General features: G+C 41.6%; 6 protein-coding genes and 1 pseudogene across 11 annotated transcripts; all 7 read left to right on the top strand.

The window, feature by feature from the left end:
- Positions 1 to 31,534: 31,534 nt before the first annotated feature.
- On the top strand, positions 31,535 to 58,991 carry LOC139392330 (tenascin-like). 2 transcript variants are annotated; one of them, XM_071140239.1, is made up of 18 exons: positions 31,540 to 31,624; positions 34,340 to 34,982; positions 35,477 to 35,944; positions 36,038 to 36,472; positions 36,818 to 36,933; positions 44,770 to 44,923; positions 45,039 to 45,317; positions 53,915 to 54,037; positions 54,137 to 54,280; positions 54,723 to 54,842; positions 55,124 to 55,276; positions 55,421 to 55,563; positions 55,683 to 55,815; positions 55,926 to 56,077; positions 56,539 to 56,635; positions 57,198 to 57,359; positions 57,556 to 57,719; positions 57,855 to 58,991. In XM_071140239.1, exons 2-18 carry the CDS (start codon positions 34,589 to 34,591, stop codon positions 57,951 to 57,953), a joined length of 3,336 nt encoding a protein of 1,111 aa, XP_070996340.1. In that variant the 5' UTR covers positions 31,540 to 31,624; positions 34,340 to 34,588; the 3' UTR covers positions 57,954 to 58,991. The 2 variants fall into 2 exon arrangements, with proteins under 2 accessions (XP_070996339.1, XP_070996340.1); XM_071140238.1 differs by having other exon boundaries at positions 31,535 to 31,624; positions 35,477 to 36,472.
- An 8,460-nt stretch (positions 58,992 to 67,451) lies between these two features.
- LOC139392329 (proteasome subunit beta type-7-like) lies at positions 67,452 to 74,438 on the top strand. Its single transcript, XM_071140237.1, has 8 exons — positions 67,452 to 67,939; positions 71,752 to 71,845; positions 71,961 to 72,058; positions 72,225 to 72,365; positions 72,619 to 72,734; positions 72,985 to 73,043; positions 73,127 to 73,278; positions 73,400 to 74,438. The coding sequence occupies exons 1-8, from the start codon at positions 67,875 to 67,877 to the stop codon at positions 73,509 to 73,511; spliced, it is 837 nt and encodes a 278-aa protein (XP_070996338.1). The 5' UTR covers positions 67,452 to 67,874; the 3' UTR covers positions 73,512 to 74,438.
- A 1,919-nt stretch (positions 74,439 to 76,357) lies between these two features.
- LOC139392270 (histone H3-like centromeric protein A) lies at positions 76,358 to 82,464 on the top strand. 2 transcript variants are annotated; one of them, XM_071140137.1, is made up of 6 exons: positions 76,358 to 76,579; positions 79,799 to 79,970; positions 80,208 to 80,338; positions 80,966 to 81,040; positions 81,268 to 81,419; positions 82,401 to 82,464. In XM_071140137.1, exons 2-5 carry the CDS (start codon positions 79,844 to 79,846, stop codon positions 81,394 to 81,396), a joined length of 462 nt encoding a protein of 153 aa, XP_070996238.1. In that variant the 5' UTR covers positions 76,358 to 76,579; positions 79,799 to 79,843; the 3' UTR covers positions 81,397 to 81,419; positions 82,401 to 82,464. The 2 variants fall into 2 exon arrangements, with proteins under 2 accessions (XP_070996238.1, XP_070996237.1); XM_071140136.1 differs by lacking the exon at positions 82,401 to 82,464 and adding an exon at positions 82,068 to 82,116.
- LOC139392269 (LIM/homeobox protein Lhx9-like) lies at positions 82,419 to 87,105 on the top strand. Its single transcript, XM_071140135.1, has 7 exons — positions 82,419 to 82,471; positions 82,764 to 82,896; positions 83,725 to 83,927; positions 84,220 to 84,328; positions 85,291 to 85,420; positions 85,498 to 85,712; positions 85,914 to 87,105. Exons 2-7 carry the CDS (start codon positions 82,771 to 82,773, stop codon positions 86,274 to 86,276), a joined length of 1,146 nt encoding a protein of 381 aa, XP_070996236.1. The 5' UTR covers positions 82,419 to 82,471; positions 82,764 to 82,770; the 3' UTR covers positions 86,277 to 87,105.
- Positions 87,106 to 90,477: 3,372 nt separating this feature from the next.
- LOC139391631 (class I histocompatibility antigen, F10 alpha chain-like) lies at positions 90,478 to 105,881 on the top strand. Of its 3 annotated transcripts, XM_071139014.1 has the most exons (10): positions 90,478 to 90,709; positions 92,287 to 92,559; positions 92,650 to 92,943; positions 93,059 to 93,343; positions 94,040 to 94,156; positions 94,384 to 94,437; positions 96,262 to 96,315; positions 102,281 to 102,316; positions 102,505 to 102,582; positions 103,070 to 105,881. In XM_071139014.1, the coding sequence occupies exons 1-9, from the start codon at positions 90,646 to 90,648 to the stop codon at positions 102,579 to 102,581; spliced, it is 1,254 nt and encodes a 417-aa protein (XP_070995115.1). In that variant the 5' UTR covers positions 90,478 to 90,645; the 3' UTR covers position 102,582; positions 103,070 to 105,881. The 3 variants fall into 3 exon arrangements, with proteins under 3 accessions (XP_070995115.1, XP_070995116.1, XP_070995117.1); XM_071139015.1 differs by lacking the exon at positions 96,262 to 96,315 and having other exon boundaries at positions 90,506 to 90,709; positions 103,070 to 105,579; XM_071139016.1 differs by lacking the exons at positions 94,384 to 94,437; positions 102,281 to 102,316; positions 102,505 to 102,582; positions 103,070 to 105,881 and having other exon boundaries at positions 90,523 to 90,709; positions 96,262 to 96,442.
- Positions 105,882 to 106,062: 181 nt separating this feature from the next.
- Positions 106,063 to 118,656, top strand: LOC139391630 (class I histocompatibility antigen, F10 alpha chain-like). 2 transcript variants are annotated; one of them, XM_071139012.1, is made up of 11 exons: positions 106,063 to 106,264; positions 108,465 to 108,737; positions 108,914 to 109,204; positions 109,345 to 109,629; positions 109,846 to 109,965; positions 110,243 to 110,296; positions 111,280 to 111,318; positions 111,426 to 111,476; positions 112,273 to 112,311; positions 112,419 to 112,469; positions 117,724 to 118,656. In XM_071139012.1, the coding sequence occupies exons 1-11, from the start codon at positions 106,210 to 106,212 to the stop codon at positions 117,735 to 117,737; spliced, it is 1,272 nt and encodes a 423-aa protein (XP_070995113.1). In that variant the 5' UTR covers positions 106,063 to 106,209; the 3' UTR covers positions 117,738 to 118,656. The 2 variants fall into 2 exon arrangements, with proteins under 2 accessions (XP_070995113.1, XP_070995114.1); XM_071139013.1 differs by having other exon boundaries at positions 106,100 to 106,264; positions 112,419 to 112,450; positions 117,724 to 117,858.
- Positions 118,294 to 125,422, top strand: LOC139391953 (H-2 class I histocompatibility antigen, Q10 alpha chain-like; annotated as a pseudogene).
- The last annotated feature ends 1,472 nt before the right edge of the window (positions 125,423 to 126,894 follow it).

Genomic DNA, 126,894 nt, shown 5'->3' with positions numbered 1-126,894 from the left:
ATCTCCTCTAGAGCAGTGATGTTTTGGGGCTGTTGCTGGGAAACACGGACTTTCAGCTCCCTCCAAAGATCTTCTATGGGGTTGAGATCTGGAGACTGGCTAGGCCACTCCAGGACCTTGAAATGCTTCTTACGAAGCCACTCCTTCGTTGCCCGGGCGGTGTGTTTGGGATCATTGTCATGCTGAAAGACCCAGCCACGTGTCATCTTCAATGCCCTTGCTGATGGAAGTAGGTTTTTACTCAAAATCTCACGATACATGGCCCCATTCATTCTTTCCTTTACACAGATCAGTCGTCCTGGTCCCTTTGCAGAAAAACAGCCCCAAAGCATGATGTTTCCACCGCCATGCTTCACAGTAGGTATGGTGTTCTTTGGATGCAACTCAGCATTCTTTGTCCTCCAAACACGACGAGTTGAGTTTTTACCAAAAAGTTATATTTTGGTTTAATCTGACCATATGACATTCTCCCAATCTTCTTCTGGATCGTCCAAATGCTCTCTAGCAAACTTCAGACGGGCCTGGACATGTACTGGCTTAAGCAGGGGGACACGTCTGGCACTGCAGGATTTGAGTCCGTGGTGGCGTAGTGTGTTACTGATGGTAGGCTTTGTTACTTTGGTCCCAGCTCTCTGCAGGTCATTCACTAGGTCCCCCCGTGTGGTTCTGTGATTTTTGCTCACCGTTCTTGTGATCATTTTGACCCCACGGGGTGAGATCTTGCGTGGAGCCCCAGATCGAGGGAGATTATCAGTGGTCTTGTATGTCTTCCATTTCCTAATAATTGCTCCCACAGTTGATTTCTTCAAACCAAGCTGCTTACCTATTCCAGTCTTCCCAGCCTGGTGTAGGTCTACAATTTTGTTTCTGGTGTCCTTTGACAGCTCTTTAGTCTTGGCCATAGTGGAGGTTGGAGTGTGACTGTTTGAGGTTGTGGACAGGTGTCTTTTATACTGATAACAAGTTCAAACAGGTGCCATTAATACAGGTAACGAGTGGAGGACCGAGGAGCCTCTTAAAGAAGAAGTTACAGATCTGTGAGAGCCAGAAATCTTGCTTGTTTGTAGGTGACCAAATACTTATTTTCCACCATAATTTGCAAATAAATTCATAAAAAATCCTATTATTACAGGCCTCTCATCTTTTTAAGTGGGAGAACTTGCACAATTGGTGGCTGACTAAATACTTTTTTGCCCCACTGTATGTAATCTGAAAATAATCTGTGGCACAACCTTTGAGGTCCTAATACTACTTCTTATTATATGTGCTAAAAGAGAGGATGTCCTTGTTACTGAAGCCAATTCTAATGTATAGTTTCACCAGGTCATCTAACTGCAGGCTTTTCATTGGTGGCGCGCACAGCAACAGGGAGTCAGGGAGACATGCTGTTAACCAAATCTCCTACTTTAACCTTGAAATTTAACTCAACATTTAGACTTTATTCTCAACATTTTTACTTTCTTCTCAAAATATTGGCACTTTATTCTTTACTATCGTGCAAAAAATGTATAATCCAAGTACCACCACCCGTCGCCATTATTATTATTTTCTTCTTCACTTGGCCGTAATACTCTTCCGTACAATGTGTGTTTGTGTGTGTGTGTATATATATATATATGTTCAACGCCACCTGTCTTTTCTTATTTAAATGAATTTTCATAAATAAAACTTTTAAAAATGTCCTCTTTCCCTGAATGAGAAGTTTGAGCTGCTGCCTTTTTGAATTTGATAAATAAAGTGATTTTTTTTTAAAGTACACTGTTGCCTTTCTCATGAACATAACTCTACAAATATATATATTGTTCATAGGGCTTTGACGCTATCCACCAACTTTTTCCTTCTAATTCTTCTTACGCCTCCAGTCTGTTATCATTTTTCTGTAACCTCGATTCGATCTCTTAAACCGAAAGCCAGAGTAGTTGGTCTCGTTCCAGCAGCTTTAATTGTCAGCTGATACAAATACCATCCTTGGCTTGGTCTTGTGCAAATAAGCAGAGAATGCCTTCTCTACTGAATGCTGTCACTATCTCGCTACTGCGTTTTCATCTCGCTCGTGCATGTAGCCTTACGAATACATTGCAAATGATTAACAAGTCAAATTTGTCTTTGCAGCAGGAGGAGCAGTTTGCATCAGGGGGAAATGCATGCAAAAGGACACCCTAAAAGTAAAGGAAAACTGGTCTGGTGACCATGTAAACAAAGCTTCATATAGACTGGCAGCTTTGTTTTTCAGGGCAAGAACAAGAACCCATCATTATTCATGGACAAGCTGAGGTAGTTGAATGTTCAGCCCAGACTGGTGACGTGAGATGGTGAAGTACATTTGAGTTCTCAGAGGACAGGGCACTGCTTTGACAGAGAACCAAGGGCTTAATTGCTGAAGTAATGCCTAGCTGTAAAGCAGAAGGCAGATGACTGAGAGCGAGATTCCAGGTGGGGCTTCCTGCACCCCGTGACAGTCGATGCTCAGGAATATCCTATTCCTGAGGTATTCAGAAAAACTAGTCAAGAACAGTCCTAAAATAAAAAAAAAGTGTGCCTGATTGATGACTTTTACATTCCCTAAAGTAACTAATCAAATGGGTTATTTTTCAGTGTATTTTCTTGCTCATCAGGCTTTATGGATAACAAAGAGCGCAAAGGTCAAGGTTAATACTACTGAGAGACTCAAAATGTTTGTCCTCATCAGGCATCTTTCTCAGCTAGGGGGCACTTGAGATCGGTGCATTGTGCCTTCTGGATGAATCAGACCCTAGTCTTTGATGGTGGGGTTGTATGACCAAAAAATACTTCTCCATGTTAGACCCTTACAGGACCTCAGAATAGTCCATAACATTGGGAGGCATTTCTGTCTGGTCACTTGAACGGACTGCAGGGAATACTACTTTCGTTTTTGAAAACATTTGATTCTATTTTGGAGGTAATAAAATAGACTTTTGGCTCAGAAAACATGGGAAAAGAGGGACGACTACAACCAATTTTGATAAAGTCATAAGTTCAAAGGAGAGTGTTTTGGCTTTGAAAAAGTATGGATGGGGGGTGACACACCCTAACCCTTAGGGGCGATGACAATTCTGCCTCCAGAACATTCCAATGATTCTCTTTAGATCGCACTTTAGTATAGCTTCTTGGAGTGGAGTAATTTACACTGATTTACAGGGTGATTTTGTACAGTCTGTACAAGAAACATTAGCTTATACCTAAAAATGTTATTTCAGTAGGTAGCATGTCTTGGATTTTAAATTCAGTAGGAAATATTCTCACACACAGCTGATTTAGGGTGTATTGGAAGCCTGTCTGGCCCTCAGGTAGGGAGGGGTTCACAGTCAGGTTCTACATTTACCCCCAGGGTTACAGACATGAAAGACAGTCCCAGTAAGCAAACTTATGTTAAAAAGATGTCTAAAATACGAGATATTTTAGGTTCTAAAATGTAAGGTGAAAAGACGTCTTTTCCGGATGTTGAAGTCAGGTACATTTTCAGTTCTGAATGAAAGTTAGACATCTAATAAAATAACTAAAACTACAATTATATTCTCAGTAACGCTTACAGATTTTTAGTTTATTTTTATGACTGTGATATGTTGTTTATCTACCTTAGTTGAATGCACCTGACTAAGTCGCTCTGGACAAGGGCGTCTGCTTAATGACCTAAATGTAAAAACAAGTACATGCAAAGCATGCTGGGTATTATTCTAATGAGTGCAGCCCCCAAACAAGTAAACATTTGGTCGATCAGGACTAGACCAAATCATAACAAATAATAGACGTATAGGCTCATAAGTTTGAACAGCACAGCGGAGTACAGTACAGCTTAATTCAGAAGAGTACAATACAGTAGTTTACTTCAGTAGAGTACAGAAGAGTTTAGTTCAATAGAGTACATTAGAGCAAAGGAGGGTACAATACAGTAAATTATACTGTACTATACTCAACTGTGCTTTATAGATCTCTACTTTATGTTTCTTTAGTTTACTCTGTGCTCTACTGTACCAGCAGCGGTCCGCCCATTAGGGTGTTTGGGGCGGCGCCCCACTTGTGATTTGCCCCAATATTATTTATTTTTATTTAAAAATATATATGTATTATATAATTCATGGATTGTTTTTAAATGCTCATAAACGTGTAGTAAATGTGTACATTTTACTACCTAAAAACTATATTCAAAACAAGCTGTTCAGTTACTTACTACTCTGTGACTGCCAGGCAGCTCCGTCTCCGTGGGTGCATAGGCCATGCAAACATTGCTTGGATTTATTTTCCAGCTATTTGCTGAGGGGGGAAATGCCCCAATGATATCGCAGGATTTTATAGCATAAATTATAACCGCACAAAGTAAATGCACTCAAATGTGCATTCAATCAACCTATTCTCCTCTTCCCATTTTTTATTACATTACTGGGACCTAATAAACCAGACACCTACATCCAACAAGAACTGAAGGACAGAGAGATTTTAGACACTATTTAGAACCTTCTCATGGCGGATCTGGTAGAACAAAAAAACATGGCCAATTGTTTCCCCCCATGTTGTTAATCAGGTTCTACTGTAGGTGGCAGGGCGACATGGATCACAAAGCATTATCAAGTTAATTAGCCAGCTACAGTCATTTTGATAAACATTGAGAAATAGTTCGGTAGATTTTTGGGGGGGTCAAATTAAACAGTTATCTACCCTTGATGAGCAGCTAGCTAGCCATATTTATTTATAAATCAATTTATATATCGGGAGGTGCCGGAATAAAAAGTGAGAATGAGAGGGGTGTGAACTGGGGGGCTCTGAGGTACCGGAACGCATGAAAGCGTGTCGGCATTAAGGGCAGGCCTTACGGGGCCTGGCCTGCTCTACTGTACCTGCTTGCCCGTACTAATAAAATATTGAAATATTGATCATTTATTTGACCGAGACGCGCACCGACAGAAAGATGCATCAATCTCAGATAAAGCATCCGATCATGCAAAACAGCGCCCCTCTGTCTCAGTATGTGTAGACCATGTATCTGATGCTGTCTGGACAAAAAGAGTATGGCATGTCATACTATTTCTGGCCAGACAGGATCAGATACATATGCTACAAACAGTGGATTCAGAAAGTATTTAGACCCCTTGACTTTTTCCACATTTTGCTACGTTACAGCCTTATTCTAAAATTGTTTTTTTTTTTAAAGTGAAAACAGGTTTTTAGACATTTTTGCAAATGTATTAAAAATAAAAAACAGAAATACCTGAGACTTGAAACTTAGCTCAGGTGCATCCTGTTTCCATTTATCAACCTTGAGACGTTATTACAACTTGATTGGAGTCCACCTGTGGTAAATTAAATTGATTGGGAATGATTTGGAAAGGCACACACCTGTCTATATAAGGTCCCACAGTTGACAGTGCATGCCAGAGCAAAAACCAAGCCATGAGGTCGAAGGAATTGTCCGTAAAGCTCCGAGACAGGATTGTGTCGAGTCACAGATCTGGGGAAGTGTACCAAAACATGTCTACAGCATTAAAGGTCCAGAGAACACAGTGGCCTCCATCATTCTTAAATGGAAGAAGTTTGGAATCACTAAGACTCTTCCTAGAGCTGGCTTCCCAGCCAAACTGATCAATCGGGGGAGAAGGGCCTTTGTCAGAGGGGTGACCAAGAACCCTCTGTGGAGATGGGCGAACCTTCCAGAAGGACAACCATATCTGCAGCACTCCACCAATCAGGCCTTTATGGTAGAGTGGCTCGACAGAAGCCAGTCCTCAGTAAAAGGCACATGACAGCCTATTGGAGTTTGGCAAAAGGCACCTAAAGACTCTCAGACCATGAGAAACAAGATTCTCTGGTTTGTTGAAACCAAGATTTAACTCTTTGGCCTGAATGCCAAGCATCACGTCTGGAGGAAACCTGGTACCATTCCTACTGTGAAGCATTGTGGTAGCAGCATCATGGGAGACTGATCAGGATCAAGGGAAAGATAAACAGAGAAAAGTACACAGAGATCCTTGATGAAAACCTGCTCCAGAACACTCAGGACCTCAGACTGGGGCCAAGGATTCACCTTCCAACAGGACAACGACCCTAAGCACACAGCCAAGACAACTCCGGAATGGCTTTGGGACAAGTCTCTGAATGTCCTTGAGTGGCCCAGCAGGAGCCTGTACGCTCCCCATCCAACCTGACATCACTTGAGAGGATCTTTGTTTTATTTTTATTATTTTGTCATTTTTTATTTCACCTTCATTTAACCAGGTAGGCTAGTTGAGAACAAGTTCTCATTTACAACTGCGACCTGGCCAAGATAAAGCAAAGCAGTGCGACAAAAACAACAACGGAGTTACACATGAGATAAACAAATATACAGTCAATAACACAATAGAAAAATCTGTGTACAGTGTGTGCTAATGAAGTAAGGAGATAAGGCAATAAATAGGCCATAGTGGCGAAGTAATTACCATTTAGCAATTAACACTGGAGTGATAGATGTGCAGATGAGGATGTGCAAGTATAAATACTGGTCTGCAAAAGAGCAGAAAAACAAATATGGGGATGAGGCAGGTAGTTGAATGAGCTATTTACAGATGGGCTGTGTACAGCGGTAAGGTGCTCTGACAGTTGATGAATAAAGTTAGTGAGGGAGCTATAAGTCTCCAACTTCAGTGATTTTTGCAATTCGTTCCAATCATTGACCAGTGAAATATACCTGCTGGAGCGCGTGCTATGGGTGGGTGCTGCTATGGTGACCAGTGAGTTGAGATAAGGCGGGGCATTACCCCGCATTTAAGAGCAGTTGGAGGCCATGGAAGGAGTGTATGGCATTGAAGCTCGTTTGGAGGTTTGTTAACACAGTGTCCAAAGAAGGGCCAGATGTATACAGAATGATGGTGTCGTCTGCGTTGAGGTGGATCAAAGAATCACCCTCAGCACGAGCAACATCATTGATATATACAGAGAAAAGAGTCGGCCCGAGAAGGGGAGGGGGGGGGGGCTTGGGGCTTGGGCCAGTTGCTGCAGGGGTTGCAGAGCTGTTGGCCGGGGTTGGGCTAGCCAGGTGGAAAGCTTATTGAAATTCTCGATTATTGTGGATTTATCGGTGGTGACAGTGTTTCCTAACCTCAGTGCAGTGGGCAGCTGGGAGGAGGTGCTCTTATTCTCCATGGACTTTACAGTGTCCCAAAGCTTTTTGGAATTAGTGCTGTAGGATACAAATTTCTGTTTGAAAAAGCTAGCCTTTGCTATCCTAACTAATTGTGTATATTGGTTCCTGACTTCCCTGAAATGTTGCATATCACTGGGACTATTTGATGCTAATGCAGTACACCACAGGATCTGCAAAGAAGAATGGGAAAATCTCCCCAAATGCAGGTGTGCCAAGCTTGTAGCATCATACCCAAGAAGACTCGAGGCTGTAATCGCTGCCAAAGGTGCTTCAACAAAGTACTGAGTAAAGGGTCTGAATACTTATGTAAATATGATATTTCAGTCATTTAAAAAAATGTTTTTGCAGAAAAATACAAAAAATGTGTTTTTGCTTTGTCATTGTTGGGCATTGTGTGTAGATTGATGAGGGAAAAAATATAGTTAATACATTCTAGAATTTTGCTGTAACGTTGTGGAAAAGTCAAGGGGTCTGAATACTTTCCAAATGCTCTGTATACTGAGACAGTGGGGCACTGTTTGGCCCGCACGGATACTTTCTCCGGTGATGGTTTCAGCAGAGAGGAAGAGGCGAAGCAAGAGGGCTCACTCTTGCCAAAGTCTGCTCAGAATACGCCCAATGCGTTTTTATGGGCATATTATGTAGACCTAAGCTTGTTGCCGGCCTTCCTGCCTTTGGGACAACGACTCCCATTGTTTGGGCGGAGACATGAGCATCTCATCATTATATACAGATCTCTGGTTTTAGCTTCTTGCGAATTGGAAGGGAAATATCCAAATCTGAACCAATCGTAGACGTCTATGTTTGGGCTAAATAAAGGCCGGTCCATCCTAATATTGAGTAGCACCCCCTTTTGCACAGCCTCAGTTTGTTGGGGATGGACTCTACAAGGTGTTGAAAGTGTACCACAGGGATGCTGGCCCATGTTGACTCCAATGCTTCCCACAGTTGTGTTCAGTTGGCTGGATGTCCTTTGGGTGGTGGACCATTCTTGATACACATGGGAAGCTGCTGAGCGTGGAAAAATCCAGCAGCAGCTGTTCTTGACACACTCAAACCATTGCCTGGCTACCATACCCCGTTCAAAGGCAGTTCAATCTTTTGTCTTGCCCAGTCACCCTCTGAATGGCACACATACACAATCCATGTCTCAATTGTCATGACATGGGATCATAGCTTTTTCCTGGATTCACCTGGTCATTTTATGTCATGGAAAGAGCAGTTGTTCCCAATGTTTTGCACACTCAGTGTAGACGTCTATGTTTGGGTCAAATCAAGGCCAATCCAGACCAAAAATGTACGTCCGTGGACGTTGGTATCGAAGCCGGACAGGACCAAAAAAAGACGTCCAAAATATGTCAGTGTCGCTCCGTGCGCACTTCTGCCCTCGGGTGCCCATGCTTTACATTGAAACAGGTCAGATGTAAAGCATTCTGTAGACAGGAAAATCTAGTAGTGAGCAATCCATCCCTAACAATGCTTTTGTTCCTCAGAGAACCCAGGGGATCCAAGGCTTTTCTCAATGGAAGATGGTTCTTCCATTGACATTTTAAGTTAATGCGTCAACAAGTCTGCAAAGTCGCACAAAACTGTTATGGACATTTAAGTTAATGACCACTTCAAGAACAAAATCTCTGCAGAGAGAAAGAAGGCAGGGATAGAAAATGTACACCCCATCCCTCAGTACTTTGGCAGGAGTTACACATAACCAGTGTCATGCCAGCACAGCCATGAGAGAGACAGAGATGGAAGCTCAATTAGTGGACTGTAAATGATCATGATAATATCAGAGATGGAAACTCATTAGTAAGTTTGCTTAACACGAGTTAAAGTCCCCATGATATCATTTCCTTATTTTGTGGTCCTGACAGATGATATCATTTCAAATATATTACTGTCCCGTTTTTTTATAATACAGTAATAAGGGTTGTTTTTTTCTACTTGGGTATTTCTTTCCTTCTGAATATTTTTCTTTCTGGCACACAAGGAAAAAGACTCGTTTTTGAAATCAATTGCTGATGACAGACTATTGTGTGTGTACTGGAACGCTTCTCGTTCTCTCCCACTGTTTTACGACAGTGTCCAGTAATTATCTTATTGCTGCTGAAACAATCTCAGAGGGCTCTTCAAACTCTTTTGATCTTCTCATTCACACACACACATGCAAACCTGCAAATAGATTCTCTCTCACACACACACACACACACACACACACACACACGTTTGTGAAGCTTATTGCAAACCATTTGTACAATGACCAAGAATGGGCTAAAGTTACCATTCAAATACACACCTATTAAATGTCTAGAGCTGCTGCAATGTGGGTGAGGGAAATATAGACCCATAACAATAACAGTGGGTCTCGGGCACAAATAGCTTTCATGTCAAGGTGGTGATAAAGTCCAACCACCCGGAACACCCCCTGCTTGTAAACACGCCAACCGGCTGGCTGAACGTGTGAGTATGTTTGTGTGTCCAGGCATGTATAGTGTGCTTGTGTTTATGCAGATGTGTGTGTGCAGGCATGTATTGTGTGCTTGTGTTTATCCAGTTGTGTGTGTGTGTGTGTGTGTGTCCAGGCATGTACATCTGTTTACTTGTGTTTACATTGTCTCCATGTGGTGTTGAGGAAGTGTCAGGGCATGGACAATGGTTTATCTTTGTGTGCTGTGTATCTACCTGCATCTCTCTCTCTCTCTACCGTCCTGAGCGAAGACGAGTTTGCAGATGTGTTCTTACGCTTTAGCGTGGGGGTTATGTCATTCTCTATTCACAGCATTCTGCCTGTCTTTATAAGCGCAGACCGGAAAGACCTACATACGTTATATTAAGCACTGTGCTCGTTTAGCCTGTTTCAACATGTAGCATGTTTAGGTCTCTCTAACCTGCCCCCCGAAAAATCGACACGCTCCAGTCATTTTATTCAATTGAGCTTCATTTCACTTTTATTTGACTGGGTCTGGTTGGCTTGGGCTACAGCAGTGGAAACTCTCCATTTATGTAAAGCTGGCTTCCTGATTTACGACTGGCGGTCCAACTTGGCCTGTGTGCGCTGACAGACAGTGTGCGGGAGGGGCACTGTCAGTGTGTGTATGTACAGTGGGGTTTGAAATGATTGACACCCTTTGATAAAGATGAACAATAATGTCTGTATAAAATAAAAAAGTTGAAATACTGAGCTATATGGTATGCTCAAAACAGTGGAGACATTACGTTAGCACAGTTGCTCAGAGAAAGAGACTTTGTTTAGCAAGTCATTTTCTTTCTTCAAAACTAATTTAGGGGTCAAGATTGACACCGCTAAAAGACTAAATAAAGTAGTTAAAAGTTCCATAATTCCAGCACGCAATGACATCAAGCTTGTGAATCTACTTGTTGGATGTATTTGCAGTTTGTTTTGGTTGTGTTTCAGATTATTTTGTGCCCAATAGAAATGAATGGTAAATCATGTATTGTGTGATTTTTGGAGTCACTTTTATTATAAATAAGAATATATAATAGGTTTCTCACCATTACCAATAACAGGGGAGGTTAGCATGTTTGATCTTTGACCCTCTATAACTTTCTCACTCATCGTTATTCACGATTCATTCAGGATAATAATGGTAGCATCCACATTAATGTAATTAATAGAAGTGTTTTCTGGTCATTGCGTGCTAGGAATATGGGACCAAATACTAAACTTTTGACTACTTTGTTGATAAGAATCTTTAGGGGTGTCATTCATTTTGACACCTACCCTTTTGAGAAAAAAAAGATGACTTGTTAAACAAAATCTATTTCTCTGAGCAATTGTATGAGTATAAAGTCATTTTTTGCATTCAATATAGCTCAGCATTTGAATGATTTATTTTATACAGTCATTATTGCTCGTCTTCATCAAGGGTGTCAATCATTTCGGACCCCCCCTGTGTGTGGTGTGTGTGCGTGCAGGGCCCACGTGTGAGGGGACACACAAACCTCTTGAAAGGCAGAGTCTAGATTTACGCCACCTTGTCCGAGCTGGTGAGTGTGATTTATGCTGTGCGTGCATGAGCCAGTAGTATGAGCACTGAAACAGCACATGTGCTCACTGTTTATATGGGCAGGGAATATGTCCTTGCTTTGTTGTTAAGTGTTGAGCACATGCCCTGGGCATATGTCTGCCCTGTGTGAGCCTACACCGCTTTGTGGGAATGAACATATTCCACACAATAATAGATTGAGTGCTAATGAACATGCAGAGCGTAAAGGATAGCCAAGCCTTCTCCTCGCTGGATGTATAATTCTCCACTGACCCCTGTTAAATGAGGTTTATCATCTCTCACTTGAACATGTGACAGTTATAACCAATTTAAGGACAGCAGAGTTTAAGATGGCTGTAAAATGTCTCTGCGTGTTCACAGCGGCTGTGGAAACAAGGCTACCGCTTGTGTCCTCTGTTGACTTTGACATTTCAGGGCATTTTCTCGAAATAACACCTTGTATCTGAGCCAGCCCGCTACACTGGAATACAGTGGCAACAAGCCTGCACAATAGACCATTGGCACTGTATTCATGTCACCAGCTCCCGGCTAAAATCCTTCAACGGTCTCAGGAACAATGCGGTTAAATGAACGTCCATAAATGTTTGTTTAACATGTTTGGTATGTGTTGGGAGATGTTATGGAGAAATACGTGTAGGATCATTGTTTTCATCGGAGTTGGTTACTCAGGCAAGCTCATCTTGCAATGGTTTGGCTGCAATGGGTTTTATGTACACTCTGTGGCCAATATGCTGCCTTCACGGAAGCTACCTCATATCAGCTCTTTGCCCGAGGGCCCGATGCATCAGCCGCCCCAGACGAGCTTTGACCCATAAATCTGTGTATATGTTCTAACTTCAAGCCACAGGTCTGCGCATAATCAAAGCAGTGTGAAGACCACTACCTAACTGCGCGTTAGGAGGGAGCGAGAGAGTGCAACTGTATTCTGACACGTGTGTACATAGATCCATGTTGTGTGCATCTGACGTGGATGTGGTAAATGTGTTTTTGATAGGGCTTGACTCCGTAACGCTTGTACAGTAGGAACTGACTGCAGAAGACTTAAGACTAGTAACGTTAAGTACATACTGCTCGGATCGAAGTAAGGTAGCGTTGTGCGAGAGAGTCGAAACGGCTCATAGGAACTGGAGCCCATCTCCTTATTCTGTGGCGTGAGGTAGCTTGATGTGCAAGTACACCCCCTGGACAGGACGCTAGTCTATCGCAGCTTGGATCGAAGAATGCATCTGAATTTATCATTGACATAAAAGGGTTTTGGTTACAGTTGTACATGCATTCAAGCATCAAATATGTATATTTGTGTGTGCGTGCGTGCGCAAAATAATATGCAAAATATATGTAATGGATTGGGCATGCTTGTGTGTTTCATTGTCTTTTACTTTGTACTTCATTCACCTCGTGTCTTAACTCAAACCTCAGATTTAAAAAAGTAATTTACCGGCGCCAATGATCCCAAACCCGAGTCCCGGGTCTACAGGCAGCCAATAATATTAAGAGAGTGCCTTCCTCTCGCTGTCTGGGTATTGTCTCTTCGTCTGTCTCTGTCTGTCATTCAATTTTACCATCAAGAAGCTATTTAACGTCAAAGCAATGAGTTAGATATTATAGCATTATTCTCATCAGTCGAATCAAAACATGTGGCTTGGATTTACTTTGTTAACTTTTTTTTATCTGTTCTGGCTTGTTTGGATCTGTCCTCCTCCGATAACCATTAATTTCCTTCACTGGGTGTCCATGTCCCGGCCTTTTTGCCTCTTTCTCTATTTCCTGAATGATAGACACACTACGTGCCACAATTTTGGCTCCAAAGTAATAACCGTCAACTGGGGCTGCTTTGAAAGTGAGACGGACATCGTCAGTTCTGTTTCACGGAATGTGTGTGTGCATGTATATATATACCTGAGTCTGGAGAGCTGGAAATTAGGCAGAGGCTGCTAGGTCCAGGAACCATGCTGGCTCTATTTAAATGGCTCTGCATGGGGACTATGGCAGTAGGCATGTGTCCATCTTGGCTGTAGCGCTTCACGTGTTTTATGTCTTTCCCTGCAGTGGAAAAAGAGCGAGCAGGGGACACAGGGAGGAAGAGAGAGTTACTATAAATGTCCGTTTGGACAATTCAAGCCCAACTTCTAGGGCAATGCCACCTCAGACTATTCAACCTTCTTATTGGGGGGACTTTTAAAAAAAACTTGAAGATTTGCAGAAAAATATTAGCAAAATGGTCATGGTGATTGCGAGAGAGTAAACCAGACAGGGAAATAGAGAAAGAAAAGGATGAGCGCTCTTTTATAGGAACTGTGTGTCAATGCGTTGGTCTTGATTTATGACCTTTAAGTGTTTTGGCAAAGATGGAATATTGCTGTTATAGCCATAAAGTCACTTTTTGAATTTTTGAGAGAGAGAGTAGTGGGAGGGAGAAAACGGGGAGAGCGGGTGGAGGGCATACGAGCCTGCAAAGAGTCGGCACACTGAACGTGTGCTCGAGTCAAGATGATAAAGAAGCTGGAACAAGCCTTTGAATTCATCCAAAATGTTACACTCCATGAGGGCATTTCATTGGAAGCATGGTCCTAAAAATATTGACGGTTGCTTTTGAGCTTTGAAAAGAGCAGAGGCAGGGAAAGAGAAAAGGATAACAAAAGACAGTGCGAATGGACACAATATAAACGTCAATCTACGTTCTGCTGGTCAGTCGTTTTTCAAGTTTCAGACAGCGGGTGCCACCAACTCTGTGGAAAGCATTGGTTGGAAGGAAGAGAGGAGGAATTTGGCTGGTAGGCTACAAAGAGCTATGTCACCATCTGAAACCATAACATCCAGGCCTTTATTGATTCCATAACTTTGCCTTCCGGGTATGATCATTTTCTGATATGTGCAAATCAACTGTCCCACAAGCCAGTCTCTAGATTTTTGCTACCATGCAGCCAAAATGGCAAACTTTCTGGAATGGAGAAAGTGTGAAAGGCCCACACCTGCCAGAGTTAGGACAAGTACATGAGGAACTGAGAACGGAGGATGAAAAGGAAGTTTCCCTGTTGCACATAAACTATAATGGAGTGAAAGAATTGGTGAGCTTCATATCTCACCGTTGCTGTCACTGCATTGCTCTGCCGTAACCTCAGCATAATGCAGGAAGGTCAAAGGGTAAAAAAAAAGAATAATTTAATTTAAAAAAGGGTAAAACATTTTTTTACAAAAAAATTCCCCATGACAATGACCTGTTAAAAAAAGGGGGCTAAAACACCATGGCACATCAAAACACCTCAGATTGCTGGCCTTTGTGGTAATTAGATTTTAAAAAATATATATTTTACGATTGTAAACAAATGTTTCTCTGTACCCTGTTGATTTTGAGGTTATATTAGACAAGAAGGATGGTCTGATCAGATATCCAAATCCTCAGCCTGAAGGGGACCAAAGTGTCAGTAACAATTGACATAAAACATAATATGTAACATGGGCACTCTACAGGTTCAGTGTGCCATATTGCCAGTAATAAAATGTTTGAGCTTCACTGCAATGGGAACAAAATGCGTTCATAGACTGTGTCCATGGATGTGTTCATGGAAATTCGGTGACTGGCCGAGTAAAGGTAAAGTATCTCAGTACTATTTTGCATCATGGGATGGGATTCATAACCCAAAGAGCGGCTTTCATCTTATAGCAATTTGTGTTTATGCAACAGTGCAAAGTTTGCAACTCATTTTTGCAGAAGAACAACACCTTAAAAACATGAAACGATTGTCTATAGTTACTTTACTGTATTGTCTTAATATTTATTTGAACATCTTTTGGGATCTTTTTCTTCTGCCAGTGCCTGTTTCCCTTTAAGTTTTTGAAAAGCATCTATCTGAATTAAATATAAGTACTACATTGATTCTTTGCTAGGTTGCTAAGAACTTAAATGGGAATAGCTTTGCATCCATCATTGTTATTCATTGTCACCTTCTCTGCTTCTGTGTTGACCAACTTTCAAATGATTTATCGGGCCGGGACGGAATGTTGATGATGTCATTAAGATCTCGGGCAGTTCGCCGAATGCTGACTATAAACCACACTTGTCTTATTGTAACTTCTAGATGTGAATCTGTCCGCACTGTAAGATAGTAGACTGATTGGAGGTGTTTTCCCCATAGGGAATCATCAGCTGGGACGCTCAACCTTCGGAGTGCATCTATTGGGCAACTTCATCCTGGAACCACCTGACGAGGGTTAGTGGTGCGTCTGTCTCATAGCTACCATGCCTCATTACACCGTCACCCACAGAGCAATGCACGGCTGAGTGCGTCTGGGATGGAGGAACCTGCCGGCCCTTGGGTCCCCCAGGGGCCATTCACAGCCTGGTAATGTGGAGATAAGACGGACTGGTTCCAATGTCAACAAGGCTACCGTCGAGAGAGACATATGTAAATGACATGTCAAATGAATGTGGAAATGACGGTGTCATATCGGACTACAGAGAGAACTGCACATTAGCAACTGGCGCTCTCGCCAGCAGGGGAGGAGACGAGAAGAGTGTGTATAAATATAGACGCCTTCACCCTTTCTACAGAAGCTCAGGCGGGCCATTATAAACTCAACACTCACACAGAGAGACGGGAAGCAAAAGAGAGGGAGAAAGAGACACACCTGGAAACCATTAACCTGACAGCTGCGTCTCCAAGGGGGAGGGACTTTGGGGGATGCGTGCAGTCATGTGTCCCCAATAAAAAGGTTTCCCTCCATGGCCAGATGTTTTGCACTGATGGGTTTAACAGCTGCTGTGAAATATGCATCGATAATGTAACACAGGCACACACTTAGCTAAAAAACAATGTGTGGGAGCTCACAATCAGACAACGGATATTAATTGATATATCTCAAACACTGCTTTCTAGGGTTTATCATTAGCTCATAATGAAAATCTGAAACGGATCGATGTTATTCAATTGCAACTACATTTGCCCTACTTGGCAAAGGGTCCCATGTGGCTCAGTTGGTAGAGCATGGCATTTGCAATGCAAGGGTTGTGGGTTTGATTCCCATTGGGGGCCAGTATGAAAATGTATACTCTCACTACTGTAAGTGGCTCTGGATAAGAGTGTCTGGTAATTGCTAAGAACATTACTTGGTGTTTTACCTACTACAATGTAGAGATGAAGTAGGCACATACACCCATTACAATGTAAAAAACCCCAACTATATTCTTAATTCAATCACTGCTACGTGACAGCTACAGTATGTTTGGCCAAGGAAACGTCCTTGGATGGAGATACTTTGGCAGGGTTGTTTCTGTTGTGAGTGACGGCTACATAGTCTCAGGAGATGGTGCATGTCACAGTTAGAGGGAGTAAACCAGGAGTGAAATACTTTGCCTCTGGGTCAGTGGTATCCAGCAGCCTTTGCTCTCCACTACAGTGACTAACCAATAATATATGCTAGCTAGGCCACACAGAAACGCAAATACATGTATATGCCAATAAAAACACAAACACATTTACAGTTTGAACAAAGATATATAAATGATCAAAACACATTCTCAAATGCTACATGCTCTCTAGCTTGCTATTAAATGCTTATTAATGAAACACACACGGAAACACTTTTCCAAGGACACATTCTGTTATGTCTCTTACGAGACTAAATTCCTTTTTGGTCAAGTCGCTCATCAAAATTTTACCAACTTTAGGAGTGTATTTTCTGTTAATTATTTTACTAATTTTTGTCGTTTACTTTTTGGCCAACAATACTGAAGTACCAGTACTGACTCATGCGCCCCCTCAGATGCAAATCGTTGTGGCATAGAGGTCAGCAAGTGTCAACAGAGATTGGTTGTGTTTTGCTCATTCAAATGACCTACAGTAGCCACAATAGAGCTACTTATAAGGAGCTTGCTGTAACTCACCGGATTGGGTTCAATTCATCAGCTTCACATACAAGCATTGTGTGTTGCAACATCCCTAACAGTCAGGAACAGGAAACGACTTGTTAAGGGCCTTTCTATGTTCTGTTACTACTTCAGTGAAATTAGCATGTTCAAGTTTTTGGGACCAAAGTAACTGGTGGGACAAACACTAGGTGTAGGTGCATAATGAACATAGGCAGGGTGAGGAGTGCAGGTGGGAGAAAGGGTGAATTACAGTGGGGCAAAAAAAAGTATTTAGTCAGCCACCAATTGTGCAAGTTCTCCCACTTAAAAAGATGGGAGAGGCCTGTCATTTTCATCATAGGTACACTTCAACTATGACAGACAAAATGAGAAAAAAAATCCAGAAAATCACATTGTAGGATTTTTAATGAATTTATTTGCAAATTATGGTGGAAAATAAGTATTTGGTCAATAACAAAAGTGTATCTCAATACTTTGTTAGATACCCTTTGTTGGCAATGACAGAGGTCAAACGTTTTCTGTAAGTCTTCACAACGTTTTCACACACTGTTGCTGGTATTTTGACCCATTCCTCCATGCAGATCTCCTCTAGAGCAGTGATGTTTTGGGGCTGTTGCTGGGCAACACAGACTTTTAACTCCCTCCAAAGATTTTCTATGGGGTTGAAATCTGGTGTCTGGCTAGGCCACTCCAGGACCTTGAAATGCTTCTTACGAAGCCACTCCTTCATTGCCCGGGCGGTGTGTTTGGGATCATTGTCATGCTGAAAGACCCTCCCACGTTTCATCTTCAATGCCCTTGCTGATGGAAGGAGGTTTTCACTCAAAGTCTCACGATACATGGACCCATTCATTCTTTCCTTTACAATGATCAGTCGTCCTGGTTCCTTTGCAGAAAAACAGCCCCAAAGCATGATGTTTCCACCCCCATGCTTCACAGTATGTATGGTGTTCTTTGGATGCAACTCCGCATTCTTTGTCCTCCAAACACGACGAGTTGAGTTTTTACCAAAAAGTTATATTTTGGTTTAATCTGACCATATGACATTCTCCCAATCTTCTTCTGGATCATCCAAATGCTCTCTAGCAAACTTCAGACCGGCCTGGACATGTACTGGCTTAAGCAGGGGGACACGTCTGGCACTGCAGGATTTGAGTCCCTGGCGGCGTAGTGTGTTACTGATGGTAGGCTTTGTTACTTTGGTCCCGGCTTTCTGCAGGTCATTCACTAGGTCCCCCCGTGTGGTTCTGGGATTTTTGCTCATTGTTCTTGTGATCATTTTGACCCCACGGGGTGAGATCTTGCGTGGAGCCCCAGATCGAGGGAGATTATCAGTGGTCTTGTATGTTTTCCATTTCCTAATAATTGCTCCCACAGTTGATTTCTTCAAACCAAGCTGCTTACCTATTGCAGATTCAGTCTTCCCAGCCTGGTGTAGGTCTACAATTTTGTTTCTGGTGTCCTTTGACAGCTCTTTAGTCTTGGCCATAGTGGAGGTTGGAGTGTGACTGTTTGAGGTTATGGACAGGTGTCTTTTATACTGATAACAAGTTCAAACAGGTGCCATTAATACAGGTAACGAGTGGAGGACAGAGGAGCCTCTTAAAGAAGAAGTTACAAGTCTGTGAGAGACAGAAATCTTGCTTGTTTGTAGGTGACCAAATACTTATTTTTTTATTTTTGCAAATACATTCATTAAAAATCCTACAATGTGATTTTCTGGATTTTTTTTCTGATTTTGTTTGTCATAGTTGAAGTGTACCTATGATGAAAATTACAGGCCTCTCTCATCTTTTTAAGTGGGAAAACTTGCACAATTGGTGGCTGACTAAATACTTTTTTGCCCCACTGTATATTATTTTAATGCCAGTGGCAGTTGGAGTGGGGCTCCAATACAAGCATGGTCCAACAGCACAGTTTCAATGGCCCTACTGTGTCTAACATCATGTTAACCCTGTCATTAGCTCTGAGTCAACAGCCAGGTAAACCATCCTCCTCCAAAGCACTGATGTTCAAAAAAGTTCAAATAAACGCTCCCCCTCTCTTGTCTCATTTTTCCTGCCCCAGCTCTGATATTTATTTAATGTTTCTGCATCCCTTGATTTCCCCTCTCTCTCTCACAGCATTACTCAGATTCTTCAGTTCCTTTTTTCTGAATGGTCGGCTTTGAGTTTGTGAAGAAAAAAATCTCACTTTTCCTCTATTCCTTGTTACAATGGTGCCCTTTCAGGTCCCTGAGAGACAGAAATGTATTTTTCAAGGACATTTTTTCTGTTTCCAAATTTCCCTTCGCCAAATGCCCAACCTCTGCCACCTTGTCTGTTTAATGACAATGATAGTCGCCAATTATTGCCCATACTGTATGTCATGTGAATAATATCTAGTGAGCTTTCCCAGAGTCTTAGTCAGCTGAAACATATTCCATTCCTGGCTTACATCCAATTGCGAAGACACGCCTAAATCAATGGGAAACTTTTACCCTTTAAGATGCTAATGAAATGCTTCCTCAAGAGCCAGTCCACTGACAAATCCATGCTCTGAGCTAGACCAGTTGCAAATTCCAGGGTGGCTTGGAGAGACGAGAGAAATTACTAGAGATCTTGAGCTTATTAGGCAAAGACATGGATTTGAATCATAAATCCGAACCCTATCCCTACGGTGAGGTCATAGAATAGGTGCCTTAATGATGTGGTTTCTACACCAATATTAGTGTCCGGTTAGCGAAGCAGATACAGATGCAGGATCTTAATTTGATCACCCTGTTACAGGAGAACTTTCCTGCAATGCAGGAAATGTAACACTTGTAGTGTATTTGAGGTTTACAAAGGCTTCAGAAGTTTGTAATTTCCACTTTGAAATTTGACTTGATTTTCCCCTACGAAAAATGTATCAACCCTTACAAAAATGTTGGTTAATTATAATCCAAATAATATATTTTTTAAATTTGATTTAACTAGGCAAGTCATTTAAGAGCAAATTCTTATTTACAATGACAGCCTACAGGATTGCAGGATTATTTTCCTGCTGTAGCAAACTGGCTCCAATTAAGGTCCTACATCTGAAGCAAGGTATTATAGTATCTAATAGAAATGTTTGAAAAGGATATTCAGTAGAACTGGCAAAGCCTCTATCCTGACTAAAATCCAGCAAATCCAGTAGTTACCTCACAGTCTCTAGTTCTGTTGAACATTAATGCAAAAATCCAGTAAATCCAGTAGTTACTTCATAGTCTCCAGTTCTGTTGAACATGATGGCAAACAAATCACTGGTAAAAAAGGATTCAGTCAGAGGGGAACTTAACACACTTGACACCATTCTAAAACTCAATGAGTAGCCTTGGTATAAGAGCTAGGCCCCTTTCAGACTGTCTGCTCTTTCTCTTACAGATGTAGGATCTTGGTTTCTTCCCTCTTTTGTTGCTGAGAATTTTACTGCACAGCAGGAAATGCAAAGTTGTAGTGTATTTCATGTTTAAAAAAAGCTTCTAAAGTTGGTCATTTCTACATACATTTTGTTGACTTGATTTGCCGTTTTCTTTATCAACACTTACAAAAACTTTCCATTCATTATAATCCACATGTCCTGCTGTAGCAATCTGGCTCAAATTAAGATGCTACATCTGTAAAATCACGGATTATGACTTAAATATAGAGATGTTGTAACCCCACCACAGTGTGAATGTCTCAAGACTCACTTCTATTTGTAAAAGGACCATGTTTTCCTGCTCACTCCATGTTCCCTGTCCTCCAGGCTTTCATAGGAGAAAGAGCACCATATGCCAATTAAAAAAACTCTGAATGAGAGAGATAGTGGCTTGTCTTGTAGTCTGCCTCCATGTCTCTCTCCCGCTCTCTCTTTCTCTCTTTCCCTCTCTGAGGAGTGATAGCTGTCTCAGTTTCTTGATGTTCTTCCAGTCCCTGCTCTGACTTCTGAAGATGGACAAAACAGAATTTTCCTACCAAACCCCCTCTTAATGTAACATATGGGATTCACTGTTCAGTTTGGATTTCCATAGTAGGGAGCATCCCGATTGCCCCGTAAAATGTATACAGCACTTCTTGTGTGCATCTGTTTCTGTATCCAACAGTGTATTACGTGTGCAACAGCCAATCATATAATTCAAGGCAAGTCCTCCATTTGTGAACAACAATCAGAATTCATGGTGACTTGAAGTCACAAAGCTCTACGATTGACTCTCACATCACAGCTGCTTGAAGCTTCAGGATGTGTGTGCAGCGTGTTTGTGTATGTGCACTCACATTCCGTTTACCTACCTGGAGCGGTGCAAGTTTGGATTGCGCCAGTGGAAAGTCTGAGTCGGGACACAGCGGATGGCGCTTCCATCTCTATGTGTGGCCAGTAAGCTCTGACCCCTGAAAAGAGCCTGGGTACATCGGATCACAGAGGGCAGGCAGGTCACGTCTGTATGGCACGTGTGGACGGATATGTGGATGTTTTGTCAGTGCTTGCATAGGTGGGAGCCCATTTCTTTCAGAAAAGGGGTGCTACAATGAGTGTCCAGTAATGCAAACACAAAGTGGTGCTACAAGTACCAAACGACCAGCTCTAGTATTTCGACTCGGCCTCAGAGACCAGTGAGGTCTCTATCGTCCAGTGGGCCATGAAGTCAATGGACTGACCCCCATTGTGTCAATCAGCAATATTACGGCCAGTGAGTAGAGAGCACGTAGAGAGCGAGTAGAGAGCGAGTAGAGAGCGCGTAGAGCGCTTGCCTGGTAAAGGAGTCCTACTATTAAGGGTTTCACGTGGGCTCAAGACCAGACAGCCAAGTCCTGATAGTACAGTGAAACAGAAAAGTAACACACGTATACAAATATAATCCTCTGTGACGTAAGGCATCCAGTCACTTGTTATTTACATGAGACCCCAATCCAGAAAACAGCATGGATGGCCATTATGCGATACGTGCTGAGAATACTTCAACAGATGGGACCAGTAAACTTTCTGAATATGAAACTTGCAACTATAAATTCCTTAAATGGCATGTGATAATGCATTTTGAACTATGGGTAAACTCGTAGAGCCTGATATACCCGTCGTTATTACCTAGGCCTGAGACTCACTGCCATAGGTGAACAACGTCACAGAGGCACATCTATGACACCCCCAAGACGTCTAGGACTGCCGCCCCACTCAGAGTCAGCCACAGAGTCGACTTTCAGTTACACTAGGCTACGAGCTTTCAGGCCACAAGCTTTCAGGCCACAAGCTCTATTCTGATGAATGGAAGTGAGACACTGATCTAGGATCAGTAAGTTTATCTGTGCTAATGTCAAAAAAAAGACCATGTTTTTCATGACGTTCATTTCTAAATCTCTAACCGTACACCGTCCATGGTAGACTCACTGTAAATTCACGAGGGGTATGCAATGGAAGGATGCAGATAGCGTAGCACATGGTCCAATTGTGAAACTGTTCCATTACAGATGCTCTGATTATTTGGAGTAATACGGTAGTCGAAGTTGGAGACTTTTATTTCCCTCAACCAACTTTAAACATCAACTATCTGAGCAGCTGACCGATCGCTGCAGCTGCACATAGTCCATCTGTAAATAGCCCAGCCAATCTACCTACCTCATCCCCATACAGTTTTTATTTGATTTACTTTTCTGCTCTTTTGCACACCAGTATCTCTACTTGCACATCATCATCTGCTCATTTATCACTCCAGTGTTAATCTGCTAAATTGTAATCATTCGCTCCTATGGCCTATTTATTGCCTACCTCCTCATGCCTTTTGCACACACTGTCTATAATACTTAATTTTTTTCTACTGTGTCATTGACTTGTTTATTGTGTTATTGGCTTGTTTATTGTTTACTCCTCCATGTGTAACTCTGTGTTGTTGTCTGTGTCACACTGCTTTGCTTTATCTTGGCCAGGTCGTAGTTGTAAATGAGAACTTGTTCTCAACTAGCCTACCTGGTTAAATAAAGGTGAAATAAATAAAAAAAATGTTTAAAAAATACTATGAATAAAGAGCACAATGCTAGATGCAGATGTCATTGACGTGATAGACATGAACGCAGCGGTTGACGGACAACCACTGATAAACTAACAGGATGCACTGTACAGCTCAGCCAGACACATTCATACAGGCTAGCCAGGACACAGAGATTCAGGATTTCTCAAACCTCCTGAGCATACTGTCTTCAGTGCCTTACCTGCAGTGGATTGACACACCCTGTGGTCAACCACAGCAAAAACATTCAATGACACATTGCCCACAACAAGCCATGCTGAAAACTTCAAAAGATATGCACCCGATTAGGGTGAGTAACCTAAGTCCCTCTTGACATGCACCACGGTCGCCTTGTCTTTCGGTCCAACCCTTCGAGTCTAAACAGAGGGGCTGTTTACAATGTGTTCGAATCGTTTCACTTGATTGATTGCCCTCGCCAATGGTGCTCACACATACGGTACATTCATCAAAAGCTGGCCTGGACAGCTGAACATGAAACGAGCGTAACAGATTCCCCCCCACCCCACCCCTCATCTCCTAAATTTTGCTTCTCTGTGACGAAGTAAAAACATGCAGGGTTTGGTTTTTGCCATTAACAGGACCCTGGGGAAATAGCCTGGAGGGCAACATGTTTTGAAAATACAGGAAACAGACTGGTAGTGAGGGTGAAAAAGAAAAGAAAATACGCTTGGCTGCTGAAAATACCTGTTTTGACTATGAGCAGCACTGAGCGGATCTCTGCGCATTGCTGGAAAACATCAGGAGCACCTCTCCTTCCTTCCTCCGATCTCTGGCGGTAGTCTGTTGAGGAAACTACACTGAACAAGAATATGAACGCAACATGCAACAGTTTCAAAGATTTGCTGTTTAATCAGCTTCTTGATATGCCAAACCTGTCAGGTGGATGGATTCATTTGGCAAAGGAGAAATGCTCACTAACAGAGATGTAAACACGTTTGTGCAAAACATTTGAGAGAAGTAAGCTTTTTTTGCACATGGGAACCTTTCTGGAATCTTTTCTTTCAGCTCATGAAACATGGGACCAACACTTTACATGTTGTGTTTATATTTTTGTTCAGTATACTTCAGTTAGTAGTAGAGTTGAGCTGAACCAGAATGTATTCCTGTGTCCCTTCACTAAGCCGCACAGCTGGCCATTTGTAGATCAAATCATTGAGAAGAAAATTCATGATACAATTAAAGGTGCAGTTATAAAATGTGATTTTCCTTTTCTTTTTTTTATGATAATTCCACACTATGAGGTCGAAATGACAAAATTTGAAAATTATGATAATTCCCACATCATGACATCACAATGTGATCGGATTATAATAGACCAATGACTGTTCATCTGGGTAAGGGAATGGGCTCTAGACCATCCTAACAACCAATCAGGGCTGTGTTTGTAAATATCTTCAAATTTGTGTCCTAATGTCCACACGGTCAGACTGAGCATTTGAAGGGCCAAAAGAAGCTCAGGGAAATAAATTACTAAATATATATTTTGGAGTTATTTTCATTAAATAAACAAGTTTTGAGGGAGCGATTGCAATTAGCATGTTGACTGCAGGATTGTCCACCAGAGCTGTTGTCAAATAATTGAATGTCAATTTCTCTATCATAATTCTCCAACTTCATTTTAGAAAATTTGGAAGTACGTCCAAAAGGAACACCTGTGCCGATGACATAACAGTGGTATGCCTGATCACCAACAACAACATGACAGCATATAGGGAAGAGGTCAGAGACCTGGCCGTGTGGTGACAGGACGACAACCTCTCCCTCAACGTGATCAAGACAAAGGAGATGATTGTGGACTACAGGAAAAGGAGGACCGAGCACGCCCCCATTCTCATCGACACGGATGTAATGGAGCAGGTTGAGAGCTTCAAGTTCTATGGTGTTCACATCACCAAAAAACTAACATGGTCCAAGCACACCAAGACAGTCATGAAGAGGGCACAACAAAACCTATTCCCCCTCAGGAGACTGAAAATATTTGGCATGGGTCCTCAATTCCTCAAAAGGTTTTACAACTGCACCAACTGGTTGCATCACTGCCTGGTATGGCAACTGCTCGGCCTCCGACTGCAAGGCACTACAGAGGGTAGTGCGCACGGCCCAGTACATCACTGGGGCCAAGCTTTCTGTCATCCAGGACCTCTATACCAGGCGGTGTCAGAGGAAAAATTGTCAGACTTAGCAGACTATTCCCTCTGCTACCACACAGCAAGCGGTACCGGAGTGCCAAGTCTAGGTCCAAGAGGCTTCTAAACAGCTTCTACCCCCAAGCCATAAGACTCCTGAACATTTAATCAAATTGCTAACCAGACCCCTCTTTTACGCTGCTGCTACTCTCTGTTTAATATCTATGCATAGTCACTTTAATAACTCTACTTACATGTACATATTACCTCGACTAACCGGTGCCCCCCGCACATTGACTCTGTACCGGTATCCCCCTGTATATAGCCTCGCTATTGTTATTTTACTGCTGCTCTTTAATTACTTGTTACTTTTATTTCTTCTTTTTTTAAAGTATTTTTTCAAAAACAGCATTGTTGGTTAAGGGCTTGTAAGTAAGCATTTCACTGTAAGGTCTACTACTCCTGTTGTATTCGGTGCATGTGACAAATACAATTTGATTTGATACATTGATTTAGAAAAAAGAATGAAGGGAAATGCTCCAAGGATGCAATAGTGGGTCTTTGTAGATAGAAGGTGCTCTTTGTTAAAAGAAAGGAGGACCAAGGCACTCTTTATATAATTCATTAAAATGCCTTTATTTGTATGGCATGTTCAATGGAACAGATTTTAATACTCCAATGAGTTTCGGCCGCATGGCCTTCGTCAGGGAGAACAAAGATAGTCTTTTTTTCAGCAAAGCATTTTCCAATCAAACCTGATTGAAGAGGGAATAGTTACAGAATAGTTAATAGTCAATATTCATTGGTCAACACCTAGTAAACAATACCATACATTCAGAAGTGAAATAGATATGTCATCAAAATGCATATTAAGATTAAAAGTTTTCTAACTATTAGAAAATACAAATTATTTTTGAATAGGAGTGGGCAAAATGGCGAGAGTAGGAGAGCACACTAGATCACAGCAAACATATATTGATTTATTACACATACAGTGATGATTTGAAAATGCCATTAGAAAGACTGCATGGGGGGTTTTTAAAAAGCCACGTGTTTCCTTTTTTCACACATTTCAAAGATCCAGTCTTGTTTTGATAGTGACCATAAAGAAGTGTTGAGGACCAACCATCCGTTTGAGCTCAATAATAAACTGAATTGCCCTTAAGCCTGTATCACTAGGCCTGAAACGACTCAAACTTCTATCCCACGCCAAATATGCAGTGGCCTGTAAACATCTTCAGTACTTATAATCCATGGACTAAAAGGTGCCAATTCGACACATACTGAGTTTGATCCAATGGAATGAATATGCACACTATGAACCAAAATAGACTTAGTGCCATGTAAATTGTGTTTTTGTGACTACTTGTCACTCTTTGTCCCCATTATCGATGTACAAACATCGAAAGTGTTGCCATGGTGACCCCAGAAAACTGACATGAATATCAAAGGAACATCTGTAACTCTTCTGGTACACTTGACACAGTATGCCTGTTATAAGCTTGTGAACAAAGGGCACTGCGTGCCTTGGATCAGACTGATGCCTGTGCATTTGAAAAGGTCTTCAAATGACAGAGGATGGTGAATTATGTGAGGTAAGGGATCTGAAGTGAAACAATTGAAAAGCAGATGAAAGATGAAGAGGCCTAACCATGTAGACGAAAAAAAGGTCTGACCACCATGGCTGCGTTTAGACAGGCAGTCCAGTTTGGATTTTTTTTCCAACACATTTTTCAGTAATACATTTTGACCAATCAGATCAGCTCTGAAAATGTGAAAAGATCTGATGCGATTGGTCAAACGACCAATTAGTGGAAAAAAATATCAGAATTGGGCTGTTTGTGTAAACGCAGCCCATGAATGATACTGCATAATGTATCCAGATGGAAAATTAGAAACATGAGTGTCATTCATCAGATATATAGTGAAGGATGCCTGTCAGAGGATGATCATGTTGATAATGATCATGAGTGGTGGTATTGCATAATATTGATCATTAGGATAACAACAAAAAGACTGTATGATGATATTGAGGGGAAGATATGTTTATGCCTATGTCCACAATACTTTCTTTTCTAAATGATGGAACAAGTTGAATAGATGACAAATTGAGAAACGTGTTTTGTTAAGGAAATGTTGAACAGGTCACAACGAACACAATTTAGCTGTGCTACAGTAGCTCTTGCTTTTGTCACATGCTAACACACTGGCAACGAGTTGTTTTTTTCCCAAACATTGTCAACTCACTATCAGCACTTCATTCCTCATCTCTTGCCTCATCTATTGAGCTGTTTTCATAATTAAACAGAAATGTCACCTGCAAAGTTGAGCTTTTCCATCAGCTGTTCTATACTTGCATAAAGTATATCAATTGACTCAAATTAGACTCCTGTACCCGAGTGGGACGCCCAAATTAAATTAAATTCAAATTAAAATGTCCATTCCATCCTAAACTCAACCATAAATTGAGGTGAAACACCACGGGTTCCACTGGAACACACCTCTGACATAACCACTTTGATTGGCTGCCTGGCACCCTCTGGTGTTGTCAAAGATGATTGATTATATAGACGAGTGACGGCTCTAACAATGGAAATACATGTCCTCAAAGATGGAAGGCAGGCGGGAGGAGGTCAGATCAGGTGGGACTATTCTAGCCAATGAGAGGGCAGATAAGCGTGTGAACAACAGTCACATCTCCGATATAAAGTCGTTTTTTTCCAAGTATCCGAAATGCCACATGCTTCCACTTATATCCATGCATTCATAACAACCTAACCATTACAAAACTTATATTTGTTCAAATAAGCCTCATATAGCAAATTAGCAATTACATTTTTTCATTGACCACATTCTAAGCTCTCATTGAACTACACTTGTTTTCATGATCAGATTTTGGGTGGAGTAAACCCTCTTGCTTTGCCTCTTCCTCTCTGGTTTTGTGTCCCAGGGTGCTCTTCGACCCCAGTCTTCAGTCTCTGTGAACTTGATGGGGTCAGGCGAGGCGGTGAGGGTGGGCCAGGCGGGGAGCAGGAGGAGGAAGGATGGGAAAGAGACAAACACTCAAATAAATTTATAATTCAATTCAATTGATTGCTACAAATCAAAAATGTTAAAAAGGAATGACCCCTATCCTGGTAGATGGTTTTAACCACAACAGAATATCTTGCCAATGGAGATCTTCAATTGTAGGCTACTCAGATAGCAAGGGAACATTTATCACATGGGAGTGGTAACAACAAGTGAGAAAAACGGCATCTGTAAAAACTAGAAGCTACTTTGGGGTGAGAATGTGGATGATACTGCAGGTGAGAAAGTATGGAGGACAATGATGAATGGATGGATGAAGAGTTGCACTATTGTCAAATCAAATTTGATTGGTCACATACACATATTTAGCAGATGTTATTGTGGGTGTAGTGAAATGCTTCTGTTCCTAGCTCCAACAGCGCAGTAGCATCTAACAATTCACAACAAAACACAAATATAAAAGTATAAGAATGGAATTAAGAAATATATAAATATTAGGACAAGCAATGTTGGAGTGGCATTGACTAAAATACAGTAGAATAGAATACAGTATATACATATGAGATGAGTAAAGCAGTATGTAAACATTATTAAAGTGACTAGTGTTCCATTATTAAAGTGACCAGTCTATGTATATAGGGCAGCAGCCTCTAAGGTGCTGGGTTGAGTATCCATATGGTAGCCAGCTTGTGATTGCTATTTAACAGTCTGATGGCCTTGAGATAGAAGCTGTTTTTCAGTCTCTCTGTTCCAGCTTTGATGCACCTGTACTCAAATCAAATCAAATGGTATTGGTCACATACACATGGTTAGCAGATGTTATTGTGAGTGTAGCGAAATGCTTATGCTTCTAGATCCGACAGTGCAGCAGTATCTAACAGGTAATATCTAACAATTCCACAACAAAAACGAATATCTAACAAAACCTAATACACACAATCGAGTAAAGGAATGGGATAAGAATAATATAAATATATGGATGAGCAGTAACAGAGCGGCTAAGATGCAATAGATAGTATAGAATAGATAGTGTAGTTTACTGTATACAATATATACATATGAGATAAGTAATGCGAGATATGTAAACATTATTAAAGTGGCATTATTAAAGTGACTAGCATTCAATTTATTAAAGAGTACTGACCTCGCCTTCTGGATGATTGCGGGGTGAACAGGTAGTGTCTCGGGTGGTTGATGTCCTTCCTGTGACTTCGGGTGCTGTAGGTGTCCTTGAAGGCAGGCAGTGTGCCCCCGGTGATGCGTTGGGCAGACCACGCCACCCTCTGGACAGCCCTGCGGTTGTGGGCAGGGCAGTTACCATACCAGGCTAACAGGATGCTCTCAATTTTGCATCTGTAAAAGTTTGTGAGGGTCTTAGGGGCCAAGCCGAATTCCTTCAGCCTGTTGCGCCTTCTTCACCACACTGTCTGTGTGGGCGGGTCATTTCAGATCGTCAGTGATGTGTACGCTGAGGAACTTGAAGCTTTCCGCCTTCTCCATTGTGGTCCCATCGATGTGGATAGGGGGGTGCTCCCTCTGCTGTTTCCTGAAGTCCACGATCAGCTCCTTTGTTTTGTTGATGTTGAGGGAGGGTTATTTTCCTGGCACCACTCCACCAGGGCCCTCACCTCTCCACCAGGGCCCTCACCTCTCATCACCTCGTCTCATCATTGTTGGTAATCAGGCCTACCACTGTTGTGTCATCTGCGAACTTAATGATTGATTTGGAGACGTGCGTGGCCATGAACAGGGAGTACAGGAGGGGGCTGAGCACGCACCCTTGTGGGGCCCCTGTGTTGATGATTAGCGAAGTGGTTGTATTGTTTCCTACCTTCACCACCTGGGGGCAGCCCGTCAGGAAGTCCAGGACCCAGTTGCACAGGGCGGGGTTCAGACCCAGGGCCCTGAGATTAATGATGAGCTTGGTGGGTACTATGGCATTGAACACTGACCTATAGTCAATGAACAGCATTCTTACATAGGTATTCCTCTTGGGATAGGGCAGTGTGCAGTGCGATTGCATCATCTGTAGATCTATTGGGGCGGTAAGCAAATTGAAGTGGGTCTAGTTTGCCAGGTAAAGTAGAGTTGATCTGATCCTTAATTTGCCTCTCAAAGCACTTCATGATGACAGAAGTGAGTGCGGCGGTAAGGCCTATTGTGGGACTAAAGATGCGTTTCAATGGTTTCGGAGTTGGAAAAGATGGTAGTCTACTATGCGAGGGTAGGGCTGGATACTAGCCCAGCTAGGGTGAGATACTTTTGTAAGACAAGAGTGCTTACTATGAGAATAACAGAAGGAAGTTGGGGATGTGCTATGGGTTGGTAGATAGACGCTTCATGGTGCTATCTGTAAATGCCATCTGACTTGACTTTACCGTGAGCTTTTCATACATTTAACAATGCATCTATAAAATACATCAAGTTAGAGATGGCTTCCCTTTTCTCACAACAGATATCAGACAATTCCATATTTTCACTTCCCAGAATTCCTCAATACCCCAAAAGCCTAAAACCGCATTTTATCCACAGCACAAATGTAATATATTACGACTGTATTTATTACGGCCATACAGGGTACGGAGAATACAGCGACGATGCATATTGCAAAAGTCTGAGAAAAATATGCACTCACAAGCCCTACGTGCAAATGTGGTGTCTGAAGAAACACATATGACTGATATGTAACTGTATGTTTTGTCAACTGTCAAAAAAATGACAAAGGGAAGATAATGAGGAACGTCTCACTAACATCTCATAAAGTGTCTAAGGAGAGGACAAAGGGAAGATAATGAGGAACGTCTCACTAACATCTCATAAAGTGTCTAAGGAGAGGACAAAGGGAAGATAATGAGGAACGTCTCACTAACATCTCATAAAGTGTCTAAGGAGAGGACAAAGGGAAGATAATGAGGAACGTCTCACTAACATCTCATAAAGTGTCTAAGGAGAGGACAAAGGGAAGATAATGAGGAACGTCTCACTAACATCTCATAAAGTGTCTAAGGAGAGGACAAAGGGAAGATAATGAGGAACGTCTCACTAACATCTCATAAAGTGTCTAAGGAAAGGACAAAGACGAGTTCAAACGATATTGAGGATTGGTCCCAGTCGTTCAAAACATCAAACAATTCAGATGTTTTCCATCGAAATCCACCGCCCAAAAGGGACCCGTAAAGCATATAGAATTACATCAGAGAAAAAGAGGTAGAAGAGAGAAAGACAGAAGTGAGAGAGAAAGGGAAAATTCTTGAAGTATGAGAAAATGTTACTTGCTCTCCTCCTCTCTCTCTCTCTCTTTCCTTCTCTCTCCCACTCTCCTATCCCCCCTCCCTTTCTCTTGGTCAGTCAAATCAGAGGTTTCCAAGAGCAGGGAGAGGGAGCTTTGGACTGACTGACAGACATTGGTCAGGGAGAAGGGTTCAGTCTATCCAGGTAAGCCTTATGCATTTGTATTTTCATTGCCAGTTCTTTAATTCTAAAATTAATATTGACAATAAATGCCTATCAATAAGAATAAATCCATAAATAATGAGTTATATTAATACAAAGTAGAGCAGAGTACATTATTATCTGATCACCCTATATGTACATTTGTACAGTTGTAAGCGATGCATATTCGTGTAAGTACTGAATAATGGTTGTAAATATGTTATAGGTAGGATAGAATCCAAATTACCTTGGCCTGTAAACATTTTATATATATGTACTGAATTTCACAGTTTCTATGTAGACATCAATGGAAGATTGTGCGGGACTAGTGCCAATATACAAAATAATGCAATCCCCATCCATTATACAATCCAAAACCAATACAATACCCTGGTGTATTGACAGGCATTTAAAAATATATATTTCATTGTACATTTTAATGTGTGTATGAGTGTGCTTGAATGTGAGAGAGCTGGAGAGGGGAGGGAGGTGGGAAGATGGTGCAAAATCCCAAAAAGGACGCAAAGCAACTGGAAAACACTTGACAGTGCATTTGACACAGATTTCTGCAGACAGAAGTCCTATAAAATATATTGCTTTATTTTGTGACTATAGTGTTATTACCAGCTGTGACAGGTATTAATAAGGAAACTGTTGGCTGATGTCAGGATTGAGTCTACTACTGAGTTTCAGACCAGGATGGAAATCCCAGAGAGTTGGAAACAGCAGCTTCACTGTTAAAAATCACCATTCTACCTCTCACTCAGAGAGATGGCAGTAGGCGCAGTAGTAGCTGACTAAACTCAACTCCATAGTGAAGGAAATGTCTGATGAACTCCAACAATGGAGTTGAGCAGTGACGAGGCATTATGGAATTCAGCTCCGGCTACATCGATTCGCCACCGTCAAATTCAGAAAATGATGAAATGCTTACCTTGTACCTGTTTGTCCTCTGTAGTTTTGTGCCTTTCTTTGTTTGCTGAAATCCATACTTTTTCAATAAACGTTCATCAAATACAACCACAGACTGTTTGCTTGTTTCTGTTTCTCGAAGATGGCAACTCAGTGTGAATGTGCATGTGCCAATTTAATCTCAGATGATTTAGGCCTAGATTGTGTGATTTGATTGGACAATGGGTATTTGGAGATCTTGGCATTTGCGCTGAGTTGCCATCTTCGATAAACAGAAACAAGCAAACAGTCTGTGGTTGTATTTGATGAACGTTTATTGAAAAAGTATGGATTTCAGCAAACAAAGAAAGGCACAAAACTACAGAGGACAAACACAGATACAAGGTAAGCGTTTCATAAATGAAATGTTTTGAAGTATTGACCTTGGGCCGATGTAGTCGGAGCTGAATTCCACAAAGCCTGGTCTCTGCTCCACTCCGTTGGTGGAGTTCATCAGAACTTCCTTCACCATGGAGTTGAGATTAATCAACTAGCGCAGTAGCAACCATCACTGTAGAACCTAGGTGCACTTCAGTGTTTTTTCCTCTGCCTAATCCTCCTCTTCCTACCTTCCTTCCTCCCTCCTTCTGTGATGTTAGCCATATGTTGTGACCGTGAGTAAGGCTGTTGTGAAGTTTTGGTATTCCGGTGCCAAAGATATTATACGATTGTAAACCCTGAGATTCATAGCCTCGCGGGATTGGAGGCAGTGTAGCTCTGAGGGACTGAGTGAATCTATCCCTGAGTGATGAGTGTCTGTGAGTCTCCTCATGCTGACAAGATACTTGCCCTCCGAGGGCCTCGATTTATGATGTTTTTGCAGGCTGCCGAAAATGGAATAACCTGTTGTCGTTTCCCGCTGCTACTTTGTTTCCTGTTCTCCTTAACTACCATTTCACCCCCCTCATTTTTTTGTCTCTATATATTTATCTTTATCCCTCACTCAACTCTCTAGGTGCTATGACGTTATGCTGCTCTTGAATGGTCCTGCATTTCCATGTTGAGAAAGGCAGGGCCTGGTTTATGCATTGAGAGGAATGTTACTTGGGCTGTACTGTTTGTGCACATAGATAATTTGAACAGGATCCACTTTTGTGCTTATCAATTCTGGGGAATTTAGGTAGGTTGTGACAACCTGGTTAATTTAGAAAATACATAGTACAGGTTACTGGACATATAGTAGGTCGAGGCATTAGGCTGGTGATAGGGCAGCCATGGCTTTCCTTATTGTGATACACAGAAGGTATGAAAAATGCCATTGCTGAGAGGACTGAGGATAGGCTGGTTAGGGTTCAGTCAGGTGAGAGAGGGAGGGATTGTGGGTACACTGCCTCTGGCCTACGTGGCACGGATTGAGACTCTGGTTCCAGTTCAGACCATTGCATCCAAACCCCCTACTGGAATGAGGATAGTGACCTTATTGGGTCCCACCGGTAAACCACATTATCCTGCATGGCTGTACATTGTCCAAACACAAGCCTAACACACACCAACTGGGCCTTGGGATGAATCCCATCCTTATAATGGGCTGTTAGTGAATGGCAAACTGTTCAGAACCAGTCCGTGGTTCGACACGTGCCACAACCATGTTGCTGTAGGAAAATAGGAACTCTGGTCGCAGAGTATATTGAATTAGTCTTCAAGACAAACATGTTTTGACAGGGCCATAAACAACTACAATTATATTCCAGCTCATTATAGCCACTGTGATAGTTGTTCTTACATAAATTCAGGGGAATGTTTATTCTTAACTGTCTTGTTTCCTAGGGAAATTATTTGAGTCTTTGAATATCCTCCACTTTGAGGCAACGGTTCTACAGATTCCCATGAATAAGACAACCTCTTGATGAGAAAACCCCTTGACCTGTAGGCACCGCCACAGCAGAGAGTTCATCCGTCTGCCCCGGGCCTTTCCTGGAAAACTGTCATTTTTTGAAGTGATCTACTCTCAGTTTCTCATCAACCAACAAAGACAATTGCCCTCCCCCTCCACCTGAAGGCAGCTTCCAGCCAAAAATGCCTCTTGTCCCATCCTTCCTCATCCTGCTCCTCACCTGCCCTGCCCTCCTGACCCCATCAGGTTCCCAGGGCCTGCAGCCTGGGGGTCAAAGGGCACCCAGGGACACAAAGCCAGGGGGTGGCGGGCAGCCAATCAAAGTAGTGATCTCTGAGGCGTGTGTTCAGGGGGACTCCAGTCAGACCCAGGGCAAGGAACTGGACCTTGAGCCTGGTTCTGCTCTAGTCCTTACCCATCGGATCCGACTGGTTCCGGGGTCATGCGCAGGCGGGTGCGAGGCCGAGTTTGCTGCCCTGCGAGACCGTCTGGAGAGGCTGGAGAAGGAGGTGTCATCATTGAGGGAGAAGTGTGGAGGCCCAGAGGGGGGCTGCTGCACGTCCCAGCAGAGTAAAGGTACAGTAGTACTGCTGCCAGGTTACTCACTGATCAACTGGGTCTGGTTTTGACCATCACACGGCATCACTTCATAGCTCCTCCCATCTCACTGAATCACCAAACTTTTTCTCATTTGAGCACACACACATACGCAGGTTGCACACACACACAACTCTCACGTGAATATAACAAACTTTCAATCACTTACCTCAATAATGATCACATTTTGAACTGGCAGACTACCGCCATGCTCATATGATCTAACTAACCTGAGTAATGAGGACTCTGATAACAGGCTCAACCAATCAAAGCAAGTATAGGACAAGGTCCAGCTCTAACTTGCTGCCCAATGTGATCTCAGACAATCCTCCTTATCTAGCTCTCCACCCTTCTCTCAATGCGGGACACTTTCAGCGGCAGCACCGATAGTGTATCCACTAATCAGTTCAAAATATCAATACGCTGTAGTGTCTTACCGCTTTACTCTGCGTCTGTCCGAACCACCTCTCTAGGTGCAGAGTGCTACATCAAGCCGGAGGGAGACGAGTGTCCTAATGAGTGCAGTGACCAGGGACGCTGTGAAGATGGCAAGTGTGTCTGCTTCCCAGGGTTCAGTGGGCCCGACTGCAGTTTGTCTGACTGCCCCGGCAACTGCAATGACAAGGGGAAGTGTGTGAGTGGCCAGTGTGTGTGCGACCCAGGTTTCACAGGGCCAGACTGCTCTTCAGAGTCCTGTCCTGGAAACTGTAACAACAAGGGCCAATGTGTGAACGGGCAGTGTGTGTGCGACCCAGGTTTCACAGGGCCAGACTGCTCTTCAGAGTCCTGTCCTGGAAACTGTAACAACAAGGGCCGATGTGTGAACGGGCAGTGTGTGTGCGACTCAGGTTTCACGGGGCCAGACTGTTCTTCAGAGTCCTGTCCTGGAAACTGCAACAACAAGGGGCGATGTGTGAACGGGCAGTGTGTGTGCGACCCAGGTTTCACAGGGCCAGACTGCTCTTCAGAGTCCTGTCCTGGAAACTGCAACAACAAGGGGCGATGTGTGAACGGGCAGTGTGTGTGCGACTCAGGTTTCACAGGGCCAGACTGCTCCACCAAGGCATGTCCTGGAAACTGCAAAAACGGGGGGAAATGTGTGAACGGTAAGTGTGTGTGTGATAGCGGTTTTACAGGCCCAGACTGTTCCACCAAGTCCTGCCCTGGCAACTGCAGCAACCGTGGAAAGTGTGTGAACGGCCAATGTGTCTGCGATAGCGGCTTTACGGGGCCGGACTGTTCCGCCAAAGCATGTCCCAATAACTGCAGCAACAAGGGAAGGTGCGTGAACGGGAAGTGCGTGTGTGAAGTGGGCTTCAGCGGACAGGACTGCGCCGCTAAGGGCTGTCCCAATAACTGCAGCAACAAAGGGCGCTGCGTGAAGGGGAGGTGTGTGTGTCGCCGTGGTTTCGCCCCCCCGGACTGCAGCCAGTGTGAAGCTGGGTTCACTGGAGCTGACTGTGGCACCGGTGAGTCATCCAAATATTCTCTATAAAACTCTCTCAAGGCTGCAATAGCCTTTTATATTGTCCAGTGAAAAAGAGTGCGTACTGTATTAGCCACAGGGCAGTGTTAATATATCATAGTGTATGGAATATAGTATTCCCTTCTATCCAATTCCACATACTGTTATATTTGCCACGCTATGCTTTCAAGTACCGTATGGACTTACAGTGTGTGGACCACTACCATGTGTTGCAGCTTGAGACGCTGGGTAAAAGGGTAAATCCCTTTAGCTAATGCAAGGAAACATTGTATGGCATTGCTGGCTTGAATGACTGGAATTAAGCACAAAACCCCTCCCCTGTCTCTAGCCATGTCTGGTGTGTCCCAGCTCAACACCAAGGACATCACTGAATCCTCTGTTACCCTCTACTGGACACCACCTCCAGTCCAGTATGACACCTACCACGTCACCTTCGCCAGCCAGGTAACAACACCCGACACACCCTACTCACAATTTCTTAAGAGGTTGTGAGTTGTGAATCTGGGTCCTAACTAAAGTACAAAGTAAACTGAACTTGAGAAATAACTGTTAGACAACAGATGTACATTATTGGGGCAGTGACATATATTTTGCTGGTTTTGGCTCTGTTCTCAAGCACTTTGGATTTGAAATGATACAATGACTATGGGAGGTTAAAGTACAGACTGTCAGCTGTTATCCATATCGCGTGAAACGTTTAGAAATGACAGCACTTTTTGTACATAGTCCCCCGATATTAGGGGATCAAAGGAATTGGGACAAATTCACTTATATACACACTAAACTTTTGACTACTTTAAGGCTGAGATCCCGCTAACGGGATCGATATGGCAACAGCCAGTGAAAGTGCAGGGCGCCAAATTCAAAACAACAGAAATCTCATAATTACAATTCCTCAAACATAAGTATTTTACACCATTTTAAAGATAAACTTGTTGTTAATCCAACCACAGTGTCCGATTTCAAAAAGGCTTTATGACGAAAGCACACCAAACAATTATGTTAGGTCTGCACCTAGTCACAGAAAAACACAGCCATTTTTCCAGCCAAAGAGAGGTGTCACAAAAGCAGAAATAGAGATAAAATGAATCACTAAGCTTTGATGATCTTCATCAGATGACACTCATAGGACTTCATGTTACACAATACATGTAAGTTTTGTTCGATAAAGTTCATATTTATATGAAACTTGTTGATGAAAATACAAGTGTTATGTATGGAACTTTAGATAAACTTCTCCTTAATGCAACCGCTGTGTCAGATTTCATAAAAGCTTTACCGAAAAAGCACACCATGCAATAATCTGAGTACAGCGCTCAGACAACAAAACAAGCCATACAGATATCCGCCATGTTGTGGAGTCAACAGAAGTCAGAAATAGGATTATAAATATTTGCTTACCTTTGGTGATCTTCATCAGAATGCACTCCCAGGAATCCCAGTTCCACAATAAATGTTTGATTTGTTCGATAAAGTCCATAATTTACGTCCAAATACCTCCTTTTGGTTAGCGCGTTTAGTACACAATCCAAACTCACAACGCGCGGGCAAGTCCAGGCAAAAACTAACTCTCATGTGAGCGCGCGTGCTCAGCTCATGCCACTCTGGCAAACCTCTGACTCATTCAGCTCCCAATCCCCCCTCCTTCACAGTATAAGCATCAAACAAGGTTCTAAAGACTGTTGACATCTAGTGGAAGCCTTAGGAAGTGCAATATGACCCCATAGAAACTTTATATTCGATAGGCAATGAGTTGAAAAACTATAAACCTCAGATTTCCCACTTCCTGGTTGGATTTTTCTCAGGTTTTTGCCTGCCATATGAGCTCTGTTACACTCACAGACATCATTCAAACAGTTTTAGAAACTTCAGAGTGTTTTCTATCAAAATCAACTAATATTAGCATATATTAGCAACTTGGCCTGAGTAGTAGGCAGATTACTCTGGGAACCTTATTAATTCAAGCTAAACAATACTGCCCCCAGCCATAACAAGTTAATATAAACACAAGTGATTTTAAACAATTCGTAGCACGCAATGATTACATTAAGCTTGTGACTCTACGAACTTGTTGGATCCATTTGCTGTTTCTTTTGGATGTGTTTTAGACGATTTTGTGCCCAATAGAAATGAATGGTAAATAATGTATTGTGTGTCATTTTGGAGTACATTTTATTGTAAATAAGAATATAATATATTTTTAAGAACTTCTACATTAATGTGGATGCTACCATGATTGTGGAAAGTCCTGAATTAATCTGAAAATCTTATTTACAACGGCCTAGGAACAGTGGGTTAACTGCCTTGTTCAGGGGCAGAATGACAGATTTTTACCTTGTCAGCTCAGGAATTCGATCTAGCAACAGTTACTGGTCCAACGCTCTAACCATTAGGCTACCTGCCACCCCAACTCCCCCAAAATGGGGGGACTGTGTACAAAAAGTAATGTCATTTCTAAACGGTTCATCCGATACGGATGAAAATACCCTCAAAAGTGCTGGAGTACAGAGCCAAAACAACAACAAATGTGTCATTGTTCCAATACTTTTGGAGCTCACTATATTAGCTGAGAATGGTCTCATGGCATGAAGCCCAGTTCTCATTCCAGGTTTTAAGACTTGTTTTGGGGGCAAATTTAAGGTCATGTTGAAAAGTCATGGTGCTGCGTTATTTCCATTACAAATCCCCAAAATGTTTGCCTAACATTTCCCTGAGAACCCAAGGGAATTCAATGATGACATACAGTAGATTAAAACATGCCATGTAAAAAAAACATGGACTCCTTTGCCTTCAAAACAAATCAAATGTATTTGTCACATGCTTCATGAACAACAGGTGCCGACTAACAGTGAAATGCTAACCTGTGTGGCCTTCCCAACAACGCAGAGAGAAAAAAAGAGAAATCATAGAAAAAAAGAACACAAGGAATAAATACACAATGAGTAATGTTAACTTTGCTATATACACACATGGGCTAACAGTACCGAGTCAATGTGCAGGGGTACGAGGTAATTGAGGTCGATATGTACATATACAGGGCATTTGGAAAGTATTCATACCCCTTGACTTTTCCCACATTTTGTTACATTACAGCCTTATTCTAAAATATATTAAATAAAACATTTTCCTCATCAATCTACACACAATACCCTATAATGACCAAGTGAAAAATATATAGTGTAAAAAAATAAATAAAATACCTTATTTACATAAGTATTCAGACCCTTTGCTATGAGACTAGAAATTGAGCTCAAGTGCATCCTGTTTCTATTGATCATCCTTGAGATGTTTCTACAGCTGCATTGGAGTCCCCCTGTTGTAAATTCAATTGATTGGACATGATTTGGAAAGGCACACATCTGTCTATATAAGGTCCCACAGTTGAAAGTGCATATCAGAGCAAAAACCAAGCCATGACGTCTATGGAATTGTTCATAGAGCTCCGAGACAGGATTGTGTCAAGGCACAGATCAGGGGAAGGGAACCAAAACATTTCTGTAGCATTGAAGGTTCAAGAACACAGTGGCTTCCATCATTCTGAAAAATAGAAGAAGTTTGGAACCACCAAGACCCTTCCTAGAGCTGGCTGCCCGACCAAACTGAGCAATCGGGGGAGAAGGGCCTTGGTCAGGGAGGTGAGCAAGAACCCAATGGTCACTCTGACAGAGCTCCAGAGTTCCTCTTTGGAGAACATTCCAGAAGGACAACCATCTCTGCAGCACTCCACCAATCAGGCCTTTATGGTAGAATGGACAGACAGAAGCCACTCCTCAGTAAAAGGAACATGACAGCCCACTTGGACTTTGCCAAAAGGCACCCTAAGGACTCAGATCATGAGAAACAAGATTCTCTGGTCTGATGAAACCAAGATTGAACTCTTTGGCCTGAATGCCAAGCGTCACGTCTGGAGATAACCTGGCACCATCCCTACAGTGAAGCATGGTGGTAGCAGCATCATGCTGTGGGGATGTTTTTCAGCGGCAGGGACTGGGAGACTAGGCAGGATCGATGGAAAGATGAGCGGAGCAAAGTACAGAGAGATCCTTGATGAAAACCTGCTCCAGAGTGCTCAGGACCTCAGAATGGTGCAAAGGTTCATCTTCCAACAGGACAGTTACCCTAAGCACACAACTAAGACAAAGCAGGAGTGGCTTCCCGGACAGGTCCCTGAATGTCCTTGAGTGGCCCAGCCAGAGCCCGGACTTGAACCCGATCAAAAATCTCTGGAGAGACCTAAAAATAGCTCCATCCAAACTGACAGAGCTTATAGCATCATACCCAAGAAGACTTGAGGCTGTAATCGCTGCCAAAGGTGCTTCAACAAAGTACAGAGTAAAGGGTCTGAATACTTATTTAAATGTGATATTTCATTATGGTGTATTGTGTGTAGATTGATGAGAAAAAACAAACAATTTAATCAATTTTAGAATAAGGCTGTAACATAAAATATTGAAAAAGTTAAAGGGTCTGAATACTTTCAGAATGCACAAAACATTAAGAACACCTTCCGAATACACCTTCCAATTCAGTGGGGCATGGACTCTACAAGATGTCGAAAGTGTTCCACAGGGATGCTGGTCCATGTTGACTCCAATGCTTCCCACAGTTGTCAAGTTGGCTGGATGGTGGACCATTCTTCATACACACGGGAAACTGTTGAGCGTGAAAAACTCAGCACTGTTGCAGGTCTTGATACAAACCAGTGCGCCTGGTACCTACTACCATACCCTGCTCAAAGCCACTTATTTTGTCTTGCCCATCCACCCTCTGAATGGCACACATACACAATCCATGTCTCATTTGTTTCAAGGCTTTAAAATCCTTCTTTAACCTGTCTCCTCCCCTTCATCTACTCTGATTGAATGGGATTTAACAAGTGACCTCAATAAGGGATCATAGCTTTCACCCAGATTCACCTAGTCAGTCTATGTCATGAAAAGAGCTATGTCAGTGTGTGCTGCGTTTACCGTGAATGCAGTCTCCGCTAACGGCGGAACATTGCAGAGAAATTATAATCATGTTGTTACCTTGAACCTCCACGATACGGATTCAATAGAGCCCTTCATTTTCTATACCAAAGAGTGGAAATCATGCCAGAATAAATAAATCCAAAAAGTTTGACCCTGAGAACAGTAGCACACCACAGTTTGACAGCTGAGCAGCAGAGGTCCATCACACAAACGAAAGGTGAGTCCATACGCAACACTTACCAGCAGGGGATCCTCAAGCCATGTCAGAAACAGATTATTATGTTTTTCAATTTCAATTCAGTCATTAATTTCACTAAGCCTTTGAAGGCTTTCAAATGGCAAAACATGAGTTTCACTGAGCAAAACCCATTAGTGGACTATTGGAGTACATAACATGGTTTATAGCTGCTGTAAATGTGCAGATATTCAAACGCTTTGCCAAAAGAATTAGCAGTGGAGATTTTTGGCAGTTTCTACTTAATGACGTTTGGCGTTAACAAACAGTCACCTCAGTAAATACTGGTTTGATTCTACTGGTTCAACATATATAATTATATACTGGATCAACTTATATCATTATATATTGGTTCAACTGTATATGGTTGGATTCACAGCCATAGTAACCACAGAATGGAGGACATCATATTTTATGTGTGTTGTTGTATTCAATTTGTTCAGCAGCTCATGGTATCAATAAGTGGATTGAAGAGATCAAATCCAGTTTCCAATATCCAAGGTAGCTCATGGATGAAGTAAATTAATTCCAGTGAATTCACAGAGACATATGCTACCAATTGCATTCAAAGCTGCCTTTGTACTCTTTATTTTAAGTATAGGATGTTTGTAGTGTTTCAATGATTTGCACTACATGAATGATGTAAATGTAGTACTGAACGCTTTACTTCCTATTGAGTTTCAGTTCAGTTAACAGACAGTAGCCTGTGTATTAAAAAAAAGCGTACATTCTTATGATCTAATAGAATATCCGGGACATGTGTGCAAATGTCCCACTGTAATTGTCCCTTAAAGGCCTGGTGTAGTCAAAAACGTGATATTCCTGTGTTTTATATACTGTATATTTCCACACTATGAGGTTGGTATAATAATAATGATGATAATGCTCTTTTAGTGTAAGAGCTGTTTGAAAAAACTGCCTTAAATTTCAACCTGTTTTTGGTCCTCCTGTGTGGATCAGTTGGTAGAGCATGGTGCTTGCAATGCTAAGGTCGTGGGTTTGAGTCCCACGGGGGACCAGCATGAAAAAGTACAAAAATGTATGCGCTCACTACTTACTGTAAGTCGCTCTGGGTAAGAATGTCTGCTAAATTACTCAAATGTGGGATGGAGTTTGAGATATCACCTGGTGGTAAATTAGTTAATAGACCAATAAGAAAGAGGTCCAAACCTCTCTGGCAATAACAGCTAGTTCTCAATTCTCCTCAGACAGTCCTAGCAAAATTCTTGCTTGAGAAATTGTATATTTAACCATGGAAATTTAAAAGAATCACTGAAAGGTACTTTCATTTGATTGATTTGAGATTTAAAAAAGAAAAATGGCTGCATTGGAACTTTAATAAAAAATATGCTCCCAATCTGCACAGAGAGGTGATGTCAGACTTACACAATGACAAACCGGATTGGTACTCATGGACCTTGCTATTAGAGCAGACACAAGCACTCTCGAGAAGCAGTGTCTATGTCATTAAAAGACAAATCTACAACCCTGTAACAAAGAGAAACAGCTTAATGGCAACCAAAAGGACCAGAGGGAAAAAGGTAGGGAAACGGTAACAAGATTAAACAACCTAGCACAAATCCCACTCCCCTCTTTTTCCGACTTAATGTAATTCTTTCAATGTGTGAATGAGATTATTGTTCTTCATAAAAGGGTTCCAGATGAAAAAGAGAGAAAAACAGTAAATAGAGACTATTGTCGGTTAGTAGAGTGACGTTTGGCCACAGCATCAGTACCAGGACGCATTCCCTAAACTCATCTCAAAATAACAACAGGGGAAACAGCCTATTTTTCCATACAATGACAGGGGTAGGTGTCAGATGAAATATGGCGTTAGGGAGAACATCCTTGTACAGGGAACGCATAAAACTGAACAGAGGAGAGAAAATTAGGGATGAGGACAATTGAGCAAAGGAGAAAGTCAAGGGAAGGATAATGGGAGAAAGAGCGAGTGGGCAGCAAGGAAGAAGAAAAGATGCAGATGGGGGATGCTTGTTGCTAGGGCAACCATAAACACTGTCAAAAACATGGCCCTGGCCAGAGAAATGACTTCATTGGTCGGCAGCTGTGACACATAGCAGAAGAGAATGAATAAGGGAGATTCATCTCATGTTTACAGATAACAACAGAAATACACAAAACGGGGAGCAAACCCCACATTGTGCAAGGTAAAGCACAGCAACACACTCATCTCTTGAAATAACTGCTGAAAGAATTAGAGGCGTATGACACACAGACACTGAAGATCAATGCTGGGCAACCTGGCAACCCAGCTGGGTCCGATTTCCCATATGAGAAAATATATTACACAATGGAGAAAAACTTGGAGAACACCCCCACATTGGAGTAATTGGGTAAACCCTTAAACTACTGCTTTTAAATGAATGGAAATACTGGCGTTTTCCAATACATAGATTGAAGAATAACAACCTGATACTGTTTTTGTTTTAATAGCATCTTTTATAAGTTGGTTTTTCAAATGATCACATACCAATAAAGGATATTGTGAAAGTTGGAGCGTGAATGGTTGACTATAGTTGAGTGGGGTTGCCAGATGCTTTGTGAGCTACTGGATTTCCCATATATGTTAATAATGAAATAGTTTCACAATACTACTATTACATCATTGGAATATGAGGCTGTTTATCTCATTGCCAAGAAAATAATAATATAAAGAAAAGCTGCCCAACCAAGTTATAATTCCCAACAGAGACATCATTCTATTTTGTCTGAGGATGTTGTACTGCATAGCTGTTGAGTTCTGTAGTAATGTGATTGTGAGGCCCCATTGTGGACAATACATTTGAGTCCAGTTGCTAATTTAGAGTTGGCTTGGTTGACGTTTCCAAAATATCTGAATATAGGCTTCGGCATGACAGAATATGTAAATTACTACTCCCCCTGCTGGTAAGCATACGGTACATGCACCCATTCAAAATAATATTTAACACAGGTTCTGACTACCATTACTTTAGAAAATTAACTGAAATACCAGTAGGCATTTTCATCATAATTATTGATAATCCTCCTGATGTCCGTTCTAACATTAACTTTATCGTTTTCTGTGCCACACAGAAAGAGGGCGATCAACAGATAACATCTCAAGTTGGAGGGAAGCTCACGACCTACACCCAAACAGGACTGGCGGCCGGGCAGGAGTACACGGTGACAATCATGGGAGAAATAAATAGGAGAATGGGCACCGAGAGCACAGTAGAATTCACAACCCGTGAGTCAGGAAACCACATTTTGTATCCCCTTATTAACATATGTTATTTTGGTTATCGATATAAATGCTAAGTCGTTTTTCCCCCTCCATTGCTTTTCCCCGACCCACCACCCAGTTATCTCTGGACCCACAAACCTTCGAGTTGTGAAGACAACCACAACATCTGCAGTTGTCCAATGGGAACAATCGCAAGGACACGTCGACAGGTATCGCTTAACTGTTGCACCCAATCAGACAGACGGAACAGCCAAGGGAAGACAAGACCTGACCCTGCCCCCTGAGAGGGACTCTGCCCAGATTGACGGTTTGGACCCGGGACATTTGTATGACATCACACTAGTGGCTGAAAAGGGCGGGATCAAGAGCAAGCCAGCAACAGTCCAAGTCACTCCTGGTGAGTTTAATTGGATGGCTTACTTTAGTTACTACATTGCATATGAAAAAATCCAGGGACTAGATTGTATAAGAAGCAATCTTGATTCATTAGGCCATATTCTTTATTTGTTTATTTGGAAATGAAGACCATAAAAATAGTAAAATATTTTAAGATAAGAGTTATACAGTCATGAAATAACAAATAAATGGTGAACTAAGGAGAAGAAGCAGGGGAGAAAGAGAAAGTCATCATTATGTTTAAAAGAGAGAGAAATCTCTGAAACAAATTGGATTCCCTGGCAATGTGAATGAATATGCAAGAGAGGCCAGCCCTGCTCCTGTGAACTGTTATCCCACTAAAGTTAACGTGTCTAGACACGTCATTATTCAATAGAGCAGGTCATTGGAAGTGAAATTAAAATAGCTTGAAATGAATCGAGGTACAGTATAAAAACTGCTCCTGGAGCTAACCTGATCTCTCTTTGTAAAATATATTTTCATTTTCATTTTTCATTCTCTCTTTCTCGACAGTAGCGGCACACACTTAACTCACAACATTGACTATTTCAGCACCCGAACAATGAATGGCAAGGTTGTTTTGATGACCAAATGTAGTACTCTTTCCACTTCTCCCTGCAGGTTTGGACAGCACATAGGGCAACTATTTATTGCACTAATGTCAATGCAGGTGTTGTTTGAAAACAGGATAATTCAAAGTGTTCAGTTCAAAGATAATATTTTTTGATTTTCCCATTTGGATCTAACAGTGCTTCCCTCTTGTAGTCGGATCAAAAAAACATATTGTTTTCTTTGGTTCCAAATGATCGCTTCATGCCTTTAGGAAAATCCACAAAGACAATATCCAGGGTGACCATGGACACTGTGACCATGCAGGTAGCACCAGAAGTAGCAAGCCAGGAAGACCCAGCAGGGAATACAAAGCCTGTGAAGGCCATCTACTACTCAAAAGCCAAGGGTGAAGAACCAGAGAGTGGAAAGAATAGGAGTGGACCGGGATCTGTAACAGTCAAAGGCTCCAATGGAACCAAACAGGACCCATCTGTCACAACCAGTACAAGACCACTTGTCAACACAAAATACAGGGTTGTACATAAACCAGGTGATAGAATAACCTTGCCCAGGAAGCCATACATTGGAGACTCTATCCGTTTTAATGGTACAAGTGTAAGCAAGGGTGGGAGCAGAGTGGGTTACAGTCTTCTGAAAAAGCCTTCAAGCAGAAACTCATTAGTGGGGCCAAAGGTCACGGATGCCTTAAAAACTGACACTAAAACAGAAAATCCCATTGTTGGGGACAGGACTATAGTTATAACTGTGAAAAACACTAAGCTGAAGACATGTCCTCTTGGAGAAAAAGATAGAACTTCGACAAAGACATATCCTGTTGGAATCCTTCCTGAAAATGCCACTCCGAGTTCTGGTTCTGAACAACCAAAAGTGATTCCCGGCTTAAAGGACCTACCTGATAGCTTGGAGCCTACAACCACATCAGAAACAAATACTACTGTTCACCTGAACGTGAAGAAATGTGTCAACAATATTAAATTGACACACAGGAAAGTCAATGTGACCTGTAGAGAGAGAGTCATTGGGGGAGGGTGAATGGCACAATAGTTCATAGTACACCCACAACAGGGCAGGGTTTTGCTGAAAATGAGGACAGTGCCTTAAAAGTGTCTGAAACAGGACATTCAAAAACAGCATACTCATACTCAGATAAAGATAATGTTGCAGAAGTGGGTATCAACAGAGATGGAGAGAAAACAACTGATGTGGGATTGTTTGGAACCAAACAAAACGAGACAAAGACTGAGAGTGGGCAGCTCACCACCTCTTCGCCGCCTCACTCCAAAGGGCCCCTAACCAACACCGCCCATACCTAAATATGAGACCATTCCTAAACAGGACACGTTCACCTTCTTCAGCTCCCACAAAACTAAATGAATCAAAGACCGATATGGGTCAACCCAAAACTGACAAACAAGTGGTGTTTGCAAAGACATTGCCTGTTTCCCAATCCTCAACCCTCCATCCAGATGCTCAGCCAGAGAGGGCACCAAAATCATCCATTGAATCAGAACAGAGTGGCAAAGAAGGCTATTCATCATCGTCCTCCACTACAGAGGAATCAGACTATACTAAAGAAAATGCTGCAGTGGCAGAGAATGGTATTGCAGTAACAGTGGACGGTATGAGCACAGACGCAGACAGGGCCACTGACGTGGTGTCGTCTGGAACTGAACGAAACAAGTCAAAGACTCGGACATTGGGAAGCACACCACCCTTACGCCGTCTACCTCCAAAGGGGACCCAACAACGCCGCTCACACCCAAATATGGGACCATTCCAAAACAGGACACGAACCAACCTGAGACCCCCTCGGCATCCATCAAGAGGTCCCATAAGCAGACCTTTCCCACCTAAACTGACAAACAGGGACAACGGCATCGTCGTTCACACCCCTCAACCGGAGGAGCAGGGCACCTACAGCACCAGCCAGAATGACACAAACACAGACCTTAGGCCCGAAACTCTCATCAAGAGAACAAATACCACAGCTAGTAAAATAGCAGGAGGTCATGCATATATTAGAAATAACAGTAGCTTGAGCCAAAGGAGCCAAGATTCAAAAACAGGTCATCATGACAAAGGGAGCCAAGTGAGTAAGACTGCTGATTCAACAGACAGAGCAAACCAGATAAATGGATCAGATGCCACTACTACTGGAAAAACAGGCCAGCCTCTAAACTCAGTGGGGGTTCAGAGCATAACCTCGAGAGGGTTCGTACTTGTTTGGGGAGCGCCAGAAGGGATGTACAGAAATGTCATAGTAACCCGGGAAGAGCATGGAAGTAAGAACGAGGCGGAGGAAGAGGAGGAAGAAGAAGTGGAGGAGGGGAGAGTGAGTCAGAGGAGGATAGTGAGGAGGAAAATGTCATGGGGGTGAGTCAAGGTAAGGAGGGAGGGGAGGAGAACCCTGTTACCAATAGCAAAAGTGACAACCAGAGACAGAACAGCAACAGTAATACTACGGCTAAAGTTGGTGACGGGGGTACAATCAAGTTCTCCAAAGTCCTTTCAGGATCGGCTCGCTCATTCCCATTCCAGAATCTCCATCCACAGACACGCTATTCCCTGTCCGTATTTGGGAAGGGTCCCGGAACTATGCTCCAAAATTCACAGACTCATCGTCAGCACAGGTACTGGCCATAGTTAAAATCTCTACCAACTACTACAAGGGTTCATTGGCTCATTGTTCAAGCACAGGACTTCTCTTTTCTTGAACTATGCAAGTTATTCCAGACACCCAGTTAGATGCCGATACATCCTCACACCATTTTAGGTGACTTGCACAGCTGCTTGATCCATGTCCATTTCAAGAGCCGTCACACTCTTGATACTGTAACTTCCTGAATTCCAGTACCTCATCATGTCTGTCGTTAATTTGACTCATCTGCTTATTGATACCGTGAGCTGTGTTTCTTTTGGTTTGTCCTTGACAACCAAGAGCTTTTAATTAAAATAAATGGTAAATAAATCCAAAACTTTAATTACAAATTATAAACTGGGTGGTTTGAGCCCTGAATGCTGATTGGCTGAAAGCCGCGGTATATCAGACCGTATACCATGGGTATGACAAAATATAGATTTTTACTGTTGTAATTATGTTGGTAACCCGTTTATAATAGCAATAAGGCACCTCTGGGGTTTGTGGTATATGGCCAATATTCCACGGCTAATGGCTGTATCCAGACACTCTGTGTTGCGTCGTGCCAAAGAACAGCCCTTAGCTGTAGTATATTGGCCATATGCACCACACCTCCTCGAGCCTTATTGCTTAAATATACAATGATCAAATAAACATGGATCTGTGCCAATCATTTGTATTTCGTGTTAACCCCTTGCTTATACCATGCTGTGCAGTGATTAGTGCAACTGTGATGTGTGTTGTTCATACTGGGTGCATTGTGGAAAAACAGGTATGATTGCCAAAACACCCAGAGAAAATGGGCTGTTGCTAACTGGGAAACTATCTGAAGCGCATCCCATCAACGAAATGTGAGCATGATTTCATCATCTTCAAAATGTAGGTTATGCAGAGGGATACTCTCTAATATATAACCATTACAGTGCTAAATCTTACACAATAAACACGGGATTACATAGCCTCCCTGGTCTGTATACGACATGTCATATACAGCCTGTTGTTTTCCATTTTGTACATGGACAGTATGTCAACCCAGACACATCCATGTGTTAAGCACGTACTGTGCCTTCAGAAAGTATTAATTCCCCTTGACTTATTCCACATGGTGTGTTACAGCCTGAATTCAAAATTGATTAAATATATGTTTTTAGAAATTTGACCAGATTTATTGGAAATGAAATACAGAAATATCTCTTTTACATAAGTAAAATCAATACTTTGTAGAAGCACCTTTGACGGCGATTACAACTGAGTCTTTTTGTCCAGCACCTGGATTGTACAGTACTTGCCCATTATTCTTTTAAAAATTCTTCAAGCTCTGTCAAGTTGATTGTTGATCATTATTACAGTAGACTGACATTTTCAAGTCTTGCCATAGATTTTCAAACTGATTTAAGTCAAAAATGGTAACTAGGCCACTCAATATTCACATTCGTCTTGGTAAGCAACTCCAGTGTAGATTTGGCCTTGTGTTTTCAGTTATTGTCCTACTGAAAGGTGATTTTGTCTCAAAGTGTCTGTTGGAAAACAGACAACCAGGTTTTCCTCTAGGATTTTGCCTGTTCTTATAGTTGTATTCTGTTTATTTTTAGCCTAAAAAACTCCCCTAGTCCTTGCCGTTGAAAAGCATACTCATAAAATGATGCAGACACCACCCAGCTTGAAAATATGAAGAGTGGTAATAATGTCTTGGATTTACCCCACATGTTTTGAAGTATTACTTAAGTGTCTTGTTGCAAACAGGATGCATGTTTTGGAATTTGTACAGGCTTCCTTCTTTTCACTCTGTCATTTAGGTTAGTATTGTGGAGTAACTACAATGTTGTTGATCCAACCTCAGAGGTATTTAATGGTTGCGATATGAGAAAACTAACTGTTTTAAAATCACCATTGGCCTCATGATCAAATCCCTTCCTCTCCGGCAACTGAGTTAGGAAGGACGCCTGTATCTTTGTGGTGACTGGGTGTATTGATACTCCATCCAAAGCCTAATTAATAATGCCACCATGCACAAAGGGATATAAAGTGCCTTTGGAATGTATTCAGACCGCTTGACCTTTTCCACATTTTGTTAGGTTACAGCCTTATTCTAAAATTGATGAAATCATTTCTGTCCCTTGTCAATCAACACACAATACCGGGACCGGGAGGTCCGTGGGGCGACGCACAATTGGCCTAGCGTCGTCCGGGTTAGGGAGGGCTTGGTCGGTAGGGATGTCCTTGTCTCATCGCGCACCAGCGACTCCTGTGGCGGGCCGGGCGCAGTGCGCGCTAACCAAGGTTGCCAGGTGCACGGTGTAGCCTCTGACACATTGGTGCGGCTGGCTTCCGTGTTGGAGGCGCTGTGTTAAGAAGCAGTGCGGCTGGTTGGGTTGTGTATCGGAGGACACACATGACATTCAGCCTTCGTCTCTCCCGAGCCCGTACGGGAGTTGTAGCGATGAGACAAGATAGCTTGGATTGGATACCACGAAATTGGGGAGAAAAAGGGGTAAAAAAAAAAACAATACCCCATAATGACAAAGCAAAAACAGGTTTTAGATTTTTTTTCTAATTTATTAAAAATAAAAACTGAAATATAAAATGTACATAACTCGGCAGTGATTACAGCCTCGAGTCTTCTTGGGTATGATGCTACAAGCTTGTATTTGGGGAGTTTCTCCCATTCTTCTCTGCAGATCCTCTCAAGCTCTGTCAGATTGGATGGAGAGCGTTGCTGCACAGCTATTTTCAGGTCTCTCCAGAGATGTTCGATCAAGTTTAAGTCCGGGCTCTGACTGAGACTTGTCCCGAAGCCACTCCTGTGTTGTCTTGGCTGTGTGCTTAGGGTCATTGTCCTGTTGGAAGGTGAACCTTTGCCCAGTCTGAGCTCTGGAGCAGGTTTTCATCAAGGATCTCCCTGTACTTTGCTACGTTCATCTTTCCCTCTATCCTGACTTTTCTCAGTCCCTGCCGCTGAAAAACATCCCCACAGCATGATGCTGCCACCACCATTCTTCACTGTAGGGATGGTGCAAGGTTTCTTCCAGACATGATGCTTGGCATTCAGGCCAAAGAGTTCCATCTTGGTTTCATCAGACCAGAGAATCTTGTTTCTCATGGGCTGAGAGTCTTTAGGTGCCTTTTTGGCAAATTCCAAGCGAGCTTTCATGTGCCTTTTACTGAGGAGTGTCTTCTATCTGGCCACTCTATCATAAAGGCCCGATTGGTGGAATGCTGCAGAGATTGTTGTCATTCTGGAAGGTTCTCCCATCTCCACAGAGGAACTCTAGAGCTCTGTCAGAGTAACCATTGGGTTCTTGACAAAGGCCCTTCTCCCCCAATTGTTCAGTTTAGCCGGGTGGCCAGCTCTAGGAAGGGTCTTGGTGGTTCCAAACTTCTTCCATTTAAGAATGATGGAGGCCACTGTGTTCTTGGGGACCTTCAGTGCTGCAGAAATGTTTTGGTACCCTTTCCCATATCTGTGCCTCGACACCATCCTGTCTCGGAGCTCTACGGACAATTCCTTTGACCTCATTGCTTGGATTTTGCTCTGACGTGCACTGTCAACTGTGGGACCTTATATAGACAGGTGTGTGCCTTTCCAAATCATGTCCAATCAATTGAATTTACCACAGGTGTACTCCGATCAAGTTGTAGAAACATCTCAAGGATGATCAATGGAAACAGGATGCATCTGAGCTCAATTTTGAGTCTCATAACAAAGGGTCTGAAAACTTATGTAAATCTTATATATATATATATATATATTTTTTTTTATATATATATTTACAAACATTTCTAAAAACCTGTTTTTGCTTTGTCATTATGGGTTATTGTGTGTAGATTGCTGATAATAATTGTTTTATTTAATCAATTTTAGAATAAGGCTGTAACGTACTAAAATGTGGAAAAAGTCATATACTTTCTGAAGACACTGTATATATATATATTTTTTTACACATCTACCAATCGGTGCCCTGCTTTGTGTGGTTGAATTAAAATTCACTACTTGATTGAGGGACCTTATAGATAATTATATGTGTGGAGTACAGCAACTGGGGTAGTTACACAAAAATCATGTTAACCACTATTATTGAACACGAAATGAGTCCATGCTACTTTTTATGTGATGTGTTAAGCACATTTTTACTCCTGAACTTATTTAAGCTTGCCATAACAACGGGGTTGAATACTTATTAACTCAAGACATTTCAGATGATTTATTTTTTGATCAATTTCAAAGATTTTCTACAAAAAAAAATCCACTTTGACATTATTGTGTGTAGATCAGTGACACAAAATCTCAATTTAATCAATCCAAATCCACGCTGTAACACAACAAAATGTGGAAAAAGTAAATGGGTATGAAAACTTTCTGAAGGCACTGTACCCATGAAATTTACTCTGATATTCATGAGACCATTCAGCTACAACCGCCATTCACTGCTGGTCTGATCTTCTCTCACTTAGGGTAAGCTTTAAGTCAGCAACCTTCATTGGCTCCCTTCATCACTCACAAATCCCAGGGTAAGACCACGGTTGGTCCCTATGGTTTTTCCTGATCTTAAGCGTGAAATGTACAGATTTTAATCCTATGAGTCTTTTTTAAATGTATTTGTAAAAAAAGAAATAAAAAAAAAAAGAACAAAATTCTACAAGGTTTTAACGATTAGCTAGTTTTTAATTTTTTTTTTTACAGAGGGTGAGGTCTCAAATGGTATTTGGAATCATTATGGCAGGATTCTGCTCACTCATGGTTGAAAATCTGTTGGTCAACACATTTCTTATTCCTTAGAAATGATCTTTCTCTTGCTTTATCTCTCCTATTCTTGTAATAAAATGATTTGGGGTATGTATTTGTTATCAACATCTCTTCAATTTTTCCTGTCTTCTGTTATAACCATTTAAACTTTTCTCTTTCCTGCCAACTTTTTTTTTTCAGGATCAAAAGACCAGCTCAACATTAATATCTCATCCTTTTCCCTTGCTGCTTTCCAGGGTCCAACATCTGCATTTAACAGTGACACCTTTGTCTGTTTTAGTATATGCTGTACTGTGTATACTGTATATATGGTTGCACTGTACATATATACCCAAACTCAATGGAGCACTAATAATAACAGCGTGAGTAAACAAGAAAAGTATGAGTGCACCTACATTTTAAGGTATATTGATCTTTCTTCTCCTCACATGTAGTATGACTTACCTCAAGTCTCCATTTTCTCTTTCTCAAATATATTCTAGCTCTGTTTCCATGTCCATCATTTTTCTCTCTTGATACTTTTTTCTTTCTTTCTTACAGTTTTTATTTGTTTTCATGCGTCTTTCAGTCTATGTTCGTCTTTCTATCTTTTGTTTCTCTTTTTCGCTCTCAATCACACTTAATACTCCCGTGTCACGCCCAGGTCCAGAGCCTCCCTCAGGTCTTGTCTTCAGTGAAGTGACTGAGACGTCTTTCTCCGTGTCCTGGACCAAGCCAAAAGGTCCCGTGAGTGGCTTCAAGGTCACCTACACTAACACACAGGAAGGTAGGTGCTTACACTAAGGTTCTGGGGGTCAAAATCTTGGCTGTTGAGTCACGTCAGTTCATTGTGCATTCACATCGCAAGTTGCCCGTTCTATTCCAGGGGAGCCTCTCTCCGCAACGGTGGACTCTGGGGATTCCACTCTGGCACTGTCAAAGCTCTCTCCAGGGTCCTCCTATGAGGTCAGTGTGATATCCGTCCTTGGACTGGACGAGAGCGATGCAATCAAAGACCTGGTTATGACACGTACGTTTACTTCAGTCATACTGTTGACTTTCAGTTTTAGGATGAATACTAATTTACAGGAAGTTGTCAGATTGTAAATTATAGGAAGTTAGACTATCAACAGCCCCTTTTTTTTGGTCCTTGGTGGTGTCTTGGTCAACAAAATTAAGTTAAGCATTTAAAGGCACATGTATTCTTTGTTTTGTTTCTTACTGTCGTGTTTTCTCTGCATTTATATGGGTTCTGTGTTCAGAATTGTTCTAGCAGGTGCAGGATCTGGGAAAGATCTGTGCATTTTCACATTTTCTCAAAGGGTCTATTCTGGAGCTGTCTCAACTTCAATTTCTTTAGCAAGAATGAGATTCAAATCTAATGATGTATCGAAAGGATTTGATTTCACGTTGTGATAACTAATGCTCCCTTTCTCTTGCCTTCATTTTTTTCAAACCCAAACCGATCTCAGTCCCTGACCCTCCGAGGGATCTCCGGGCCATTAATGTCACAGACACCAAGGCCTTGCTGCTATGGCGACCAGCACTGGCAACAGTCGACCGTTACGTCATAGTTTATGGCTCTGAAAAAGGTAAAGGGGTATCAGAAGTTGGATATCCATTACAACAATACCCCGTGGGGCTTTTAAAAGCCTGAGCCGTATTAGAGCTTTTCCTTTCCAGTTGGAGCTTTCACACAGGCCACAGGCAAGATGAGATCATAGTATTTGTATTGGACAGTCAGTTTATGACCACCCCAACAGCATTACAATATAAACACTGAGAAATAAATTAAATCCTGCTGCCTACCTCTCTCCGCTGCCAATCACCTGCTCTCTCTCTCCGCTGCTAACTTGTTTCTGTGTCAACCAAGGGTCAGATGATGCCAAGATCACTGTATCGGGCAATGCGGCGGAGCAGCAGCTGAAAGGCCTACAGGGCTCCACTAGGTACACCGTCACAGTCACCAGTCAGCTGGGCAACCTGGACAGCTCTGCCGCCATCACCGTCTTCACCACCACCGGTGGTCAGTCCGCACAGACACCTTCTCAAGCTACCTTAATGCTTAAACCAATCAACTCACCCGAGACCGAGCAGAAAAGGAAGGCCGATGTCTTCGTTTAATTTTACAACTGAGCTTCTTGTGATTGTGTCCATGTTCATCTGGCAGGATCCAGGGGAGACGGGGAAGTTCCGCGTGACCTGAAGGCCAGTCAGGTGACTCCTCGCTCAGCGTTGCTGACGTGGAAACCGCCCTCTGCCGCCGTGGGAAGCTACAAGCTGACCTATCAAACGGAGGGACAGGAGATGCAGGTGAGGAACACTGATTAAAAGGTGGAGACAGACACACATTCTATTTTATTCAGGACAGTAAATTAGGACAAAATGCAACAAACTCTGGTCTAGACAGATGACCTATTTCTTCTCAACAGGAGGTTACCATTGACTCCACAGTAACAGAGTTCAAATTGACCAGGCTGCATCCCATGTCCAAGTACACCGTGCATCTACAGGGGGAGAGGGGAGGGAGCTATACTGCTACAATTTCCACTGAGTTCACCACAGGTAAGTGGTCAAATATATTTGACTTTATAAAGAAACTTAACAAAACGAAATACATACATCGAAAGCACAGTTTCATAAAGTTAGGCTCTCTCTTTGATTTTGTCTGTCAGGGAATCTCCGATACCCCTTCCCAAGTGACTGTTCCCAGGAGCTGCTAAACGGGATACACGAGTCTGGAGAGGTGGAGATCTTCCCCAGGGGAAGGCAGGGAAAACCAGTGTTGGTCTACTGCGACCAGGTGACTGATGGAGGAGGCTGGACGGTAAGAGAAGATGACTGTGTGAGGGACCATGTGTCTATACTGTTGGTGAAGAGAGAGATTGCCATTTAAAATGTATTCAGATGTAGACAATAGATTTAGCATAAGTAGTGGCAAATGTAATACATTTGACTGCATAATAACTATGTCCCTTAAAGGAAAATACCACTCAAAAACTCTCTTTTGCTATTTGGTATTTCATTAGTCAACAGTTGATACAGTCCCAAAATGTTTTGCATGTCAGCAATCAAGTTTTCAAGATATGGAACTTTCAAAATAAGTTTATCTTGAAGACATGATTGCTGACATGCAAAACATTTTGGGACTGGATCAACACTGGACTAATCAAATACCAAATACCAAAATAGTTTTGGAGTGGTATTTTCCTTTAACTGACATGAGAGGGAGTTAACAGTTGATTAAGGATGGTATATGTCCGCTGTATGAGCGTGTGTGCTTTACAGGTTTTCCAGAGAAGGATGGATGGGAAAACGGACTTCTTCAGAGGCTGGAAAAACTACAGCAAAGGTTTTGGAGAACTGAGTGGGGAATTTTGGCTGGGTGAGAGTCATTCGTCACGCTAAGTTTGTTTTCACCCACTTCAGCAGCAGTGCACCAGCATTACATCAAACAGAACTGCTATATTGACGACGCAAAAGCTAAACTATGTCACTTTTACGTAAACAGTGCAAGCCCTCGTGACAGATCAACTCTGTAAATAGACCCGTTGCTGGGCAGATTAATTAAACAGTATACCGCCAGATGAGAAGGATCAATTTAATGTGGAAATTTAATGGCAAGACGGTAGAAAAAAGTGACTACTGGCACTATTGGTGCACAAACAGAAGGACAACCAAGAGCAGTAGCAGAGGGCCTATCACTCTTCAAAACCCTTTAACTTTTTTGGAGCGATTGGCTGAGCATTAACGCCGGTAGCGCATTATCCACTATCCATTCTAACATTGAGGGGCATCATGCTCATTTCTACTGTGTAGATCTGATGAAAATAAGTCTTCAGCGCCCCCTAGAGCCAGTGCATATAGTTTACTTCAGGAGCTCGGCAGTAAGCAGTTTTTTGTGTGCTATAACACCTCGTTTCCCACTCATCTCTGTCCATATATAGGTAATGAGAACCTACACAATCTAACCAGCATGGCACCAATGACCCTACGTGTGGACCTCCGTGCAGGGGACGAATCAGTGTTTGCCAAGTACTCTGCATTCACAGTGGACACTGTTAGAAGGAACTATGCTCTCAAAGTGTCTGGGTACAGCGGTACAGCAGGTATGAACAGATTCTGTCCACTGAAAATGATGGACCTCTTATTGTGCATACTTCCACATAATCATTAAACCCGTCGCTTATTGTTTTCTCATTATCCCTCTATTCCACACCTACTGTTTCCCTCCTCACGCCTGCCATCTGCCTTTCCACTCTACTTCCCTTTTCCCCTTCCCTCTGGACTTTTTCGTCCCGGTAGGTGACTCTATGAGTTACCACAACGCGCGCATGTTCTCTACCAGAGACAGAGACCCCACGCCTTTCATCACCCGCTGCGCCATGTCCTATAGGGGGGGTTGGTGGTACAAGAACTGCCACGAGGCCAACCTTAATGGCCTCTACGACACCAGTGTCAATCACCAGGTAGTGCCAGCCGACTTCATACCTCATTTCACTATTTCAGAGTCTATTTCACCAAAGTAATCCAAGGCAACTATTTCAGAACAATCAATTATATGTTCGGGGTGGTCTGCTAACTGAATCGTCTCTGTGTCTCAGGGTGTGATCTGGACTGCCTGGAAAGGCAAGGACTTGTCCATCCCTTTCACCGAGATGAAGCTCCGACCAACATCTTTCACCCCTCCAACTCAGGGATAATGACAAAGTGGTGGACAGAAAATGAGAAGGGGGGAGAGGCACAGTTTATGAACACACACACACACACATCCAGGTAACTGCTGAAATAAAGGAAACACCAACATAAAGTGTCTCGATAGGGCATTGGGTCACCACGAGCCAGAACAGCTTCAATGCACCTTCGCGTAGATTCTACAAGTGTCTGAAACTCTATTGGAGGGAGGCGACACCATTCTTCCATGATAAATTCCATAATTTGGTGTTTTGTTGATGGTGGTGGAAACACTGTCTCAGGCACCGCTCCAGAATCTCCCATCTCCCCAAGTGTTCAATTGGGTTGAAATCTGGTGACTGAGACACACACACACACACCCTTTAAACCCCCTATTCTCCTTTGAGACCTCTCTTTCAAAGTCACTGAGATCTCTTCTTCTAGCAATGGTCGCCAAAATAATGGGCAACTGGCTATTTTTATACATGACCCTAAGCATGAAGGGATGTTAATTGCTTAATTAACTCAGGAACCATACCTGTGTGGAAGTACTTGCTTTCAATATACTTTGTATCCCTCATTTACTCAAGTGTTTGCTTTATTTTGGTAGTTACCTGTACATAAGCACACACGCAAACCCACGCTCAGTCATGCATGCATACACAGTACATGCACCTATTAGCTACAGTTTGAAAATCTCCCAATGCCTTGCTCTCCAGACTAAAGCAATTTGATTTTTTCAAATGTATAGAGGACAGTTATCTGTATGTTATATTGTACAGTTCCTAGATTATTATTTCTTTGAGATTTTTCTTTTTTTTACTCTAAGTGTTGTGGCACCCCTTGCGTAAGCTGTAAAAATGTATGCACTGTCCCCTGGCTATGAGGTACAACCGTGGAAATGAGCGGTGAATAATGGACATTTCTGTTAGTACTTTGACGGGCAATTATCGAGTTTTGGTGTTTGTCCTTTGTTTGTCTTATTTGTGGTTATATGTCCTGTATTTTCGGTTGCCCCAATTCTCAAATTGTAGTTGCTACAATAATAAAATAATGGTGGAACATGGGCGGCAGTTGTATGAGCAAGTACATGTACGTGAGTGAGGTTTTCACTGATATAAGCTAGGTGATAGATTTGGAGGCCTTGAAGATAAACTGTGCAGTGACAAGGAGTGACAATACAGAGTTATTTTTGACGTTGAATACCCAACACTCTACCAAACTCCCCAAATAGTCCCAATGCATTCCCACTGGTCATTACTCATTGCCAAAGATGACACCTACTGCACTTTTACTCAAATGAAACAGTACCACTACTACAAGGAAATTCATGTCCACAATCAGATCTATTTGAACATTCTATTACTACATATACACTGAGTGTACAAAACATTAGGTACGCCTGCTCTTTCCATGACATAGACTTTCCAGGTCACTTGTAAAAATCCACTTCAATCAGTGTAGATGAAGGGGAGGAGACGGTTAAAAAAGGATTTTTAAGCCTTGAGACATGGATTGTGTATGTGTGCTATTCAGAGAGAGAATGGGAGAGACAAAATATTTACCTGCCTTGAACAGGGAATGGTAATAGGTGCCAGGCGCACTGGTTTGAGTGTGTCAAGAACTGCAACGCTGCTGGGTTTTTCACGCTCAAGCTTCCCGTGTGTATCAAGAATGGTCCACCACCAAAAAAGACATCCAGCCAACTTGACGCTAAATGCAACGCAATTAGGAAGGTGTTCTTAATGTTTTGTACACTCAGTATATACAGTTGATGTCTTTTACATACACCTTAGCCAAATACATTTAAACTCAGTTTTTCACAATTCCTGACATTTATTCCTTGTAAAAATTCCCTGTTTTAGGTCAGTTAGGATCACCACTTTATTTTAAGAATGTGAAATGTCACAATAATAGTAGAGAGCATGATTTATTTCAGCATTCATTTTTTCATCACATTCCCAGTAGGTCAGAAGTTTACATACACTCAATTAGTATTTGGTAGCATTGCCTTTAAATTGTTTAACTTGGGTCAAACGTTTTGGGTAGCCTTCCACAAGCTTCCCACAATAAGTTGGGTGAATTTTGGCCCATTCCTCCTGACAGAGCTGGTGTAACTGAGTCAGGTTTGTAGGCCTCCTTGCTCACACACGCTTTTTCAGTTCTGACCACAAATTTTCTATAGGTTTGAGGTCAGGGCTTTGTGATGGCCACTCCAATACCTTACATTGTCCTTAAGCTATTTTGCCACAACTTTGGAAGTATGCTTGGGGTCATTGTCCATTTGGAAGACCCATTTGAGATGTTGCATCAATATATCCACATAATTTTTCTGCCTCATGATGCCATCTACTTTGTGAAGTGCATCAGTCCCTCCTGCAGCAATGCACCCCCACAACATGATGCTGCCACCCCCATGCTTCACGGTTGGGATGGTGTTCTTCAGGTTGCAAGCCTCCCCCTATTTTCCTCCAAAAAGTACGATATTTGTCCCCATGTGCAGTTGCAAACCGTAGTCTGGCTTTTTTATGGTGGTTTTGGAGCAGTGGCTTCTTCCTTGCTGAGTGGCCTTTCAGGTTATGTCGATATAGGACATATGGATGTTGATATATATACTTTTGTACCGGTTTCCTCCAGCATCTTCACAAGGTTCTTTGCTGTTGTTCTGGGATTGATTTGCACTTTTTACACCGAAGTACATTAATCTCTAGGAGACCGAATGCTTCTCCTTCCTGAGCTGTATGGCGGCTGCGTGGTCCCATGGTGTTTATACTTGCGTACTATTGTTTGTACAGATGAACGTGGTACCTTCAGGCGTTTGGAAATTGCTCCCAAGGATGAACAAGACTTGTGGAGGTCTACAATTTTTTTTGAGGTCTTGGCTGATTTCTTTCGAATTTCCCATGAAATTTCCCACGAATTTCCCACAAAGAGGCACTGAGTTTGAAGGTAGGCCTTGAAATACATCCACAGGTACACCTCCAATTGACTCGAATGTTGTCAATTAGCCTATTAGAAGCCTCTAAAGCCATGACATAATTTTCTGGAATTTTCCAAGCTGTTTAAAGGCACAGTCAACTTAGTGTATGTAAACCTCTGACCCACTGGAATTGTGATACAGTGGATTATAAGTGAAATTGTCACAATGCCTGGAGTGGTGGGTGCGGAGCCAAACGCAGAGAGCAGAGGATACTGGGAAAACCGGACTTTATTTCGGTTTCCAATGCGAACGCCCAAAACAACAGGCGAAAATGATCACAAAATGTCCAACCCAACACAGGGCACAAACGGACAGGAACACTACACGCACAACCTGACTAACAGAAAACAAGCCCGCACAAAAACAGGCGGGCCTAACAGGCTTAAATAGTACTGAATCAAAAAACAAAATAAGAGACAGGTGCAACCAATAAGACAAAACAAACAGAAAAGGGGATCGGTGGCAGCTAGTAGACCGGCGCCGACGACCGCCGAGCGCCGCCCGAACAGGCAGGGGAGCCACCTTCAGTGGGGGTCGTGACAGAAATAATCTGTCTGTAAACAATTGTTGTTAAAATGACTTGTGTCATGCACAAAGTAGATGTCCTAACCGACTTGCCAAAACTGTAGTTTGTTAACAAGTCATTTGTGGAGTAGTTGAAAAACAAGCTTTAATGACTCCAACCTAAGTGTATGTAAAATCCGACTTCAACTGTATGTACTGTGTTCCAATTAATTCTGTAGACTGAGTTTTAATATTTCATTCCATCGGATTGATACCATTAGACCTTCCATTTTTTACTTCATGCATCACTACATGCAAAGTTCCAAGCACACACATTTCCTCAAACAGGTACACATTTCCTCAAACAGGTACACATTCCTCAAACAGGTACACATTTCCTTCAGATCCACCATGCTGAGGAGGGGGAGAAAGGTATGATTTTTAGGTTGTAGAATTATCAAATAAGAAAATTGTAGAAAACATTGACATTACAGATTATTCTTAAACTTTTATCGTTTATTTATGTACTGCTAATGTAAATACGATAAACTGTGTTTACGTGTACACATTTCTCACAATACACAGAAGAGAACAAGAATCCCGGCTAAATCTACTGAGACTCCCAGGTAATGACCTCTATTTCTACCTAACACACACACAGACAGAGTCCATCTAACCTGGTTATATGGCCAACTCTTCACAGGGATGCTGTAACACACCAGGTGGAGGTTCCTGTATCAAACCAGGTTTCTGATCACGTTTCAGATCAGATTAAATAGTTTGGATGGCCCAGCCAGAGCCCGGACTTGAACCTGAGCGAACAACTCTGGAGAGACCTGAAAATAGCTGTGCAGTGATGCTCCCCATCCAACCTGACAGACCTTGAGAGGATCTGCAGAGAAGAATGGGAGAAACTTCCCAAATACAGATGTGCCAAGTTTGTAGCGTCCTGTCCAAGAATACTCTAGGATGTAATCGCTGCCAAAGGTGCTTCAACAAAGTATTGAGTAAAGGGTCTGAATACTTATGTAAATGTGATTTCTGTATTTTTTATATACCTGTTTTTTCATTGTAATTATGGGGCATTGTGTGTAGATTGAGGAGTGAAAAATAATCTATTTAATCCATTTTAGAATAAGTCTGTAACGTATCGCACTAGGTCATTTAAGAGTCTAATCTGTTACATAACAATAATATGTTAACAGAGTGACATAGGATATTCATTCGTATAGCAAATTACAAAATGACTTTCAAAATCCCTGTCAGTTATTTAATTAATTGCAGCAAGCCGTTGCCAAACCATTTGAAGCTGCTAGGCGACAAGGCTACAACGTGGACACATTTGAACAAGTAACCAGCATAACACCCTTCTGGCTCAATGTGGCAGAGAGATTCATCAATGATGTATGCAGGATTACAAGTCTAAAAGGATCCCTGTAGATCTCTCTCATTTCGCTTCAATTCAAGATGCTGGCGATCAGAGAAGCTTTAAGCAGTGGGAGGACAACACAACGGACGAGTTTACCTTGATTGTTGGCTGTCTGACTGGGCTCGTCCTCACTAACCTCATGAATAATTTCATGAAGGAGTGCAGGGGGACATCAGTAAGCACGAGTGTCTGACAGACCTGGGTGTCAACATGGACGTTTGCAATTTTCTTTGTGGATGGGCGAATTTCGTAGTTAGCGTGACCGTAGTAAACGAGCAGGAGATCAGTCGCACTCCGGGACCACTGCCTGTTGGCCAAAGCACCATCGACGACCAATGCCGTCGCCTGAGAGAGCTCTCACATCCACAAAGAGGTTTAGAGGAGTACTTGGGGCCCTTAGTCTCCAAGAGCCACAGTCAGGTAGCCAGTAGCATACAGAGATGCCCCAAACTGCAGCAGGGACAGAAAGAGATCACAGGTTTATGGTTCCATTACCAATTAGTCCCGTAACAGTATGGGTGTTAAGATTTGCAGTAGGCCTAAATATTGCAAATTGTCCATTCTGGAAGCTTTTTTTTGTCATGCTACTGTTATATTACTACATTAGAAAAATGTGGTATTTTGTGTTGATTGGAAACGGTTGCCCTCAATGTAGTTGCACAATGGCCTAGTGGAATCCCTCTTTCACATGTTTTTCAACTAAACAGTAGCCTATGAATACTGTGGACACGACACTGTTGCACATGGACAGCTCCCAGTGCTGAATTGCCAAACTCAGAACTTAGGCCTGCTTCAACATTAATGAGCTGCTAATTGTAATTCTGGAGCAGGGGAAGGAACTGAACATAAAGAGACATACATCAGTGTGGTGTCTTCTGCTTCACGTTCCTTATCAAGCCACTAGAGCAGGGGTACTCAACTACTATTTGAGAAGGTTCAGTGATACACATTTCCTAGGTGGCAAATGTCCGGATGGATATCGGCCTTTATCGGCGCTGTGGTACAGCATGCTCGATGGACGTCCTGTGGACCCTTAGGGGACAGGCTGAATTTCTTCAGCTTCCTGAGGTTGAAGAGTCGCTGTCGTGCCTTCACATTTCAGCTCCCAGCTGATGTGTACGCTGAGGAACTTTATGTTTTTGACAGTCTCCACGGTGGCCCCATTGATGAGAATGGGGCGCGCCCAGCCTGGTTCCTCCTGAAGTCCACAATCAGCTCCTTTGATTTGCAGTCGTTAAGGGAGGGGTTGTTTACCTGGCACCACGCCATCAGTGCCTACCTCCTCTCTGTAGGCCGTCTCGTTGGTAATCAGGCCTACTACTGTTGTGTCATCAGCGAACTTGATGATGGAGTTGGAACTGTGTGAGGCCATGGAGTCATGGATATACAGGAGGGGACTGAGGATGCACCCCTGTGGGGCCCCCGTTTTGAGGATCAGTGTTGAGGAGGTAATGTTGCCTACCTTCACCACCTGGGGACGGCCCGTCATGAAGTCTAGGACCCAGTTGCATAGGTAGAAGTTCAGACGCGCAAGCTTTGTGGTGAGCTTAGAAGGCATAATTGTATTGAAGGCCAAGACGTAGTTTATGAACAGCATCCTCACATGCATTCCTTTTTTTCCAGGTGGGTGACGGTAGTGTGCAGTGCAATGGCGATACCGTGGATCTGTCGGTGCGGTAGGCGAATTGGAGAAGGTCTAGTGAGTCAGGGATGGAGAAGGTGATGTAGTCTTTGACTAGCCTCTCGAAGCACAGCCAGACAATTCTGATCTTTTTTTTCACCAATTGGTCTTTTGACCAATCAGATCAGCTCTGAATAAGATCTCAGCAATAAAAATATCAGCATTTGGTTACGCAGCCAGAGGGGGACACAATTTCCAATTTGACCAGTAGTGGGGTATTGTCCCCACTACTGGTCAAATAAACCACACCCTAGCTACACATACAGTGCTTTCAGAAAGTGTTCATAGCCCTTGACTTATTACACGTGTTACAGACAGAATTCAAAATGGATTAAATAGATTTTTTTCTCAACCATCTACACACAATACCCCATATTTTTGTAAATGTATTGAAAATGAAATACAGATATCTAATTTACATAAGTATTCACACCCCTGAGTCAATACATGGTTGAATCACCTTTGGCAGAGTCTTTCTGGGGAAGTCTCTAAGAGCTTTGTACACTTGGATTGTACAATATTTTCCCATTCTTTTCAAAATTCTTAAACTGCTGTCAAATTGGTTGATCATTGCTAGACAACCATTTTCAAGTCTGGCCATAGATTTAAGTCAAAACTGTAACACGGCCACTCCGGGACATTCACCGTCTTCTTGGTAAGCAAATCCAGTGTAGATTTGGCGTTGTGTTTGAGGTTCTTGTCCTGCTGACGGGTGAATTTTTCTCTCAGTGTCTGGTGGAAAGCAGACTGAACCAGATTGTCTTCTAGGATTTTGCCTGTGATTAGCTCAATTCTGTTTATTTTTTTAGCTTGAAGAACTCTCCAGTCCTTAATGATTACAAGCTCACCCATAACAGATTCAGAGGGGTTGGGTTAAATGCGGAAGACACATTTCACTTGAGTGCATTCAGTTGTACAACTGACTAGGTATCGCCCTTTCCCATGATGAAGCTACCACTATGCATGCAAATATGGAGAATGGTACTCTAATGTGTTGTATTGAATTTTCTCCAAACATTACATTTTTTGTTTGTTTTTTGTTTGAATTTTACCCCTTTTCTCCCCAATTTCGTGGTATCCAATTGTTTTAGTAGCTACTATCTTGTCTCATCGCTACAACTCCCGTACGGGCTCGGGAGAGTCGAAAGTTGAAAGTCATGCGTCCTCTGATACACAACCCAACCAAGCCGCACTGCTTCTTAACACAGCGCGCATCCAACCCGGAAGTCAGCCGCACCAATGTGTCGGAGGAAACACCGTGCACCTGGCAACCTTGGTTAGCGTGCACTGCGCCCGGCCCGCCACAGGAGTCGCTGGTGCGCAATGAGACAAGGATATCCCTACCGGCCAAGCCCTCCCTAACCTGGACGACGCTAGGCCAATTGTGCGTCACCCCGCGGACCTCCCGGTCGTGGCCAAAACATGACATTTTTTATGCAGTATTACTTTAGTGCCTTGTTGCAAACAGGATGCATGTTTTGTAATATGTTTTATTCTGTACAGACTTCCTCCTTTTCACTCTGTTAATTAAGTTAGTATTGTAGGATAACTACAATGTGGTTGATCCATCCTCAGTTTTGTCTCACCACAGCCATTAAACTCTGTATGTGGGGCCTCCCGGGTGGCGCAGTGGTCGCTGTGCCACCAGAGACTCTGGGTTCGAGCCCAGGCTCTGTCGCAGCCGGCCATGACCGGGAGGTCCATGGGGCGATGCACAATTGGCCTAGCGTCGTCCAGGTTAGGGAGGGTTTGGCCGGTAGGGATATCCTTGTCTCATCGCGCACTAGCGACTCCTGTGGCGGGCCGGGCGCAGTGCGCGCTAACCAAGGTAGCCTGAGCGGTTTCCTTCCGCTCTGGGAACTGAGTTCAGAAGGACACCTGTATATTTGTAGTGACTGGGTGTATTGATACACCATCCAAAGTATAATTAATAACTTCACCATGCTGAAAGGGTTATTCAATGTTTACTTGAACCCATCTAGCAATACATACTCTTTGCGAGGCATTGGAAAACCTCCTTGGTTTTTGTGGTTGAATCTGTTTGAAATTCACTGCTTGACTGAGGGACCTTACAGATTAATGTATGAATGGGGTACAGAGAAGACGTAATCATTCAAACATCATGTTAAACTCTTATTGCACAGAGTGAGGCAAGTGAGGAAAAAAATCTCAATTTAATCCATTTTAAATCAGGCTGTAACACAACAAAATGTGGAAAAAGTCAAGGGGTGTGAATATTTTCTGAAGGGACTGTATACCTGCTATGAATCCAAGTCTCATTAAATATGGGGCTTTCTCCTTGGACTTCTCCCTGCGCAGGATGTTGTTTGCCATGTGTTTCTGCTACCAAGCAGGAGAACTGATGTCCATTCTCCCCTGAGCAACAAAGACCAAGTGCAAGAACATAGAATGAAAGTTCCCTTTACCCTACATATAATTATGTTAAGAAACTGTTTTATATTTTAAACTAATACTAAACATACAGCATATTTACACTGGCCTTGTCATTTCCATAACATGTTCCACACTCCGCAAACTGATAATGGTGCAAATGGCCTAGGATATGCCATTGATAGTCTACTGATAGTATGACCATAGAGGACATTACTTTTTTTTTACACGCCATAGACATGCATATAAAAGTAGGCCTATTCACACTTCACCCGTCTTCATTGCTTCTTTCGTTTTATTTTCTATAATTCAAACCTTTTGCACCAATTATACAGCTGTTCATTTTCCAAACAGCTGGTTGTGATCCTACAACGTTAGTGATAGTTGTGATCCTACAACGTTAGTGGTATCCTTCAGACATCTCTAAACTTCAGCCGTACCCTAGTCGTAACCCTTAACTAACCTTAACCCTTAACTAACCTTAACCATTTTAAAACATCCGAGTTGGGACGGCCCAAGGATCCCCTTCCTATCAGCCATTGAGAATCCATTTTGTTCGGTTTTGACAAGATGGTATACAGTTTGTCAGATTTGACTTTTCGTAGCATGTTAGAATTTACGCAGCAGGTTAGGGGAATTAGGTTACTGTTAGGAAATGGGTTGCAAAAATGCAAAAAAAAAAAAAACTACCTTTGACGTTAACTAAACAAAAGCTGTATCCCAAATTGCCATGACCCTTTTGTTCTCCCTGGCCTGTGCGGTATTTTGATTCGTCTGAGGCTATGATGTGTTAAAATTGAAAGTGAAAGAGTTCTCCCCACTAAACGCTGACACATTTAGCTAAGACAGTTTACCTTGACAGCGTTTAACAAAGTAATAGGGGTAGAAAAGTAAAGTGCAGTAAGCTGTCTCACCTTTCACAAGGGGTCTCGGTTTGTGGATTCGTTCGCCCATCTTGATTGAAGATGCTCAATAATTCTCGACCTTGCCAACCTCAAAGCGCTGGTTTTTCCTTCGAAAACACTCGCAGGTGAGTTCATTTCTCTGAGGCCCACTTGGTAATTTGAGAAACATTTACTACAACGACGAAAAAATCTTTAGAATAATCAGGGCCGTCAGCTTTTTAAGAAAGCTTGGAGTGACTTTCATTGCCCTCTGGCACAACCCCTAGACAGGTTTTACAGTTTTAAAGCTAATGTCCTGCAATTCTACGTATTTTGACAGGGCTTAGGCCTACTGTATGACCAGGCTGGAAAATAAAATAAAACCACAGGTCAGGTGTATTCAAGATGCTTTGAACATTAAATAAACACTCAATTGTACAACTTTGAGATCTTTGGGAATACATTTAAAGTATGCTAATATATTTTTTTGAGGTGGTTTGACACATTATTCAGACAGTAATGAAATGAGATGAGGAAACAGGCAAATGGGAGAAACCGTGGGAAGGTTGGAAGCAGGGACTGTTCGCTCTCAGGTGGAAAGTACGTGATATGCGCCAAGGGCTAAATTTGGCCCGCGGGTGGTTTTATTTGGCCCCCCCAAGTTTTCGGTGCAAAAATAAATAAAACATTTGTGTGGAATTTCCATTGTAGGACATAAAAGACTAAAATCATCAGGAAATCATCTCCAAGTGATCTTAATTTAAGAAGTCTGTTCCCAAGTATTCCCACGCATAATAGAGAGACGCGTGATCGTATATAAATGTAAGCAAGGTTTGAAATTCATATCTGTTTGGGCTTCTTGCTGCCAATTCGCAGTCTACAAATTATTTGGAATTATTTTCTGGCCCCCAGACCATCTGCTCCAAGGCTCTGCACAGGAAATATTAATGGTTGATGGCAGTGGGTAACCAAATCATAGATTTCAGTCTCCTTGTCAATAGACTGCTTTGAAGCTAAGGACATACATTTTGTAATTTGGGTGAACTTTCTTTAAAACAGGTCTGGAAGAAAATCCTGCTTGGTCTCCAGGAGGGTTCGCCACCCCAATCTATGCTTCCCAAGTGCTGTTTTTTTTAATGTTCTTATTATAACAACAACTAAATTATCAATCACAAACCTTCAAGAAAGATCTAATGAATATCACTATTCAGGTGGTTTATGCGCACTAGTTTAAGATCCTTGCCATCATCGTACTCTACATAGACATAATATGATGTGTTTGTGTTGTGAGTCCCCCTACCATCTCTGCTTAAGCATGCGCACAATATTAAAATGTCAAATTATATTTGAGGCCTGGAGCATTTTATATCCAATGCTTATTTGTAGGACTTATTCAAAACTGTCCATGAATGGCTGCAAAATACATAGCCTCATATACTTCATTTTCAAACACTCAAGTAGGCATATCAGATTTCAAATATGTGATTACACTGGCATAGTTACACATCAGGTCCCGCTACCAAACCTTCCCTGCTAAAACAGGTCTCTGTCTACTGCCCTATCATTGTCACAGTCTTAATGCCAATTTCCAAACGAGGGGACAAATGCAAGTGTGGATTAAATCGACTTTAGTAAACACTGTCAAACAGATGCATTCTGCAATAGGCATGGGAGTAACGCCTCGATTACACCGATAGCGTTATTGCATTTTGGTACACCAGAAGTACCTTTATTTCCAATGGAATGCTGTGTTTGCCTTGCAGTTGCGGTGCAGAGGCAGTTGCGGTGCATTCTGTGTGGTGCATACGTTGGATACATTGAACATATACATACAACTGTATGCATAGACGGCTTGACAGAAAAGGTAGTAAAAGGTGAATGTTAAACTTTTGTTGCACACATATCCAGATGATGCTGCGTACCATTTAGCGCAATGACGCTGTCGGTGTGATCGTGGCGTAACAGCAACCTAATTTTGTTGGCATTGTACATAAAACAGTGCTACTGTGCTGCTCTCTCCATCCAGCTCCACTCTGATCTTGATTAATCCTCTTGGTCCCTTACATAACTAGACCAATCATCTGCTTCAAGGTGCCGTGGCTCACAGTGCTGTGATAGGACAATGATAGAGGTTCCGCTCGTGATGTTAAATTGCAGGCACAGATGCTCCGATTTAAAAACGATTCGGAGCACAGTTGAAAAGTCAACGCACTGACTAGGCACTAACTAGTCAGGACGTGACTATAAAAATAAAAGTTTTACTTTTCAATGTGTGAGATGTGAGGTGCGGCGTCTGAGCATGAGAGGGTCAAATGTGTCTCACGGCCAATGCTTGAGAGTTGGCAGCTCTGTTTAATAAGATGTTATGTTTGTACCACAGTGTTGTGAAAGATCTTGAGGTGGATGTGAGGGGCTCTAGTCAAGACCCAATTCATGCACAATTAAAGGGCAACTCCACCACTTTTCAACCAAATTTTCATTCTCTCCAGCACAATACAAGTGTCAACCAGAGGAGGCTAGTGGGAGGCGACTATTGGCTCATTGTAATTGCTGGAATGGCATGAATAGAACTGTATCAAACATATCTCGCATGTTTGATATGTCAAACATATCTCGCATGTTTGACCCAGTTCCATTTAGTCTATTCCAGACATTACAATGAACCCGTCCTCCTATAGCTTCTCCCACCAGCCGCCTCTGGATTGTCAACATATGTGAAAACAGCACATTTATACGTTTTGTCTGAAAAAAATATAACGTTAAAAAGTTATACCCAATGACATCAAAAGATAAAACAGAGATTCACGGTGACGTGTGGAGCAAGAATACCCTCCCTTGGGCTAGAAACTAATTGCAGATTTTGAAAATTCACTTTTTTACTTTTAACCCTGCACTGTGATTGGCAATGTTTCAGGACCTTATCTTTTTAACCACATATCATAGAAACGTGCTGTTTTCACATACAGTGACTACCTCATGAAGCTGGTTGAGAGAAGTGTGCAAAGCTGTCATCAAGGCAAAGGGTGGATACTTTGAAGAATCTCAAATATAAAATATATTTTGATTTAACACTTGTTTGGTTACTACACGATTCCATATGTGTTATTTCATAGTTTTGATGTCTTCACTATTATTCTACAATGTAAAAAAAAAAGTACAAATAAAGAAAAACCCTTTGAATGAGTAGGTGTGTCCAAACTTTTGACTGGTACTGTACGTAGACACTGGTTTGGTGCAGGAGATGAATGAGGTTGGAAAGTGGCAGAATTGTCCTTTAATTACTGTGCCGGTCTGAAATTGTTAAAGAAACTGATATAAAATGTTATTTATTCTGAATATGACTCATTTTTGTAAAATTGTGAACCTACAGACAGATTACTAAGAATATAGCACAGTTTAAAACAGGTTCATTACTGCAAGCCTACATATTGTTACCATGTAAATGCATAGTTTTAGCAGAAACTGTAGAGGAAGCTTTCCTGAATAATCTCTGCTTTTAATAGGCTTAGGTTTAGAGCCCGACCGATATGTTTTTTGGGGACCGATTCAGATTGGGGTTTTTTTTGGGGGGGGGGGCAAACTTATGATACCAATATATCTCCTGGCATACTATTTTACAGCAGGGAAATTAAAAAGTTTCAAAGTTTCATAAATTGCCATCCAAACGAGCAATTATCCTATAACTATGCTTCAAATGTTGATTTCATACTTTGTGACAATAATGACACATCATGAGAATGGCCGCAAGTGTTCAGATGAGCATGAAATTCCCTTTTTTCTTTCAATTTATTGAATATCGGTTATCAGTGGGGGTTATAGACCGATATAGCGTTAAAAGGCCAATATCGGCAGATAATATCAGTGAATCGATATATATCGGCCTGGCTCTACATAGGCTAACACAATGCCAGTTCCTCTAAATATACCCAACATTGCATAAAAAGTGCTCACTTTGCAGGAATGCTGTTTTGGAAGGGAATTTGTCTGAGCTTGGTTACAGTTCTCCTAAGGCAAGGAAGACTGGAACCACCATCGCTGGCGTAGTCTTCAAGGTGAGAATCAGTCATGACACATTTTCCGCTTCCTGTGATGTAGCTGTTTCAGGGTTGAGCTCAGCACAAACAATACCCTAAGTATGATTATACTTTGGGTTTCCTTCCTCCACAGGATGGGGTGATACTTGGAGCTGACACAAGAGCCACTGACGACATGGTGGTAGCTGACAAGAATTGCATGAAGATCCACTACATTGCACCTAACATTTAGTAAGTGCCACAAAGAATACACCTCGTACAGTATAATAGTGTAGCTTGTGTAACCCATATGCAGATCAGCATCAGCCCCTTCACAATGGTAGGCAAAGACTGGGGCCTTTGTTGAAGTCTATTTGAGTCACCATGCTTCACCCACTAATCTCAGTTTTTATTGTAGCTGTTGTGGAGCAGGTGTGGCTGCAGATGCAGAAGTCACCACTCAGATGATGTCATCCAATGTGGAGCTGCACTCGCTCAGCACAGGACGCCCTCCCCTTGTTGTCACGGTTACCCGACAACTGAAACAGATGCTCTTCAGGTGAGCGAGAGCATGAATGAGTCTGTGACGATGGGAAAATAAGACCACTACAGTGGCCACTCTCATAACACAGTTTGAATGCTGACAATCCAGTTACTTTCCAGACCATAATATAAAATAACACACACAGCAGTGCCTTCGTCAATGATAGCGCATCCCTCATTTGATTACAACAACCAGTTTTTATCAAGAACATTTTGATGATGCTGTTACATTGTAGCGCTCTACACCTGAATTGTGACTTCCACTCCAGGTACCAGGGACATATTGGCTCCTCTCTGATTGTTGGAGGTGTGGATGTGACTGGCGCTCACCTCTATAGCGTCTACCCACACGGCTCCTACGACAAACTACCATTCCTTACCATGGGTATGCTCTCCCTTTAGTTTATCTCATCAATTCTTGACTCTGTCATTGGAGATTTTGTTTTTGCACCATCTGTCCATGTGTTTCAGTTCATCGTAATCACAGATAGTGTTGTCTGTATTGTTTGTCTTTGGTCATTGTCTATTGCCATCAAATAATTAATCTGGGCCGTGTGAAGAGCTTCTAATGGTATGAAGTTGTATTGAATACTGAAACATTAGATAAGGTAACATTACTGCTGTTGTTTTTGCAGGATCAGGAGCAGGGGCAGCTATTTCAATATTTGAGGACAGATACAGACCAAACATGGAGGTGAGATGCAGTTATTCTCATTGAACAGTTGTTCATTTCATAAAATGTATTGCTCACCTGTCTTAATTGTCTATCTTGCTAAGCTGGAAGAGGCTAAAAAGCTGGTGCGGGATGCCATTGCTGCTGGGATTTTCTGTGACCTGGGCTCTGGCAGCAACGTGGACCTGTGTGTCATCACCCAGGCAGGGGTTCAGTACCTTAGGGGCTATGACCAGCCTGCCCAGAAGGGGAAAAGGTGAGCTATACAAGTTTCTACTGGGCTACAACCAACAACATTTTGTGAATATTACTTGATTATTCATAACGGTAATTTACAAATTGCTCTCTCTCTCTTTCCTTTCTCTGTCTGTTTCCAGAGAAGGGCAGTACAAGTACAAGCCTGGCACCACTGCAGTTTTGACAAAGACTGTCACACCCCTGCCTCTGGATGTTGTTGATGAATCAATTCAGCTCATGGACACTCAGTGAAATGTATGCTGCTGCAGGAATCATCAAACACACTTGTGAATTCCAACACTCATTAGCAAAAGTATCTACTTTAATTCTAAATAGCCAAGATGTGAATTGATAATTGATAATGGCATTGGGTTTTGCGTAGCTTTTTATACATACTTGGCAGCTTTTTTAATTCAATAATTTACTTTCAAAACAGTATTGCAGTGTATGAAACATTAAAAGGCAATAAAATATTTCTTACATGCGATAATGCCATTAAGTATCATTAACAAGCATTGGTAATTTGCATTGCGATCGCCTTACTGGAACTTAATACCAAAATACAATGAATGCATTTAGACATTTTTATTAGACCTACATGTATTAGCAGGTTCTACAAGAACATGCATGCAATAGTACATCACTGAGTATGGTCCCATGCACACAATAATGCGACTATTGTGGCTAGTCAGATTAATGTAATAGTTTGATTAAAACGTTCATATGCTTTGCAAGAAGAACGATTTGGACACATTTGAAATCAGGCTAGCTGACGGAACTCTGATAAATGCGAAAAAATTGGCAATCAAAATAAATGTTCTACCATGTCATTCTACCATGTTATTTTTGGGAAGAATATTTGATTCTGAGTTCGGACATATAACGTTTTAATGTGAAATCTACTTCTAAACGCCGATTTATGCAGAGGAGAATAAAAAATAAAATGTTGTTTTTTGTTTTTGCTCAATCTGATTGGGTGGGCCTGGCAGTGCCTGGCTCCCCAGTGGGTCCACCCAGGCCCACCCATGCCTTCACCCCTGCTTAGAATTTTCACATTATATTCTATATACAGTGCCTAGCGAAAGTATTCGGCCCCCTTGAACTTTGCGACCTTTTGCCACATTTCAGGCTTCAAACATAAAGATATAAAACTGTATTTTTTTGTGAAGAATCAACAACAAGTGGCACACAATCATGAAGTGGAATGACATTTATTGGATAATTCAAACTTTTTTAACAAATCAAAAACTGAAAAATTGGGCGTGCAAAATTATTCAGCCCCATTACTTTTAGTGCAGCAAACTCTCTCCAGAAGTTCAGTGAGGATCTCTGAATGATCCAATGTTGACCTAAATGACTAATGATGATAAATACAATCCACCTGTGTGTAATCAAGACTCCGTATAAATGCACCTGCACTGTGATAGTCTCAGAGGTCTGTTAAAAGCGCAGAGAGCATCATGAAGAACAAGGAACACACCAGGCAGGTCCGAGATACTGTTGTGAAGAAGTTTAAAGCCGGATTTGGATACAAAAATATTTCCCAAGCTTTAAACATCCCAAGGAGCACTGTGCAAGCGATAATATTGAAATGGAAGGAGTATCAGACCACTGAAAATCTACCAAAACCTGGCCGTCCCTCTAAACTTTCAGCTCATACAAGGAGAAGACTGATCAGAGATGCAGCCAAAAGGCCCATGATCACTCTGGATGAACTGCAGAGATCTACAGCTGAGGTGGGAGACTCTGTCCATAGGACAACAATCAGTCGTATATTGCATAAATCTGGCCTTTATGGAAGAGTGGCAAGAAGAAAGCCATTTCTTAAACAACACTTTTTATGGATATCTTTAAAGTTTGCCACAAGCCACCTGGGAGACACACCAAACATGTGGAAGAAGGTGCTCTGGTCAGATGAAACCAAAATTGAACTTTTTGGCAACAATGCAAAACGTTATGTTTGGCGTAAAAGCAACACAGCTGAACACACCATCCCCACTGTCAAACATGGTGGTGGCAGCATCATGGTTTGGGCCTGCTTTTCTTCAGCAGGGACAGGGAAGATGGTTAAAATTGATGGGAAGATGGATGGAGCCAAATACAGGACCATTCTGGAAGAACCTGATGGAGTCTGCAAAAGACCTGAGACTGGGACGGAGATTTGTCTTCCAACAAGACAATGATCCAAAACATAAAGCAAAATCTACAATGGAATGGTTCAAAAATAAACATATCCAGGTGTTAGTCAAAGTCCAGACCTGAATCCAATCGAGAATCTGTGGAAAGAACTGAAAACTGCTGTTCACAAATGCTCTCCATCCAACCTCACTGAGCTCGAGCTGTTTTGCAAGGAGGAATGGGAAACATTTTCAGTCTCTCGATGTGCAAAACTGATAGAGACATACCCCAAGCGACTTACAGCTGTAATCGCAGCAAAAGGTGGCGCTACAAAGTATTAACTTAAGGGGGCTGAATAATTTTGCACGCCCAATTTTTTAGTTTTTGATTTGTTAAAGTTTGAAATATCCAATAAATGTCGTTCCACTTCATGATTGTGTCCCACTTGTTGTTGATTCTTCACAAAAAAATACAGTTTTATATCTTTATGTTTGAAGCCTGAAATGTGGCAAAAGGTCGCAAAGTTCAAGGGGGCCCGAATACTTTCGCAAGGCACTGTATGTCCAAACCCCCGAATCAAATATTCTTCCCAAAAATAAAGTGGTAGAATGTTTATTTTTGATTGTCGATTTTCTGCATTTATCAGAGTTCCATCAGGTAACCTGATTTCAGGTGTGTCCATGTAAACAGGTTTATTAGGGAAATCGTTATTCTTGCAAAGCATGTAAACGTTTTCATCAAACTATTATATTAGCACGTAACCGCACTCACTGTGATAACCCCCACCCCAAACCATACACACATCTGAATCTAATCATGTTGAAAATGTATGTCTCTATAATTTGTATTACTAGAGTTATTACATATTACTGCTATATATGCCGTTACTACTGTTCGTTGAAACCGATTAATGCTTGATCTGGCAATGTGTACCGGAAGCCCCGTATGGAGGGTGTGACACGCAGTTGCGGAGCCTCAGGAGGCTTGCATTAGGCCAAATCAAGCTCCATACCACATCGTCATTGCTTCCCCAAAAAAACGTTTACAATGCAGAGGGCTCTGTATAGCTCCGCATTGACATAATTGGTTGATGGCTCTGCGCAATCATGAATCTCATTGGCTCTGCAAAGAAAAGGACACCAACGTGCGTCGTTTGAATTTTGAGCTTGTCTTTTGGTCACGGAAAATATGAGTGTCGGCTGGTAAGTGTGTAATTTTTGCACGTTATAAAGTTATGCTAGCCCTGCATTTTTTGCAATGTAAGATATGGCATGCTTGCTCAATATAACGTTAGCTGCCCAACGCTCTCTGAAGAACTATCGCTAGCTTTCTTTCCTCCCTTAAATTAATTTGTCAGTTTGCTAGCTAACTTTTGTTATTCTTGATTTGCCAAGTTCTTTGCTTTCATACCGATGCCCGTTTACTAGTTAGCTTGTTGTGTGGCCAGTTCGCTAGCTATCTTTGAGTGAATGTTGTTTTGCATTGTTTCCAGGTTTCCCCCAGCATAACAACATTCACTCAAAGGTAGCATGTGTCACTGAGGGGGTTCGATTAATCTGGCCTGTGGGTACACGGACTATGGCGGTCACGTTATCGAGCGAAAATTGGGGGGAGAGGCTTGCGGTCTCAAATAGAACAGTAATCTGTTCCAGACGCCCCAATCTTTGTATTTTTGTGTGTGCCATTTTAGCATTTGTAAGAACATTTCCTGCAATTCTCAGAATTTCACAATTGAGCTCATTTCCAGGGATTCTGCCATGTAACTGAGACAATATTTAGCAGTTGCCGATAATTTCCTGCAATTCTATGCTTTTTCCATGGCTAAGGCTGTGTTCTTTTGCTCCGAATTTAACAAATAAAATGAGGAGTATTGACTGTAATAATCAAATCAAATTGTATTTGTCACATACACATGGTTAGCAGATGTTAATGCGAGTGTAGCGAAATGCTTGTGCTTCTAGTTCCGACAATGCGGTAATAACCAACAAGTAATCTAGCTAACAATTCCAAAACTACTACCTTATAGACACAAGTGTAAGGGGATAAAGAATATGTACATAAAGTATATGACTGAATATGACTGAGTGATGGTACAGAGCGGCATAGGCAAGATACAGTAGATGGTATTGGGTGCAGTATATACATATGAGATGAGTATGTAAACAAAGTGGCATAGTTAAAGTGGCTAGTGATACATGTATTACATAAAGATGCAGTAGATGATATAGAGTACAGTATATACATATGAGATGAATAATGTAGGGTATGTAAACATATGAGGTAGCATTGTTTAAAGTGGCTAGTGATATATTTTACATCATTTCCCATCAATTCCCATTATTAAAGTGGCTGGAGTTGAGTCAGTGTGTTGGCAGCAGCCACTCAATGTTAGTGGTGGCTGTTTAACAGTCTGATGGCCTTGAGATAGAAGCTGTTTTTCAGTCTCTCGGTCCCAGCTTTGATGCACCTGTACTGACCTCGCCTTCTGGATGATAGCGGGGTGAACAGGCAGTGGCTCGGGTGGTTGTTGTCCTTGATGATCTTTATGGCCTTCCTGTGACATCGGGTGGTGTAGGTGTCCTGGAGGGCAGGTAGTTTGCCCCCGGTGATGCGTTGTGCAGACCTCACTGCCCTCTGGAGAGCCTTACGGTTGTGGGCGGAGCAGTTGCCGTACCAGGCGGTGATACAGCCCGACAGGATGCTCTCGATTGTGCATCTGTAGAAGTTTGTGAGTGCTTTTGGTGACAAGCCGAATTTCTTCAGCCTCCTGAGGTTGAAGAGGCGCTGCTGCGCCTTCTTCACGATGCTGTCTGTGTGGGTGGACCAATTCAGTTTGTCTGTGATGTGTACGCCGAGGAACTTAACTTACTACCCTCTCCACTACTGTTCCATCAATGTGGATAGGGGGGTGTTCCCTCTGCTGTTTCCTGAAGTCCACAATCATCTCCTTAGTTTTGTTGACGTTGACTGTGAGGCTATTTTCCTGACACCACACTCCGAGGGCCCTCACCTCCTCCCTGTAGGCCGTCTCGTCGTTGTTGGTAATCAAGCCTACCACTGTTGTGTCGTGGGCAAACTTGATTATTGAGTTGGAGGCGTGCGTGGCCACGCAGTCGTGGGTGAACAGGGAGTACAGGAGAGGGCTCAGAACGCACCCTTGTGGGGCCCCAGTGTTGAGGATCAGCGGGGTGGAAATGTTGTTGCCTACCCTCACCACCTGGGTGCGGCCCGTCAGGAAGTCCAGTACCCAGTTGCACAGGGCGGGGTCGAGACCCAGGGTCTCGAGCTTGATGACGAGCTTGGAGGGCACTATGGTGTTAAATGCAGAGCTGTAGTCGATGAACAGCATTCTCACATAGGTATTCCTCTTGTCCAGATGGGTTAGGGCAGTGTGGTTGAGATTGCATCGTCTGTGGACCTATTTGGGCGGTAAGCAAATTGGAGTGGGTCTAGGGTGTCAGGTAGGGTGTATGGTGATATGGTCCTTGACTAGTCTCTCAAAGCACTTCATGATGACGGAAGTGAGTGCTACGGGGCGGTAGTCGTTTAGCTCAGTTACCTTAGCTTTCTTGGGAACAGGAACAATGGTGGCCCTCTTGAAGCATGTGGGAACAACAGACTGGGATAGGGATTGATTGAATATGTCAGTAAAGCCCTTTTGTCGGGAAAAACTCATTCTGATTGGGTGGGCCTGGCTAATTAATAAAAATTAATTGATTTCTGTAAGTCGGTAAAATCTTTGAAATTGTTGCATTTATATTTTTGTTCCAAGTACTTTATATTTGGTTTTAGTTTTAAGTTTACACTGAAAGCGTTTTTCCATCCCAAAAACAATTTTTTTTATTGGGAAGGCAGATAGAAAACCTTTATCAAATCAATCACTTGAAATCATGTGAAATCCTACTCATTACTACAAGTGCTTACTTATTTAACTTTTAGTTTTGTGCTGACTTCGCCCTGAGTGGGGCACCTGGCTCACTTCAGATCGAATGCAATCAACTTTCAGCCAGTGCAAAACACACCTACACTTGCACCCGCCCGAGATTAATCGAAACCCCTCACTCATTCCATGGAGGGCCGAGTGTCTGCAGGTTTTCACTCCTTCCTTGTACCTGATTAAGCAATTTAATATCATGAATTAGTTAGGAACTCCCCTCACCTGGTTGTCTAGGTCTTAATTTGATACAATTTTGAAAGGAAGTAACAAAAACCAGCAGACACTCAGGCCCTCCATGGAATGAGTTTGACACCCTTGTCATAAAGACATAAATTATGCTTTTTATTTTTTATCCAGTCTGAGTTGAACCCTTTTTACTTATTGGCTTACAGGTCAGGTATATGATGAAGTCCAAGAACTTATATGGTCAATACTGGATCAAGTCACTAAATGCATCTTTTCTCCATATTCTCTTCGCCATCAGGCAAAGGTGTGGCTTTAACTCAGTGTTGTGAACTAGTATTGGAGGATGCCTCGTCGCGATCCTGATGGCTCTTCTGCAAGCCGGCGCAAGGGTGCAACACCCAAGCATCGGCCTCCAGCCCCAACCGCGCCTGCTTCAACATCACCGGCAGCACGGCTGAGCGGACCATCAGGTAAGGAAGATGGGGAGGAGGGGAAATGTGGTTTGACTCATGCCTTCTCAATCCTGACACTGAAGCAAACTTTTTGTTTAGCTATGTATGTGACCACTAGTTGAAAATGTTGGCATGAATAAATATTTTATAATAATAATAATAATAATAATAATAATAATAATAATAATAATAATAATAATAATAATAATAATAATAATGTTCTCATTGTTTTAAAGATGATTTGGATCTCTCTAGCCCCTGCAGGTGTAGCTCCCTCCCGGCAAAAGAGGAGGAGGTTTCGCCCTGGCACCCGAGCTCTGATGGAAATTCGAAAGTACCAGAAGAGCACGGACTTGCTTTTGCGCAAGGGACCGTTTGCGCGCCTGGTAAAATACCACTGGCTTTGTCGCATCACTGTCTTGCATAGTAGAGGTTGATTAGCACATGGCTCCTGTGGACCGATTTACAACCACCTTACATTCTTAGATGGATGCTGCCACTCTCTAACAATACATTACCTGTTGTTGATGATACATAGTTAATCCTGTAAAGCCCTGTGAACTCTGCTGTGAAACAAGTCTCTCCAGGATTCCATATTTCTTTGCAAAATCGACAATTCCCCACATATTATGCGAGAGCTTGCATATTTGACCTATCACGTCACTATTACTGCATACAATAGTCAAATCATCTCAATATTATCACATAAAAATGACCAATCACGCACTTCAAAAAGGGGGCTTGCTATTTAGACCAATGAAGACACACATCAGCGCATTTTGACGTCAGAATTGCTGCAGCAAAATCAATAATTTTTCCATATATATATGTTGCAAAAATCCTGGAGGGACTGGTAAGCTGGTGGTGTCTTAGTTTGGAATAAATAATAAAAGAAAGATGAACTAAAATGCTTGTTTTTACAATTAAAGTTGCTACCCCGAGTTAATATTTCCTGTTAGTGATTATTTATCTTCAGCGAATTTCAAGGTTGTTTACTCAGGTTGTCTACTCAGGTTCGGGAGGTGTGCCAGACGTATAGCAGGGACTTCATGAGATGGCAGGTGTATGCTCTTCTGGCATTGCAGGAGGTAGGTTGGTTCCCACTCCTGTGCTTATTTGAAGAACTGTTATATCAATACTCTAAATCCTTGTCTTACAGTTTTAAAATGTTTGATTATAATAACATCATAGTACACTTATTTTGAAAAAGTTTTTATTTACATATCTGCAATATAAAAAAAATGGTATCCTTATTAACTATTGTCAATCTGAACGTTTCCTGGTCATAATTTTGACACCATTCTTTCTCTTCCAGGCTGCAGAGGCTTTCCTCGTTTTACTGTTTTCCGATGCCTACCTGTGTACCATCCACGCCAAGCGTGTAACGCTATTCCCCCGTGACATTCAGCTTGCCCGGCGAATTCGAGGAGTGGATAATCTCTGAGAACACTCAGATGAGCCATTGAGGTGCGAGCAGTGTGTCTTTTTAATATATATTGTTTTAAACTACTGACCATGGTGTGCTGAGGACCTCTAACAATGCTATGTTTTGATGTAAAGCATCAGTGGATATAATTTGCCCCAAATACACATGCATTATGTTCATGCCAGTTATAAACTCAGTATATTCTATAACAAAATGCTCACCCAGGCAAAGGAATGTTGACAAATGTTTTGATTTTAGAAAAAGGTGTTTTTGTACGTTGAAGGAAAAACACTTTTGGGTATACTGCTTTAGTTCATCTGTGTTTTGGGCCCTCATGCCACCGAAGACAAGTTAGTATAGTGGTCAAATATGAGATTTACTGTAAATAATGTTTTAATGTTGGATTTGAATAAATGTTTTTATTCAGTAGGATAAACAATTAGAAATGCCTCACATTTGTATACCTGTTCCCATACAGCTATTGTAGGATTACAGATCCATACTTAGAACCCGGAAATTCATTTTATTCATGTTATATTTCATGCCCAAATTTAACATGCATCTGTGGTGTTTGTGCATGTGGTTTTATCCACTGCCTTTGTCGCATTGTATTTTCAGCCTATGGTGTGGTGTTCCAAGATGCCCCTTTTGGCTCTTTAAAAATGTTTTTAATTGGTCTCTTGGGACAGCTTTCTGCTGCCTCCTGGCCCCTGATCTACCCGCTTTCCCAGCAGGCAGTGCAGCCAATCCAATCTTCTCACACCTGCCTGAAACAGCTCCTGATGGTCCTGTTTACAGGTGTGCTGAGGCTTCGCTTGGGACCGAGAATCACACCGGGCAACATTTAGGGAGTTCGATGTTTAAAGTTAACGGCACACCAGTTGAACGACTACAGAGGAGCGGGAACACTGTTTTAGCGTATTATCACAATAATGGTGTGGACATGAGGATTTTTGGAGTCAAAGAGAAGGGGTTGGACAGAGAATAGTACTGTTTATTCAAGTGCCATAATGCACATTAAGTTGTCATTTTAAAGGGGATATTGTTCAGGGAACCAAAAGAAGTGCATTCTTTCAGGACATCAACACGTCAGGTAAGATCATTTTATGCTCATGGGTCAAGCCAATTCATTTAATAGTTATGTTAAGAGCAATGTATTTGTTTGCCAAGATAATCTAAATCCGTTCTAATTCCACATTGTCTACTTGCATCTATTGTAAATGTTTGTAAAAGGTGCATTTTAGGATTGGAGATGGAAGTACCAACTGCAAGGATAGTGTTAGAAATAAACATAATGAAGTCGTGTAATGAATAAGCAAGAACTCTTTTAAATGTCATTGTTATTTGATGTGATCCATATCCATCCTTTTCCCCTCTGTCACAAGGGCAATCATGATGTCACCAGAGGACAGCAGCACCCTGGAGGGCTTATTGTATGGCAGCCTCCATGGTGACGAGGGGGAGGAGTCAGCGAACCAGGGGAGCAGACAATTAGGAGAGGATCATTCAAAAGCCAGTGTAAGCCCCAGCTAGCCTTAACCAATGATAAGAATTATGCATGTCTGTAGCCTGGTCCCAGACTGTTCTGACGCCCATACATGCATGTTATGACAACAATAGAGGAGTTGGCTAAAACCCATACAGTACTGTATATGTGGACTATATAATAGCATATGCCCCATATTTTTTGCCTGTTAAGGAATGTTAACAACATTGTATCTGTAAAACAAATAATAATAATATGGACTTGGATAAATTCTTGACTAAATATCTTAACATTTTGACAGTATTTTTACAATGTAGTCATGTGAGAACAGTCTCAATGCATGTCCAAGGGCCCTACACTCCATTTGTGTTCTATGGGTTTTTATGAATAGTTCATGACTTCCCATAAAGAGAAGCTTTGCTCCTTTTTTGCACCGCTCCAGTAGCGCATGTCTGAAACTGGGTTCAACATAATGAACGTACATGTGCACGCTTCGGCTAGCAGGCTTCAGTTTGTTTGATAGACCACACAGCCACTATGTACATAAAGTAAGCAGGAAATCCATGACCTACATTCTGAGTTGTCTTGTTTGATGGAAGTAATGGTGATTGCAGGGAAACCAGGAAATGTGGCTCTATTTTTATACACAGTGGCCTCCACGATCCCCTAAAATGTGTCTTCATGACCCTGTTAAATTATCCAGTGTTAATCATTGATCTGACATGAGTCTGTTTACACCTCTCCAGGCATGTCAAATCAGTGATTACCTCAAGTAACGGCGGAAGGAGAGATGCATTTGGAAAGTATTACAACGGAGCCCTTGTGACCTGGAATGACCTTTTTCTATTCTTGCTTTGCAGTCTCCAGCTACAGGCTTAGTAGAGGAGCCGTTGGTGTGTGCCGGCTGCGAGGGACGTGTTTGCGACCGCTTTGTCCTATTGGCTGCAGGGCGGGCGTGGCACGAGGCGTGTCTCCGTTGTAGCCAATGCCAGTGTGAGCTCCAGACGCACCTCACACTCTACTGCCGTGACGGAAGCATCTACTGTCAGCAGGACTACTGCAGGTGACTCCAGTCTTCACCCATTTTAGACACTTGTGTCCTGGTTGCTTTGATTCTGCCTCTACCTACTTATCTGCACCAGACTACTCATTTGGTTGTTTTGGTCCCGTCTTCATTTTCTTGTACGGTAATACTCTGCAGGCTACTGACGACAGTCTTCTATTTGTACACTTTTCTCTTCTGTCTAAGAGGATTTCCTTTAGTGGAGCATGTTAATGTTGTAAAAGACATGCTCAGTCCTCATATTGTTCAAGAATGATGAGTGCTAACAGATCTTATTTCTCTAACTGGCCAGGTTATTCAGTGTGGGACGATGTGCCCGCTGCTCCCAGCCAATCCCGTCGTCAGCAATGGTCATGAGGTCTGGTGATCTGACGTTTCACCCTGAATGCTTTTCCTGCCAGGTTAGCTATTTTGGATCTATAATTAGCACTTGCAGTACCTGTCCAATTCTACTTTGACCATTAGCCCCTACCCTACCTCCTAGACACTTCTGTATAACTTTTTCAGCTCGAGGCCCAAATGAGAAATTTGCATCCTCCAATGACCCAAATCAAGAAGAAATGGTGTGAGATTTTGGATGTCTTTTCATAACACGCGATCCACCTCTCAGTGGTGCAGTGGTCTATAAGGCACAGCATCGCAGGGCTAGCTGCGCCACTACGGTTCGAGTCCAGGCTCTGTCACAGCTCGGCTGCAACCGGGAGACCCATGGGGCGGCGCACAATTGACCCAGCGTCGTCCGGGTTAGGGGAGGGTTTGGCCGGCAGGGATGTTCTTGCCCCATCGCGCACTAGGGACTCCTAGCGCAATGCACGCTGTGCACGCTGACACGGTTGCCAGGTGTACGGCGTTTCCTCTGACGCATTGGTGCGGCTGGCTTCCGGGTTAAGCGGGCATTGTCAAGAAGCAGTGTGGCTTGGCTGGGTTGTGTTTTCAAAGGACGCATGGCTCTTGACCTTCGCCTCTCCCGAGTCCGTACGGGAGTTGCAGCGATGAGACAAGACTGTAACTACCAATTGGATACCACGAAATTGGGGAGAAAAAGGGGTAAAGAAAATAAAGAAACCCTGCCCTAGCCTTTCCGAGTATAAGGTGGAGCAATTACCCCCACCGTAAGCTAGGGGGGAGAATTCTTGTTTATTACTGAAACCTGTGGTAATGGTGACGTGAAATGCATAAAATCAAATAATTCTGTATTAGTCAATCTAGGTACACTTTCACTTTTAAAAGCTCTGACGAAGGCAAGAGGCCCAAACGTAAGCTTGAATACACTTTAATAGGAACATAACAGGAGGCTATTGAAGTCTCTCTCTCCAGGCACCGGTTTTAATTACATTAATGGTGGTAATTCTATATTTCATAGGAGTGTGATGTCACTTTGATGCCTGGAAACCTATACAGTCAACACGGGCAGAGCCTGTACTGTCAATCACATTACCATGATGACAGCAGTGCGCCACCCTCTCACAAGCTCCACCTCAAGCAGAGAGAAGGTGAGTTATTCAAAGATGACAGATGATATTCACGTTTACAAATGGACAGTCTGCTATATCAACGTACCTTGATACAGGAGAAGGGGAGGAGTCTGTCAGCAGCCCTGAGCCACGACTGGACGATGGTGTTACAGGTGGCCGGGCCCGCAGGCGGACTAAGCGAATAAGAACATGTTTCCGCAGCGAACAGTTGAGAGCCATGGAGTCCTATTTTGCCCTGAAACACAACCCTGATGGCAAGGATTGGAGCTGTCTGTCTCACAGGACCGGTCTGCCCAAGAGAGTGCTTCAGGTTTGAGACATAGAACATAGGATTTTAACTGTGAACAAATTTTGACCGGAGTAGATCCCCCCCCCCCCCCCCCCCCAAAAAAAAAAATCAGTACAGGATTATGCGGACAAACTGTCACCAATGGACATTTAGGTCATGCTTAAAATTATTGTGATTTCTCATCTATCTCTCTCTTATACATTCACACACACACGCTCTCAGGTGTGGTTCCAGAATGCAAGGGCCAAGCTGAGGCGTTCCCTCTCAGCCGACGAGTCGCAGAGCAACTCACCCGCCCCCCAGAGGTTCGACACCATGGCTACAGCCTCCCCGTCCCTAGTGACCTCCCACCAGTCCTTCCAGACCAGCACCATCGACCAACTGGAGCTCTCTCTGCTCACCGCCCCTCTCAGTGACCCGCCCCAAAGCCCCGCCGACCAATCAGCAGGCTTTAAAGACTCGTTCTTCCTGGACTACAATCCCCAGGGTGCACCAAGGCTCTCCCCTTTGATGACCTATGATTTTGGGGAGTCTAGATTGGGCAGAGAAGGCGATTCTGACTCGGTACTTCAACCATATTATTGACCATGTTTACATTATTCTGGTGAGCACTACGCTATTTAGTCTTCCAGGACAACAAGTTATGACAGAAGAGAAGCTACAAGTGTCTAACTATAATTGACAAACAAATGGCCTACCAAATGTCAAAAATTGTAATATGGCCTGCAGAAATGTATCTAAATTATGGGGGAAAGTAGCCTAAGCCAGTAGGCTATGCAGTCCGGTACAGAGTATCAGCAAAACAAATTACTATGGAATTATGATGGATCGAGCTGCACAGGTAGCCTATTTTTTTCAAGTGAGTTTGACAATCAGATAAAAACATCACCCATGCTATGCGAAACTGAGCCTGCGCAGACCGCGAAAAACAACAGTAAACTGAATTTGATGTTTACATGCTACAGTATCCCGTCGAAGATCAGCATGTCCCAGCCTTCTTATCCGGGTGTCTCATAACCGGGATACAAACTTTTTCGGGTTATTGTAATCAGGATAGGATGTTTTTATATGGAGCAACTCAAAAACAGAATACTTGAGTATCCCGAATAATAAGTGGATATTGGTGTGCATGTAGACGTGGTCAAAGTTAGGCATGATGACCGTACAGCTCCGTGAACTGATAGAATTTTAGTTATAATAATGCTATGGTAAATTAAGCATTTTATGATTATTCCTCACTCCTTGTTTTGTTCCACGGTTTGTCATGGCTGTTATGATATCAATATGCGCAAGTAGTTTAGAGATGTATAGATGCTTGTGTTTGTTATGATATTGTACACACTGAGTGTCAGGGAATGTGTGTAAGAGCATGTATCTGAATCCCACCACAAATATGACTACGAGCTCTTTGTACTTTAATAAATGGGCTGTATTAACTGATGGAAGTATAGGTTGTCTGTTTACTCATTGTCTAAAAGCATTTTTCAACAGATACAGTAATACAGTTCTTCAGCAATCAGTCGGTCAAATCTGATAATTCATACTTTACTAGATTATTTTTAACCCCATTATCTCCTCAATTTCGTGGTATCCAATTGGTAGTTAGTCTTGTCCCATCGCTGCAACTCCTGTACGGACTCAGGAGAGGCGAAGTTTGAGAGCCGTGCGTCCTCTGAAACCCAGCCAAGCCGCACCGCTTCTTGACACACTGCCCGCCTGACCTGGAAGCCAGCCGCACTGTGTCAAACCTAACGACGCTGGGCCAATTGTGCACCGCCCCATGGGTCTCCCGGTCACGGCTGGCTGTGACAGAGCCTGGACTCAAACCAGGATCTCAAGTGGCACAGCTAGCACTGCGTTGCAATGCCTTGGACCACTGCACCACTCGGGAGGCAGGGTTTCTTATCGCCACTCAGGAGGCACCCTATATATTGGTTTTAACAGACCAGGTTAAGGATGAATAGGACGAGGTCCTATGTGGCTCAGTTGTTAGCACATGACACTTGCAACACCAGGATTGTGGGTTCGATTCCCATGGGGGGACCAGTATGTAAAATTATGAAAATGTATGCACTCACAACTGTAAGTCACTCTGAATAAGTGTGTCTGCTAAACAACCAAAATGTAAAATGGCTACAATCCTCATAAAATGTCAATATACAAAGCACCTCTATGAAGATGACCGCTCTGTTTAGTAATGAATTGAATCTATAGTGTGACCTCTGGTTATATGATGTTTTTTGAGAAAGGTCACTGATCCAGAGTATTTATGAATGTCTATAATGATTGTGTCAGGAAACCGGACAATGGAATTCTTTCAGGTGTGTCCGTGTCCTCCCTGTGAGGTGACCTTAATGACTGAGACCTTGACAAGGTTTCTTCGAAAGTCCTAAAGAATCAAGCACAATAATTGGACACTAGAATCCATCAATTAAGTGAGGCCTGTTTCCAAGTCAGAAGAATTTAGATGTTGCATTACATGTGCATCAAGGGCCCGATTAACCAATTGAGGACACGATGCTGTCAGCTGAAACTCTTTACATTTATGGGGGTATTTAAAGGGTCAAGGCAGAAACACATTCTACAAGGTAAGCCAATTGATCCATCAATGCATCAGTGTTGGTATCAGGTGTGGACGTTGATATTCAGTTTGTCTGTACAGCAGGTACACATGATTCAGTGCTTACATAGTAAATAGAACCATGTAAATGCCTGTAGAAATCTGCATGTTAGGACATGGTGTCTAGCAGTGTAACCGATGTGAAATGGCTAGCTAGTCAGCGGTGGTGAGCGCTAATAGCATTTCAATCGGGTGACGTGATTCGCTCTGAAATCTGAAGTAGTTGTCCCCGTTGCTCTGCAAGTGCCGCGGCTTTTGTGGAGCGATGGGTAACGATGCTTCGTGGGTGTCAGTTGTCTATGTGTGCAGAGGGTCCCTGGTTCGAGCCCGGGTCGGGCGAGGGAAGGGATGAAAGCTATACTGTTACAGCAGCACACCTATTTTAATCCACTTGGTGCTATTTCAGGGTAGTTGTGGGAAAGAGGAATGCTTGTTTCTTGCTCCACACAGTTAATTTAGCCTTTTTCTTGAATGGGGCCCTAAGAATGTGGGCTTTGTGAATATCTGGATAGATTTGCAATCTATGATGCATTGACAGTCTATTTTTCCATTTTGTGATTTATTTCATAACTACTTTTTATTTCCAACAACCTATAGATGAGATTATCCTCGTTCCTTCTCTGTGCCTCTCAGCCGATGCTCTCTCTTTTTTTCTCCCTGGCTCTTCTGGTTCCCATCCCGGGGGCACACGGGCCATCCCACTTCCCCCTTGCCATCCTGCCCACGTTGGATAACCCTGAGTGGGAGGTGGCCTTACTCCAGCTCCAGGACTCATGGATGTCCCCGAGGGCTGTAGCTGCGGCGGGCCTCCGCCCCAGGGGTCCACTTCGGGAGTTTAGGCCAGAGGATCCACGCCCGGGCCTGCTCAGGGCGCTGGTGGCTGAGAACAGCTGGAGACAGGAGGGCATGAGGAGGGGCCAGAGGGTGGATCTGGAGAAGAGGCCTCTGGGTCCCTTCCTCGGCCACCCCATGGACACTCTGCACTACCAAGAGGGAGGAGGAAACGGGAATAAGGCTCCTACATTGCCGTTGGGCTTCAGGCTTTCAGCAGAGAGAAGGGAGGCTTTGGGTTCCATTTTGGAAGGACGTAAAAAAGGAGGAGGAATTTAGAATTGTGAGCGTGGGGAACTAGGAAATGGGTGAGGCAGAGGGATGAGATGTCAGAGCAATCAATTGTGAGATTATGATTAGATATGTATCATGAAATAAAGACTTCCAAACCGTTAGACTGGATTTTACATTTTGTTTATCATAATTGTTACATAAAATTATTGATGGTATGTGAATGAATATGATGTATTTGATGTCTATGATTGAAGTTATCAATGCAAGCCTACAGTGAAGACAGTATTGTCATAGCGTTTATATTTTCTCCAGGTATGCACAATTTAATGAATAGGAATAGAACATATAGCAAGCACTACAGAGGGTAGTGCGTAGGGCTCAGTACATCACTGGGGCCAAGCTTCCTGCCATCCAGGACCTATATACTAGGCATGTCAGAGGAAAGTCCAAAAGATTGTCAGAGACTCCAGTCACTCAAGTCATAGACTGATTTCTCTGCTACCACATGGCAAGCGGTACCAGAGCACCAAGTCTTGGACCAAAAGGCTCCTTAACAGCTTCTACCTATTTACATTGACCCCCGTTGGTTTTGTACACTGCTGCTACTCGCTGTTTAATATCTATGCATAGTCACTTCACTCGTATCTACATGTACAAATTACCTCGACTAACCTGTACCCTCGGCGCACATTGAGTCGGTACTGGTACCCCCTGTATATTACCTCATTATTGTTATTTTATTGTGTTACTTTTTATTATTTTTTACTTTAGTTTATTTGGAAAATATTTTCTTAACTCTTTCTTGAACTGAACTGTGGGTTACGAGCTTGTAAGTAAGCGTTTAAAGGTATGGAATACACTTGTATTCGGCGCATGTGACACAGTTTGATTTGATTCCAATAAGGGAAACAAATAGGCTTCACAGCCACTGAAACGTATATTCGTCTATTTCACTTGATAACAGCTTACGTTTTTCAGTCCTCAAAAATCATTGGATGAATAAAAGCACTTTAGGCAACGATTTATGCCGCGTTCAAACGCTAGTTGGTAACTAGGAAACTGAAATGTCCAATTTGCTAACGTTGTACACGGCACGTTTATAACTACAACCAGTTAGCAAGGCAGAAATGTCCCATTTCGACTAGTACTTGAACGCGGCGGTAATCGGTTGTAACAGACCGGATTTTGTGGAGGTTGGGGGTATTCAGTTGCTGTACCTCGAACACATGCTGTACCTCTCAAGGAAACTGTAAAAACGTAGTTCACAAAATGTATACGTTTATATTATTTGTTTTTTATTTCTCGACGGAATGTATTGTTCAGAGCCAAAGCGGTAAGTTGTATACCTACTCGAATGTCAAAAGTAAAAGTTGACTGCTGGATAAAAATAAAACGCATAATAAAAATGGTTTTCCAACTGATCTGAGCGGTCTGTTGTCGCATGGTCTACAATATATTTGATTTATTGCGTTTTATAGGCTATGTAGTCAACCTGCGTTATTCCACTTTATTGATTACCGTTACTCGCTAATGCGCACTTACATGCCAGCCATAAGGCAAGATGATACAGCTACTTTGTTTAGGTTTATGAAATCCCACATGATCAACCTTTTGTAAAACACATATGCTGCCTGATCATGTTGTTAGCTGATATGTTTGACATTTTACATTGTGTAACGGATGTGAAACGGCTAGCTTAGTTAGCGTGGGCGCTAAATAGCGTTTCAATCAGTGACGTCACTTGCTCTGAGACCTTGAAGTAGTAGAGGGTGACTGTTGATGTGTGCAGAGGGTCCCTGGTTCGCGCCCGGGTATGGGCGAGGGGACGGTCTAAATTTATACTGTTACAATTGTAGCTAAATTACTTCTGCTGTTTAACAAAAATATGAAACGCTCACACAGGAAACAGGAAATGCATTGTTTTCTTAATAGTTTGACGACTCATGCCTAATGAAGAAGTTCCGACAATAGTTTAACTTAATCAATAGTGTTAATTAATTAATAATTCGGTTAATACATTTGTTTTTGAAAAATTGCAGAATGTGTTCCACTTCACTACTTCAATAGCCAATGAATGTAATAGCAGAGGGAAGTCATACTATGGCCTTGCATCATGACTTCTAAATGGTAGTTTAGGTTACATTGATGTAGTCCTTATAGGACTATTAAAAATCTAATCAAATTGTATTTGTCACATGCGCCGAATACAACAGGTGTAGACCTAACTTGTAAGTAAGCATTTCACGGTATGGTCTACACTTGTTATGTGACAAATGACATTTGATTTGAATTTTAATAGGCCTAACGTTATAAGGGCTACATCAATGTAACCTAAACTACAATTTAGACATCATGATGCAAGGCCATAGTATGACTTCTCTGCTATGATATTTCATAGACATTTATTTTTTTGACAAGTTGGCCCCTTACAGAGATGATAGACCTAAGTATTTGACAGGGATTTCCTAGTGGCAATATGTAACTTTCTGGGCTACATGACCAAATTCCCATAGAAATGTCAGTTATAGATCTATCATTCTAATTGAAAGGACTTCTAAGAAGCAGTAGATATGTTCAATGTACTCTATTTCTATGCTTCCTGTTCTTAAGTTTTGTTTTTGCGTCTTTTATTTTTGTTTTTGTACACAAGGCAAGCAGCTGAAAATACAATATTTTTGGTTATGAAAAATATATTTAACAGCCGTTTAGATGGTACAATGATTCTCTACACACTATACTAGCTTATTTTTGCACAAACTGAAATTAGGTTAACTATTAGAGTTTTAACAACCAGGAAATGCAAAGCTATTTATGCGTACTGCAATTTGAATGTTTTACAGCACTGCTGATTAACATGGAGAGAAGGCAAATTGAGACAAATTATCTCAATCTGAATTTTTTCCCCGACAGAGATCTACTCGTTGAATTACATCTACACTGCCCTCTCAAAGCCAGTTGAATTGCCTGGTATCCATGAGTTCACTGCCATGGGCCTGATGAATAACAGACAAATCGATTACTATGACAGTGTGGATAAAAAGAAGATTCCCAAACAGGACTGGATGAGGGAGAAGCTGCCAGCAGACTACTGGGAAAAAGGCACTCAGTCACGCAAGAGCAAGGAGCAGTGGTTCAAAGTCAACGTCGACATCCTGATGAACCGCATGAGGCACAACAACACTGGTGAGAAACCACACCTGCATTTTGTCCTACGCTCAACATTGATATTTTTAGTTGTCTACCTTCTTTTTCATTATTAGTTTTTTGTTTCAGATGTCCATATCCTTCAGTGGAGGCATGGCTGTGAGATTGACAAACAGCCAGGCGGCACATTGAAATTCATGAAGGGCACTGACCAATACAGCTACGATGGTGATGACTTCCTGGCCTTTGACGATGCCAATATGCAGTGGGTGGCCCCAGTTGATCAAGCTCTGCCGACTAAGAGGAAGTGGGACGGGGTGCAGATCCTCAACCAGTACACCAAGGGCTACCTGGAGAAGGAGTGTGTGGACTGGCTGTCCAAATTCATGGAATATGGGGACAAAGAATTCAGTAAAGCTGACTGTGAGTACTTATGATTATTCATCTCCTTATAGTGTAGTGTAACGATTGGTTAACAGAAAAGGACCTATGAGATAAGAAATAAAGCACTCATGTTCTCTGTTTATTCCCCCTCTAGCCCCTCCAAATATCTATGTTTTTGCTAATAAGGCCAAAACTGCAGGAAATGTCCGCCTGACCTGCATGGCGACAGGTTTCTATCCCAAAGATGTGATAATTAATTTTAAGAAGAATGGTATCCAACTGAACAAAAACGATGGAGTGCTGTCTACAGGAGCCCGACCCAATAATGATGACACCTACCAGATCAGGATGAGTGTGCAGATCCCAGAGGCAGACAAGCAAACTTATGAATGCTTTGTCAACCATATAACGTTGAACGAGTCAATTATGGAAAAATGGGGTAAGGTTGTCCTAGTATTTAATATACTTTATATATTTTCAACAAACCAGTTATTATCATGGTTAGCAATTATGATAAAAATCAATTAGTAAAATGTTTGAGTCTGTTGTAAGGTCACAAATTAAGATTATTTAAATGTGAATCAACAGTTGTTTCAAGCTCAATGTCTAGGATTTATTTCTTAAAGCTGGAATCTTTAGTTGCTACATCCATTTTTGGACTTAAATTAATGATATATACCCATTGCATCTTGAAGAATATAACTTATGAATGCCTCATGGGCTACGTTCTACTGTCCTTCTCCATCAAATCCCAAGATACAGGCTTGTTTTATTCCAGTGTTTTGTAAACAATGTAAATGTAAACAAACACTGTATGGCCTCAGAACATGGTTAAAACTATCATTTGTATAACGTGGATGGTCGGTCCTTGCATCCATAGCTCTGTCTATGAACTTGGGAGTGGTTACATTTCTCCAAGCCCATCGCACAGCTTTTTACCAAAATACAGGCGGTGTGACCACTTTGTTATTGTTTCTACGGACAGACAAACCTCTACCTACCTCGAGCGTCACGCTCCCTCTTCACTACCTCAACTACCCCCCATTCCATTACAATGAAATATTTCAAACTACTATGTTGAAGGTGTGTTCTGTACTTAGTGAATACTTAATATGTCCTCTTGTCTTCCATACAGATGGAACATGCCGTGATTGTAGCCAATCCACAGTTGCTATCATTGCTATCATCATTGGTGGCGCTGCTGCCATTGGCATAATTATCGTGCTGTTTCGTTGGAAGAAGGGCAAAATATGTACGTTTCTTATATTGTGTATGAGAGAAACTGGAGCGATTATGGTCATTTCTGTACAGAGTAGGGTTGTCAGTGCCCTTTTTGGCATTAGTGCATGACTTTAGTAAATCTCAAGTTAGGAGGTCAAACAAACTGAAGTATTGAATAATTATTTTTCCTACCCGTGTGTTTCCACTGTTTTTGTCCACTCTCATAATTGGTTTTAACACCTTGCTCCATTGTTTTAGGTGCTGGTAATACAGGAGCTCTACCACCTACTGGGATCCAGGCCCTTCTAAATGGTACTGTTGATACAATATCATGTGTTTTACCCCTAGCAGTCTGACATGTATAGCAGTAGCACAGCAATACCAATGATCTGGTTGGGATGTGTTTAATAATGGTACATCTCATGATTGTCATTTGCATTGATTTAATAACGTCTTGAGAGGATTCAATTAATGACAGCCCATCCAATCCATGTTTTTACACATCAATCATGTTCCCATACTGATTAATAGCCCCATATTGTCTACATGCTTTTCTGGACAATACCGATCAGTATATACAGTGAGGAAAAAAACTATTTGATCCCCTGCTGATTTTGTACGTTTGCCCACTGACAAAGAAATGATCCGTCTATAATTTTAATGGTAGGTTTATTTGAACAGTGAGAGACAGAATAACAACAAAATCCAGAAAAACGCATGTCAAAAATGTTATTAAATGTATTTGCATTTTAATGAGGGAAATAAGTATTTGACCCCTCTGCAAAAATTTGTATTTTATTTTTATTTTACCTTTATTTAACCAGGTAGGCTAGTTAAGAACAAGTTCTCATTTGCAACTGCGACCTGGCCAGGATAAAGCAAAGCAGTGTGACACAGACAACAACACAGTTACACATGGAGTAAACAATAAATAAGCCAATGACACAAACAAGTCAATGACACAGTAGAGAAAATAAAGTCTATATACAGTGTGTGCAAAAGGCATGAGGAGGAAGGCAGTAGGCCATAGGAGCGAATAATTACAATTTAGCAGATTAACACTGGAGTGATAAATGAGCAGATGGTGATGTGCAAGTAGAGATACTGGTGTGCAAAAGAGCAGAAAAGTAAATAAAATAAAAACAGTATGGGGATGAGGTAGGTAGATTGGGTGGGCTATTTACAGATGGACTATGTACAGATGCAGTGATCGGTTAGCTGCTCAGATAGTTGATGTTTAAAGTTGGTGAGGGAAATAAAAGTCTCCAACTTCAGCGATTTTTGCAATTCGTTCCAGTTACTGGCAGCAGAGAACTGGAATGAAAGGCGGCCAAATGAGGTGTTGGCTTTGGGGATGATCAGTGAGATATACCTGCTGGAACGTGTGCTAACGGGTGGGTGTTGTTATCGTGACCAGTGAACTGAGATAAGGCGGAGCTTTACCTAGCATAGACATATAGATGACCTGGAGCCAGTGGGTCTGGCGACGAATATGTAGCGAGGGCCAGCCTAGAGCATTCAGGTCGCAGTGGTGGGTGGTATAAGGTGATTTGGTAACAAAATGGATGGCACTGTGATAGACTGCATCCAGTTTGCTGAGTAGAGTGTTGGAAGCTATTTTGTAGATGACATCGCCGAAGTCGAGGATCGGTAGGATAGTCAGTTTTACTAGGGTAAGTTTGGCGGCGTGAGTGAAGGAGGCTTTGTTGCGAAATAAAAAGCCGATTGTAGATTTGATTTTGGATTGGAGATGTTTAATATGAGTCTGGAAGGAGAGTTTACAGTCTAGCCACACACCTAGGTATTTATAGTTGTCCACATATTCTAGGTCGGAACCGTCCAGGGTGGTGATGCTAGTCGGGCGGGCAGGTACAGGCAGCGAACGGTTGAAAAGCATGCATTTGGTTTTACTGCCGTTTAAGAGCAGTTGGAGGCCACGGAAGGAGTGTTGTATGGCATTGAAGCTCGTTTGGAGGTTAGTTAGCACAGTGTCCAAGGAAGGGCCAGAAGTATACAGAATGGTGTCAGGAGGTCAAACAAACTGAAGTATTGAATAATTATTTTTCCTACCCGTGTGTTTCCACTGTTTTTGTCCACTCTCATAATTGGTTTTAACACCTTGCTCCATTGTTTTAGGTGCTGGTTATACAGGAGCTCTACCACCTACTGGGATCCAGGCCCCTCTAAATGGTACTGTTGATACAATATCATGTGTTTTACCCCTAGCAGTCTGACATGTATAGCAGTAGCACAGCAATACCAATGATCTGGTTGGGATGTGTTTAATAATGGTCCATCTCATGATTGTCATTTGCATTGATTTAATAACGTCTTGAGAGGATTCAATTAATGACAGCCCATCCAATCCATGTTTTTACACATCAATCATGTTCCCATACTGATTAATAGCCCCATATTGTCTACATGCTTTTCTGGACAATACCGATCAGTATATACAGTGAGGAAAAAAACTATTTGATCCCCTGCTGATTTTGTACGTTTGCCCACTGACAAAGAAATGATCAGTCTATAATTTTAATGGTAGGTTTATTTGAACAGTGAGAGACAGAATAACAACAAAAAAATCCAGAAAAACGCATGTCAAAAATGTTATTAAATGTATTTGCATTTTAATGAGGGAAATAAGTATTTGACCCCTCTGCAAAACATTTGTATTTTATTTTTATTTTACCTTTATTTAACCAGGTAGGCTAGTTAAGAACAAGTTCTCATTTGCAACTGCGACCTGGCCAGGATAAAGCAAAGCAGTGTGACACAGACAACAACCCAGTTACACATGGAGTAAACAATAAACAAGCCAATGACACAAACAAGTCAATGACACAGTAGAGAAAAGAAAGTCTATATACAGTGTGTGCAAAAGGCATGAGGAGGAAGGCAGTAGGCCATAGGAGCGAATAATTACAATTTAGCAGATTAACACTGGAGTGATAAATGAGCAGATGGTGATGTGCAAGTAGAGATACTGGTGTGCAAAAGAGCAGAAAAGTAAATAAAATAAAAACAGTATGGGGATGAGGTAGGTAGATTGGGTGGGCTATTTACAGATGGACTATGTACAGCTGCAGTGATCGGTTAGCTGCTCAGATAGTTGATGTTTAAAGTTGGTGAGGGAAATAAAAGTCTCCAACTTCAGCGATTTTTGCAATTCGTTCAAGTTACTGGCAGCAGAGAACTGGAAGGAAAGGCGGCCAAATGAGGTGTTGGCTTTGGGGATGATCAGTGAGATATACCTGCTGGAACGTGTGCTAACGGGTGGGTGTTGTTATCGTGACCAGTGAACTGAGATAAGGCGGAGCTTTACCTAGCATAGACATATAGATGACCTGGAGCCAGTGGGTCTGGCGACGAATATGTAGCGAGGGCCAGCCTAGAGCATTCAGGTCGCAGTGGTGGGTGGTATAAGGTGATTTGGTAACAAAATGGATGGCACTGCGATAGACTGCATCCAGTTTGCTGAGTAGAGTGTTGGAAGCTATTTTGTAGATGACATCGCCGAAGTCGAGGATCGGTAGGATAGTCAGTTTTACTAGGGTAAGTTTGGCGGCGTGAGTGAAGGAGGCTTTGTTGCGAAATAAAAAGCCGATTGTAGATTTGATTTTGGATTGGAGATGTTTAATATGAGTCTGGAAGGAGAGTTTACAGTCTAGCCACACACCTAGGTATTTATAGTTGTCCACATATTCTAGGTCGGAACCGTCCAGGGTGGTGATGCTAGTCGGGCGGGCAGGTGCAGGCAGCGAACGGTTGAAAAGCATGCATTTGGTTTTACTGGCGTTTAAGAGCAGTTGGAGGCCACGGAAGGAGTGTTGTATGGCATTGAAGCTCGTTTGGAGGTTAGTTAGCACAGTGTCCAAGGAAGGGCCAGAAGTATACAGAATGGTGTCGTCTGCGTAGAGGTGGATCAGGGAATCGCCCGCAGCAAGAGCAATATCATGGATGTATACAGAGAAAAGAGTCGGCCCGAGAATTGAACCCTGTGGTACCCCCATAGAGACTGCCAGAGGTCCGGACAACATGCCCTCCGATTTGACACACTGAACTCTGTCTGCAAAGTAGTTGGTGAACCAGGTGAGGCAGTCGTCAGAAAAACCAAGGCTATTGAGTCTGCCAATAGGAATACGGTGACTGACAGAGTCGAAAGCCTTGGCCAGGTTGATGAAGACGGCTGCACAGTACTTGGTGGCAAAACCCTTGTTGGCAATCACAGAGGTCAGACGTTTCTTGTAGTTGGCCACCAGGTTTACACACATCTCAGGATGGATTTTGTCCCACTCCTCTTTGCATGTCTTCTCCAAGTCATTAAGGTTTCGAGGCTGACGTTTGGCAACTCGAACCTTCACCTCCCTCCACAAATTTTCTATGGGATTAAGGTCTGGAGACTGGCTAGGCCACTCCAGGACCTTAATGTGCTTCTTCTTGAGACACTCCTTTGTTTCCTTGGCCGTGCATTTTGGGTCATTGTCATGCTGGAATACCCATCCATGACCCATTTTCAATGCCCTGGCTGAGGGAAGGAGGTTTCTCACCCAAGATTTGGCGGTACATGGCCCCGTCCATTGTCCCTTTGATGCGGTGAAGTTGTCCTGTCCCCTTAGCAGAAAAACACCCCCAAAGCATAATGTTTCCTCCTCCATGTTTGACGGTGGGGATGGTGTTCTTGGGGTCATAGGCAGCATTCCTCCTCCTCCAAACACTGTGAGTTGAGTTGATGCCAAAGAGCTCCATTTTGGTCTCATCTGACAACACTTTCACCCAAACTTCAGACGGGCATGTATATGTGCTTTCTTGAACAGGGGGACATGCGGGCGCTGCAGGATTTCAGACCTTCACGGCGTAGTGTGTTACCAATTGTTTTCTTGGTGACTATGGTCCCAGCTGCCTTGAGATCATTGACAAGATCCTCCTGTGTAGTTCTGCGCTGATTCCTCACCGTTCTCATGATCATTGCAACTCCACGAGGTGAGATCTTGCATGGAGCCCCAGGCCGAGGGATATTGACAGTTCTTTTGTGTTTCTTCCATTTGCGAATAATCGCACCAACTGTTGTCACCTTCTCACCAAGCTGCTTGGCGATGGTCTTGTAGCCCATTCAAACCTTGTGTAGGTCTACAATCCTGTCCCTTACATCCTTGGATAGCTCTTTGGTCTTGGCCATGGTTGAGAGTTTGGCATCTGATTGATTGATTGGTGTTTTCCAAAGGCGGGTTAAGGAACAATACAATAAGACCTGTCATGTTTGCTTTTATCACCTTTATCACAAATCGTGTGGTACACTCTTAGAAAAATAGGTTATTCAACAGTCCCCATAGGAGAACCCTTTTTGGTTCCAGGTAGAACCCTTTTGAGTTTGTTAGGTTCTAAATTAACCGAGTAAAACTCACGGACGATTAGTGAAGCTCCAACCAAGTGCATTCACCCACTGGGTCGCAGATGCATAAAACAAAAAACATATTCACACAAGCACTGGTATTTAACCCTTCCTACGCAGAATCTCCTCACACATATGGTCAGCCAATGCATCTTTGTTGCTAGGCAGAACAGCAGTGATGGCTGTTCTATCTCACTTCATCGGACCTGCCTCAGCCCGCATTCCTCAATTCTCCTCACTCATAGCTGTCCTGTTGACTTGTACCAGTCTGTGGCCCCCCTCCTTCCCATCGAATCCCTGTTGTCTAACAATAACATGTTCTGACAGTATTTACACATCCTGCCTTCCTCTCTCTCCATCTGTGACATGATTAAGGATGTTTGAAGTTTATAGGTCAGAACCCATCAGTTCCATGTAGAACCCTCTGTGGAAATTGTTCTACATGGAACCAAAAATGGTTCTTCAAAGGCTTCTCTTATGGGGACAGGCAAAGAACCCTTTTAGATTCTAGAGGGTTTTTTTATATGAGTGTGTACCTAAAATGGAAGGACTATAAGTCATAATCAAGAACTAGGAGTTAACACTAGAACTGCCATAGGCCAACGGCCACTGACGTTTGATTTTGTAATTTAAAACAATTCTGCCCCCCAAAAAGGCCTGCTCCTTCCTGACTACCTAAATGTTTGTACTTCACACTTCTGTTTGTAATTTCTAAATTCTGACAAATGAGCAAAGTATTTCCTTTTACCTGTTTTTTTCACAACTATTCCTGGCTTAATCTGCCAAGACAATGTGCTGTAGCCAGCCAGGTGCTAATGCTCTCTTCTCACTGAATGAATGACAAATGGATGATTTGGCGATAATTGTACAAGTCACTTCACAATCGAATTCAAATTTGGCCTAAATTGATCCCATTCTCGTTTACATTTTAGTTTTAAATAGGCTCTTATGGGACTGTTTTATTTACTATAACTCTATTACTAATCAAATGTATTGTAAGGGAAAGTAGAACATGCTACATGTTGCTGCCTTTAGAATAATGTAAAACATATCCTTGACATATCCTTGACTATTATCCAGGAACTTTTTGCAAATGTATAAACACCCTCCCCCACCCCCAGAAATATCACATTTACGTCATTATTCAGACCCTTTACCTGTATTTGGGGAGTTTCTCCCATTCTTCTCTGCAGATCTTCTCAAGCTCTGTCAGGTTGGATGGGGAGCGTTGCTGCACAGCTATTTTCAAGTCTCTCCAGAGATGTTAGATCGGGTTCAAGTCCGGGCTCTGGCTGGGCCACTCAAGGACATTCAGAGTTTTGTCCCGAAGCCACTCCTGCGCTGTCTTGGCTTGAGGTCCTGAGCGCCATGGAGCAGGTTTTCATCAACAATCTCTCTGTATTTTGCTCCGTTAATCTTTCCCTCGATTCTGACTAGTCTCCCAGTCCCTGCCGCTGAAAAACATCCCAACAGCATGAGGCTGCCACCACCATGCTTCACCGTTGGGATGGTGCCAGGTTTGCTCCAGACATGACGGGTGGCATTCAGGCCAAAGAATTCAATCTTGGTTTCATCAGACCAGATAATCTTGTTTCTCATGGTCTGAGAGTCCTTTAGGTGCCTTTTGGCAAGCAAAAAATGTCTTCCCAGTCTCATTCTTCAAAGTAAAAAAATGTTCTGGTGTTAATTGTTGTTGAGTGTATTATAATGCATCTGAGCACTTAACGGATTTGGTGCCAGCAGCCATAACATCCTGCATCCAACTAGGCTACTGGTGCCTGCCCATTGACAGTACATACAATATACAGTGTCTAGTGAAACTTTACATACCCCTTGCACTGTTTTCAAATTCTGCCTTAAATTGAATCTAAAAAGGGATTAAACTGGATTTGTTTCCTACACAAACTAGCGGTACTCCACATTTTCAATTCAAATTTTTGGAGGTCTTAATTAATTGCCCTGATGAAGACAGCTTGGCTGTCGAAACGTTGGTAATTATATTTTTGCATCTGAGCTCCTAGAATGTGCGGCTCTCTTTTATTTTCAAGTTTTCTACTCCGCTAGCCAGCACCTCGTCTTAATAGCTGTGCGTTTCTTTTTCTTCTAGATTGGTCTTAATTAATTAAACATTTAAAACAAAGATGTCTTGATTGCTTATGTCTTCACACCCCTGATTTAATACTTGGCAGCCATTACAGATGTGAATAATTTTGAATAAGATTCTATCACTTTGTACAACTCGGTAAGGGCAACATATATCCACAGTTATGTGAAAGTTGCTTTTGTCCCAGCTCGTGATACCTTCACATTTTTCCCCACGCGGCCGGCACACAAATTAGAACGGTGCGACAAATGTTCAAGCGACAAGATTCTCAGGGAGAATCGGATAGAAAGACATCAGACCATGGACCAAACACAAAGGTCTAAAGATTTATTTCTTTACTCTCAGACACAAACCCTTTTAGTGTGATTGTAGTCTCTTTTATGAGCTGTGTGTCTGATGCATTGTGAAATTGAACATGCAGGGCAACAGATCTGTTAGTTTCAGTATGCCAGAGAAGATAAATAAATAAGACAGTACAAAGACACATCACATGCTATGTAAGGCACACATACAGTATATTGTATGCGGCACTATGAACAACAATATGGAAGAATGGCATATCTTGTTTATGGTTGTCTTTGTTAGCTTTTCTTTTTCTTTTTTATGCTTATGTCATGTTTAGAGTGAAATTATTGACTGTGTTTTTGCCTTTTTATTAGGCAAAGACGGTGGAAGCATCAACTCATCAGACTCTGGTAATCTAATATTCCCTTGACCCATAATAATAAATAACTAATATAAATACATTTAGCAGACAGGCGCTTTTATCCAAAGCAACATACAGTCGTGTGCATACATAATATCAATCAAAAACGTAGATTCTATTTGTTTACAAATGATTTTGAGACTTTAGAAAGACCGTTTCCCTCTGACACTATTTCAGGTAAAGGCAGCCAGAAGGAAAGGTCTTCAGATGGAGCCAGTGAGGAGGAAGTTAAGATACCGATGCTGCCTAATTGAAGTAAGTCGATGGATATCAACCCTTCTTTCACCTCTTCTCCAACTGTCCCAAGTTTATTACAGAAATGATTTACTGAGGTAATTAGGAAGATAGAATAAAATAACTAGGAATTACATGCTGCTTTAGTTTGCCTCCATAGAATTGGTTACTTTTATGTAAAAAAATTATTCCCTGTTTATTCTACAAAGTTGGCATGTTCGATAAATAGACAGTTTTGAACATAAGGAACATCGGTTTTAAAATCTCAACAGGGAACACTTTTGTTTTATCACCTAAAAGAGAAAGTTAAAGATCCTAACTGATTGGTTCATGTGAGGCCAAGCCATCGGCAGTATTTGACACCCATCTATTTGTAATTAGAGCTGATTTATGTGTTATTCATGTAATTTATTGTAATACATAAGAAAATATTTTACAACATTGCGCTGTAACGTATGTGTTCAATCTAATAATGCACGTCTGTTCCATGTTGTGTATTTATGTGCAGGTGGCTAGATGACTTGGTGGGAAAACTTCCTGACCGGACCGGTCAATTCATTTCATATTATGGCTATTGATAATGCTTGTTATTCAGTTACACTGCTCAATTCTTATAAGCTTGTGATGGAAATGATAGTTACTTATAGTTACATTTAGTATGTGCTGAAAAGTGCTGCATTTAATAGTGTTTGCTGTTCTTAGGTAAGGTTCTGTACTTCCAAATACACTCAATAGTTAGTTGGTGGTTAGGTACCGGTCGGGTCGATGTGTACATTTCTCTTCAATGAATTTATTCTGTGGTACATTTCATGTTTTACTGTTACACTGGATGAGAGAGAGAGGTTAACGCACAATGAAAAGGCATCTTTACAGTATTTGTATCAGTCTTCAGGGATTATAACTAGACCTGTACTAGATCAGGGTTATATAGGCTGAGAAGTATACTGTATGTTTGTATGTTTTCATACCTCTGGTCTCTGCCCAATCGGTGACAACCTCTTCTTTTAAGGAACATTTCAAAAGAGTTCTAGACAAACATCTTCAGTAATATTTTGAGTAACAAAAAAGCTCTACAACATATTTACTGTATGTGTTTCATGACTGTTTTTACCATATTGTATATCTTTTTTTTAAGTTCCTGCAAATATATATAAAAAAATATGATGTTTAATATTGTAAAGTATTGTTAATACTTCGGGTATTTGCTATATAATATTTTAAGATCGTTTTTTAAACTTAGGGCCATTTCAAAACCTTTCACTGGGCTGCTAAGCTAAGACAAATCTACACTCTTGAATTAATACGTAGTGGAATTTCTGTTAATATCACATTGTAAACATTGTTTTATCGAGGACACAAATAATCCCAACATGCAGTCTTGAAGCGCAGGACTTAAATAGTTTCTCTTATCACAGAAACCTGGTCAGTGTTTTTTTTTAATAGGGCCTGTTGTGTTATTTCAATAATTTTGCATGGCATTGCTCTGTTACTATGTACTAACCCGTATGTTACATCACTTATTACATGCCCACGGATGCACGCAGAAACACACACACACACACAATGGTTATAACCTGTAAATGCTTTTGAAATATCCTGTATGATTTTTTTTTTTATGACAGAAAAATAAAATAATTATGATAAAATACCTTATTTTTTTAACATTCTATCATTCAAAATAGGGTCTACCATATATATGTGCAGTGGATTTGGAAAATATTCAGACCCGTTCACTTTTTCCACATTTTGTTACTTTACAGCCTTATTTTAAAATGGATTAAATTGTTTTTTCCCCCTCATCAATCTACACACAATACTCCATAATGATGAATCACAAATAAAAAACTGAAATATCACATTTACATAAGTATTCAGACCCTTTAATCAGTACTTTGTTGAAGCACCTTTGGCAGTGATTACAGCCTTGAGTCTTGGGTATGATGCTGCAAACTTGGCACACCTGTATTTGGGGAGTTTCTTCCATTCTTTTACCAGGTAAATTGACTGAGAACACGTTCTCATTTACAGCAACGACCTGGGGAATAGTTACAGGGGAGAGGAGGGGGATGAATGAGCCAATTGTAAACTGGGGATTATTAGGTGACCATGATGGTTTGAGGGCCAGATTGGGAATTTAGCCAGGACACCAGGGTTAACACCCCTACTCTTACAATAAGTGCCATGGGATCTTTAATGACCTCAGAGAGTCAGGACACCCGTTTAACATCCCATCCGAAAGACAGCACCCTACACAGGGCACTGTCCCCAATCACTGCCCTGGGGAATTGGGGTATTTTTTAGCCCTCCAACACCTCTTCCAGCAGCATCTGGTCTCCCATCCAGGGGCCTGACCAGGACCAACCTTGCTTAGCTTCAAGAGCAAGCCAGCAGTGGTATACTGCTGGATGGTATATGCTTCTTCTCTGCAGATTCTCTCAAGCTCTGTCACTGCACAGCTATTTTCAGGTCTCTACAGAGATGCTCAATCGGGTTCAAGTTGGGGTTTGGCTGGGCCACTCAAGGACATTCAGAGACTTGTCCCGGAGCCTTTTAGCCTTTAGGTGCCTTTTGGCAAACCCCCAAGTGGACTGTCATGCCTTTTACTGCGAAGTAGCTTCTGTCTGACCACTCTACCATAAAGGCCTGATTGGTGGAGTGATGCAGAGATGGTTGTCCTTCTGGAAGGTTCTACCATCTCCATAGAGGAACTCTGGTGCCCTTCTCCACTGATTGCTCAGTTTGGCCGGGCGGCCAGGTCTAGGAAGAATATTGGTGGTTCCAAACTTCTTCTATTTAAGAATGATGGAGCTACTGTGTTATTGGGGACCTTGAATGCTGCAGAAATGTTTTGGTACCCTTCCCCAGATCTGTATCACAATCCGGACGTGATTGGGAGTCCAATAGGCGGCACACTATTGGCCCAGCATCGTCCGGGTTTGGCCGTGGTAGGCTGTCATTGTAAATAAGAATTTGTTCTTAACTGACTTGCCTAGTTAAATAAAGGTTAAATAAAAAATGTAATCTGTGCCTCGACATAGTCCTGTCTTGGAGCTCTACGGACAATTCCTTCGACCTCATGGCTTGGTTTTTTATCTGACATGCACTGTCAACTTTGAGACCTTAAATAGAAAGGTGTGTGCCTTTCCAAATCCTGTCCAATCAATTGAATTTACCACAGGTGGAATCCAATCAAGTTGTAGAAACATCTCAAGGATGATCAATGGCACATGAGCTCAATTTCGAGTCTCATAGCGAAGGGTCTGAAAGGTATTTCTGTTTCGATTTTTTTATACATTTGCAACAATAAAAAATAAAAAAAATAATCAGTTTGTCATTATCGGTTATTGTGTGTAGAGTCATGGGGGGAATGATTTAATCAATTTTAGAATAAAGCTATAACGTAACAAAATGTGGAAAAAGTGAAGGATATGGCTGACAATTGCTTATGAAGTACAGTCATATCAAAGAAAAGACTTTGGACTTTGTACCAACACCTGTTCCACTTTATGATCAGGCTCAACACAGGAGTTTCCTTGTTAGAAAAAGCTAAGAGCACGCAGTCATAGCACTGTGGGGGAATCTGAATTTGACACAGAATTTAGGATATTTATATATTTTGGGGAAATTTACAATACGTGAGGATTCAAAATGTATTTTGTCGTAGTTTTGCTCTTGTTTGGGACACTTTCAACGGTGAACAGTGGTAAGAATGATTTTACTTCTATAAAATGTGTCACAAGTTAAAGTAAAAGCTCTTGGCAGAGCCGTATATAGCCTACATTATTTATCAAATCAATAATAAACTTAAAAAGCCATTTTCAGTGACTAGCCTATTATATTGGTGGACTGAAGTTCATGTTTTGATATGCTGCACCTTAAATATAAAAAATAGGATTATTCACCGACTTTCAAAATATAAATGTTTTTTAATGTTATGTTCATGTTATTGATGACGACTCCAACTTTCTGTTTAATGGTAGGCTAGTTCTGTCAGCCCTTATATTGTGATGCTTCCTTGTTGCCGCTGACAATTTCCATTGATTGCACACCTGAGAAAATGTTTTTTACCCAGCAACATGATAAGACAGTTTGATTGGTTGGAACTGCCAGGTGTCAGGTGATAAGGCTATATACACTCAGCAAAAATATAAAGACAACATGTAAAGTGCACAAAAAGGTTATTATTCAAAAATGTTGACACATGTGTTTACATCCCTGTTAGTGAGCATTACTACTTTGCCAAGATAATCCAGCTACCTGACAGATCGGGCATATCTAGAAGCTGATTAAACAGCACGATCATTACACAGGTCTACCTGGTGCTGGGGACAATAAAAGGCCACTCTATAATGTGCAGCTTTGTCACACAACACAATGCCACAGATGTCTCACGTTTTGAGGGTACAATTGGCATGCTGACTGCAGGACTGTCCACCAGAGCTGTTGCCAAAGAATTTCATGTTAGTTTCTCGACCAAAAGCCGCCTCCAACGTCGTTTTAGAAAATTATGACAGTACATCCAACCAGCCTCACAACCGCAGACCCTGTGTATTATTATATATTGTTTTATTTGACCTTTGTTTAACTAGGCAAGTCAGTTAAGAACAAATTCTTATTTACAATGACAGCCTAGGAACAGTGGGTTAACTACTTTGTTCAGGGGCAGATCAACAGATTTTTACCTTGTCAGCTCAGGGATTTGATCTAGCAACCTTTCAGTTACTGGCCCAACACTCTAACACTAGGCACATGCCGCCCCAGGTAGGTAGCCTAGTGGTTAGAGCATCAGCAGTGTATGGCATCATGTGGGCGAGATGTTCTGAGTGCCCCATGGGGCGGTGGGGTTATGGTATGGGCAGGCATACGCTACGGATAACAAACACAATTGTATTTTATCGATGGCAATTTGAATGCACAGAGATACCGTGACGAGATCCTGATGCCCATGGTCGTGCAATTCATCTGCCGCCATCACCTCATGGATCTCAAGGATCTGTACACAATTATTGGATGCTGAAAGTGTCCCAGTTCTTCCATAGCCTGCATACTCACCAGACATGTTTGGGATGCTCTGGATCGACGTGTAAAACAGCGTGTTGCAGTTCCCGCCAATATCCAGCAACTTTGCACAGCCATTGAAGAGGAGTGGGACAATATTCCACAGGCCACAATCACCAGCTTGATCAACTCTATGCAAAGGACATGTGTCGCGTTGCATGAGGCAAATGGTGGTCACACCAGATACTGACTGGTTTTATGATCTATGCCCCTACCTTTTTTTAAAAGGTATCTGTGACCAACATATGCATTTTTGTATTCTCAGGCATGTGAAATCCATAGATTAGGGCCTAATAAGTTTTTTTAGATTGACTGATTTCCTTATATGAACTGTAACTCAGTCAAATCTTTGAAATTGTTGCATGTTGCATTTATATTTTTGTTCAGTATAGCATGACAGGCACATAAAAGTGCTTTGTCTCAATTGAGTCTTCTTTAGTATCTTTTAAAATAACAAATGAGTCAAAACATCATTTAACTATACAAAATTTCAATAAAATATCAGATTTTTAAAACTTTATTTAACTAGGCATGTCAGTTAAGAACAAATTCGTATTTTCAATGACAGCCTAGGAACAGTGGGTTAACTGCCTGTTCAGGGGCAGAACAACAGATAACTTGTAACTTGGGGATTTGAACTTGCAACCTTCCAGTTACTAGTCCAATGCTCTAACCACTAGGCTACCCTGCCGCCCCAGATTGTTTGATTCGGTAGCCTAGATTTCATACCAAGACAATGTCTATGATGTTACTATGCTTACTATTATCTAGACCTTTTTTTATTTTACATACGTCTCTACTAAGGAGTTGTGACTAACCCATTTGCTCCCCTTTGTAACCATTAGAGACATTGTCGCTGAACTACATCTACACAGCCCTCTCAAAGCCAGTTGAATTGCCTGGTATCCATGAGTTCACTGCCATGGGCCTGATGAATAATAGACAGATCGATTACTATGACAGTGTGGATAAGAAGAAGATTCCCAAACAGGACTGGATGAGGGACAAGCTGCCAGCAGACTACTGGGAAAAAGGCACTCAGTCACGCAAGAGCAAGGAGCAGTGGTTCAAAGTCAACGTTGACATCCTGATGAACCGCATGAGGCACAACAACACTGGTGAGAAACCACTCTTGCATTTGTATCACTCTACATAGCCTACCGTAGATATTTTACTGAAACTCTAAGATAATGGATTAACTTCTAAGTATAATGCCAAAAAATAAATAAAAGACGACTTGACCATACCATAGGTAAGTCATTCCCTCTCCTATTCTACTTGTTTTTCCTTTCAGGTGTCCATATCCTTCAGTGGAGGCATGGCTGTGAGATTGACAAACAGCCAGACGGCACATTGAAATTCATAAAGGGCACTGACCAATACAGCTACGATGGTGACGACTTCCTGGCCTTTGACGATGCCACTATGCAGTGGGTGGCACCAGTTGATCAAGCTCTGCCGACTAAGAGGAAGTGGGACGGGGTGCAGATCCTCAACCAGTACACCAAGGGCTACCTGGAGAAGGAGTGTGTGGACTGGCTGTCCAAATTCATGGAATATGGGGACAAAGAGGCTAATAAGCACTGTGAGTATTTTTTAAAACAAGCTAACATTTGAATGGTGATCTGAACTTCAAATAGTGTACATGTGGATTACAGAATTGGCATATTTGTACATGTGAAATCAGAATTAAACACTCATGTTCTCTGTTTCTTCCCTCTTTAGCACCTCCAAAGGTCTATGCATTTGCTAAAAAAGCCAAAATTGCAGGACATATTCGACTGACCTGCATGGCCACAGGTTTTTATCCCAAAGATGTACTAATGCATATTAAGAAGAATGGCGTCCAATTGACCAAACAAGATGGAGTGCACTCTGACGGAGTCTTACCCAATGATGAAGAGAGCTACCAGATCAGGATGAGTGTGCAGATTCCAGAGGCAGACAAGGAAACTTATGAATGCTTTGTCAACCATAGAACGTTGAAGGAGCCAATTGTGGTCAAATGGGGTAAAGTAGTCCTTATATTTAATATACCGGTGCTGTATATATTTTCAACAAACACGTTATTAGCTGTTATCAATTGTGGTAATATCCAACGTTTATGAGTCTCTTATGAGGTCATGAATGCAGATGATTAAAATGTGACTCCTGTTTTTTCAAGCTCATTGTATAAGATGTTATTGTTAATGGTGAATATGTACTCTTATCTTGTCTTCCATGCAGATGGAAAATGCTGTGATTGTAGCCAAGGCACAGTTGTTGTCATTGTTGCTGTTGTTGCGGTGGTCCTCCTGTTAGCCTTGGTTACCTCACTTTTGATTCTTTGGAGGATAGGCACAATATGTAAGTTTCTCACATTGTGAATTAATTTCAAGTCTGTTTCTTTTTCTTCTTCTTATTGTTCTGTGAGATCAACTGAAGCGATTATGGTCATTTCTGAAGAGAGTAGGCATATTGCAACCTTTTTTGACATCAGGGCATGACTTTAATAAATCTCAAGTCAGGAGGTCAAACAAAGTATTGTACCCACGTGTTTCCACTGTTTCTTCCCACTGTTTCTGATACTCATTTCATAAAATCCTGTTATATTTGGCATTAACATCTTGCACCGTTGTTTTAGGTGCTGGTCAAACAGGAGCTCTAATGCCTACTGGGAATCAGGCACCTCTGAATGGTACTGTTGATACAATGTCATTTTCCTTTCTTTAACTGTTACATCTATATCAGTAGCACAGCAATACCAAAGATCTGGTAGGGATGTGTATAATGATGGGCCATTTTATGAGAGTTAATTGTAATGATTGAATTATGTCTTGTGAGGATTAATGACAGACCCCTTAATCCTTGTTTTTACACATCAATCATGGTTATTAATCACATACTGATGAGTAGTTTGGCCCCATATTGTCTACTTGTTATTTTGGACAATGCCGATCAGTATAAAGCTAAATGTTAATCAAACAGACTTAACTATGGACTTGCAGAGTTATTCTTTTCAAATGACTCTGTTACTTTCAGGCAATGGGAATGGAGCGGCCATTTTGAAGACTGGTCATATTATGTTTTACAGTTGTTAAAAGCAGAGAAGGCTCCAATTTATTTCACGCAACAGAGTGTAGTTCATAATTACAATTAAGAATGATTGACTGAGAACATTGATTCCTGGTATTATAAAAGAATGCCTTCATGGAGTTTTCAACAGTGAGTTTTACAAGGAACAATACAACAGTTTGCTTTTCGGTGCAAAGGTTGCTTTAATCACCTTTATCACAAGTCATGTGGTTTATAGACTTGTAATATGAGGACTGTGTGTCATAGTCAAATAAAAGGTTTAAAAAGGGAACACCTAAAGAATAACTAGCAGTTGGACACTGTGAACAATTTGGGGAACAAATGAATTCTAACTAACTAAAGAATCATCTGTACTGACACTGACGTTAAATTTAAAGTCACATCTTCTAGGTGAATATTTTTCGAATCAGTCAAATTAGGAAGTTAATTAAATTCATACTTTTTAAATTGCCCATTGTGTGCTATGAGGATTTTTCAGTTAATTAATTTAATTTAAATTGGGAATATGCATGCCTATAGATGACCAATGATCATCACTGAATACTGTATATCTGTATCTAACTAATTGATTATATTCTATTTTAGTGACAAAAGATGGCGCTAGCAGCACTTCCTCTGACTCTGGTAATGTTCTTCAAATGTATTGTCAGTTATTTTATCTTATATTACTTACATAGACAGTGAATGCAACTGAAACTATTGAAGTGTTGATGTTAGTTCTGCTGTTCCAGGTCAAGGCAGCATTGAACGTCTAGAGAGGGAGACAATGCTGACAAATGGAGGTAATATAATTGATCCTTTTTGACATTTCGTTAGATGATCTAACACAATCATGGCCTCCCAATCACATTCTTGAAAGTTCCTGTTTTTTTCTGGTGTTAATTGTTGTTGTATGTAATATTACGTATCTGAGCACTTAACGGATTGGGCGCCAGCAGCCATACAATCCTGCATCCTACTACTGGTGCTTGCCCAATGACAGTACAAACCACATACAGTATATTAACCAACATCCCCTAACATCATTTGAATTATAACATGAATTTCTGGCATTAATATAAAATACGGCTTCATGGTGTTTTCTGAAGGCAAGAACAATACAACAAGGCCTGTCATGTTGACTTTTCAGTGTAAAGGTTGCTTTCATCACCTTTATCACAAATCATGTGGTATAATTATACACTTGTAACATGAGAGGAGGACTGAGTCCTAATCAAGAACAGGCTTCTCAAGGAGTTAAAAGCCGTTAGACACTGTGAACAACATGACAAATGAATTCTAACTAACTAATGAATAATCTGTACTGAGTAGGAATATTATGATACTGAAGTGAAATGTAAAAAGGTAGGAAAGTAAATAGAACATATTTTAGAAGTCACATCTATCTACCAGGGTAGTTTTCAGTTCAGTCAAATCAGGAAGTGAATATAATCTATGAACTAGAAATAGCCCATTGTTTGTGATGAGTATTTTTCAGTTCATTAATCTAATTTCAATTGGGAATATGCATGCCTATAGACGACCAATGATGATAACTGTATATCTGCATCTAGCTAAAGATTGATTATCTTTTCCCAGTGACAAAAGATGGCGCTAGCAGCACTTCCTCTGACTCAGGTAATGTTATTCAAAAGTATTGCCAGTTATTTTATCTTATATTACTTACATAGACAGTGAATGCAACTGAAACTATTGAAGTGCTGATGTTTCTTCTGCTGTTCCAGGTCAAGGCAGCAATGAACGTCTAGAGAGTGAGGTAATGCTGACAAATGAAGGTAATATAATTTGTCCTTTAAAAAAATAATATATACAGTGCCTTGCGAAAGTATTCGGCCCCCTTGAACTTTGCGACCTTTTGCCACATTTCAGGCTTCAAACATAAAGATATAAAACTGTATTTTTTTGTGAAGAATCAACAACAAGTGGGACACAATCATGAAGTGGAACGACATTTATTGGATATTTCAAACTTTTTTAACAAATCAAAAACTGAAAAATTGGGCGTGCAAAATTATTCAGCTCCTTTACTTTCAGTGCAGCAAACTCTCTCCAGAAGTTCAGTGAGGATCTCTGAATGATCCAATGTTGACCTAAATGACTAATGATGATAAATACAATCCACCTGTGTGTAATCAAGTCTCCGTATAAATGCACCTGCACTGTGATAGCGCAGAGAGCATCATGAAGAACAAGGAACACACCAGGCAGGTCCGAGATACTGTTGTGAAGAAGTTTAAAGCCGGATTTGGATACAAAAAGATTTCCCAAGCTTTAAACATCCCAAGGAGCACTATGCAAGCGATAATATTGAAATGGAAGGAGTATCAGACCACTGCAAATCTACCAAGACCTGGCCGTCCCTCTAAACTTTCAGCTCATACAAGGAGAAGACTGATCAGAGATGCAGCCAAGAGGCCCATGATCACTCTGGATGAACTGCAGAGATCTACAGCTGAGGTGGGAGACTCTGTCCATAGGACAACAATCAGTCATATATTGCACAAATCTGGCCTTTATGGAAGAGTGGCAAGAAGAAAGCTATTTCTTAAACATATCCATAAAAAGTGTTGTTTAAAGTTTGCCACAAGCCACCTGGGAGACACACCAAACATGTGGAAGAAAGTGCTCTGGTCAGATGAAACCAAAATTGAACTTTTTGGCAACAATGCAAAACGTTATGTTTGGCGTAAAAGCAACACAGCTGAACACACCATCCCCACTGTCAAACATGGTGGTGGCAGCATCATGGTTTGGGCCTGCTTTTCTTCAGCAGGGACAGGGAAGATGGTTAAAATTGATGGGAAGATGGATGGAGCCAAATACAGGACCATTCTGGAAGAAAACCTGATGGAGTCTGCAAAAGACCTGAGACTGGGACGGAGATTTGTCTTCCAACAAGACAATGATCCAAAACATAAAGCAAAATCTACAATGGAATGGTTCAAAAATAAACATATCCAGGTGTTAGAATGGCCAAGTCAAAGTCCAGACCTGAATCCAATCGAGAATCTGTGGAAAGAACTGAAAACTGCTGTTCACAAATGCTCTCCATCCAACCTCACTGAGCTCGAGCTGTTTTGCAAGGAGGAATGGGAAAAAATGTCAGTCTCTCGATGTGCAAAACTGATAGAGACATACCCCAAGCGACTTACAGCTGTAATCGCAGCAAAAGGTGGCGCTACAAAGTATTAACTTAAGGGGGCTGAATAATTTTGCACGCCCAATTTTTCAGTTTTTGATTTGTTAAAAAAGTTTGAAATATCCAATAAATGTCATTCCACTTCATGATTGTGTCCCACTTGTTGTTGATTCTTCACAAAAAAATACAGTTTTATATCTTTATGTTTGAAGCCTGAAATGTGGCAAAAGGTTGCAAAGTTCAAGGGGGCCGAATACTTTCGCAAGGCACTGTATACACTGCTCAAAAAAATAAAGGGAACACTAAAATAACACATCCTAGATCTGAATGAATGAAATATTCTTATTAAATACTTTTTTCTTTACATAGTTGAATGTGCTGACAACAAAATCACACAAAAATTATCAATGGAAATCAAATTTATCAACCCATGGAGGTCTGGATTTGGAGTCACACTCAAAATGAAAGTGGAAAACCACACTACAGGCTAATCCAACTTTGATGTAATGTCCTTAAAACAAGTCAAAATGAGGCTCAGTAGTGTGTGTGGCCTCCACGTCCCAGACCTGGACTAAAGCATCCGCCAACTCCTGGACAGTCTGTGGTGCAACGTGGCGTTGGTGGATGGAGCGAGACATGATGTCCCAGATGTGCTCAATTGGATTCAGGTCTGGGGAACGGGCGGGCCAGTCCATAGCATCAATGCCTTCCTCTTGCAGGAACTGCTGACACACTCCAGCCACATGAGGTCTAGCATTGTCTTGCATTAGGAGGAACCCAGGGCCAACCACACCAGCATATGGTCTCACAAGGGGTCTGCGGATCTCATCTCGGTACCTAATGGCAGCCAGGTTACCTCTGGCGAGCACATGGAGGGCTGTGCGGCCCCCCAAAGAAATGCCACCCCACACCATGACTGACCCACCGCCAAACCGGTCATGCTGGAGGATGTTGCAGGCAGCAGAACGTTCTCCACGGCGTCTCCAGACTCTGTCACGTCTGTCACGTGCTCAGTGTGAACCTGCTTTCATCTGTGAAGAGCACAGGGCGCCAGTGGCGAATTTGCCAATCTTGGTGTTCTCTGGCAAATGCCAAACGTCCTGCACGGTGTTGGGCTGTAAGCACAACCCCCACCTGTGGACGTCGGGCCCTCATACCACCCTCATGGAGTCTGTTTCTGACCGTTTGAGCAGACACATGCACATTTGTGGCCTGCTGGAGGTCATTTTGCAGGGCTCTGGCAGTGCTCCTCCTGCTCCTCCTTGCACAAAGGCGGAGGTAGCGGTCCTGCTGCTGGGTTGTTGTCCAGCAAACCGTCTTGCCACAGCTCGCATTGATGTACCATCCTGGATGAGCTGCACTACCTGAGCCACTTGTGTGGGTTGTAGACTCCGTCTCATGCTACCACTAGAGTGAAAGTACCGCCAGCATTCAAAAGTGACCAAAACATCAGCCAGGAAGCTTAGGAACTGAGAAGTGGTCTGTGGTCACCACCTGCAGAACCACTCCTTTATTGGGGGTGTCTTGCTAATTGCCTATAATTTCCACCTGTTGTCTATTCCATTTATACAACAGCATGTGAAATGTATTGTCAATCAGTGTTGCTTCCTAAGTGGACAGTTTGATTTCACAGAAGTGTGATTGACTTGGAGTTACATTGTGTTGTTTAAGTGTTCCCTTTATTTTTGTTGAGCAGTGTATATACAGTACCAGTCAAAAGTTTTAGAACACCTACTCATTCAAGTATTTTTCTTTATTTTTACTATTTTCTACATTATAGAATAATAGTGAAGACATAAAAACTATGAGATAACACATATGGAATCATGTAGTAACCAAAACAGTAGCCATTCCAGGTGACTACCTCATGAAGCTGGTTGAGAGAATGCCAAGAGTGTGCAAAGCTGTCAGCAATGCAAAGGGTGGCTACTTTGAAGAATATACATTCTAAAATATATTTTGATTAGTTAACACTTCTTTGGTTACTACATGATTCCATATGTGATATTTCATAGTTTTGATGTCGTCACTATTATTTTACAATATAGAAAATAGTAAAAATAAAGAAAAACCCTTGAATGAGTAGGTGTGTCCAAACTTTTGACTGGTATTGTATATATAATATAATACAATCTCAAAAGTTACTGTTTTTTTTTCTGGTATTAGTTGTTGTTGAGTGTATTATTATGTATCTGAGCACTCCAGCCATACCACCCTGCATCCAACTAGGCTACTGGTACCTGCTCATTGACAGTACAACCCATATTAACTAACATGCCATTTGCCAGTACAACCCATATATTAACTAACATTCCCATTAACAGTACAAACCATATTAACTAACATGCTAATTGACAGTACAAACACATATTAACTAACATGCCCATTGACAGTACAATCCATATTTACTAACATGTCCAGTGAAAGTACAACCCATATATTAACTAACATCGTTTTACAAATATCAGCATCATGAGACTACATGGACATGTAATACCAGTGATTTAAAGTACTTAAGTAAATATACTTTAAAGTACTACTTAAGTCATTTTTTTGTGATATCTGTACTTTACTTTACTATTTATATTTTTGACAACTGTATACTTTTACTCCACTATATTCCTAATTAAAATAATGTACTTTTTACTCCGTACATTTTCCATGCCACCCGAAAGTACTTGTTACATTATGAATGCTAAGCAGGACAGGAAAACGGTCTAATTCACACACTTACCAAGAGAACATCCCTGTTCATCCCTACTGCCTCTTATCTGGCAGACTCACTAAACACAAATACTTTGTTTGTAAATTATGTCTGAGGGTTGTAGCATGCCCCTGGCTATCCGTAAAAAACAACAACAAAAAATTGTGCCGGGTGGGTTTGTTAATATAAGGAATTTGAAATGATTTATACTTTAACTTTTGATACTTAAGTATATTTTAGCAATTACATTTACTTTTGATACTTAAGTATATTTAAAACCAAATACTTTTTTTACTTTTACTCAAGTAGGATTTTACTGGGTGACTTTACTTTTACTTCAGTCATTTTCTATTAAGGTATCTTTACTTTTACTCAAGTATGACGATTGGGTACGTTTTCCACCACTGTGTAATACTAACTGCTCCATTAATATGTTTGCTTAGGTGTAATTCTTAATTATCTAAATTATTGTACACTTAACAAAAATATACTGTAAACGCAACATATAAAGTGCTGGTCCCATGTTTCATGAGCTGACATTTTCCTTACTCACAAAAATATCATTTTTCTCAAATGTTGTGCACAATGTGCTTACATCCCTGATAGTGAGAATTTTATCCTTTGTCAAGATAATCCATTCACCTGACAGGTGTGGCATATCAAGAAGTGGATAAAACAGCATGATCATTTCACAGGTGGACCTTGTGCGGGGGACAATCAAAATCCACTCTAAAATGTGCAGTTTTGTCACACAACACAATGCCACAGATGTCTCAAGTTTTGAGGGAGCATGCTATTGGCATGTCGAGTTCAGGAATGTCCACCAGAGCTGTTGTCAGAGAATTGAATGTTAATTTCTTTACCATAAGCCACCTCCAACGTTGTTTTAGAGAATTTGGCAGTACGTCCAAGCGTTTTCACAACCGCAGATCACATGTATGGCATCGTGCGCCCCTGCCCAGTCATGTGAAATCCATAGATTAGGGCCAAATGTTTTTATTTTTATTTCAACTGACTGATTTTCTTATATGAACTTTAACTCAGAAAAATCTTTTAAATTGTTCCATGTTGCATTTATATTTTTGTTCAGTATATTATTGTCATTAGCATTCATACTGTTGGTGCAGCTGTAGTCGGAGTATAAAAAGCAAGCACCCATTCCCATAATGACTCTCTATTCTTTCAGCCACTGGGGAGTGACTGACAACGCATTCAAATCCAGCAAAGAACGTGTGATTTTGTTTTGTTAATCAGCAAATATTGTCAATCTAGATGTGGTCATTCCCATGCATTGATCATTTTGATCAGGTTGGCTTGGATATGAAATACTTATTTATTAACATTTTGATATTTTGAATATTATAGTGGAATTCTTTGTTTGATTAAAATGTACCGAATTATTTTTCAACAAACGGATTGACCATTTTAATTCATTGGTATTGGAACCATTAGTCTATTTGTATTGCACAGTAGATTAAAATGATTGATTATTTTAAACTAGAAACCAATCTTTGCACGCACAGAAACACACACAGAAACACATACACATACGCACACACTGAACTGCTTTTTAGATAGGTTTTGTTTTTTATGGAAAGTATAATAAATTAATAATTAGTAAAGGACTGCTTTGATGAACCAATGTGAAAGCCTCAGTAGCACTTATGTGTTCAACAATGCATTCCACATTTGACTGTTCCAAACATTATTGGACCCCTGTTGTGCTTTTGAGTCATTACAGTAATAAAAGATACCAATGAATAAAGGTAAGATTATGCGCATATTGCATGAAGTAGGCCTAGCTACAATTACAGTTTACACAACAAACCAAACTTGTTTTACCACGTTCCATGCAGAAAGACTGGAGTTCACCTGATAGAGAAAGCTAAGGTGCACTGTTGTCGGACTGCATCTCACGTGGAAATTTGACACAGAATTGATTTACACTAGTCCTATTATTATTATTTTCGCGCCATTCAACATTCATGTGAGCATTCAAAATGTATTTTGTCGCACGTTTGTTCCTTTTTGGGACACTTTCGACAGTGGACTCTGGGTAAGAATATGTATTTATCTGTAATGTTGCTAAAAGTGAAAGTAAAATGTTTTTTTGGGCCAAGTTGCTACGTTTTCTTTTCGTTTTCATGTGGACAAATTATTATTATATAGGCACATTTCAAGGATTTATGTTCAATTGTGTCATGTGAAAATTTATTGTTTTGTTAAGTTATTTATTATTCTGTTATATCGTTATTCTGAATGAGTTACTTACTTAGTAACTACAATTTAGTTGTTAAAACTGTATAGGTAATTAGGCTACAATGTTTATCTTTTACCTGTTGCTGCCAAATTCCATTGACTGTACCTGATTGCACACCTGTGAAAACCATCTAATCTGGCAACATAAATGGACAGTTTGATTGGTTGGAAATGCTATGGCGCGATTAGCCTACAGTGTCTAATTTCGTTGATCCAGGATCAGTTTTAGTTTGGTCTCTTTCAATTACCATTGTAGGCAAAGTGGTGAACAAAAATGTAAGGATTATTAAAGGACAACTCAACCCAAAAACTATATTTTGGTATTTGTTCCATTGTTGACATAGTTTCAAAATGTTTTGCTTGTCAGCGATCAAGTTTTTAAGATATGTAACTTTCAAAATACAGAAATCATGCCATATGATGCATGTGAAAAACTTGATTGCTGACAAGAAAAACATTTTGACAATGAACTAATGAAACAACTACCAAAATATAGTTTGGGGGTAGAATTTTCATTTAAAAACAGGAAATGCATTTGTATCACTCTACATAGCCTACTGTAGATATTTTAGTAAATCTTCATAGTACAATGCAAAGGACAATTTACTTGACTCTAAGAGCAATACCATACCATAGGTAAGTCATTCCCTCACTTCTTCTACTTGTTTTTCTTCTCATATGTCCATCTTCTTATGTGGAAGCATGGCTGTAAGATTGACCAACAGAGTGATGGCACATTGAAATTCATATACGGCACTGACCAATATTAGCTACGATGGTGATGACTTCCTGGCCTTTGACGATGCCACTATGCAGTGGGTGGCACCAGTCAATCAAGCTCTGCCGACTAAGAGGAAGTGGGACGGGGTGCAGATCCTCAACCAGTACACCAAGGGCTACCTGGAGAAGGAGTGTGTGGACTGGGTTTCTAAATTCATGGCATATGGGGGGAAAGTATTCATTAGAGCTGACTGTGAGTACTTATGAAAGAGGCTAATAAGGACTGAGTATTTAAACAAACAAGCTAACAATTGAATGGTGATCTGAACTTCAAATAGTGTAAATGTGGATAAGAGAAAAGGCATATTTGTACATGTGAAATCATAAATAAAACACTCATGTTCTCTATTTATTCCCTCTTTAGCCCCTCCAATGATCTATGTTTTCGCAAAAAAAAAGCCAAACTGCGGGACATGTCCGCCTGACTTGAATGGCTACAGGTTTCTATCCCAAAGAAGAATGGGGTCCAATTGACTGATAAAGATGGAGTGCAGTCTCCAGTAGTCCTACCCAATGATGATGACACCCACCAAATCAGGAAGCATGTGGAGATCCAAGATGCAGACACATCTGATTATAAATGCTATGTTCACCATGGAACCATGGTGCCAATTGTGGGAAAATGGGGTAAAGTATTCTAGTGTTAGTATCAATGGCAGTAAAATCTGATGTTTCTTCGCTCTTACCGCAATGAGGTTATGAATATAGATTATATTTCGGTTAGCCATCTATAAAAAATGTGACATAATAATATAATCCCCATTCATCAGCATTTAATATTCTTAGTTAATTCATTTGAATAATACACATAAATGAAGTGGTCGATTGTTGATGAATTATATGCAAATGAGAACTGTTTCAAACTCAATTTATAGGATTTTATAGTTAATGCTTAATATGTCCTCTTTTCTTCCATGCAGATGGAAAATGCTGTGACTAGCCATGTCACAGGTGGTGTCATTGGTGCTGTTGTGGTCCTTCTGCTCATATTGATCTTGGTTCCCTTGATACTGTTTATTTAGAAAAGGATAATATGTAAGTTTCATACAATTATTGTTTTATAACAATGTGTTTATGTAATTTGACACACTTATTGATATTATTGTAGAGAGAAGGCATTCGTCTAAAACTTCTATGCTCCTTCTTCCCCCAGCACTCCCGGCGCAGAACCTGCAATTCCCCAAAATCGACCACAATTCTGCAACGTTCACCTGTGGGCCACCGCTCTTCAAGACCAACCTCTGCCGCTGTTATGCCATGACCAATGGGGTAAAGACCCATAAGGTAAGCATGGCTGGATTTTATGTCATAGTCCGGTCTCAATTCAATCCGTAGCGTTGAAGATTAAAGGCAATGTTCCCGCAGTCACAGAGACTGCATTCACTGTAAACGCTGCATATGTGAGCTCAATCAGAAATTACATTTAAAGGGGCAATCAGCAGTTGAAACAATAACAAAGCATTTTCCCAGACCCTGTTTTGTTAAAAAGCTGAAGGACTGGGCTGGTGAAATGTAGTTAACCACTCTGAAATTCATAAACAGAGCTATGGATGCAAAGACTGACCATCCATGATGTCAAAATTAAAGTTTTAATCATGTTTTGAGGCTACATACTGCTGGTTTACATTTACTTTGTATACAAGTATAATTTGGGTTCTGATGAGGTACGACAGTTGAACTAAGCTCATGAGGCATTTACAAGTTATATTCTTGAAGAATCAATTGGTATACAGTGCATTCGGAAAAGTATTCAGGCCCTTTCCCTTTTTCCACATTTTGTTACGTTACAGCCTTATTCTAAGATGGATCAAACATATTTTTTTCCTCATAAATCTACACACAATACCCCATAATGACAAAGCAAAAACAGGTTTTTATAAATGTTTGCAAATTCATAAAAAATATAAAACAGAAATACCTTATTTAGACCCTTTCCTATGAAAGCGCTCAGGTGCATCCTGTTTCCATTGATTATCCTTGAGATGTTTCTACAACTTGATTGGAGTTCACCTGTGGTAAATTCAATTGATTGGACATGATTTGGAAAAGCACACACCTGTCTATATAAAGGCCCCACAGTTGACAGTGCATGTCAGAGCAAAACCAAGCCATGAACTGCTCTATAACGCTGATATTCTGTGCTACGCATTGAATTGAGCCCTTAGTGTTCATGTTTAAAACGTGTCTAATAATGCTTTGCACTTTCCAAATACATTTTTTCCCTCCAGAACAAATCACATGGTAAACTTGATAACATGTGAATTTTAGTTCTTACATCAACACATTAAATAATGAGTACGTTTATATGCGCACTAATAGTTTGATAATGGCAGTTGGCCACGTATGGCATTAGTCATGTAAACACATTACTCTGCTTATTTTAATTGGCATGAGGTCATAATCGAAGTTAGCATACGCCAATTAAAACACCTGGTTTTCTGAGCAATATTTAAAATTATTAGGACATGTAAATGGCTTAATTGGTGTTCCAGCTGTGTATCTGCGCATGTGCAGACAGAGCTTGTGAGGATCTGGCAACCCATCATTACGCACACCTGGCAACCATTATTACGCATTCCTGCGCCTCATCAGACATACCTGGACTTCATCACTTCCCTGATTACTCCTCCTTTATCTACACTCCATTGTATTCACCCCTCAGGCAGTATTTGTTATGTTTTACATGCTAGACATGTCCCTTGGTTTGTATTGTTCCATGGTCTTTGTAATTAAACTCATTAACTTCACTTGCTTCCAGCCTCCCTGCGTCCATGTTATACATGCACACAGAAAGCTTATTTCTCTCAAATCCTTTGCACAAATTTGTTTACATTCCTGTTAGTGAGCATTTCTCTTTTGCCAAGATAACCTGTCCACCTGACAGGTGTAGCATATCAAGAAGCAGACTACACAGCATGATCATTACACAGGTACTATCTAGAAGAAAAAGAAACGCACACCTATTAAGACGAGGTGCTGGGTAACGGAGTAGAACACTTGAAAATAAAAGAGAGCTGCACACTCTAGGAGCTCAGATGCAAAAATGTAATTACCAAGGTTTCGACAGCCAAGCTGTCTTCATCAGGGTATAATCACAAACACTGCGGGACTACTCGTTTATATAGTGTCAAAAGACACAGGTGTTTGTAATCATGGCCAAGAGTGGCCTAATATCATTGGTTAATAATCAAATATTAAAATGTCATACAAAGAACAGCATACAAACAACAAATGGATAGCATACGATCATAGATTAAGTTGACTACACAAGCTTACAAACTATTACAATGGCAAAGTCACAATAATCACAAGAATGGCTTCAGATCAAAGTCTACGTTGAGACCGAAGGGTGCAAGGGTCTTTAAATTACACAGGTGCACCTTCTGCTGGGGACAATAAAAGGCCAATCTAAAATGCCACAGATGTCTCAAGTTTTCAGAGAGTGTACAATTGGCATGCTGACTGCAGGAATGTCCAACAGAGAATTGAATGTTAATTTCTTTACCAATGTCATTTTAGAGAATTTGGCAGTACAACCAACCATCCTCTCAACCGCAGACCACTTGTGTGTGTGTGGGGGGGGGGGGGGGGTCCTGGCTCCCCAGTGAGTGGCCTGGCTCCCAAGTGGGTGGGCCTAAGCCCTCCTAGACCCATCCATGGCTGCGCCCCTGCCCAGTCATGTGAAATCCATAGATTAGTGCCTAATGATTTTATTTGAACTGACTGATTTCCTTCTATGAACTGTAACTCAATAAAATCTCTGAAATTGTTGCATTTACATCAATACTTTAGTTACGTGTATAGTTTTCACAAATCAAAGGTAAAACGTTTATTTTGATTGCCGATTTTCTGCATTTATCTAAATCCCACCAGTAGCCTGATTTCAGAAGTGTGCATGTAAACAGGATTATTAGGGAAATTGTTATTCTTGCAAAGCATGTAAATGTTTTAAACAAACTATTATATTAACCTGTCTATCCACAATAATTGCATTAATGTGTGCATGTAACCGTGCTCAATGTTACCACCTTCTGAAATGTAAATTGAAAATTACTACAGTAAAAAAAAGCCTAATCCAGGAAGCACAGACATCCCAGTACCGTTATTGTTATTTGTTGTTATTCTTAAAATTAATGAATGTTTTCAATATTGGCCAGGACGTAAATACTGTACAAGGACAATAATGCTATCTACACATCTTTGAGATGAAATTAATTCATACTCACCTTCACACTTACTTTTTCTTTGACCATATGGCGAATTCAACGAAAACCCAGTGTTGCTTAGCAACCTGATGTCATTGACAGAGTACACTGTGACCATCTTGGCCTTGTATGATATGGGTCCACCAGTAAGACTGCCTCTCTTCTCCCCTCTATTCTCCCCAGTTGTTAGTTGTGGAGAGCTGTATGGTACAGTGGTACTGAAGGAGGAAGACTGTGTCTTGGTAATTGCTTGTATTACTAAATGATGAGAGTTATAAACCACACACAAGTCAGAGTTATATTTAAACTTAATCTTTAATTATATGAGCTTCACCATAGCCTTTTGACTCTCAGATCAATTCAATGTCTATAAATGAATTCTGAGAGCGCTTACAAAAGAATATTAGTATTTTTTATAGCCAAGATACACCCCTCTCAACTCACATGACCAACCACAGATCTCAGGAACTTCACAAAGGGCCTTTTACTTGAGAAAGGAGTATCCCATAGCTAGATAGCATTAGCTATACATTATCGTTCAGTTTGGTCTCTAAGACGAGGTTCTAATCTCGTTCTTGGTACTTCATAGTACCATAACTTTACCTCATCCAATGGCATATATCAATTGTCAATTCTAGATACTCCCATCTCAAATACACCCCCTCCTGGACAAGCTCACTGAGGGGAGTGAGCCTCTAGGTCATATACTATGAAAGATAAGTTCAACATCAGAGGGGTAATGCAATGGTTCCAGACACTGCCATACTCCTTCCCCCAATGGGAAAAGGAGGGATCGACTGGCGTACAGACATTGTGGAGCCCTTCACATGGTTTAACAGATACATTCACATATGAAGAGAATGTTCAATTCTGACTTCTCCCTTTCTGATATTCTGCATATTACCAGACATGTAAAAGACAAGCCTAACCTCTCCCCTCTCTGGGCCCCAAGTGACTTTTCCCTAGAGAAGAAAGGAAAAATGCAACTGCCAACAGTATAGTCCAAAAGAAGACATTCTAATGACAAGTATCTCACATAAGCATATTATGAAAGTAAATAAAACATCTTATTTATCTATGTTACCTTACTAATTCTGATTCAGCTACGACAACTGATGGCCAGATAGTTGCTAGTCCAAAATATTAATCTACTCTATTGTACTGTACTGTATTGCTCTTCTGTGTTGCTGTCCTGAGCTGCGTTTCTTTATCCTAGGAATTTAATAATAGGATTTAGTGGAAAAATATGTCATTTTCATAGACTCATTTTCCCGCAGACGACAGTTAGGGTTTTGAGGTGCTAAAAAGAGTCACTGGCAGGGAATTCGTAACACTTATTGTCACCTTTACATCCAACCTATGCAGCTATCTCATTTGGTTACACTCTCTATGAACTACCTGTGTGCAACACATTATGAATGTTTTTAGGATGCAATTTAGATGGAAAATGTATGTCATGTGTATTCTCTTTTAAATGACTCACCCTTTGTGTCTAATCCAGAGACGGTCCCAGAGCATCTCAACCTGAGGAGCAGTGAAGTCTCCACAGAGAGCTTTAGGGTCACCTGGGAACACTCAGGCCAAGACGTGCTCCTTTACAGACTGTTCTGGATCCCAACCAGAGGGGGAGACACTAAAGAAGTCTGTATGTCTGTCTGTCAGGTTTTCTGTCTGTATGTTCATCTTGGTCTGTTAGTTAACCTCTTCCAAGCCAGTCTGCTTACTGAATCTCTCTCTCTCTCTTTTATTTTCTCCCTCCCTCTCTCTCTGCATAGGTGAAGATGCAGATGAATGGTAACATTCACACCTACATTGAATACAAGGAGGCAAGTTTGAAAGTGACACCATGACCATCAAAGTGTCAACAGGTAAACTACAGGATATATAGCTAATGTAACCGCTCTCAAAATACTTTGTAATTGCACTTTTGCACATTGAGCATAACAGGGTCAATGTAGTTGATTATAGTTGAGTATGTATAGTATAGTGATACTATTGGGTAACGTTTTGGTGGAAAAAGACTTGGGTTTACCAAAAAATTATACAAAAAAGACAGCAGAGTTTACAAAAATATTACATGAGGAACAATTTAGAAATAATTTGAAATGGGAATTTTTATGTTTGTGCTTTTCTGATAACTAATTTCTGTGTTTGTGCAAGTGACTGATTTAACAAATCCTCACTTATCAGTATCTGCAGTTTGGCAGTACACCCAGACCTTGTTTTGAGAAAGAAAAAAATATATCTCAGTTTCAAGGTCTCAGTTTAGAGAGAAGAATTCTCGTGAGGTGTTGGTCTGCCACATGTTATGAACCAGTATTGGTCGGTGACATGAATGAAACAAAACGGTAATGATTAATTCTGCTAAATCATACAAATATAGCTTGTCTGTGTATAGCTGTATATAAGGCAACTGCTGGAACTGTCCAGGAAGAGCTTGTGATTGACTTGTATATTATTGTGCTGTCACACCCTGATCTGTTTCACCTGTCTTTGTGCTTGTCTCCACCCCCACCAGGTGTCTCCCATCTCCCCTCATTATCCCCTGTGTATTTATACCTGTGTTCTCTGTTTGTCTGTTGCCAATTTGTTTTGTACTTCAAGCCTACCAGCGGTTTACCCCTTGCGCCTGTCTTTTCTATAGTTCCTGTTTTCCAATTTTCCCGGTTTTGACCATTCTGCCTGCCCTGACCCTGCCTGCCGTCCTGTACCTTGTCCCACCACACTGGATTATTGACCTCTGCCTGCCCTGACCCTGAGACTGTCTGCCGTTCTGTACCTTTTGGACTCTCTGGATTACTGACCTTTGCCTGCCCTTGACCTGTCATTTTGCCTAGCCCCTGTTCTAGTAATAAAATGTTGTTACTTCGACACTGTCTGCATCTGGGTCTTCCCTAATAGTGGTAGGTGCATTGAGTTGGTTGGAACCTCTCCAGCACACTTACAATAAATTATGATTAATTTAAGATTGACTTCCAGTGTCCCTGTGTAATCATTTCCACGACAAACTCATGCTTGTTTTCATTGCAAAGGTTGCTTTTATCACGTAAATCACGTGGTACATTAGTCATAAACAGGAGAGACAGATCCGTTACTGTACTTATGATCAAGAA

The sequence above is a fragment of the Oncorhynchus clarkii genome, chromosome 32 (genome assembly GCF_045791955.1).
Source record: "Oncorhynchus clarkii lewisi isolate Uvic-CL-2024 chromosome 32, UVic_Ocla_1.0, whole genome shotgun sequence".
Lineage (NCBI taxonomy): Eukaryota > Metazoa > Chordata > Actinopteri > Salmoniformes > Salmonidae > Oncorhynchus > Oncorhynchus clarkii.
This window is presented reverse-complemented; position numbering and strand designations above follow the sequence as displayed.

Bases quoted from the DNA above. Each gene is read 5' to 3' on its own strand.
- LOC139392330 (XM_071140238.1), top strand. From the start codon at position 34,589: ATGCCTCTTGTCCCATCCTTCCTCATCCTGCTCCTCACCTGCCCTGCC. The intron at 54,843-55,123 runs GTAAAGGGGTAT...GTGTCAACCAAG, and splicing joins AGTTTATGGCTCTGAAAAAG to GGTCAGATGATGCCAAGATC. The intron at 57,360-57,555 runs GTATGAACAGAT...TCGTCCCGGTAG, and splicing joins TGGGTACAGCGGTACAGCAG to GTGACTCTATGAGTTACCAC.
- LOC139392329 (XM_071140237.1), top strand. From the start codon at position 67,875: ATGCTCAATAATTCTCGACCTTGCCAACCTCAAAGCGCTGGTTTTTCC. The intron at 72,366-72,618 runs GTGAGCGAGAGC...CTTCCACTCCAG, and splicing joins CTGAAACAGATGCTCTTCAG to GTACCAGGGACATATTGGCT. The intron at 73,044-73,126 runs GTGAGATGCAGT...TATCTTGCTAAG, and splicing joins GATACAGACCAAACATGGAG to CTGGAAGAGGCTAAAAAGCT.
- LOC139392270 (XM_071140137.1), top strand. From the start codon at position 79,844: ATGCCTCGTCGCGATCCTGATGGCTCTTCTGCAAGCCGGCGCAAGGGT. The intron at 79,971-80,207 runs GTAAGGAAGATG...GGATCTCTCTAG, and splicing joins ACGGCTGAGCGGACCATCAG to CCCCTGCAGGTGTAGCTCCC. The intron at 80,339-80,965 runs GTAAAATACCAC...TTGTCTACTCAG, and splicing joins AGGGACCGTTTGCGCGCCTG to GTTCGGGAGGTGTGCCAGAC.
- LOC139392269 (XM_071140135.1), top strand. From the start codon at position 82,771: ATGATGTCACCAGAGGACAGCAGCACCCTGGAGGGCTTATTGTATGGC. The intron at 85,421-85,497 runs GTGAGTTATTCA...ACCTTGATACAG, and splicing joins CCACCTCAAGCAGAGAGAAG to GAGAAGGGGAGGAGTCTGTC. The intron at 85,713-85,913 runs GTTTGAGACATA...ACACGCTCTCAG, and splicing joins TGCCCAAGAGAGTGCTTCAG to GTGTGGTTCCAGAATGCAAG.
- LOC139391631 (XM_071139014.1), top strand. From the start codon at position 90,646: ATGTATACGTTTATATTATTTGTTTTTTATTTCTCGACGGAATGTATT. The intron at 92,560-92,649 runs GTGAGAAACCAC...TTTTTGTTTCAG, and splicing joins CATGAGGCACAACAACACTG to ATGTCCATATCCTTCAGTGG. The intron at 93,344-94,039 runs GTAAGGTTGTCC...TCTTCCATACAG, and splicing joins GTCAATTATGGAAAAATGGG to ATGGAACATGCCGTGATTGT.
- LOC139391630 (XM_071139012.1), top strand. From the start codon at position 106,210: ATGTATTTTGTCGTAGTTTTGCTCTTGTTTGGGACACTTTCAACGGTG. The intron at 108,738-108,913 runs GTGAGAAACCAC...TTTTCCTTTCAG, and splicing joins CATGAGGCACAACAACACTG to GTGTCCATATCCTTCAGTGG. The intron at 112,312-112,418 runs GTAATGTTATTC...CTGCTGTTCCAG, and splicing joins CAGCACTTCCTCTGACTCAG to GTCAAGGCAGCAATGAACGT.